At 46.0% G+C, this 144,179-nt stretch overlaps 1 protein-coding gene and 1 pseudogene across 1 annotated transcript; both read right to left on the reverse strand.

Moving 5' to 3' along the window:
* Positions 1-15,403: 15,403 nt before the first annotated feature.
* LOC148519339 (uncharacterized) lies at positions 15,404-85,668 on the reverse strand. Its single transcript, XM_088476619.1, has 6 exons — positions 85,614-85,668; positions 83,973-84,335; positions 80,419-80,697; positions 68,357-68,416; positions 18,531-18,656; positions 15,404-15,942 (listed from the first exon to the last, which is right to left on the reverse strand). The coding sequence occupies exons 1-6, from the start codon at positions 85,666-85,668 to the stop codon at positions 15,404-15,406; spliced, it is 1,422 nt and encodes a 473-aa protein (XP_088332745.1).
* Positions 85,669-116,684: 31,016 nt separating this feature from the next.
* LOC148519340 (uncharacterized) lies at positions 116,685-123,088 on the reverse strand (annotated as a pseudogene).
* Positions 123,089-144,179: the final 21,091 nt, after the last annotated feature.

Consider the following 144,179-nt stretch of genomic DNA (forward strand, 5'->3'; position numbering starts at 1 on the left):
GGGCATCTAAAAGTTTATGTAGAAAAAAAGGATATTTGTCCTGGTTAGGCGCTAATTAGGATGTTAACGACTGATGGACCCAAGAAGTCTCAAATAAATACAATTTAATGATACAAGGAATAAACATGCAACATATTCATATTAGGACACAAATTGTCCAACAGCGGAAAAGTGTATTAGATATTGTTCATAAGATATAAAAATGTGGCAGTGGATTAAGCAATCATACATAGAGGGTTTGAAATTCACAAATCCCAAATGAAACATAAAATGAATGAAAAGTTTCTCAATGTAATTGAAGTTAAAATGCCATTATAAATAAATGGATTTGTTCATAAACCGAGTAAAGTCCTACCCCAGGGAATGTGGAGCCAGCGGATGTTGGCTGCAGGATCCTGGGTTGCCCTGCAATGGCTCCAATCGCATGTACCCAGTCAGGGAGGAAGTCCTTTGAAGTTTGGAATCCAGAGGTTGGCACAGGTGCAGGTCGCCGACGCATTTCGAGATGTATAGTCTCTTCTTCAAGGCTGCTGCTACCTCTGTGCCTGGTGTCCCTTTTAAAGTCCTACCCGACAGGAAATGTGGAGCCAGCGGATGTTGGCTGCAGGATCCTGGGTTGCCCTGCAATGGCTCCAATCGCATGTACCCAGTCAGGGAGGAAGTCCTTTGAAGTTTGGAATCCAGAGGTTGGCACAGGTGCAGGTCGCCGACGCGTTTTGAGACGTATAGTCTCTTCTTCAAGGCTGCTGCTACCTCTGTGCCTGGTGTCCCTTTTATAGCAGTGTGTCTGATGAAGTGGGTGTGTTAGGAGGTCCGTTTTGCCTCACTTCCTGTTTTCTTTGATGTAAATGGATAAATCCAGGCCTGGAATCGTTACATCGATGATATTCTCTTCATTTGGAAAGGCCCTGAAGAAACTTTGAACAATTTTTGTGAACATATCAACATATGAACATATCAACAACAATAACTTAAATATACAACTTACATTCAACATGAGCAAGAACGAAGTAAATTTTCTGGATTTATCCATTTACATCAAAGAAAACAGGATACACACAAAAACCTTCCATAAACCTACAGATACCTACAATTATATTCCGAAAAACAGCGAACATCACGAAAAATGGCTAAACCGTGTCCCCAAAGAACAATTCACAAGAATAAGAAGAAATTGTAGTGAGGACAATGTGTGTAAAACACAAATTAATTAATTGAGGGAGGAATTTATGAAAAAAGGCTATAAAGAACAGAATTTAGAAAACACTGCAAATACCATCTTGCACACAGAGAGATCTAATTTCTTGGAAACCAAACCAATCAAAAGCAAACCATCAAATTTTCAATGGTCTTTTATAACTGGATACGATTCAGATTATAAAAACATAGAATCTATCATTAAAAAACACTGGTATCTACTAAAAGAAGACCCTATCTTGAAAACCATAATTCCGGCAAGACCACAGTTCATATACAAAAGAGCGCCTAACCTCAAAAACCATCTAGTTAGGAGCGCTTAAGATACTAACATCACCCTTTTCCTACATCAAGTTATAGTTTGGAGTGAAAACTCACCAGAAAATGTTTTAACGAAAGAAGGCCATTGTGTTATTCTTAACAAATAATCCTTTTAAGGACACTTCACTAAGAAAGAAGAAAAACTCCCTTGAAATACAGCCATCATAATAATTGAAAAGAGACCACAACAAGATTGCTGCCGGAGTCCACAGAGCCAATACTAAGTGGACTACACCAATATGGCCGCTCTGTGCATCCACAAAAAAGGACTTCTCTAAACAACCATCAAAATGGTACAAAAAGACTTTTCCAATACTGAATGCTCTACACCAAAATGGCCGCCGGAACACTTTTGGTAGAAAAGACGATGACATCACTTCCGCCCATCTGGAACCCGCGGACCGGAAGTGAGGCAAAACGGACCTCTAAACACACCCACTTCATCAGACACACTGCTATAAAAGGGACACCAGGCACAGAGGTAGCAGCAGCCTTGAAGAAGAGACTATAAGTCTCGAAACGCGTCGGCGACCTGCACCTGTGCCAACCTCCAGATTCCAAACTTCAAAGGACTTCCTCCCTGACTGGGTACATGCGATTGGAGCCACTGTAGGGCACCCCGGGATCCTGCAGCCAACACCCACTGGCTCCACATTCCCTGTCGGGTAGGACTTTACTCAGTTTATGAACAAATCCATTTATTTATAATGGCATTTTAACTTCAATTACATTGAGAAACGTTTCATTCATTTTATGTTTCATTTGGGATTTGTGAATTTCAAACCCTCTATGTATGATTGCTTAATCCACTGCCACATTTTTATATCTTATGAACAATATCTAATACACTTTTCCGCTGTTGGACAATTTGTGTGCTAATATGAATATGTTGCATGTTTATTCCTTGTATCATTAAATTGTATTTATTTGAGACTTCTTGGGTCCATCAGTCGTTAACATCCTAATTAGCGCCTAACCAGGACAAATATCCTTTTTTCTACATATTCCTACCAGTTTCCACTAGGGGAATCTTTTTGTCCACACGGCCTGCTTATATTAGGGAGCGCCCAGTTTCACTTTCAAAAAGCCTTTTTCCAATATCTAAAAGTTTATGCAGCTCATAAGATGCAACCTCTGATCCGACCGTTGCATAAGCATTTGAATACACACCTATATAATTATTGAGGCGATCTGCTAATATCGAGTGGCTGGACTAATAATTGTTCTTATTTGAATGTTTTACTGTATTCAATTCTTGAATTATACAATGTGCAATGTATAAAAAATCTTTTTATTGTTCAATAAACAGATTTAAAATAAAGAAATAAAAATTATTGTATAGGTGTGTACCCAGCTTTAGATCTTTGGATAGGACTCGGTTTTGACTCCTGGGTGTATATTTACTAAAGTGTGGGTTTTTAGAAGTGGAGTTGTTGCCCACAGCAACCAAACAGATTCTACTTATTGTTTATCTAGCATCTTCTAGAAGATAATAGCTAGAATCTGGTTGCTATGGGCAACAACTCCACTTCTAAAAACCCACGTTAGTAAATATACCCCCTGTTCATTTTTCGTACCTCCCATTGTGTTTAGTGGATCCTACTGCTATCAGTTACAAGCCATGTGGTGAATTTTACCTAGTGACTGGAGGGCCCTAGTAAAATCCATGACTGCTGCCACCAGGGCTGTATTAATGGAGGGGCGACGGGTGGTTTCCCCGGGCCCCCCCCCCCCCCCACAGGGTGGATCTGACCCACCAATTGCTGAGAGTAGGTGCCCAGTGGCACATGCTCCTGGACGGTCACAAGGGTGCCACTGTGCCGCTGCTTCTGCATGCATAGACCTACAGAGCAGCTCCTGAGTTCCTTAAGCTTGATGACAAGTCCACAATGCTTAAGGTACTCTGAAGCCACTTTGTGTGCACTCAGAAGCAGAGGCAGCCCGATGGGCTCAAATAACAGGAGCAGAGTCCACCACAAAAGGTAAGTACTTGGGGGATCTGTCAATCTGTGCAGCAAACTGTGTGGCACAGGAGGCATTATATTAATTCTGAAGGGCACTGTGAGGAATAATATTTAATACTGGGGGACATAATATACTAGATTGTGGGGCATATTTTATAATAGGGGCACTGTGTCGCATAATAATAATTCTGTAAAGGGCCCTATGGGGCATAATATTTGATACTGGGTGCATAATAATACTATAGGCGGCACTGTGAGTATAATATTTATACTGGGGGCATGTGGGCACTGTGTGGCATAATAGTAATAATGGGGGCATTGTGTTGCATTATGGTGGCACTTTAGGGCATAATATTAATTCTGGGGGCATAGTGGGTGTAATGTGGGGCATACTTTTAATAATGGGGGCATAATAATACTATAGGCGGCACTGTGAGTATAATATTTATACTGGGGGCATTGTGTGGGCACTGTGTGGCATAATAGTAATACTGGGGCATTGTGTTGCATTATGGTGGCACTTTAGGGCATAATATTAATTCTGGGGGCATAGTGGGTGTAATGTGGGGAATACTTTTAATACTGGGGGTATTGTGGCATAATATAATACTGGGGGCATTGTGTGGCATAAAATTAATACTTAGTGCATTGTGTGGCATACAGTGGGCACTGTTTGATGTACTGGGTGCATTGTGTGGCATAATGTTTATACTGGAACATTGTGGCATAGTGTAATTTTATTGGTAGGGGTCCCCACAAATTAGTTGCCCTGATCACCAGTAAGCTCCCAATCCGAATCCATCTTTGCACTGCCCAGTTGCAGTTGCTGCCCATTTCTGATAGTAGCATGCTGGAATGTTAGTCCCAGGAGAGGAGCTTTCTCCCCCTGGGACTGCCAGTCCAGACTGCCTTAGCGGTTCCAATGAAAGTGCTTTCTGCAATACATTGTGCTAGTGGCTGCAGCTGATGCAGTCACTAGCAGTCAGATTTTTTTGCGCATGCGCCTTTGATCTTCTTCTCCATGTTAGATATTTTTTTGCACATGTGCAAAGTGACAAAGTCTGTATTATCCATCTAGACTGAGGATGAGGAGTCTTCATCCACACCCAAAATGGTATGTAAGAGCCAACACTGGACAAAAATTAAACTGAAACTAAAGGGGAAACAGTCGGGAAGCCGGCGGACACAATGCCGACCGCCAGCTTCCCGATTGCTGAATCCCGGCAAGGGTTAAATGACAGGCGTCAAGATATCGACGCCTGTCATTTTACCTACGCCGGGAGACCGGTGCCCGGCATTCCGATTGAAGGGACGCTGGGCGTCGGGCGCGGACAGCCGCTGGAGGAAGGGGGGGTTAGGTTTAGGGCTCCCAGGGGCGACTTAGGGTTAGGCACCCCCCCCTGGGAGGTTAGGGTCAGGCTAGGGGAAGTGGGGGGTTAGGGTTAGGCACCCTCGGGGGGGAGGTTAGGGTTAGGCACCCGCCAGGGGGACTTAGGTTTAGGCGCAGGGAAAGGGGGGGTTAGATTTAGGCACTTAGAGGGAGGATTAGGGTTAGGCACTTGTGGGGGAGGTTAGGGTTAGGCCCACCTAAGGGAGGGTTAGGGGGTAGAATAGGTTAGTTTATACTTACCTTCCGACGTCCGGGATTTCCACCTGTGTCGGGCTGCCTCTGTCGGGATTTGAACCATGCGGCCGGTGGTATATCATTCTGATTCCAACTGAAGATGTAATTTCAACTCTGTTCACTTTTAATGGAGCACTAAACCACAAAATGCTAAATGTTCAAGTCTGGACCATGAATGTAAAATAACATTGTATCTCTGATAAAAAGTATTGCCATCACCACTCTATTATTGACAGCTGAAACTCCTACAATATCTTTAGGACAGTGCATTAATATAATAGAAAAAGCAGAGATCAAATACTTTATCAATATCTGTGTATATATCTGTGTATTTCTGCACCTCCCTACGGACATGACAACCTGCTCCACATAAGAGAGAGCATGGCGAGCATAGTTAGCATAAACATTCCAGCTATTACTAAACAGCTCTTTAACATAGAGATTTTGATATATTGGTGTCAGATACTATATTTAAATGATTGCTTAAAAAACAGACCTCCAGTGGCCTCCTTACACTTGGGACAGTCAGTGTTGAAAAATAAGCAGTTAAGGTGGTTATACAGGAGTTTTGTACAGGGTCTACAGAAGATCCATTGGGCACCAGTACAATGGGGCATGGCCATGTGTGAGCGGGATCAGCCACCCCCGCTGTGTGTAAACATTTTTAATTATAGTTTGGGTTCCAATATCTTCAGTTCTAATAAGATCCAGTTTCCTGAAACTATAACAGTGAATGTTACTAGTAGTTCTTTTATAAATGGTAATATGTTTTTTTGGAATGGTCCTATAAATGTATATGGAAATTAGATAATAAATACTGTAGTCAACATTTTGATGTTAATGAGAACATTCTTAACCTTTTTGTAACTGTTTAGACAAGCACATTTCGACATACTGTATTACTAGTATTAAAGTGAAATCCGCAAAACCCACATGTTAAGAAACAAATGTGACTAAGCCTTTAATTATATATCTGACTAGTATTTCTCTTTTCTATGTGTTGCAAATAACATTGCTTAATATTGTACCACCCCATGTCTCTAGACATGACTCAGAATTCAGTTAGGTAGGCTTCTTGCTGTTTTTGCTCTTTATGTAATCAGCCTCATTTGCCTATTGGATAAATTCCATAGACAAAAAAACCTTATGATTTCACATGTCCCATCCACTAGAAGACATGCAAAAGACTCCACAATTATAGACATTGTAATCATACAGTCGTTTGTTTGTCTGTTTATGTGATGTGCCTACACTGAATGAGCAGTCGTTCAGTGTAGGAACATCAATCATCTGCTAAGATGCTGTCGTCAGGTTGACCAACTTGTTTGCATGATGATAGATGGTCTAAAACGACCAGCTGGCACGCGCATCGCTGGTCGTTTTAGACATTTTAGTGAACGATCTTCAAATGATTAATGAACGATTGAACGATAGCGACAATTGCTCGATTTAATCGCCTAGCGGATGGGCACCATTAGACACTGAATTTTCACAAAACCTACTGAATTTCTGCCATTCAAACTTAAAAAAGCAATGAAATTCTGATCATTAAGGCTGATGCCTTAATGGACGTGTTCCTTGCACAGTACAGATATGGTATGCTATCACACCCTGTGGTTAACTACAGATTCAGCACTCTCACAGAGTGAGATTGCTATCACTAACAAAATGGTGGAGCTATTAATTACACAATTGTGTGCTCATTGGAATACAGACATGCAGTCATACATCTATCTCATTTAGAATACACATTCAGCTCCCTAGTTGCTAAAACTATTATACTCTGTCTATGCATGTACACTTTCTTCCCCTACATGCCTCCATTCTGCTCTATCTTCCCCAATCCCTACTGCTGTGTGGTCTCCCAACTGTGCTAGTCTGTATTCCCTCATCCGCACCAATCTGTCTTTCCCCATCCGTGCCGCCCAGTCTTCCTGCATCTGTGCCAATCTGTTTCCTTACATCTGCAACACTACCTTTCCCCCAGCCATGCCGCTCTATCTTGCCCTCATCTTTGCCACTCTTTCTTCATCCTTCTGCACCACTCTGTCCCCCCCAACCGCACCACTCTGTCATCTCCCACATCCGCACCAATTTGTTTTCCCCAATCCTTACTGTTGTGTGTTATCCCATTTGTGCTAGTCTGTATTCTCTCACCCACACCAATCTGTCTTTACCCATCTGTGCTGCTCTGCCACTCTGTACCACTCCATACACGTCACTCTGTCCCACCAATCCATGCCACTCTGTCTCCCCCATCTGTGCTGCTGTCTTCCCACATCTGCACAACTGTTTTCACCCATCTGCATCACTTTGCCCCCCCATCCGCACCACTGTTTTCCACCCATCTGAATCACTTTGGTTTTCCTCCTTTTGTACTGCTTAATCTTCCCCCTCTCCATGCCTTTCTGCTCAGACCTCAGTTGCATAGACTGCATGTGTGTATTCCAATGAGCACACAATTGTGTGAATTAGCAGTTCCACCATTTTGTGAGTGACAGCAATCTCACTCTGCGAGAGTGCTGAATCTGTAGTTAACCACAGGATGTGATGGCATACCATATCTGTATTGTGCAAGGAACACGTCCATTAAGGCGTCAGCCTTAATGATCGGAATTTCATTGCTATTTTAAGTTTGAGTGGCAGAAATTCAGTAGGTTTTGTGAAAATTCAGATCATGTCTAAGAAGCCTTAATGGGACATATGAAACCATAAGATTTTTTTCTATTGAATTTCATTGCTTTTTCAAAGTTTATTAACTCTCAGGGTTTGGAGGAGCAAACCGTGAAACCTGCAGGGGAGAAGGGTACACTAGCACAGGTGGAAGAGGGGCCCGCACACAGGAGGTGGTTTGAGAGGTGCAGAGTGAGAGACGGCTGCAGGGGCAGGCTGTAGGCGTGCGTGGTAGCGGCAGCAGTGGGGGTGTGGAGCAGTGGCAGCAGCGGGGCAGTGCACAGGGTCATCAGTGGGTGACAGAGGACTTACCAGTACTGGGCATGCACCTGAGAAAATAAAATCAATAAGTCACAGATGCATGGAGACATCAGTGAGATCCATCTATGCATCTATGTTAAAAATTTAATGTGTAAAATAAAAAAAAATGTGCCCCCCCCTAAAACACAACCAGCACCGGGGTTTTCAGAGCCAGTCCTGGGTGTCAAAATACAGGGGACAAAATAGGGGTCCCCTGTATTAGCACAACCAGCACTGGGCTCTGAGCCGGTTCTAGTTTTGGATATACAGGGGAAAAAAATTTAGTAGAGTTCCCCTGTATTTACCAGTACCAGCACTGGACCAGTTCTAGTGGAGGGGGGGGGGGGGGGGTAATGCCACAGCCAGGGGAGCCCTTTCACCAGGTTCCCCGGCCAAAGCATTATCCCTGACCGCTAGTCGGCCCAGGCTGGGTATCCCTGGGGAGCTGGGGATCCCCCCAATCAAGGGGTCCCCCTCTCCAGGGCACCCTGGGCCTAGGCTGATAGTCTGGTGCTATCCACAACACCTCTGGGTGGTGGGTGCTGGGTTGATTGTGTGAAGTGACCCCCCATCCCCCTAAAGCACAACCAGCACCGGGCTAGTCAGAACCAGCCCTGGTTGCCAAAATACGGGGGACAAATGACATAGGGGACAAATGACATACATGACAAATGACATACTTTGAGCAACCAGCACTGGGCTCTGATCCAGTCCTGGTTCTGGAAATACAGGGGGGAAAATGAGTAGGGTCCCCCTGTATTATCCAGAACCAGCACCGGACTTTCCCTAGCTGGGAGCTAATGCCACAGCCAGGGGAGCCCTTTCACTGGGCCCCCCAGCCAAAGCATTAACCCTGACTGCTAGTCAGCCTAGGCCGGGGATCCCTGGGGAGTTTGGGAACCCCCCCCAATAAAGGGGACCCCCTCTCTAGGGCACCTCAGGCCTAGGCTGATAGCCCAGGGCTATCCCCAGCACCCTGGCAGTGGGTGCTGGGTTGATTGAGTATAGTGTAAATATTGTCCTTTGCAGGTGAACCACGGGTCCCAGTAAGCCTCCCCTACATGCTGGTACTTGGAGAACCACAAGTACCAGCATGCAGGAAATTAGAGCCCACTGGCACCTGTAGTCCACCTGTAAAATACTAAAATAAACACACACTTTAATATTGTAATATTTTATTTTACTGCCTCTTCATCTGGGTGTGGCAGCCTCTAAGCCCTTTTCCATGGCCACCACCACCCCAGGGCTCCGGCATCTTTGCCGCCAGGGCTTCAGCGTCTTTGCTTGGAGGACAGTGGCCTTTAAGCTCTTTTTCGTGGCTGCCACCACCCCAGGGCTTTGTCATATTTTTCTGTCGGACGCCAACCTGCCAGGGCTTCGGCGTATTTGCCGTCTTTGTCTGGTGGGCACCAACCCGCTAGGGCTTTGGCGTCTTCGTCTGAGGGATGGTGGCCTTTAAGCTCTTTTTTGTGGCAACCGCCACCCCAGGGCTTCAGCGTTTTCACCTGGCAGGCGCCAACCCGCCAAGCTTCTGGCATCTTCATCTGGGGGGTGGCAGCTAATTAGCCCTTTTGCATGACTGCCACCTCCCCAGGGCTTCTGTTGTCCTCTTCACCTAGTGGGCAGCAGCCTGTGTCAGCTCTTTTGCATGGCCACCGCCCACTAGGAATTTCGGCATCTTCCTTCTTCGGGAGCTCCTCATTGCTCCTTCCCCGCCGTCGAAATGGGCTCCACTGCCGAACTCTGCAAAATTCCAGGCAAAAGGACTGGATCCTCTCACATCCAAGCCCGCCGCTAACGTCCGCACCGCCACCGGTTCCTCCACTGCCACTGGGTCCCACTAATGCCCTCACCGCCGCCGCTGATGCCCACGCTGCCGACGCTGATGGCGGCTCCGTGGCCGGGTCCCTGCCGCTGCTACAGCCTCCTGCCATTGCCAGGTTATGCTGCCGCTAACACCCGCAAAAGGCAGCCATTTGGGTGCTCCCAAATGAAGCCACAGTGAGTACACCTACTGAAGGCACTTACTGAGGCTGCACAAGCTTCCTATCTGTATAATGGTGCATTCTTGAGGTAATAGTTTAAAAACTGTAACTTTCTAATTTACCTGAACCCCAAAAGCACCTACTCTGGAACAATAGCTACCTAATAAAACAAACCCCAAGTCTAAATTCGCCCCCTACCTTTAGTTATGCCTTCCCAAAATCCCCCATAGAAAACAGCTGAAAAGTGGTCCTAATTGAGAGTGTCAGAAAAAAATGACAGTTGGAACTTTAGATTACTCCCAAATCCTCATTTTTTATGTTTTTGGTCTGAAATTTGGCATGTAGCACCGCGCGACAGTTCTACCCACCCATTCCAAATTTCAGCGCAGTAGCGCCAATAGCTTTTGAGGTGTAATCCCTTAAACACCATGTCCCCCCTTCCGAAATTCTCTATGGAGATTTCCATTTTTTTAGATTCAGCCTTAATATAAGGGAACGACTGTGCTCTAATAATACAAGCATGTGGAGAAGTCTGTGTAACAAGGAATTTGGCTACTTAATTTTTTGTAACATTGTGAAATAAGAAAAGACTTGTACAGTATATGTATATGGAACTCTCCCAATTATAATTTTCTCTTTGCTGTTTTTGGGATAATAAAAAGTTAATTTGCTACATATACATGAACTATGGCATACCTGTTTCATGTTGATGGGCATTATACTGTAGATAAACAGCAAAGCATTGGACAGTGACCTCAGATTAGATAGATTAGATGTAACACCCAAACATAATATGAACAGATGTTCTTTTTATTGTTCATTTATGACCTAAAAAGCTGTTACGAAATCCAGACTGACTTTATAAACAACAAAGAAGCGATAGACGCTGAATAAAGTCAGCTGCTACCATGTGCTTGTTTGCTGGTGAGTGATTAATGATTACAAGAAGCTGCCAGATAAGCATCTCAGCAGATCAGTTACCGCTTCTGAATGCATATCTGATGTTCTAGTTCCTAAGAATTTACAATGCAGTATTCAGCTGTGTGTTAAAGAGGTATTAAAATATAATGATATTAGAAGTAATATAAATAGTATTATATTCCAAGGAATCTGAAATTTGCATTTGGAGTTTAAATTAGGAATTGAAAGATGCTGGTTAAATCATTAAACGCTGATAATACATTTTATATCATTTCTTGATATCTTCTTATTTATTTTCACTGAAAGAGACATGCCGCCTCCCCCATTTCCTCCCTCTCTCTACCAACCTTTCCCCTTTACATGTATCATGAGTCTATTGCTATATACATTTTGTATTTCTGATAATATTGGACCTGATTCAATATGGATCGCTTTTGCGATCGCGGCTGCGATTAGGAATGCAGATCTGCTGTGGAAATATGCTAATGAATGCTATCGCAATGCCGTCGCATTGCCAGAATAGAGATGCCCACTACCTCCCACCAGGGCTGTAACTAGGGTAGTGCGACCAGTGCCATGGCACAGGGCACCGCAGGTCAGGGGGTGCTGTTTGGGCCTGGCAATTTTCTATTTATCATTCTCACTTGTAGATTCCTCTTTTTTTATCCCCAGCATGTCCTGGCCTCTCCTATTTCTTCCCTGGCCCTTCCCCATGAGGCTTTAGCCCTTTTTTGAGTGCGCTTCTTATGTCCCTATATTAAAAATAGGGGGGGCACAAGGCACCAAAAAGTCTAGTTACGACTCTGGCTCCCACTACCACTATCTCGCATCCATAATACATTGCAGTCCTGCTTATATGTCGGGAACATCGAGTAAAACGGACCCTCACGCACAATTACAACAGGACTCACCTTACTCAGAAACTGCTAACCTTGTCGAACACAGTGAGTACTCAAGCTGTATATGCCGTCGCAGTGGTTAATTTATGCACGCTCAAGTAACGGAGTTCAAACGGACAGGCACGCCTGTGTTTCTCCAACCACTTCCCTGTCACCACCCCTAAACGCTGACTGACGTCACGCACTCTGCGATGGCTTTGTATCTGCTGAGTGATCGCACAGCAATCGCATGCGCAGTACGCAACAATCGTCCGTCTGCGTACGCTATCGCAATAGTGATCCATGATGAATCAGGCCCATTGTACTTTACTTATTCTTATTATTTTCTGTAACACATATGTAATGCTTAATCTGTGCTTTCAATTAATAAAATCTTTATTCAAACAAAAAAAGAAAAACATCAAAGGAATTTCCTAGTAAAGCTTTAAAATCACACACAGACTAGGGTAAAGTAAGTACTACCAGTTAGTATAGTGTACTTTTCAGAATTTATTACTGCACCTGGTCAGAAAGCAAATATATGCAAATGCGCTATTTGCAGAGCTGCATGTATCTTGTCATTCAGAATTGGGAAGGTATGCAGCCGGAGTACAGTAAGGCCGTAGCTAGGGTAGTGCGGTCGATGCCATCGCACAGGGCACCACAGATCAGAGGGCGCTGTTTGGTCCTGTCAAATTTCCGTTTATTATCATTCTTGCTTGTAGCTTCCTCTTATTTCATCACCAGCATCTCCTGGCCTCTCCTATCTCTTCCCTGGCCCTTTTTTGGGTGCATTATGTCCCTTTGAAAAATGAGGGGGGCGCCATTGCTCTTTCTGGCACAGGGCACCAAAAAAGTCTAGTTACGGCTCTGAATGAAGCTTTGCTGCATACTGGTCTACTCTTCTGGACAAACTTATATTTCAGACAGCTCTTCTAATCTCCAAGATTCTACAATTCTTGGGAGCCAATCTAACATCGGAATTGCTCCATCTTCTTGGGTCTCCCTGCAAACAGATTTTTTATTCATAAGAAACATATTTGCTTTCCTTTGCCTAAGATTTTCATTATATGTAATTCTTTCTAATTGTTTTTATAAATACTTTAAGACAGAGGTTCTCAAATGCGGTCCTCAAGGCTCCCCAACAGCTCAGGTTTTAGAGATATCCATGGTTGCGCACAGATGGTTAAATCAAATTGACTGAGGTACTAATTAAGCCACCTTTGCTTAACCATGGATATTTTTAAAACCTGAACTGTTGGCGAGCCTTGAGGACCGCGTTTGGGAACGTCTGCTTTAAGCATTTTGAGTGTCTTTCTCAAATTAAACTTCATTTAATAGGATTGGTCTCTGTGACTCTTATTGGATCCATTCTGCTTGTGGAATTAAGGCTCCCTATTTGGAGGAAGTAGCTCCTGAATAAAACTTAAGTGGTGGTAGACAACTTAATAGTAAGTGGAAAAGATACTGCGGAGTGTAATCATTTCTGTAGACAGACCAAGTGGTTTTTTTGTTGATTATGTCTGTGTCAGACCCGTGTCACGCAGGCTCAAGTAAGTGCTGATCTTGACAAAGTTACGGACAGCGGTTAAAGATTGGAATATCTTGGAACCAGGTACATGACAGTGTCCACCATAAAAGGTGCTAGTAGCACTGACGCTCATAGGCTAAATTGGTAGTGGTATAATGAGGGGGAAAAAACTCAGTTCAGCTTCTGGACTAAGGGGCTGAGCCAGGGCCGGTGCTAGGTTTTTAGGCACCCTAGGCGAAGTTTCACTCAACTACCCCTGCTTTCTCCAGCACATGTGCTGTAGTCCCACGCCCGCCACAAACATTAAACATATTTTTATGTTTTTTTATTTATTACATGCATACACATATATATTTAGAACTACATACATACACAAATACACATTACATAGGTATATATACATACACACATGCAAATACCAGATACATTGCATATACACTGATACACAGATACTAGATGCACATATACATAGGTATGTACATATATGCATACACACACTTATCATACACACATATACAAATACAAGATGCACACATACATAGGTACATACATACACCAGATATACATAGGTATATGCATACATACATACATACATACATACATATACCAGATGCACATATACATAGTTACATACATAACACACATATACAAACACAAGATGCACATATACATAGGTACATACACGGTTGCACAATGCAAACTTTTAAATTCTCAACCCAGGATTCTTTCCGGCTGAGCCTTCTTTCTGGGTTTCAGTGTAACTAAATGACCCAGCACCAAAGTGCTAGTGTTCAGTCTGCTGCAGTAGAATGCAGCCACAATCTTCTATGCTCTTTATCACAGCTAGTTCAGAAAAGTCCCTGCCACCAATGAGACTCCTGCCTACTCGCTGACCGCTATTCAGCGTCAGTGCCCAGAACACCAGGTGGATGAGGGTTTTAAACCCTTTCTATCATCCAGTGATGACTTCCAGCTGGACCTGTGCACTCCAGAAAACCCAGTTCCAAACCTCCACTGCTCCTGCAGACTGCACAGGTTTTGCTTTAGTCTCCCTTGGAGGGAACTGATCCCACAGGAATGTGGGTAATTCAGGTGAGAGGCAACCCCTCTCACCACACATCCCCCCTTTCACTTTTCCAAGCATGGGGAAGCGCACATCTTCATTTGTGATGGACGACGCCATTTAGCTTTTTCAAACTTCTGGGACAATAAGTCCGCATTTCTATGTTGAGCTCCAGGCTGACGTTGTACGACAAATTTATGTTGTTGAATTGTAAAGAAACAACGGGTAACCCTGGGGTCGACCTCTTTGTTTAGATGCATCCACCTCAAGGATGCGTGATCCGTGACTAGGACAAACTATTTTTCTACGAGATAATACCTTAGGGCTTCTACTGCCCATTTTATTGCCAAACATTCTAGCTTGACTATAGCGTACTTTGTTTCGCATGGCATTAGTTTCCTATTTTAAGTAGAGATTCAGCTTCTCCTAACCCGCAATGGACTTTGACAAAACAGCTCCCAAGCCTGTTGTGGAAGCATCGGTTTGCAGGACAAAGGGTTGAAATCGGGTCCCTGTAGGACCGGATTGGAACACAGGGCCATTCTCATATCTTCCCTTGCTGCCTCAGCTGTTTTGGACCAGAGGATTCTTTCCGGCTGAGCCTTCTTAAGGGTTTCAGTCAACGGTAAAGCTCTGGAGGTGTAATGAGGAATGAAACGGAAGTAATAGCCCACCAGCCCAAGGAAAGTTCTCATTTGTTTGTTGGTGTATGGTCTTGGTCAGGACTTAACCACCTTCACTTTCCATAGGTGGGGTTTCACTTGTCCCTTGGCAATCACATTTTTCCCAGGTAATTGGCCACTGAAAGTTCGATGGTACACTTTACTGGATTAGCTGTAAACTCGTGATGTCTTAAACTGTGCAGCACTTTTTGGAATTTGGGCAAGTGTGTTTCCCAATCTTCGGTATATATAACAATGTCATTTAAATAGGCTATGGCGTACCCCTAGTGTGGCCTTAGTAGGCGATCCATGGCACACTGGAATGTCGCTGGTGCCACATGAAGGCCAAAAGGAAGTACTTTATATTGATACAGGCCATCAAGCCTTGAGAAGGCAGTCTTCTCCTTGGCGGTCTCGCTTAGGGGAATTTGCCAATACCCCTTTGTGAGGTCTAGGGTTGTAAGATACCAGCTACTCGACAAATCTTCCACCAGTTCATCCAACTGAGGTAGCGTGTATGCATCGATCCGGGAAACTTGATTCAGATGTCTAAAGTCATTACAGAAATATTTTGCCCCCATAGGCTTGGGGACTAGGACAATAAGACTTGACCAATCACTCCTGGACTCCTCATTGACCCCAAGCTGAAGCATATCCTTCACCTCTTGCCAGACTGCTTGACACTGCGACTCACGAATGCGATACGGTCGCTGCTTCATAACCACCCCTTCAGGTGTATTTATATCATGCTCCACCAAGGTAGTACGCCCAAGCAGAGGAGAAAACACATCCCAGTTGTTGCGGACCAAGAGCACTGCTTCTTCTTGTTACGCTGACAATGTATCTGCCAGTGGGACATCAAAAGGTCCCGGAGAACTAGGAAGGTGCTCAGGAACCAGATGGAAGGTGATTTTCTGCATGTCCTTGGCCTCCCCAGGTTGGGTATAACATTCTTGAGGGCAGCCTTATTTTGTAGGACCTGGGCAAAGCTTCACAGATCTATGTCATTCGGGAGAGTGCCCCAATCCGGAGTAAAAGTATCATTGACCCACAAGATAATTTAAGCACTATCCCAGTTAAGGAGGGGTGAATGTGTCTGCAACCATGGCGGACCTAAAGTGAACAGCTTTATAGCAGCAGGAATTTAATGGAAAGATATTGTCTCCAACCATGTAGTGTGAAAATAGGAGGTCTTTCCTGGAAATTTGCTCCCACCAATTCTGTCAAGGTGATGCATATCTGAAGGGGTACTGTTGACAATGCTAACTTCTTCTCCACTACTGATGTAATGAAATTATCATCTTTCCCTGAATCAAGGAAGGCTAAGTGTGACTCTGGGCCGCAAGGAAATGTGAGCTAGAGTACTAGATTGGGAAGAATACAGAACCACATTTAACATAGCCTCCCCATGGCTAATTAGAATTTCCCATTTCCTGGCCACTTAGCATGAGTGAGTGACAAGCTAACCGATTTCTCCATAACAAAGACACATTTTAAAAAAAAATTTCTTGACTTGTTTTTCAGAGTAATGCTGTGAACAATGTCGTTCACAGGCATATCAGGTTGGCCCTTCGACACATCCAATACTGATATATCTGAAAGATATATTGGCGCATCTGCATATGTGTACAGATGACCCGCCAACCGGCCATACACTTGCTGCAGGGAACGCCGATACGGATATCTCAACTGGGCGGGCAAATTTAAATGTCCACCCAGTTGTAATGTCAGGCCAGATATATCGAGCAATTAGTAAATGTGTATAGCTTACCAATCGGCTGCTCAGATGGTGGATCAGTCTGCTAATTGATCCGTCATTGTAGTGTGTACCTAGCATTAGTCAAGATCTGCCCTCTTCAAAGGGCATGACCAGAACAGAAAAATGGTGAGACAATTTATTTGAATTTGGGATTGCTCTCTCTCTTGAGAGCATTCGCTAAAATGCAGATCTATTTTAGTACAAAGAGATCATTCTATGATGATAGTAGTTGCCTAGAAGCCAGTTTGTCCTTGCCAAGATGTAGCTACTAATGCTGGATTTTAGAAGCAAGGTCCTGAACTACTCTGCCTATTGCCCTACAGTATGCACACCTTGAATAAGACAAAGGATAGCTGTTTCTGCCAAAGTTCAGGAAAAGATGTTGAGAAATGCAGCAATATTATTTAACAGGTCTTTCCATTGCTATAAAGGTGATGCCCAGGCCAAGACTTGCCCAAGCAATAGTAAATAAAGGCTACCATATCAAATTTTGTTGTATTAGGAAACTGATGAGTTCCTAAAAGGAACTGACAGAGAATGGTAGGTGGACTTCAAGCCGCTGTAGCGGCTGTATGGTATCCAAACACGGTACAGACTGAAGATACTGCATAACCTGGTTGTGATTGGTCTATTGTGTATCAACCCTCATAATAACTTGATGGAACAAATCTTTAAGCAAAGGCAACTTAACCCATTGTAGCCAGACTATACTGTCACAGTTATGCTAATAATAACTGGATTCAGTACATCAACTAAGATTTGTGCTGCCTAAAACAGAGGCATGGAGTTTAACGCACCAATGGTCTTCACCAGGGACTCCTGGTTTGGACTTAGATGCAGGCAATATGCAGGTTGCAGCCCCTGACCAGACTCTTAGTCTAATAGGCTGGTAATGGAGCGGGAGAGTTGTCAGACTAGGGGGCAGATGAACTAAGCTCAGGAAAGTGATCATTTGGAGAGTGATAAACTACCAACCTATCAGCCCCATACTGTCATTTTCAAATACAGTCTATAAAATGAGTTAGGAGCTAATTGGTTGGTAGTTTATCACTGTGCAATTTATCACTCTCCAGAGCTTAGCACATCTCCCCGTAGCCAAGAAGGTACTAAAACAGAAAAGTCAGAACTAGTTAAGTCAAACACTAGGAAATCAGGCTGCAGTGTATCTGGACCTGGAACAGATAAGGGAAAGCTAGAGTTCAAGGTGTGAAACCTCATTATCTAGACAGGTCTTATCTCAGCTGACAGGTTTAAATAGGCCGGACAATTCATATCTGGCACAAGCGATGTCACTTGACCGTTAGTGCAAGTGCAGGTGAGTGCTGTGTATCCTCCCCTATAGATTCATACACCAGCTGAGGGAGGGGAAAGCCAGGTGCCTTGTTTCATCCTGTGCTTCTTGCAGAGTTCAGGTGAGGTGAAGTTTAGGATGCAAGTTAGGATCCAGGATACACTGGGAGAATCTTGTCTCTGCTGACCCTAGGATGGAGCCAAGTGATGCAAAGCTTTCACGTCTCATAGGAGGAAAGGCTATAAGTATAAAGAGCCAAGGAGTATACATTATATAAACCAAAAAAAACGAGTGATGCTCTGGTAATGGTGAACTGCTTTAGAAACAGACAAGACATGTATACAAATACACAGAAACTTACCTGTTTTCTTGAAGCATTTGAAATGTCTTCTTAAGCTAACCATTACTATTATTAGAATAATCAGGAGGAACATAACCATAGATACGAGAATTATTATTGTTGATGATGGATTATTTTTACCATGATCTGAAACAATAAATAGAAATAAATTTATTGTTTTCAAGTTTCATGCATCAACAATTTAACAATATTGCTATAATACCTAGTTGATATTTCAAGAGGGTGGGCTTTTAGATAAAACAAGTAAAATAAAAATTCTGTTAAACTTGCAATAATTAACTAATACCAATCATATATCTCCTCTGCATGTTTTACATTGCTATACATTCAAACAAACCTGTATTTTTTCTACAATAGAAATCAAATATTGTTTGGGAAGTTCATACCAACATTGTTGCAGTTCCAAAAAACATGTTGCATTTTTAGCTTTTTTGCTTTTACCCTTCTTCCCCAAAATTGCTTGCTAGGGTTCAAGTCTAGAGACTGCACAGATCATTCCATGATTTGAAATCTACGGTCTTTTTCTTTTCCTCTAAATTAGTTTTGACATACTGTAGCCTGGAGGTGTGTTGTGGGTCAATATCTTGCTGTTGGATGAACCCTTGGAACAACTAGGCATAAACCAGAGGGTAAAATGATATGGTAGCCATTTTGGTTCAAAGTGCCAGTCACTGGACTGGTGCAAATTGGCATCTAGGGAGACAGCAAATGAGCCCCAGTCCATCTCGCTTCCTCTTCCATAACTGACAGTTGGTGTCACAGGGGTTTATTTACTAGCTTCCTGGTGTATTTAAGACCAAAATTTAAAAGGGCAATGCTTTTAATAGCAAAACCCCACACCTCTACTGCGACTACACATCAGCTACTACATACAAATCAGGTCCAATGAGATTGTCTGTCCTGCGATCCTGCTCCCTACTATACGCTCTCCGGCCAAGGCTGGTCTGCCTGGATCAACGCCATTTATTTATATGTAATATTAATTTATATATAATGTGGCATAGAGGGTACTTTGCCACATTCTGATGTCCAGAACAGGACTCGCTTCCTAGGACAAGGGGCAGACAGGGTTAAGGATCCTACTGTCTCCTTCAGGAAAGGTTTCACACACAGCTGCACTACATGGTTGTGATTGCTCTGAAGCAGGCCTGGCCAACCTGTGGTTCTCCAACTGTTGTGAAACTACAAGTCCTAGCATGATCTACCAGCTGATCAGTTAGAGGTATGCTGGGACTTGTAGTTTCACAACAGCTGGAGAGCCACAGGTTGGCCAGGAGTGCTCTGGAGTATGTGAAGGATAAAAGCATTGTGGAGTCCAGTGTGCAGGGCTTCCACCGATGACTAGCAGCCGAGAGATAGTTAGGTCTAGTCATAGGCAAACGCAGGGGGGGTTTCCGTCTGCCTGGAAACCCCCCTCCCCAGCACACACCATGACCACAATAGAAATAGTAATATAATACAATGTTACTAGCGCTGCATGTTCTTCTCAGTATCACAAATGAAATGATTAGCACCACCTGTGTATCTTTTAATGTGTCAGCCAGTAATAAATTTACCTGTGCACCAACTAGGAGATGTGGAAAACATGCACTGTTAGGGGTACACTGCTATAGACCATCAATACGGTTAATTATTAATGCTGTATAATAATAGACTACCAGGACATAAGGAGACCAATATGTCCATATATGTCAGGGAAGTGCCAGGTTCTTCTGCTGCTACCCCAGACTCTTGGACTTGCTCCAATGCTCTGGAATGGTGCCCACATCTGAAAAAAAAACATTCTGCGCAGACAGGATGGACCTCCTGCCGCATCTAATGGCTTACTGTGATCACTGGTCCTGTATATGCTGGAATTATGCAACACAATATACTTTGTATGATGCAAAATAAAGCTGGATAAGTGCTAATTATGCCCTCTTCATGGACTGGCCACACTCGTTTTAAAATCAAGCATTTGGAAACCCCCGTCTAGAAATCCTGCGTTTGCCACTGGGTCTAGTGGGGCATAGCTTGTGTCAGGAAGCCATTTTATGTGAACAAATGTGATGTTAAAATACACATATCTTATGGTGTGTATACACGGTACGATTAAAATTTCACGATATGAACGATAACGATCATATCGTGCATTTTTCGGTGCCTCCAACCGACCAACGACCTGCGATGTGCGGGGCACGTATGGACGATAAACATATTGTCCATCGACCATGCATGCAGGCCAACCTTGTTGTTATCGACTAGGGTCGCTGGCCCTCGTTGGCGGGAAGGTGCAGGTCGATCAGTCAGCGATATAGTTATCGCTGACTGATCGTATCGTGTGTATGCACCATTACACATACATATTTATGCATCTTCCTGTGGTAATTAAATCCTGCTATCCACCTAGGACCTAGCAGGGACCCCTAATATGAGGCATAGGCCCTCATTCAGAGCCGGACGCTATTTGCGGTCGTTCGTTTAAAAACAAGGGGTGGCTATTCAAATGATCCGTACGCACATTGCAGTCTGTTCACACCTCTAAGTCTGAACGAACGAGCAAAACATACGCTCGTTTATTTGTTAAAAACGCCCCCTGGCCGCACGCATCCTACGTCATGTCCGCTATTTATTAGATTAATCGAGTACATCGACCAGCGTATGAATTGCTCGCTATTCTTGTGGTTGGTGTTTGCTACCACAAATTTGCGTGCAGTTCTGGCTATAAAATAACCCAGTGACGTGGTCAATGACGCTGCTGTTTTAAATATACACACCCATAAAACGCCCGTTTTGACCTTTAAGCACGCCTGCGTTCGGATCTCCACTCCCCATTTTCAAGCACCTTCCCCTGTTACCACCCACATACGCCTCATTCTGTCACTCAAAATAGCAGGCACTCGCTATATTGCGTACAAAGGATTTTCGACCGCACTGACTGGTTCGCGCATGCGTACTAAAAAGCGTACGCATGCGCAGATGTGCAAACATCGCTCGGAACGAGCGTACTGCCGCTAACGAGCGGCTCTGAATGAGGGCCATAGTCCACTAAGCAGTACTCAGCCTAAATGGCATTATATTTGAACTAGGGGTGTGCACCGGCAACTTTTCGTATTTTGGTTTTGGATCTTTCTTCGTGTTTTGGATCTGGATTGGTTTTGCCAAAACCACCCTTCCGTGTTTTGGGTTCTGGGTTTTGTGTTTTGGATCTGTATTTTTTTTTAAAAAAGCATAAAAACAGCTAAAATCACAGAATTTGTGGGTTTTTCTGCTGCTATGCTATTATTAACCTCAATAACCTTAATTTCCACTCATTTCCAGTCTATTCTGAACACCTCACACCTCACAATAGTGTTTTTATGTCCAAAAGGTTGCACCGAGGTAGCTGGATGACTATGCTAAGCGATACGAGTGGGCGGCACAAACACGTGGCCCATCTAGGAGTGGCACTGCAGTGGCAGACAGGATGGCAGTTTGAAAAACTAGGCCCCAAACTGTACATAATGCAAATGCAAAGAAAAAAAAGAAGTGCAAGATGGAATTGTCCTTGGGCCCTCCCACCCACCCTTATGTTGTATAAACAGGACATGCACACTTTAACAAACCAATCATTTCAGCGCCAGGGTCTGCCACACGACTGTGGCTGAAATGATTGGTTCGTTTGGGCCCCCACAAAACAAGCTGGCAATTAATCTGTCCCTACACAAACTGGCTCTACGGAGGCAAGATGTCGTCCTCATCCTCCTCATCCACCGATTCCTCACCCTCTTCAGTGTTGTGAACATCCTCATCCTCACAGAGAATTAACTCGTCCCTGCTGGAATCCACCACCACAGGTCTCTCTGTACGTTCTGGAGGCTGGTCTCCCTGGAAGAGTTGATAATTCATTTTTATGAACATCATCTTCTTCACATTTTGTGGAAGCAACCTCCTACGCCTTTCGCTGACAAGGTTCCCGGCTGCACTAAACACTCTTTCGGAGTACACACTGGAGGGGGGGGGGCAACTCAGGTAAAATAGAGCCAGTTTGTACAGGGGCCTCCAAATTGCCTCTTTTTCCTGCCAGTACAGGTACGGACTGTCTGACATGCCTACTTGGATGCTGTCACCGATGTAATCCTCCACCATTCTGTCAATGGTGACAGTATCATATGCAGTGACAGTAGACATGTCAGAAATTGTTGCCAGGTCCTTCAGTCCGGACCAGATGTCCAAACTTGGTCCTGCCTGCCCTGCATCACTGCCAGCGGGTTGCTTAGGATACCTAAGTTTTTTCCTGGCAGCCCCAGTTGCGGGAGAAAATGAAGAAGGAGCTGTTGACGTGTCACGTTCCTCTTCAGCTGACAGTGTTTTCACCAGCAGGTCTTTGCACCTCTGCAGGCTTGTGTTGGCCGGAAAGAGAGACACCACATAGGCTTTAAACCTAGGATCGAGCACGGTGGCCAAAATGTAGTGGTCTGATTTCAACAGATTGACCACCCTGGAATCCTGGCAAAGCGAATGAAGGGCTTCATCCACAAGTCCCACATGCTGAGCGGAATCGCTCCGTCTTAGCTCCTCCTTCACTTTCTCCAGCTGCTTCTGCAAAAGCCTGATGAGGGGAATGACCTGACGCAAGCTGGCAGTGTCTGAACTGACTTCACGTGTGGCAAGTTCGAAGGGCTGGAGAACCTTGCACAACACGGAAATCATTCTCCACTGCGCTTGAGTCAGGTGCATACCCCCTCCTTTGCCTATGTCATAGGTGGACGTATAGGCTTGAATGGCCTTTTGCTGCTCCTCCATCCTCTGAAGCATATAGAGGGTTGAGTTCCACCACGTCACAACCTCTTGCTTCAGGTGATGGCGGGGCAGGTTCAAGAGTGTTTGCTGGCGCTCCAGTCTTCGGCACGCAGTCGCTGAATGGCGAAAGTGGCCAGAAATTTTTCGAGCCACCCAAAGCGTCTCCTGCACGCCCCTGTCGCTTTTCAGAAAATTCTGCACCACCAAGTTTATTGTGTGAGCAAAACATGGGACGTGCTGGAATTTGCCCAGATGTAATGCCCGCACAATATTGGTGGCGTTGTCAGATATCACAAATCCCCAGGAGAGTCTAAGTGGGGTAAGCCACTGGGCGATGACTTCCCTCAGTTTCTCTAAGAGGTTGTCGGCGGTGTGCCTCTTACTGAAACCGGTGTTACACAGCGTAGCCTGCCTTGGAACGAGCTGGCGTTTCTGAGATGCTGCTGCTGGTGACGCTGCTGCTGTTGCTGCGTAAGGTGATACATCTACCCAGTGGGCTGTCACAGTCATATAGTCCTTAGTCTGCCCTGTTCCACTTGTCCACATGTCCGTGGTTAAGTGGACATTGGGTACAACGGCATTTTTCAGGACACCGAGGACACTTTTTCTGACATTTCTGTACAGTCTCGGTATCGCCTGCCTAGTGAAGTGGAATCTAGACGGGATTTGGAACCGGGGACACACTACCTCCATCAATTGTCTAAATCCCACTGCACTAATGGCGGATACCGGACGCACGTCTAACACCAACATAGCAGTCAAGGCCTCAGTTATACGTTTTGCTTCAGGATGACTGCTGTCGTACTTCATTCTCCTCACTAAGGACTGTTGGAGGGTCAATTGTTTAGTAAAATTAGTGGTGTTCCTACTTCCTCTCTGGGATGATGAATGACTCCCAGCAGCAGCAACAGCAGCAGCGGCAGCAGGAGGAGTAGCAATGCAGGATCATCCGGAGGAATCCTGGATAGGAGAGTCAGTCATGCCAGTGACATGGCCTGCAGGACTACTTCCGATCCTGACTAAGGAGGAAATTGACGAGGAGGGAGTTAACGGTGTGGTTTGCAGGCGCTTGGATACAACAGGACAACGGGATTTAGGTGTCCCTGGACTGCTTATGGTCTTAGCCAAAGTTTCTGAACTTGACAGTAACTTTTTATGAACACGCTGCAGGTGCCGTATAAGGGAGGATGTTCCTAGGTGGTTAACGTCCCTACCCCTACTTATTTCACCTTTACATATGGTACATATGGCAAGACAGTTGTTGTCTGGATTTGGATAGAAATATTGCCAGACCAAAGAGGTGGAATGTTTGGTCTTCTGCCCAGGCATGACCGTGATGGGCTTTTTCATCCCACGGACAACAACTGTCTCCCCCGGAGCCTGATTTAAAAAAACCACATCACCATCAGAATCCTCCTCGCCACCTTCCTCAGCGCCAGCTACACCAGTATCCTCATCCTGTTGTACTTCAACAGTGACATCTTCAATTTGCATATCAGCAAGTGGACTGTGGGTGCTCCTTTCAGCACTTGCAGGGGGCATGCAAATGGTGGAAAGAGCCACCTCTTCCCGTCCAGTGCTGGGAAGGTCAGGCATAGCAACCACCACCACACTTGGACTCTCCTTGGGGATTTGTGACATCTTCTTATAACGCACAGTTCTTCGCTGTGCTTTTTCCAGCTTAACTCGTTTGATTTTTTTAGTGGGAGGAGGGCTTCCATCGTCATGTGAAGCTGAACCACTAGTCATGAACATAGGGAAAGACCTTAGCTATTCCTTGCCACTCCGTGTCGTAAATGGCATATTGGCAAGTTTACGTTTCTCTTCAGATGATTTAAATGTTTTTTTCAAGGTCATTTTCCTGAACTTTGTCATTTGGGATTGTATGTACCCTCTACTATGACTTTGGGCATCGGCCTTGGCAGACGACGTTGATGGCATGTTATCGTCTATGTCATGACTAGTGGCAGCAGCTTCAGCACTAGGAGGAAGTGGTTCTTGATCTTTCCCTATTTTATTTTTATCGGAGAAAGCTTGGTCCTCCATTTATGTTATATTGATATATACGTGCGGCTAAGGCGCACACAAACACAGAAAATAATTTTTTATTTTTGTTGGAGACTAGTGCTTACTTATGGGACACGGGCGCACGCTTGGTGCTGCTCCTTTGTTGATGCACGTGCAGCTACAGCCCACACAATTCACAAACACAGAAAATATTTTTTTATTTTGTTTGGAGTGCCCTTTGGGGGTTACAGCACCCTTTAGCGGTCAATCCAGCCGGCCCTTTATTTATGGGACACAGGCGCACGCTTGGCACTACTTTGTTGATGCACGTGCGGCTACTGCGCACACAATTCACAAACACAAAAAAATAGATTTTTTTATTTTGTTTGGAGTGCCCTTTGGGGGTTACAGCACCCTTTAGCGGTCAATCCAGCCGGCCCTTTATTTATGGGACACAGGCGCACGCTTGGCACTACTTTGTTGATGCACGTGCGGCTACTGCGCACACAATTCACAAACACAAAAAATATTTTTTTTTATTTTGTTTGGAGTGCCCTTTGGGGGTTACAGCACCCTTTAGCGGTCAATCCAGCCGGCCCTTTATTTATGGGACACAGACGCACGCTTGGCACTACTTTGTTGATGCACGTGCGGCTACTGCGCACACAATTCACAAACACAAAAAAATATATATTTTTATTTTGTTTGGAGTGCCCTTTGGGGGTTACATCACCCTTTAACGGACAAGCCAGCCGGCCTTTTACTTATGGGACACAGGCGCACGCTTGGCGCTGCTCCTTTGTTGATGCACGTGCAGCCACAGTGCACACAATTCACAAACACAGAAAAAATATTTTTTTTTTTTGCACTTGGGGGGAGCACCCCTGACGGACAGAGCACCTCCTGGATAACACTACAGCACCCCTTTAGGACTGGGACACTGCACAGGACTTTGGAGTGGACACAGCCCCTATGGACAACTGACTGCACAACACAGTCCAGCCAGCCCCTATGGACTTTAAAGTAGTGGACACAGCCCCTATGGACAACAGCAGCACAGCACAGCACAGCACAACACTACACAGCCCAGCCAGCCCTAACTCCCACCCTCCCTCTTCACTGTCCACAGCCGAGTGAGAAAATGGCGCCGATGCGGGTACCTTATATAGGATCCAAAACCCGCGAGACCCGGAAGGCGGGATGATGACGTTTTGCCTCGACTTCAGATCCGAGTCAGGTGGGAAAAGTCGAGCCTGACTCGGATCGGGGGGGCTCAGGGGGGTTCGGATTTCTGAAATCCGAACCCGCTCACCCCTAATTTGAACATATGTTTGGCTGTAGATAGGTCATTTGGGAGTTTGTGGCGTTATGGGAAGTGATCATATGTTTTTTAACTTCAGGCCACAGATTTTCCTGTGCTACCCTTTGTGGGAAGATCAAGTTCAAAATAACAAACATGCACATCTGTGTTTATTGATATTTTCTTTTTATTATATTATGCTATTTTTATTTTAGCTTCTAGCAAGTGACTAAAATATTGTGGTTTTTTTTGGGGGGTATATTATTAAATATTAGCATCATTCACCTTTTTTATTGCTACATTAGATGTAAGCTTTCCTCATGGTGCTACTTTTACAGTAAATTACAAGCCTTGTTTCTGTAATTGCTATTAGCAATTTCCCTCATAAGAATGTTAGATGTAAACATCTAGCATAGTTCTTCTAACTAGCACAATATAGGTCAGATCAGTTTTTCACTCATAATATCATTTTATTTTTTTTAGATTGAATTTATATTTATTTTAGGTGTGACATGAATGCAAGAAATAATCAGGGATACAACTATCAGCGGTACCGAGGGTATGCAACTGGACCGACATCTGTGGGTACCCAAAACATGTGATACTTCCTAGCACCTTACATTATTAATCACAACTGACATCAGTCCCGATTTCCATAGACAGTTTCGATTTTTGCCACCCAAAATGGGTGTGGCTTCAAGGCTTGTTTAGGACGGATCATAGTGTGGCCTGAGTGGATGGGGTGTGGCCTAATGTATTATTTATTACCAGTTATTTATCAGTGCACACATATTCTGCAGTGCTTTACAGAGAACATTTGCTCATTCCCACTGTGAAATTTAAATTCTGAAAGTTGCTTTATTACTGTATAGACTGTGCAGTAATGTATTATGGTATTAAATGCTAATTTTACATAATAAAACATGGTGGAATATCTTGTATTCATGTCAATGCTGTACCACACCTATACTGTACATGATTTGTTTAAATAAAACACCCTCATCTGTTTGTGTCTACCTCATAGGTGCTGGAACAGGGGAGCAAGTGGGCGGCTTCCCCCCCCCACTCCCCAAACATTTTAGAGGCAGCCGCGGACGGTCAAGGGTGGTGCATTATAGCAATAGGTTGCACGGCCCCTGCACTGCACGGAGAAGGAGATGGTGTATTATGCGGTCTTTAAGTTAAAAGACTTCACATAACACCTCTTCCTCTGTGCGGTGCAGGGGATATGCAGCCTATTGCTATAATGGACAGCCCCTGCCTCCTGTTCCACTATGGTGTTGCCTACTCCTCCCTGGTGGTCCCGCCCACCTCTTCTTCCGTGGTGCTGGCCTCCTCTTCCCCCATGCTATCGACTAGCCTCCATCCAGCAATAGGTAAGTTGGAGAGAGAGGAGAGGGGAAGGAGAGGGCGCCAAAATTAAATTACATCTTGCCCTCCAACATAAATCGTACTGAAGCCCCTGGTCTACCTTAAAAAAATTTTTTTTTTCCTTTTTTGAGATGGGGTTTATATGGTATTCTTTTGGCAGCATATATAGCTAGGTCACCTATTATTTTAAAGTCTCCTGTCTCAGGAGTCCAAAAGGTCACAGTAATTTCAGGAAATTAAATAATTATAGTTGAACTGTGCACTCTACCATAAAAGCATTCTAAGAGAAGCTGAAACTTTGTAATATTTTCACAAGCAAAGTGAGCAATCAATAGTAATTATTCCCTCAATATATTAAAATTCCTATAGTGTTTATTTAATAACGTAATGCTCTGTGGAAAAATGTAGTGTAATCCATAGCAACCTAACCAGTGACAAATGCAGGATTTTTAAAGGGGGGGAGTTCATGCCACACTGACAGAGTTGGCATTACCAGTATGCACATTAGTTTCCTACTCTCACAAAATGTCCTGGAGACTCCTGATTCTCAGGTGGCTTTCCTGGACACCCGGAAGAGTATGCAAGGCCCTCGTTGCCACCCACTTCCTGAGTTAAATGGGGGTGTGGGCAGTTTGATTATGTAATTTGCTCTGAATTATGGCCCTGCCACTTGTCTTAACAATTAAGGAAATCTCGGCTTTGTACAGTGCGTGTTACGATCCTCACTTATTACATGTCAAGGATTGGCTGATTTGTGTTCCTTGACTGGAATCAGGGACTGGAAGAGATGAGCCAGCAATATGCTGGAAACTGGAAGGCTTAATGAAGTTCCTGCGCATGTATTTAGGAGCAAGTTTGGAAGAGCGGAAATTCTAGTGGCAGTTAGAAGGTGCTGAAATTCTAGTGGCACTGCTGAAGCTTGTTCTCCGAATTCCGGGCTGGAACCGGAGAGAATGAATTCCAGGCTGGTACCGGAGCAGATGTATTCTGGGCTGGACCTGGAAAGGCTGAACTCAGGGCTGGTACCGGAGAGGCTGAACTCAGGGCTGGTATCTGAGAGGCTGAACTCAGGGCTGGTATCGGAGAGGCTGAACTCAGGGCTGGTACCGGAGAGGCTGAACTCTGGGATGGTACCGGAGAAATTGAACTCCGGGCTGGTACCGGAGAGAATGAAGTTTGTTCTCCGAATTCCAGGCTGGAACCGGAGAGAATGAATTCCAGGCTGGTACCGGAGCAGATGTATTCTGGGCTGGACCTGGAAAGGCTGAACCCCGGGCTGGTACCGGAGAAGCTGAACTTCGGGCTGGTACCGGAGTAGTCTTTGCTGGATTGGATTTATAAGTCTGGCGACTGACATACGTAGCAGAACCAGAAAGTTCAGTGTGGGTACACTGGGGAGCACAGAGGCAGGTCTCATGCAATAAGCTATGAGAATAGACACATTGGCAATATGCTGGGCATCCAGGAAGTCATTTTATAGGCACTAGTTGCTGCTGGTTGGCTGAAGTAGAAGGAGAACCTGGAAGTACACAGTCATTGGCAGCTCCAACATCAGATGACCTCACAGAAGATGGCTGCACCAACACAAGACAGTTGGCGGGGAGAACACCATGCGGGATGCTGTGATGACCAGAGCGGACAGGGAGCAGGAGCTGGTGCAGCCGGCGGTAACCAGCAGTGGCCCCCACAGACCCAGAAGACAGTGTGTCAGCAGGAGCCATGGAGACCAGACGCCCACGGACTCCCGATGCGCCGCGGATAATACCCAACAGCGCCCGGACAAGTAACGGCATCTGATTCTGGGGTCTCTTGTCGTGGTTATGACAGTATCCCCTGCTTTACAAGTGGCCACAATACACTTTTTAGCCTTTTGGGGATGTTTTGTATGAAATGCTTTGATCAGACGAGGATCATGGATCATTGTTTTAGATAAAACAAGTAAAATAAAAATTCTGTTAAACTTGCAATAATTAACTAATACCAATCATATCTCTCCTCTGCATGTTTTACATTGCTATACATTCAAACAAACCTGTATTTTTTCTACAATAGAAATCAAATATTGTTTGGGAAGTTCATACCAACATTGTTGCAGTTCCAAAAAACATGTTGCATTTTTAGCTTTTTTGCTTTTACCCTTCTTCCCCAAAATTGCTTGCTAGGGTTCAAGTCTAGAGACTGCACAGATCATTCCATGATTTGAAATCTACGGTCTTTTTCTTTTCCTCTAAATTAGTTTTGACATACTGTAGCCTGGAGGTGTGTTGTGGGTCAATATCTTGCTGTTGGATGAACCCTTGGAACAACTAGGCATAAACCAGAGGGTAAAATGATATGGTAGCCATTTTGGTTCAAAGTGCCAGTCACTGGACTGGTGCAAATTGGCATCTAGGGAGACAGCAAATGAGCCCCAGTCCATCTCGCTTCCTCTTCCATAACTGACAGTTGGTGTCGCAGGGGTTTATTTACTAGCTTCCTGGTGTATTTAAGACCAAAATTTAAAAGGGCAATGCTTTTAATAGCAAAACCCCACACCTCTACTGCGACTACACATCAGCTACTACATACAAATCAGGTCCAATGAGATTGTCTGTCCTGCGATCCTGCTCCCTACTATACGCTCTCCGGCCAAGGCTGGTCTGCCTGGATCAACGCCATTTATTTATATGTAATATTTATTTATATATAATGTGGCATAGAGGGTACTTTGCCACATTCTGATGTCCAGAACAGGACTCGCTTCCTAGGACAAGGGGCAGACAGGGTTAAGGATCCTACTGTCTCCTTCAGGAAAGGTTTCACACACAGCTGCACTACATGGTTGTGATTGCTCTGAAGCAGGCCTGGCCAACCTGTGGTTCTCCAACTGTTGTGAAACTACAAGTCCTAGCATGATCTACCAGCTGATCAGTTAGAGGTATGCTGGGACTTGTAGTTTCACAACAGCTGGAGAGCCACAGGTTGGCCAGGAGTGCTCTGGAGTATGTGAAGGATAAAAGCATTGTGGAGTCCAGTGTGCAGGGCTTCCACCGATGACTAGCAGCCGAGAGATAGTTAGGTCTAGTCATAGGCAAACGCAGGGGGGGTTTCCGTCTGCCTGGAAACCCCCCTCCCCAGCACACACCATGACCACAATAGAAATAGTAATATAATACAATGTTACTAGCGCTGCATGTTCTTCTCAGTATCACAAATGAAATGATTAGCACCACCTGTGTATCTTTTAATGTGTCAGCCAGTAATAAATTTACCTGTGCACCAACTAGGAGATGTGGAAAACATGCACTGTTAGGGGTACACTGCTATAGACCATCAATACTGTTAATTATTAATACTGTATAATAATAGACTACCAGGACATAAGGAGACCAATATGTCCATATATGTCAGGGAAGTGCCAGGTTCTTCTGCTGCTACCCCAGACTCTTGGACTTGCTCCAATGCTCTGGAATGGTGCCCACATCTGAAAAAAAAACATTCTGCGCAGACAGGATGGACCTCCTGCCGCATCTAATGGCTTACTGTGATCACTGGTCCTGTATATGCTGGAATTATGCAACACAATATACTTTGTATGATGCAAAATAAAGCTGGATAAGTGCTAATTATGCCCTCTTCATGGACTGGCCACACTCGTTTTAAAATCAAGCATTTGGAAACCCCCCTCTAGAAATCCTGCGTTTGCCACTGGGTCTAGTGGGGCATAGCTTGTGTCAGGAAGCCATTTTATGTGAACAAATGTGATGTTAAAATACACATATCTTATGGTGTGTATACACGGTACGATTAAAATTTCACGATATGAACGATAACGATCATATCGTGCATTTTTCGGTGCCTCCAACCGACCAACGACCTGCGATGTGCGGGGCACGTATGGACGATAAACATATTGTCCATCGACCATGCATGCAGGCCAACCTTGTTGTTATCGACTAGGGTCGCTGGCCCTCGTTGGCGGGAAGGTGCAGGTCGATCAGTCAGCGATATAGTTATCGCTGACTGATCGTATCGTGTGTATGCACCATTACACATACATATTTATGCATCTTCCTGTGGTAATTAAATCCTGCTATCCACCTAGGACCTAGCAGGGACCCCTAATATGAGGCATAGTCCACTAAGCAGTACTCAGCCTAAATGGCATTATATTTGAACTAGGGGTGTGCACCGGCAACTTTTCGTGTTTTGGTTTTGGATCTTTCTTCGTGTTTTGGATCTGGATTGGTTTTGCCAAAACCACCCTTCCGTGTTTTGGGTTCTGGGTTTTGTGTTTTGGATCTGTATTTTTTTTTAAAAAAGCATAAAAACAGCTAAAATCACAGAATTTGTGGGTTTTTCTGCTGCTATGCTATTATTAACCTCAATAACCTTAATTTCCACTAATTTCCAGTCTATTCTGAACACCTCACACCTCACAATAGTGTTTTTATGTCCAAAAGGTTGCACCGAGGTAGCTGGATGACTATGCTAAGCGATACGAGTGGGCGGCACAAACACGTGGCCCATCTAGGAGTGGCACTGCAGTGGCAGACAGGATGGCAGTTTGAAAAACTAGGCCCCAAACTGTACATAATGCAAATGCAAAGAAAAAAAAGAAGTGCAAGATGGAATTGTCCTTGGGCCCTCCCACCCACCCTTATGTTGTATAAACAGGACATGCACACTTTAACAAACCAATCATTTCAGCGCCAGGGTCTGGCAATTAATCTGTCCCTACACAAACTGGCTCTACGGAGGCAAGATGTCGTCCTCATCCTCCTCATCCACCGATTCCTCACCCTCTTCAGTGTTGTGTACATCCTCATCCTCACAGAGAATTAACTCGTCCCTGCTGGAATCCACCACCACAGGTCTCTCTGTACGTTCTGGAGGCTGGTCTCCCTGGAAGAGTTGATAATTCATTTTTATGAACATCATCTTCTTCACATTTTGTGGAAGCAACCTCCTACGTCTTTCGCTGACAAGGTTCCCGGCTGCACTAAACACTCTTTCGGAGTACACACTGGAGGGGGGGGGGCAACTCAGGTAAAATAGAGCCAGTTTGTACAGGGGCCTCCAAATTGCCTCTTTTTCCTGCCAGTACAGGTACGGACTGTCTGACATGCCTACTTGGATGCTGTCACCGATGTAATCCTCCACCATTCTGTCAATGGTGACAGTATCATATGCAGTGACAGTAGACATGTCAGAAATTGTTGCCAGGTCCTTCAGTCCGGACCAGATGTCCAAACTTGGTCCTGCCTGCCCTGCATCACTGCCAGCGGGTTGCTTAGGATACCTAAGTTTTTTCCTGGCAGCCCCAGTTGCGGGAGAAAATGAAGAAGGAGCTGTTGACGTGTCACGTTCCTCTTCAGCTGACAGTGTTTTCACCAGCAGGTCTTTGCACCTCTGCAGGCTTGTGTTGGCCGGAAAGAGAGACACCACATAGGCTTTAAACCTAGGATCGAGCACGGTGGCCAAAATGTAGTGGTCTGATTTCAACAGATTGACCACCCTGGAATCCTGGCAAAGCGAATGAAGGGCTTCATCCACAAGTCCCACATGCTGAGCGGAATCGCTCCGTCTTAGCTCCTCCTTCACTTTCTCCAGCTGCTTCTGCAAAAGCCTGATGAGGGGAATGACCTGACGCAAGCTGGCAGTGTCTGAACTGACTTCACGTGTGGCAAGTTCGAAGGGCTGGAGAACCTTGCACAACACGGAAATCATTCTCCACTGCGCTTGAGTCAGGTGCATACCCCCTCCTTTGCCTATGTCATAGGTGGACGTATAGGCTTGAATGGCCTTTTGCTGCTCCTCCATCCTCTGAAGCATATAGAGGGTTGAGTTCCACCACGTCACAACCTCTTGCTTCAGGTGATGGCGGGGCAGGTTCAAGAGTGTTTGCTGGCGCTCCAGTCTTCGGCACGCAGTCGCTGAATGGCGAAAGTGACCAGAAATTTTTCGAGCCACCCAAAGCGTCTCCTGCACGCCCCTGTCGCTTTTCAGAAAATTCTGCACCACCAAGTTTATTGTGTGAGCAAAACATGGGACGTGCTGGAATTTGCCCAGATGTAATGCCCGCACAATATTGGTGGCGTTGTCAGATATCACAAATCCCCAGGAGAGTCTAAGTGGGGTAAGCCACTGGGCGATGACTTCCCTCAGTTTCTCTAAGAGGTTGTCGGCGGTGTGCCTCTTACTGAAACCGGTGATACACAGCGTAGCCTGCCTTGGAACGAGCTGGCGTTTCTGAGATGCTGCTGCTGGTGACGCTGCTGCTGTTGCTGCGTGAGGTGATACATCTACCCAGTGGGCTGTCACAGTCATATAGTCCTTAGTCTGCCCTGTTCCACTTGTCCACATGTCCGTGGTTAAGTGGACATTGGGTACAACGGCATTTTTCAGGACACCGAGGACACTTTTTCTGACATTTCTGTACAGTCTCGGTATCGCCTGCCTAGTGAAGTGGAATCTAGACGGGTTTTGGAACCGGGGACACACTACCTCCATCAATTGTCTAAATCCCACTGCACTAATGGCGGATACCGGACGCACGTCTAACACCAACATAGCAGTCAAGGCCTCAGTTATACGTTTTGCTTCAGGATGACTGCTGTCGTACTTCATTCTCCTCACTAAGGACTGTTGGAGGGTCAATTGTTTAGTAAAAGTAGTGGTGTTCCTACTTCCTCTCTGGGATGATGAATGACTCCCAGCAGCAGCAACAGCAGCAGCGGCAGCAGGAGGAGTAGCAATGCAGGATCATCCGGAGGAATCCCGGATAGGAGAGTCAGTCATGCCAGTGACATGGCCTGCAGGACTACTTCCGATCCTGACTAAGGAGGAAATTGACGAGGAGGGAGTTAACGGTGTGGTTTGCAGGCGCTTGGATACAACAGGACAACGGGATTTAGGTGTCCCTGGACTGCTTATGGTCTTAGCCAAAGTTTCTGAACTTGACAGTAACTTTTTATGAACACGCTGCAGGTGCCGTATAAGGGAGGATGTTCCTAGGTGGTTAACGTCCCTACCCCTACTTATTTCACCTTTACATATGGTACATATGGCAAGACAGTTGTTGTCTGGATTTGGATAGAAATATTGCCAGACCAAAGAGGTGGAATGTTTGGTCTTCTGCCCAGGCATGACCGTGATGGGCTTTTTCATCCCACGGACAACAACTGTCTCCCCCGGAGCCTGATTTAAAAAAACCACATCACCATCAGAATCCTCCTCGCCACCTTCCTCAGCGCCAGCTACACCAGTATCCTCATCCTGTTGTACTTCAACAGTGACATCTTCAATTTGCATATCAGCAAGTGGACTGTGGGTGCTCCTTTCAGCACTTGCAGGGGGCATGCAAATGGTGGAAAGAGCCACCTCTTCCCGTCCAGTGCTGGGAAGGTCAGGCATAGCAACCACCACCACACTTGGACTCTCCTTGGGGATTTGTGACATCTTCTTATAACGCACAGTTCTTCGCTGTGCTTTTGCCAGCTTAACTCGTTTGATTTTTTTAGTGGGAGGAGGGCTTCCATCGTCATGTGAAGCTGAACCACTAGTCATGAACATAGGGAAAGACCTTAGCTATTCCTTGCCACTCCGTGTCGTAAATGGCATATTGGCAAGTTTACGTTTCTCTTCAGATGATTTAAATGTTTTTTTCAAGGTCATTTTCCTGAACTTTGTCATTTGGGATTGTATGTACCCTCTACTATGACTTTGGGCATCGGCCTTGGCAGACGACGTTGATGGCATGTTACCGTCTATGTCATGACTAGTGGCAGCAGCTTCAGCACTAGGAGGAAGTGGTTCTTGATCTTTCCCTATTTTATTTTTATCGGAGAAAGCTTGGTCCTCCATTTATGTTATATTGATATATACGTGCGGCTAAGGCGCACACAAACACAGAAAATAATTTTTTATTTTTGTTGGAGACTAGTGCTTACTTATGGGACACGGGCGCACGCTTGGCGCTGCTCCTTTGTTGATGCACGTGCAGCTACAGCCCACACAATTCACAAACACAGAAAATATTTTTTTATTTTGTTTGGAGTGCCCTTTGGGGGTTACAGCACCCTTCAGCGGTCAATCCAGCCGGCCCTTTATTTATGGGACACAGGCGCACGCTTGGCACTACTTTGTTGATGTACGTGCGGCTACTGCACACACAATTCACAAACACAAAAAAATAGATTTTTTTATTTTGTTTGGAGTGCCCTTTGGGGGTTACAGCACCCTTTAGCGGTCAATCCAGCCGGCCCTTTATTTATGGGACACAGGCGCACGCTTGGCACTACTTTGTTGATGCACGTGCGGCTACTGCGCACACAATTCACAAACACAAAAAATATTTTTTTTTATTTTGTTTGGAGTGCCCTTTGGGGGTTACAGCACCCTTTAGCGGTCAATCCAGCCGGCCCTTTATTTATGGGACACAGACGCACGCTTGGCACTACTTTGTTGATGCACGTGCGGCTACTGCGCACACAATTCACAAACACAAAAAAATATATTTTTTTATTTTGTTTGGAGTGCCCTTTGGGGGTTACAGCACCCTTTAGCGGTCAATCCAGCCGGCCCTTTATTTATGGGACACAGGCGCACGTTTGGCACTACTTTGTTGATGCACGTGCGGCTACTGCGCACACAATTCACAAACACAAAAAAATATATATTTTTATTTTGTTTGGAGTGCCCTTTGGGGGTTACATCACCCTTTAACGGACAAGCCAGCCGGCCTTTTACTTATGGGACACAGGCGCACGCTTGGCGCTGCTCCTTTGTTGATGCACGTGCAGCCACAGTGCACACAATTCACAAACACAGAAAAAATATATATATTTTTTGCACTTGGGGGGAGCACCCCTGACGGACAGAGCACCCCCTGGATAACACTACAGCACCCCTTTAGGACTGGGACACTGCACAGGACTTTGGAGTGGACACAGCCCCTATGGACAACTGACTGCACAACACAGTCCAGCCAGCCCCTATGGACTTTAAAGTAGTGGACACAGCCCCTATGGACAACAGCAGCACAGCACAGCACAGCACAACACTACACTACACAGCCCAGCCAGCCCTAACTCCCACCCTCCCTCTTCACTGTCCACAGCCGAGTGAGAAAATGGCGCCGACGCGGGTACCTTATATAGGATCCAAAACCCGCGAGACCCGGAAGGCGGGATGATGACGTTTTGCCTCGACTTCAGATCCGAGTCAGGTGGGAAAAGTCGAGCCTGACTCGGATCGGGGGGGCTCAGGGGGGTTCGGATTTCTGAAATCCGAACCCGCTCACCCCTAATTTGAACATATGTTTGGCTGTAGATAGGTCATTTGGGAGTTTGTGGCGTTATGGGAAGTGATCATATGTTTTTTAACTTCAGGCCACAGATTTTCCTGTGCTACCCTTTGTGGGAAGATCAAGTTCAAAATAACAAACATGCACATCTGTGTTTATTGATATTTTCTTTTTAGTATATTATGCTATTTTTATTTTAGCTTCTAGCAAGTGACTAAAATATTGTGGTTTTTTTTGGGGGGTATATTATTAAATATTAGCATCATTCACCTTTTTTATTGCTACATTAGATGTAAGCTTTCCTCATGGTGCTACTTTTACAGTAAATTACAAGCCTTGTTTCTGTAATTGCTATTAGCAATTTCCCTCATAAGAATGTTAGATGTAAACATCTAGCATAGTTCTTCTAACTAGCACAATATAGGTCAGATCAGTTTTTCACTCATAATATCATTTTATTTTTTTTAGATTGAATTTATATTTATTTTAGGTGTGACATGAATGCAAGAAATAATCAGGGATACAACTATCAGCGGTACCGAGGGTATGCAACTGGACCGACATCTGTGGGTACCCAAAACATGTGATACTTCCTAGCACCTTACATTATTAATCACAACTGACATCAGTCCCGATTTCCATAGACAGTTTCGATTTTTGCCACCCAAAATGGGTGTGGCTTCAAGGCTTGTTTAGGACGGATCATAGTGTGGCCTGAGTGGATGGGGTGTGGCCTAATGTATTATTTATTACCAGTTATTTATCAGTGCACACATATTCTGCAGTGCTTTACAGAGAACATTTGCTCATTCCCACTGTGAAATTTAAATTCTGAAAGTTGCTTTATTACTGTATAGACTGTGCAGTAATGTATTATGGTATTAAATGCTAATTTTACATAATAAAACATGGTGGAATATCTTGTATTCATGTCAATGCTGTACCACACCTATACTGTACATGATTTGTTTAAATAAAACACCCTCATCTGTTTGTGTCTACCTCATAGGTGCTGGAACAGGGGAGCAAGTGGGCGGCTTCCCCCCCCCACTCCCCAAACATTTTAGAGGCAGCCGCGGACGGTCAAGGGTGGTGCATTATAGCAATAGGTTGCACGGCCCCTGCACTGCACGGAGAAGGAGATGGTGTATTATGCGGTCTTTAAGTTAAAAGACTTCACATAACACCTCTTCCTCTGTGCGGTGCAGGGGATATGCAGCCTATTGCTATAATGGACAGCCCCTGCCTCCTGTTCCACTATGGTGTTGCCTACTCCTCCCTGGTGGTCCCGCCCACCTCTTCTTCCGTGGTGCTGGCCTCCTCTTCCCCCATGCTATCGACTAGCCTCCATCCAGCAATAGGTAAGTTGGAGAGAGAGGAGAGGGGAAGGAGAGGGCGCCAAAATTAAATTACATCTTGCCCTCCAACATAAATCGTACTGAAGCCCCTGGTCTACCTTAAAAAAATTTTTTTTTTCCTTTTTTGAGATGGGGTTTATATGGTATTCTTTTGGCAGCATATATAGCTAGGTCACCTATTATTTTAAAGTCTCCTGTCTCAGGAGTCCAAAAGGTCACAGTAATTTCAGGAAATTAAATAATTATAGTTGAACTGTGCACTCTACCATAAAAGCATTCTAAGAGAAGCTGAAACTTTGTAATATTTTCACAAGCAAAGTGAGCAATCAATAGTAATTATTCCCTCAATATATTAAAATTCCTATAGTGTTTATTTAATAACGTAATGCTCTGTGGAAAAATGTAGTGTAATCCATAGCAACCTAACCAGTGACAAATGCAGGATTTTTAAAGGGGGGGAGTTCATGCCACACTGACAGAGTTGGCATTACCAGTATGCACATTAGTTTCCTACTCTCACAAAATGTCCTGGAGACTCCTGATTCTCAGGTGGCTTTCCTGGACACCCGGAAGAGTATGCAAGGCCCTCGTTGCCACCCACTTCCTGAGTTAAATGGGGGTGTGGGCAGTTTGATTATGTAATTTGCTCTGAATTATGGCCCTGCCACTTGTCTTAACAATTAAGGAAATCTCGGCTTTGTACAGTGCGTGTTACGATCCTCACTTATTACATGTCAAGGATTGGCTGATTTGTGTTCCTTGACTGGAATCAGGGACTGGAAGAGATGAGCCAGCAATATGCTGGAAACTGGAAGGCTTAATGAAGTTCCTGCGCATGTATTTAGGAGCAAGTTTGGAAGAGCGGAAATTCTAGTGGCAGTTAGAAGGTGCTGAAATTCTAGTGGCACTGCTGAAGCTTGTTCTCCGAATTCCGGGCTGGAACCGGAGAGAATGAATTCCAGGCTGGTACCGGAGCAGATGTATTCTGGGCTGGACCTGGAAAGGCTGAACTCAGGGCTGGTACCGGAGAGGCTGAACTCAGGGCTGGTATCTGAGAGGCTGAACTCAGGGCTGGTATTGGAGAGGCTGAACTCAGGGCTGGTACCGGAGAGGCTGAACTCTGGGATGGTACCGGAGAAATTGAACTCCGGGCTGGTACCGGAGAGAATGAAGTTTGTTCTCCGAATTCCAGGCTGGAACCGGAGAGAATGAATTCCAGGCTGGTACCGGAGCAGATGTATTCTGGGCTGGACCTGGAAAGGCTGAACCCCGGGATGGTACCGGAGAAGCTGAACTTCGGGCTGGTACCGGAGTAGTCTTTGCTGGATTGGATTTATAAGTCTGGCGACTGACATACGTAGCAGAACCAGAAAGTTCAGTGTGGGTACACTGGGGAGCACAGAGGCAGGTCTCATGCAATAAGCTATGAGAATAGACACATTGGCAATATGCTGGGCATCCAGGAAGTCATTTTATAGGCACTAGTTGCTGCTGGTTGGCTGAAGTAGAAGGAGAACCTGGAAGTACACAGTCATTGGCAGCTCCAACATCAGATGACCTAACAGAAGATGGCTGCGCCAACACAAGACAGTTGGCGGGGAGAACACCATGCGGGATGCTGTGATGACCAGAGCGGACAGGGAGCAGGAGCTGGTGCAGCCGGCGGTAACCAGCAGTGGCCCCCACAGACCCAGAAGACAGTGTGTCAGCAGGAGCCATGGAGACCAGACGCCCACGGACTCCCGATGCGCCGCGGATAATACCCAACAGCGCCCGGACAAGTAACGGCATCTGATTCTGGGGTCTCTTGTCGTGGTTATGACAGTATCCCCTGCTTTACAAGTGGCCACAATACACTTTTTAGCCTTTTGGGGATGTTTTGTATGAAATGCTTTGATCAGACGAGGATCATGGACATCGTCTGCATTGATCCACGCTCTTTCCAGTCCAAAAGATACTGGAGACATCCATATCTATGGCGTGAATCCAATATCTTTTCAATTGTGAATTCAACTCCACGTTGTGTCAGAATCTTGGGTGCTTTAGGCAGAACTGAGTAGAAGCGATTTGGAATCAAGGGTTTCAGGAGAGATATATGAAAGAAATTCGGAAATCGAAGGTACGCAGGTATTTTAAGCTTGTAGGCCACTGGATTAATAGCTCGTTCAACAGGAAAAGGACCAATGAAACGTGGTGCGAACTTCATTGTTGTTGGGACATGTAACCTTAAATTTTGAGTTGACAACCAGACTCGATCTCCTGGCTTTAGACTGGGGACTGCTTGACTTTTGCAGTCAGCATAATCTTTATAACGAGCTGAAGATTTAATCAGCGAAGAAAGCACTTTTTCTCAAATTTGTGCTAAATGTTGCAGATAGGATTTACCTGCTGGCATATCGTAAATAGGAACAAGTTGAAATTCGTGAACCCGAGGATGGTATCCATAGACCGTAAGGAATGGTGTACAATCTGAAGAATAATGATAACGATTATTATGGGCAAATTCTGCCCAAGGTAAAAGTTCCAACTAATCATCCTGAGAATAAGAGAATAGATGAAGAAAGGTATCTAGATCCTGATTAACACTTTTTCCGTTTGCCCACTGGTTTGGGGATGATATGCCAAAGAAAACTTCAACTTAACTTGTAGCACAGAACACAAGGATTTACTAAATTTTGCAACAAATTGTACTCCTCTATCTGAGATGATTTTAGTTGGCAATCCATGAAGTGTGAAGACCTCTTGAATGAAAAGTTGAGCTAATCGATGTGTGGCTAGAAGCCCAATGAGAGGAATAAAATGGACCATTTTTTAAAAATGATCCACTATAACCCAGATAGTGTTATGTCCTTTAGATGGAGGAAGATCAGTGATGAAATCCATCGAGAGATGGGTCCAGAGATGGCTGGGAATAATAAGAGGTTGAAGCTGTCCAGCAGGAGAGCGTCTTGATACTTTGAGTTGAGCACACGATAACATAAATGCCCGTACGTCTGTTTTCAAAGATGGCCACCAGTAGTAGCGCTGAATGAATTTGGTAGTCCTTTGAACTCCAGCATGACCTGTGAAGCAGGAAGTATGAGCCCATTGCAAAAACTTCTTCTTCTGTAGTTCAGGAAAAGTTTTACCAGGGGGAGGAGCAGTTACCAGGTGCGTAGAAGCGTAGAAGCAAAAGACTTGGGATTCAAGATGGTATGTGGCTCGGCTTTCACAGAGGATTCACCAGAATTAATAGATCGAGAGAATGTGTCGGCCTTGCAATTTTGAGAAACAGGACGGTAACTGAGTTTGAAGTTAAATCTTGTGAAAAACATCACACATCTGTCTTGTCTGGGATTGGGGCACAGAGCGGTTTTTAAATGCAGGAGATTCTTATGATCTGTGTAGATGGTTACCAGATAAAAGGCTCCTTGGAGTAGAAATTGCCAATCTTCCAGTGCTAATTGAAATTCTAGCAATTCCTGGTCCCCAATAGAATAATTTATTTCAGCTGGAAAAAACCTCTTGGAAAAGTAGCCGCAAGGATGAAGCTTATCATCATCAGAATATTGAGAGAGCACTGCACCAACCCCCCCAGTTGAGGCATCAACCTCCATAATGAATGGTCGAGTAACATCTGGCTGTTTAAGGACTGGAGCAGAAATGAAAGCCTGTTTCAATAGCTGGAATGCTGAATTGGCTTCTACTGACCACTGTGAGAGATCAGCTTCTTTTCGAGTGAGAGCAGTGATCGGCGCTACCAGGGTGGAAAATCCTTTAATAAATTTCCTGTAATAGTTTGCAAATCCCATAAACCATTTGATTGCCTTCAAAGTGGTAGTAACCGACCAATCAAGAACTGCCTGTAGTTTACTTTGATACATTCAGAGGTCAGATCAAGAATTAATATATCCCAGAAAAGGAATAGATGGGACTCCAGAAATGCACTTTTCAAGTTTGCAATACAGTTGATTGTTTCGTAATCTGAGTAGTACTTCTTTTACTTGAGAGTGATGAGTCTCCAGGTCTTGAGAGAAAATTAAGATATCGTCCAAGTAAACGACAACACTCTTATAAAATAAATCTCAGAAAATGTAATTGACAAAGTGTTGGAATACAGCTGGGGCCAAAGGCAATAACTAAATACTTGTAGTGCCCGTTCTTGGTGTTAAAGGCAGTCTTCCACTCGTCTCCGGCACGAGTACAAATCAAATTGTATGCACCTCTCAAATCAAGCTTGGTAAATATAGTAGCATCCTTAACTCGATCAAAATGCTCAGTGATATGGGGTAATGGACAACGTTTTTTTACAGTGATATCGTTGAGGCCTCTATAGTTAATACATGGGCGAAGTCCGCCATCCTTCTTCATAAAAAAGAATCTGGCTCCAGCCGGAGATGATTAAGAACGGATGAAGCCATTCTCCAAATTTTCTTTGATATACTCAGACATTGCATGGGTTTCAGGTAAGGACAGGGGATATCTACAGCCTCTAGGAGATGTCTTCCCTGGTATTTACTCAATGGGGCAATTCCATTCCCGATGAGGCGGCAAGATATCGGCACCCTGTTTATTGAAGGTGGCTTCAAAAGATTTATACATAGCAGGTAGACCTTCAAGTGGGGTGACCCCATTAATTCGAATATGAACTACAGGCTGAAAACAGAATGGACTCCAGGACAAGATTTACAAAGTCAACCAGTCCAACTAGGGGCTATGGGCCTGATTCAGACCCGCTCGCAAGCGCTATGCACTCGCAAGCGGGTCGATGGTTGTGCATTGCGCACGTGCGGCGTGCGCAAGCCCCATAGCGAGTGAGAAATTCACTCACTCCGGGGCACGCTACATACGGGGACGGCTGTTGATGTTGATCGACAGCTTGCCCAGTTTTGTAGGCGGGGTGGCTGGACAAATGGAAGGCATTTGTGGGTGGCCCTACTGACATCACCAGTGATGTCAGTAGTGAGCTTCCGGCTCTATTAGAGCCGGAAGCTCACTGGGGCTTGTGGCAGACGAGACCCTACTACAAGGGTCTCGTCGCAAGCCCGATGGTCGCGACCATCGCGACCATCACCTGGCCGCTCGCAAAAGCTGTGGGTGGTCACCCACAGCTTAGCGAGCGGCCAGGAGGCCGGCTTTTAAAAAAAAAGGCGTCCGCCCTCATTCAGAGCGAGCGCTCGCTTTTTGCGAGCGGCTCTGAATGAGGTCCTATGATTTTGTAGCCAGGGTAGTCCCAAGACTATGGTGTGACAGGCTTTGGGAATCACCAAGAAAGATACATTTTCAGAGTGGGGAGCACCAACCCTAAGTTTAAGGGGTAAGGTGCGATGTGTAACAACTCCATCTGGAATGCGGCTACCATCAAACGCCGTCAACGTGATTGTCCGAGACAACATTTCCATGGGAATTAAATTTTTTAAGACATACTCAGAAGTAATGAAATTTCTTGCCGCTCCTGAATCCAGAATACGGAAATGGTTTTAGGATAGTAGGGATATTCTAGAATGACGGTGATGGTAGATTCTGATTTCAGTGATAACTCAGTAGCAACTCCTAACTTAATCCCGTTATTATAAATCAGGAGCGTGTGTTTCCTGGACGAAGCATACAAGACTTAACAAGGTGTCCAGAGGATCCACAATACATACAAAGATTTTCCCTGCGCCATCTCTGCCGCTATTCTGTTGATATATGGGATTGATTGATCTGCATAGGCTCATCGTCTGCTGGAGGCGGAGAACTTAATTGAGGAGCAGGTCGTGGTCTAACTCGGTCGTATCTGTTCCTATCTAAAGTACATTCTCGATGCCAAAGGTCATCCAGTTTAGTACGCAGATCACGAGACGCTAAGTCGTCCTTGAGTTTTTCAGAGAGTCCACTCCTAAATGTGGCTATAAGGGCATCTTTGTTCCAATTTAACTTGGATGCCAAAGTGCGGAACTGGACGTCATATGGACCGACTGTCTTCCCACCCTGACGTACACGTAGAATATCTGCTGAGGCAGATGTCGTTCTCCCGGGCTTGTCAAAGATTGTCCGAAAGGTAGAAATAAACTCTGAGTAATTTGAGAGAATCGGATCTGTTTTTTTCCAAAGAGGAGAGGCCCAATCTAGCACTTGTCCAGTTAGAAGAGAAATAATATAGGCCACCCAGGTTCTAGCTGTAGGGAAGTTTGCTGCTTGGATTATGCATTAATTCATGAAACGTCGGCACTGTTTAGAATTCCGATGAAACTTACTGGGTGGTGAAAGCTGAAGCCGAGAAACTGGGTGGAGAAGCCGATATAACAGAATTAGGATCTGGCTGAGAACTGGGAGGTCCAATTCCTGAAAATTCGGAAAGCGTCGTTTGAATGTTGTCCAGGCATGTGGACATGTCTTGAATAAATTGCACCAGCTACCCAAGGATTCTTGTCTTTCCAGACAACTTAATACATCTTGAGCTGCATTGGCCCCACCACCCTAACCACTCGCCGAGTCCATTAGGCCAGTGCATACTGGCCCTCATTCAGAGCCACTCGCTAGCGGCAGTACGCTCGTTCCGAGCGATGTTCGCACATCTGCGCATGCGTACGGATCGTTATACGCATGCGCGAACCAGTCAGTGCGGCCGAAATTCATGTGCTCGCAATATAGCGAATGCCTGCTATTTTGAGTGACAGAATGAGGCGTATGTGGGTGGAAGGTGCTTGAAAATGGGGAGTGGAGATCCAAACGCAGGCGTGCTTAAAGGTCAAAACGGGCGTTTTAAGGGAGTGCATAATTAATACTGGAGCGTCATTGACCACGTCACTTGGTTTTTTTTAACTCAGAACTGCTTGCAAAATAGCGGTTGAAAAAACCAACCACAAGAATAGCGAGCAGTTCATATCCTGTTCGATGTACTCGATTAATCTAATAAATAGCGGACATGACGTATGGTGCGAGCGGCCAGGGGGCGTTTTTAACAAATAAACGAGCATATGTTTTGCTCGCTCGTTCAGACTTAGAGGTGTGAACAGACTGCAATTTGCGAACGGATCATTTGAATAGCCACCCCTTGTTTTTGAACGAACGACCGCAAATAGCGAACGGCTCTGAATCAGGCCCACTGTCAGGGATTAGCTGATTTGTGTGAAATTAGGTAATTATAGTTGAACTGTGCACTCTACCATAAAAGCATTCTAAGAGAAGCTGAAACTTTGTAAGATTTTCACAAGCAAAGCGAGCAATCAATAGTAATTATTCCCTCAATATATTTAAATTCCTATAGTGTTTATTTAATAACGTAATGCTCTGTGCAAAAATGTAGTGTAATCCATAGCAACCTAACCAGTGACAAATGCAGGATTTCTAAAGGGGGGATTTCATGCCACACTGACAGAGTTGGCATTACCAGTATGCACATTAGTTTCCTACTCCGACAAAATGTCCTGGAGACTCCTGATTCTCAGGTGGCTTTCCTGGACACCCGGAAGAGTATGCAAGGCCCTCGTTGCCACCCACTTCCTGAGTTAAATGGGGGTTCGGGCAGTTTGATTATGTAATTTGCTATGACCCTGCCACTTGTCTTAACAATTAAGGAAATCTCGGCTTTGTACAGTGGAAATTCTAGTGGCAGTTAGAAGGTGCTGAAATTTTAGTGGCACTGCTGAAGTTTGTTCTCTGAATTCCGGGCTGGAACCAGAGAGAGTATGATTTTCGGGCTGGTACCGAAGCAGATGTATTTCAGGCAAGGGCTGAACACCGGGCTGGTACCGGAGAGGCTGATCTGTGGGCTGGTACCAGTGATGCTGATCTGTGGGCTGGCACCAGAGAGGCTGATCTGTGGGCTGGTACCAGAGAGGCTGATCTGTGGACTGGTACCAGAGAGGCTGAACTCCAGGCTGGTATTGGAGAGGCTGAACTCCAGGCTGGTACTGGAGAGGCTGAACTCCAGGCTGGTACTGGAGAGGCTGAATACCGGGCTGGTACCGGAGTAGTCTTTGCTAGATTGGATTTATAAGTCTGGCGACTGATATACATATAAGATCCAGAAAGTTCAGTGCGGGTACACTGGGGCGTACAGAGGCAGGTCTCACGCAATAAGCTATGAGCATAGACCCACTGGCAATCTGCTGGGCGTCTAGGAAGTCCTTTTATTGGTACGAGTTGCTGCTGGTTGGCTGAAGCAGAAGGTGAACATCAGATGACCTCACAGAAGATGCTATGATGACCAGAGCGGGTAGGGAGCAGGAGCTGGCGCGGCCGACGGTAATCAGCAGTGGCCCCCGCAGACCCGGAAAACAGAATGTTAGTGGGAGGATGCGCTGCAGAGAAAACCCCACACCGTCCGGATGGGTTAGTAACGGCTTCTGATTCTGAGGTCTCTTGCCAGGGTTATGACACTACATTAATATTCTAAGTAATTCATCATTTGTCATACCTTGCCACCTGTCAGGCAGGTCAGGTTTTCTTCTTGTCTTGGTTGGAGAACAGATGCACTAATGTCATACTTGCCAACTTCTCCCTGATTGTCAGGGGGACTCCCTGAAACAGTAGCAATCTCCCTGATTACTCCTTAACCCCATTATGTAGCTGGTATATACATGTACTGTACTTGGGGAAAAAAACAGAAATCAGAGATATATACAAATTGTATGATCAGTGACATTTCACTGCATTGTTTATAAGACACAATGGGCCTGATTCAGACCCGGTCGCAAGCGCTGAGCGCTCGCAACCGGGTCGATGGTAGCCCACAGCGCATGTGCACGATGGAGCCGGCTCCGTCATGCGCATGCGCGAGACCTGGCTAGCGACGTGCACCAAAGGGGGCGAGCTGTCGATGTTGAGTGACAGCTCGCCCCCTTTGGTTGGTGGGCCGGGGGGGTGGCTGCCCAAACGGAGGCGTTCCCATGAGAACGCCTGCCGTTTCGGGGCGGCCCCACTGACATCACAAGTGATGTCAGTGGAGAGCTTCCAGCTCTGTTAGAGCCGAAAGCTCTCTGGGGCTTGCGATGAACGAGACCCTACCAAAAGGGTCTTGTCGCAAGCCTGATGGTCTTGACAATGGCGACCATCATCATGGCCGCTCGCTATAGCTGTGGGTGGTCACCCACAGCTATGCGAGCCGCCAAGAGGCCGCTCCAAAAAAAAAAAAGCCCGGCCCTGATTCAGAGCGGGCGCTCAGTCAGAGCGAGCGGCTCTGAATCAGGCCCAATGATCCCTATGGCTAAATTCATATTCATATAAAGTTTATCTTGGATACTTATATAGAACCCCTTGTAAAACACCATACTTGAGCAAGCCCTGAAAAGTATCAGTGTGTTTTCATCAGCAAGTAGATCTAATGCTGGCCATACACGGGACGATTGATCACACAATTTGGGCAGTTTCTACAGGTTGGACCAGGGGCGGATTGGGCCACCGGGACAGCGGGAAAGGTCCCGCTGGGCCGGTCCCACGCTCCCCACTAAAAGGGCTGGCCAGGCTGACTGGCACTGCCAGCCGGTCCGCTCTGATTCATGTGTGCAAGAGCCGGCTGCCGCGCCTCCGGGACGCTGCCGGCTCCTGTGTCTCCTCCCTTATCCTCTGCCACCTGCCCACCCCCTGTCTCTGTGAGATGGGTCAGACTGTACCCTGGGGCTGATGGACGTGTGCGCGGCTGCGCGCTGCATGGTGTGCGTGCTGCAGGCAGCTATAATGTACGCTGTTTGTAGAAGGAGCTGGCTGTCAGTGGCACATTGCTGTGCTACATGGAGGGAGAAATGGCGTCCGGGACCTGAGAGCTGCGGAGCTGAGATTACTTTTTCCAGGTGAGACGTTCCTTTCTCTTTCATACTTCCTGCTTTTTCCCACCACTACTCCCATCCTGCCCCCTGCCTCTTACTATTCCTCCCATCCTGCCCCTTGCCTCTAACTACTACTCCCATCCCGCCTCCTGCCTCTAACTACTCCTCCCATCTCGTCCCCTGCCTCTAACTATTCCTCCCATCCTGCCCCCTGCTTCTAACTACTCCTCCCATCCTGCCCCCTGCTTCTAACTACTACTCTCATCCTGCCCCCTGCCTCTAACTACTCCTCTCATCCTGCCCCCTGCTCTTAACTATTCCTCCCATCCTGCCCCCTGCTTTTAACTATTCCTCCCATCCTGCCCCCTGCTTCTAACTGTTCTTCCCATCCTGCCCCCTGCTTCTAACTACTGTTTCTAACTATTACTCCCATCATGCCCCTTGCTTCAAACTACTACTCTCATCCTGTTTCTATCTATTACTCCCATCTTGCCCCCTGCTTCTAACTATTCCTCCAATTTTGCCCCCTGCTCCTAACTATTACTCCCATCCTGCCCCCTGCTTCTATTACTCCCATCCTGTCCCCTGCTTCTATTACTCCCATCAAGCCCCCTTCTTCAAACTACTACTCTCATCCTGCTTCTATCTATTAGTCCCATCCTGCCCCCTGCTTCTAACTAGTACTCCCATCATGCCCCCTGCTTCAAACTACTACTCTCATCCTGCTCCTAACTATTACTCCCATCATGCCCACTGCTTCTATCTATTTCTCCCATCTTGCCCATGCTTCTAACTATTACTCCCATCATGCCACCTGCTTCTAACTATTACTCCCATCATGCCCCCTGCTTCAAACTACTACTCTCATCCTGCTCCTAACTATTACTCCCATCATGCCCCCTGCTTCTAACTATTTCTCCCATCTTGCCCCTGCTTCTAACTATTACTCCCATCATGCCCCCTGCTTCTAACTATTACTCCCATCATGCCCCCTGTTTCAAACTACTACTCCTATCCTGCCACCTGCTTTTAACTACTACTTCCATCCTGCCCCCTGCTTTTAACTACTACTCCCAACCTGCTCCCTGCTTCCCTCTACTACTACCATCCTGTCCCCTATTTCCCATTACTACTCCCATCTTGCCCCTTGCTTCCCACTATTACTCCCATCCTACCCCCTGCTTCCCACTATTACTCCCATTCTACCCCCTGCTTCCCACTGTTCCTCCTATTCTGTCCCCTGCTTCCTGCTATTACTACTCCCATCCTTCCCCCAGCGGCAGAGTGTATGGAGCTTGTGCTCCAAGAGCTGACTCTGGTGAGGGGCGATAGGCTAACCAGTTCCCACCCCCACCTCCGGAACATGCCTGTAACCCGCACTACCCCCCGACTTCTAGATATATAGTACTTCCCAGCCCAGGGTCATGCACTACCCACTCTACCCGCCACCCCCTCCTGGCTACCCAAGTGACATACATTCACCATCCTACTTCCCAGTCCCTCAGATGGAATGGGTATGAAATCCCGGCAGTTGGGATGCCTGCTGTCAATATACCGACAGCGGCATCCTGATGCTCATGATCCCAATATATAGTAACCCTCCCCCCTTCTCCCCCTAAGCCTCTGTTCCTACATCCTAACACTAACCCCCCACCCCATCCTAACCCTCCCTGTTAGTGCCTAAACCTAACCCACCCCCTTTAGTGCCTAAACCCAACTCTCCCTCATTGGTGCCTAACTCTAACCCATCCCCGGGGGTACTTAACTCTAACCTCCCCATGCCTAACCCTAATCCACCCTGTGATGCCTAAACCTAACACTAACCCCCCATGACTAAGTCCTAACCAGCCCCGCTATACTAACGTATGTCATCCTGGCTATCGGGATTTCGATGGCCGGGATGCGGCATGTAGGTCTATTAACTACATCCCCTTCAGACTTGGGGCCTGATTCAGACCCGGTCGCTAGATGCGTACGCTCGCACTGAGGGAATGCAAATTTTCTAAATTGACGTCATGGGATCAGATCGCTCACCAAGGCATAAGCACACCCACTTTGGCTGTGCGAGCGATCGCTCTGTGTATGCAGACACCCCTTAGCATATGTAGAGATGCCCACTGGCACGTCATCTTCAGGAAGTGTATGAAAACATTGGTACATTGAGGACCATTAGATGCGAACGCAGTGCTTGTGGTAAGCCATACCCTACCACAAGCTCTGCGAGCATTTCAGTGTAAAAAAAAGCCAAGTGACGTGTACTATGACGCTGCCTGTTAATTATGCACACCTCTGAAACGGCGTTGAAACACTCAGGCATGCCTGCGTCTGCATTGCCAAGCCCCCGTTATTAGTGTCCTGCCCCTGTTACCACCCACAAACGGCCTCTCTTGTCACTCATTTCACTGTTTTGTCTTTGCAGGGCGAGCGAGCGGTATGCGATCGTAGTGAGTAGTTTGCGCACGCGCAGAACGAAGGGTGCGCATGCATGTAAGCAGAACATCGGCCCACTTGCGAGCGCACGCATATAGCGAATGGGTCTGAATCAGGCCCTTAGTACCCAGAGACATACCATACCCGCCATAACTCCCCCCCTTCCTTCCCCCCTGTCTTCCCCAGGGACATACACTCACCACTCTATTCCCCAGATCCTTAGACATGGTACCCAGGGACATACACTATGCCTCTGTTATGCAGAATTTTCAGACTTTTTCAGACTGTCACTTTTTATATAATTAACAGTAATTTATATATTTGCAATTGACATTCGTTGTAATTTCGGATTATTTTTGCAATTCATAGCCCCCATTTATCATCGATGGTAAACACTAGAGCAATTTTTTGTTTAGTATCACTGTGATACAAACGAAAAATGTACTGGTATTTACCAATACTTACCACCCCGGGAAGGTCATGCGAAGTCCTTCTCCTCTGCAAGGTCCTTCACTGGGAGCGATGGCACTCCTGTGGTATGCGGATGCGCGACAGTCCATCTGCGCATGTGCATGACACGGGGACCCAGCAGTGCGTGGAAGGCTTCGCTGAAGCCGGAGAGGCGGGTCTTGACAAACAGCGGTATATTGTGGTTTTCTCAAGCGATATTCTGATTGATGATTCATATTGGAAATATTTTGCCGGTAATTTTTAGGATTATTTGGGTATGCACACGAATATGTTAGGATTCTTATCCAATTTTCGCTCGCCTTTTAACAGTTGAGAATAAAAGTTATGTTTTAGTTTTACCCAATTTTCTAAATCTCCACTCCTAAAGTGTGCCCCCCATAAGGAGTCCTTTTTCTTTTCTTTCAATATTGGTACATACACTATCCACCCTGGTTTTTTTCTTGTGGAGGCCAATATGGGTTATTTTTCCCTGTCATGGGGTCAATGTGTTTTTATTTTTCTGTGATTGTTTTTTTTTTCTTCTTTGAGGGCCAACGTGTTTTATTTTTATCCTGTGGGGGGGTCAATGTATTTGTTGTTTTCTTGTCGGGGTCAGTGTGTTTATTTTCCTATTGAGGCCAATGTGTTTGTTTTTTTCTTCTTGGGGTCAGGGTGTTTTTTTCCTACTGAAACCTATGTGTTTTTGTTTTTTTTTAAAAGTAGGGACTAATGTATTTTATTGTTTTCTGTTGGGGCCGATGTGTATGATTTTGTTCCTGTGGGGGTCAGTGTGTTTATTTTCCTATTGAGGCCAATGTGTTTGTTTTTTTCTTCTTGTTGGGGTCAGGGTGTTTTTTTCCTACTGAGACCATTGTGTTTTGTTTTTTAAAGTAGGGACTAATGTATTTTATGGTTTTCTGTTGGGGCCGATGTGTATGATTTTTTTCCTGTCGGGGGTTAATGTGTTTTTTTATTTCCTGTCGGGGGTCAGTGTGTTTGGCCCCCAAATGAAAAAAAAAACAATGTGTTTATTTTTTCTTTTACAATGTTTTTCGTCTGCGCATGCATCTGAGTTACACTGCGCATGCGTCCCAATGGTGTTCATACAGAGTTGCAGTGCAGATGCAAGCATGAAGGAGTGTATTTAAAAATTTGTTGGGCATTCCTAGGCGGTTACAGGGGGTTGACTAATCAGACGCAGATGTAGCGTAGTATGGGCGTGTTATAGCAGTGACATGGGCTTGTTGATGACATTGGTTGTGTACAGAGACGCTGAATTACTCACATTAGAGGCCATATTCAGATGCATGATCTACACCTAGCATATGGCTGGTGAAAGTTTCAATGGTGCGACCGATGGTGGCATCTAAAGACACACAACATGATTGCAGACCCAGTACACACTGACTGTGGGAGTCTCAGTCCTTGCACATTTGGATGTACATCAGGGAAGGGCTGTGTAGTGGCATTAGCATAAAGTCAAAGACGCAATTGCAGCAAAAGATGCAAGGGAGGCTACAACTGCATCCAACTCAGAATCAGGTCCTATGAGAGATCCCGCCTCCTCGACAGACCCCACCCCCTCAACAAACCCCGCCCCCATTAGGGCTGCTTCCATAAATTTTCCGAGCTGGTTTTCCATCCCAATACGCCCCTGGGTTGGACAGACCAATCATTTGAAAATAGTTTTATTTTGAGTCTTCTGCGACCCCGATGCGCGTCCTCGCCGTCGTCTAGTTGGATCGCAGATCAGATGGTTTTGCAGAGAGATCTCAACTGATCATGTAGGAATTGACACACATTATGTGATGTGATTGATCAAATCGTATGGTCTTATATGAAATAGTTGCATTTTAAATACAAATTGTCCTGTATCTGAAGGGAAGAAATTTCAAGGGAAATCGTACAACTGATCTGACCAACTGTGAATCTCACCGTGTATGGCCACCTTTACTAACTGCCTTTGGGCTCATTTACATTTGGATGGAAGTCAGTTTTATGGCAGATGTAACAGTACACGTCCACTTTACTGTCGCGTTCATAAATGGTGCTTTCACAATCTTCCTGAAATGCTTTTTTGAAAGTAGACAAGTATGACTAACGTCGCCGTGTCAGCTGATTGCATTCCCTCCAGTCAGAGTGTTCCTGGGCTCAGCTGACACCAGCAACAAATCAGAGACCTGCATCTCCTTTGTAAGCCTTTTCTGGCCATCAATATGTGCCAGAGTGAGGATGGACATTGGAAGCCCACAATCATGTGATGGCAGGCCTTCCACCATTGGATGTTTCGATGCGATGGTGGTAACTAACCATCACATCAAAAGAATTTGATGGTAAAAACTATTTATATGAATAGTCAAGGGGCGGGATTGGGGGCTCAGGGCTGGGGATCGGAGCTGGAGCTACAACAAACAAACAGCTGAGCCAGGCATGCAGAGCTGAGGACTAGGAGGAGAGAGAAACACTGGCACTGCTGTGCTGCTGCCACAGCTGACACTGGGACCTGCTCACTGTCTGTGTGTGTCTGTGAGTGACTGCTGCTGCAGGGCCAGGGCTGCACACTGATTGGTTCTCTGAGACAGTGAGAGCCAATCATAACTAGCAGTATGCCCTGTTGCCTAGCAGCAGCCTAAAGAGAGAGGGGAGGGAGGAACTGAGGGTCACGTGTCGGAGGCAGGGAGAGACAGCCTCTAACGAACCCAGCAGTATGAACAATGAAGATTTTAAGATGCAGACATACAGGGCCTGATTCAGCATGGATCGCTATTCTGCTTATATGCACGCAATGCAGTTGCTAATATCAGCGGTTATGCAAATAATTGAATTCGCAATGTGATCGCAACCTGACATAAGGACGCTCACTTCCCCTTACTCACGTCCGTATACTTGGACAAAAGAGCAAAACAATCGGTAACATCGAGTAACATTGGAGCCATACGCACAGTTAAGGCAGGTCAGACCTCACTCGGGAATTGCTTACTTCAGTGCATGCTATGAGACCTCAGACTGCATAAGGCATTGCAGTGGCTAATTTATGCGTGCCTCTGAAACTGCGTGCGAATGCACTGGCACACCTGCGTTTCCCCGACCACCCACCAACAGCACTTCCTGTCTATAACTCTGCCATGGGTCTGCGTAGCCTCTGTGATCGCAGTACCGGTCGCAGTGGCTAGTTCACGCACTGCGATGCATACGCATGCGCAGAATGCATCATTCGGCCAATTGCGTGCGTATAAGCAACTGCGTTCCTAACTGAATCAGGCCCACAGTACACAGCAGACAGAGGAGGCATAGCTTTTAGGATTTAAAGAAAAGAATCCACCATTGGAACACTATCAATTACCATTCAATGGCGGCAAATATCGGAATGCTGCCATCGAATGGTAAAAACACTAACATTGCAAGAAAAACATTGATGGTCGACAGTCCATCCCTATGCCAGAGCAACTAGTTTCTTTCCTGAAAGATATCCTGTTATCCAATTTCTTGCTTGTAACAAGCTACTAATTCCAACCAGCCAGAATCGACAAATATCTGACAGATAATTGCACAGTGTATGCCCAGCATTAGCATTCCCTGGCTCCAGAGTGTAGTTCTTCAGTTTCCTGGCTACCACAGAATCCTGCTCAGCTGAGTTCTTCTGCTAAGCCTGCTGATTACGGTGTTCCTCCCAGCTTCAGTTACAGTGATTGTATACAGCAGTGTTTCCCAACCTCGGTCCTCAAGGCACACTAACAGTCCGGGTTTTACTGATATCCTTGCTTGAGCACAGATGGTTTAACCAGAATAACTAAGATACTAATTAAGACACCTTTGCTTAAGTATGGCGTTAAGTAAGGAGGGGTTGGACGGGTAGTAGAGGGAGGAGTAGATGACCTTTGCCGGTCAGTTCTGTGCTTTTCAGCCTGACATTCTCTGAAGCGTAGGTCAATCTTATTACAGAGGGAAATCATATCGTTTAGGTTAACAGGTAGGTCACGGGTGACCAGATCATCCTTTAGTCGATCAGAAAGCCCATGCCAAGAAGCTGAGGTGAGGGCTTCCTCATTCCACTTTAGTTCTGCAGCTAAAATATGAAATTGTACGGTATATTGACGGACAGGACGGGTTCCTTGTTTAAGTGTCATAATACTAGATGAGGCTGATACAGCTCGTCCAGGCTCATCAAAAATCTTCCTAAATGATGTCACAAAGTCATTGTAGTTATCCAGCAGAGAGTGGGGAAGCCCAATCCAAGGCTGAGCCGGACAACAGGGACACGATGTATGCCACTTTAGTTCTTGCAGTGGGAAAATTATCAGGCTGTAAGGTGAAATGTATATCGCACTCATTCAGGAATCTGCGACAGAGTTTAGGGTTGCCATCGAATTTGCTTGGCATAGGGAGGTGTAAGCGAGGGGATGCCCTGCTTTCTGTATTACCCAGGATAAAAGCGGGTGTAGTTGCTGTTACCCCAGAAGTGGATAAGGAGGTTTGCAGACTATCCTGTCGTATAGACATTTCTTGCAAAAACTGAGCCATTTGGTGTTGCATGGTTTCCAGGTTTTCCAGACGGCCAGCAATGCACTGAAATAAATCTACTCCAGACTCCTGTTTTGTGGCCGGATCCATGGGGCCAGTGCAAACTGTAAGGTTCTGGTTTTGTTGTGGGCCCGGGGTGGTGACAGGAGCAGACACAGAAGCAGATTTAAAACAAAATGTGGAACTTTTAATGAGTGGTTTGGCTCACATAACAATGGGAACTGAGGTGAAGCAATGAGTAAAAGTCCAGGTAGTGGCAGACAAGAGCAGTCCAGTGATCCGGGTTTTGTGAAGCTGCAATGAATTGCAGGTTGAAGTGGTTTGCAGGTAGAAGAGGTGAATTGCAGGCTGAGGTGAATGCAGGTTGAGATGAATTGTCCAGAGGAGATGTGAGAGGAGGCAGGGTACAGCTGACACAGGTACTCAGGCAAGGAGAAGGTAATGGAGGATGCAGGGTAGTCTAGCGGGGTTGGAGCAGACAAGCAGGCAGGTAGAGTATCACAGGGAAACAGGTGGTGAGCACAGGGAACTCTCTCAGCTGAGCTGAGAAACCCGGTGCACTGGCAATGAAGTGAGGCTCTGAACCTCCCTAAATACCAAGTGCTGTGCCGTGACTGGCCAGAGAGAGCATGTGACAAACCAGGATTGGGCAATTAGGTCACATGACCGGAGGCAAGATGGCGGCGCCCATGCCGGAGTGGAACGGAAGCACCACCAGGCCTCACCAGCCCAAAGTGACAACATGCCTGCACAAAACACGCACAGCCAATGACCCTTGCCAAACACCAGTGCCACCGCCAGACGCCCTCCGCCATAGTGACCTCACAGGTAATACACGTCGATCACCATGCCGAGAAACTTTGGTCATGACACACTTCAGTACAGGGATTACGCTGATGTTTTCTCCAAAAAACTTGTGGATGTTCTTCCTCCCCATAGGTCTTATGACTGTGCTATCAATTTGATACCCAACGCCAAATTACCCAAAGGCCGGTTGTATTCCCTCTCAATACCGGAGGATAAAGCTTGACAGAGTACATCGAAGATGCCTTGACTAAAGGATTCATTCGTCCCTCAAAATCACCACTGGGAGCTGTTTTTTTTCTTTGTAGGGAAGAAGGATGGGTCTCTTAGTCCCTGTATTGATTACAGGGGACTCAACAACATTACGGTAAAGAATTCATACCCGTTACCCCCATTCCAGCATTGTTCGATCAGCTGCGTCAGGCTAATATCTTCTCCAAGATTGACCTCCGAGGGGCATATAACCTGATTCGAATCAAAAGTGGAGACGAGTGGAAAACGGCCTTCAGTACTCACTCCGGACATTATGAGTATCTAGTCATGCCTATTGACTTAGCTATCGCTCCAGCAGTTTTCCAGGACCTGATTAATGATGTTCTTCGTGACTTTTTGGGGGTATTCATGGTCGTATACCTAGAGGACATTCTCATTTTCTCCCAGTCACTGGACCAACATCATCAGCACGTACGTCAGGTTCTTAAAAGCGGGTCGATGGCTGGGCAGTGCACACGCGCGAGCCCCGTAGCGATCGAGAAGTTACTCGCTCCGGGGCTCGCAGGAAAACGGGGTGGCTGTCGATGTTGATTGACAGCTCGTCCTGTTTTGTAGGCGGGGAGGGGGGGAGACTGGCCAAATGAAGGCATTCCCGAAGGAACGCCTGCCGTTTGATGGCTGCCCTACTGACCAGTGATGTCAGTAGTGAGCCTCCGGCTCTATTAGAGCCGGAAGCTCATTGTGGCTTGTGGCAGACGAGACCTTACCACAAGGGTCTCGTCGCAAGCCCGATGGTCGTGACCATCACCTGGCCGCTCGCAAAAGCTGTGGGTGGTTACCCACAGCTTAGCGAGCGGCCAGAAGGCTGGACCTAAAAAAAAAAAAAATGCCCTTCAGACCTGTGAGCGGGACTGAATCAGGGTCTTAGTCTTTCTTCAGGTTACCATCCGCAGTCTAATGGACAGACTGAGCGCGTTAATCAGTGTCTGGAACAGTATCTATGCTGTTATGTTTCCAAGTGTAATTATGATTGGGTATCACATATGCCGCTTGCTGAGTTCACTTTTAATAATTCAGGTCACTCTGCATCTTCAGTATCCCCATTCTTCTGTGCTACAGGGCAACATCCGATGTCAAATGCCTTCGACTCCGGATCACCAGCTTCTTCTGTCTCTCGGCTCCGACATATTTGGGGCAAGGTTCATCAAAGCCTTCGGAAGGTATCTCTCCACTCCAAAGAATCTGTTGACAAGCATCGGAGGTCGTGTTGTTTTAAGAAAGGTGATTTGGTTTGGCTCTCCACCAAAAACATCAAGCTCCGTCAGTCTACACAGAAGTTGGGTCCCAGATTTATTGGTCCATTCTGAATTATTTCACAGTTGAACCCAGTAGCCTTCAAACTTCAATTGCCCAACTCTCTCTGTATTAATAATACTTTCCATTGTTCTTTGCTTAAACCGGTCTTCTTGTAAGCCAAGTTCAAATCTAGGTTCTTGCCCAGGCCTGCTTCAGTTATGGTCCGTGGTCAACATGAATTCATTCTGGAGAAAATGTTGGACTCCAGGGGTCGTCTGCAATTCTTAGTCCACTGGAAGGGCTATGGGCCAGAGGAACGTTCCTGGGTTCCTGCTACTGCATTACATGCTCCCAGGTTGAGAAGATGTTTCTTACAGGATTTTCCGGATAAACCAGGTTCTGGGGGTTCTTCAACTCCGTGTCAAGGGGGGGTACTGTTACAAGTTGCGGTCACGACTTGACCCTATCTGACAGCTTTCCCAGGCAGGACGGGGTTACTCCTGTTGTTCCTGTTGTTAGACGATCGGCACCCCTCAGGAAGTGATGTCTCATCCACAGGTGCAGCTTGATTAACTGCTTCAACCTATTTATACTCACTGAACTATTGCACCTGTGCCGACTATAGCGTGTCTGTGGATTTCATCAGCTTAGCTGCATGGGCAGCTTTTGTTCCCTCCATGATATTGCTTCCATTCAGCTTCCCAGCCAATACCAAGCAGCTTCCGGGCTGCCATTGTCCTCCAAACGACTTCCTAGCCGGATCTAGCAGCTCTCGTGCTGCCAACATTCACCATACGGCTTCCTAGCCGCACCAAGTAGCTCCCATGCTACCACCATTCTTCATTCGGCTTCTTAGCTGCTCCAAGCAGCTCCCGTGCTGCAACATCGGCACCACTGCCACAGCATCTGCACACTTGCCGCACCATCGGCTCTCAAAGCCATTTGCTAACCCTAGACTATTTAGCTATGGCTATTGCTGCAACATCGGTACCACCGCGGCAACATCGGCACAGTTGCCGCACCATTGGCTCTCAAAGCCATTTTCATACCCCAGACTGTTTATCTATGGCAATTGCCGCAACATTGGCACCATCGCCGCAACATTGGCACCATCGCCGCAACATCGGCACACTTGCCGCACCATCGGCTCTCAAAGCCATTTCCAAACTCTAGACTGTTTATCTATGGCTATTGCCGTAACATCGGCACACTTGCCACACCATCAGTTCAATTGCCATGTCATCGACGTAATTGCTAACTCATCAGAACCATTACCTGTATCAGCTCTAACTGTACACTTCATCTCTTGAATTCTCTTGTACCTCCTTGTGAGCCTCTACTACCCCGAGCGTAAGTCCAGGCGGCCGCCTAAGTACCGGTGAACGTATCATAGTTCTAAGGGAACAACGGGGCGGTTGTTATTGGTGAAGATCTCGCTATCCAGGTTCTAGGGGTCTAACATGGAGCAGGCAGTGGGATTCATAACAGATAGACACAGTAATGCCCCTTACACATTATGCCACAGACAGTAATAACCATACACAGTAATGCCCCTTACACATTATGACCCACCATGTCCTTCCAGCTGCCTTTCACCTCGTCCCCCTGTGTCCCTCCAGCAGCCTCTCGTCTACATCAGCAAATGTGTATTTGGAGCTGCACACCTGCATCGGCAGGGAGCTGACTGCAGTCCTTGAGAGACACAGTGCAGCCGTGAGACAATAGTTGCAAGCCAATCACATATCGCAAACCAGCAGCCGGTCAGCTAGCTCTGATAGGTTTGTGACCACTGCCACATAAGAATGATTGTGGCACTGTGTTTTTCAAGGGCTGCCTGCCATTGTGGTTGTACAGCTCCAAACCCACACCTGTTGCCACGCGAGCCCCCCTCGGCAGCCAGTTCAACCCTGTCTATGACTGGCTCCTCAGAGCTCCCTCAAATCCGGCGCTCAGTGCATATGCCTTCTTTTGTATAGTGTTGTATGCTGCAGGGTCAGATACTTCTGTCTGTCTCTCCTGCTGCCTGTATACATGGGACAGTGCAAATGTCATATGGTGCATATAGCAATAAGGCGGGAAAAAGATATAGGGATAGATAAGGGAGGACCAATGCGCGCAAACACTTGCAGTAAGTTTGCTGTACCTGGCTTAGGGGATAGACACTAGGGGGTATATTTACTAAATTAGAGTTTTTAGAAGTCGAGATGTTGCCCAAAGCAACCAATCAGATTCTACTTAACATTTATCTAGCACCTCCTAGACGATAATAGCTAGAATCTGATTGGTTGCCATGCGCAACATCTCTACTTCTAAAAACTGTTACTTTACTAAATATACCCCTAGGAGTCACCTTATTAGGTGTTGGGGGAGTCAACTGGAACCGCCCTAAGTGAGTGACTGGACCTAAAAAGAGACCAGCCACTGGGAATCATACCACATACCAGGGTGTATGAGCCTTCCTGGCAATTGGACCCCCCCCCCTCTCCATTCTAAGTGCGCACCTACAGGTCTTTTTTTATATATATATTATTTCTCAACTGCCTAGAAAAGGGAAGCTTGGATCAAACTGGGTAATGTGAGTTCCAACACATTACCCAGTTTGCCACCATGCCATTATATACACTTCTAGATACCAAAAAATGCTAAACACACGTAGGTATTGTGATAATTTTCTGATATGAAAGGCACATAGTCATTTCACAAATAATTTTCTATGAAACCTGACTTTAGTCATTTTTAAAAAGTTAGTGATGGGTTGTCCTCCCTACATGATCTGCCCACCTGGAAATAACCCTTGAGTAACTTTGGGTGAACTAGAACAACAGTCACTAATGTTTGCTGTCTCATTATTTGTATATCAAAAGCAACCATTATTAAAAGCTCCTTCCTTATGTTTGTAATAAGGAATTTGATTCTCATCCAATTTTCAGTAATCAGCATGACGATTTATTATTTAACAATGTGATGTTATATTTTGCCAATGTACAATAAGGTCCACATGAACTATAAATAATGTCAGTGTTTTGTATGGGTAGAAGAGGAAGTTGAGCCTCAAAATACAGAATAAATTTCCCTTGCATTTGCAGTGCAATTCTTTTATCTTCAGTACAATAGAGTAGTTCTAGGCTGCATGGAAAATAAACAATATACACACAGTCAATGAGATTTTATAGTCAAGATGAGCATTATATTCTACACAAAGCTTTGTGCCTTTTTATAGTAAGTGTGTGTGCATATATATATATATATATATATATACTATATAATTCTCTTTTGTAGGCAAGCCCACTGTAAGTCTAACGATATAAAATGTAACTTTTATTCTTAATAATTAATAAAAGTTACTATTACTGAATACTAAAAAATTTATAGTATAAACAAAATAATGTAACATTACACAAAAGATACATTCACTCATAGTGTATAATGTTAAACACCAATGAACGATAAACAAAATATTAAACCATTTCCTCTGTGTTCGCTTGCTTATCCACATGGATATATAAAAAGGGGTGAGATAATCCTCCTGTTGCAATGTAGTGCATTTAATAATAATGGTATTAATAAAATATATCAAGTCCAGATGACCACAAATATAAATGTTATTGCCACATATTGCGCCAACAGCTAACATTAATGAGCCACACAATGGAATAACTAAGGTCACCTTATATCCTCCATACAGGGGTTAAACATAGCGGTGCTTAGTTTTGCCAATACTGTATATATACAGAATAAAGTCCATATTCGATTCACTGTGTGCCTACCTGCAGACTGGTTAATCTTACTGACCCTTTTTTCCTTGTATACCGGATCAAAACCAGTTGCAATGCACCTACCCCGCTCCTGTAGATACTGAGGACGCAACCATTATATACCCCTAACAGGATTACAGCAATTTACTTGTTTATTCTCCATGCTGGTGTGCCACCCTATCCATTTCTAATTAACTCTCTGCTACATGTGGAGGGTGGGCAGAGTCAGGATCTTGGAGAAAAGCATATATATTTCAAAAGTTACTATATTATGTATACTTTGCCTGACAGTGGGTAACACCATACCTTCCAACATTTAAACTAATACCCCTTTCACACAGAATCAGTATGATTTACCGCCGGCCAGTATAATTTACAATAACCCTACTTTAGGGGTGCCTATCCCTAACCTCCCTCCCAAGTGCCTAACCCTAACCCCCCTCTAAGTGACAAAACCTACCCCCCCCTTCCCCGCAGCCTAACCGTAAGTCTCCCGGGGGGAGTGCCTAACCCTAACCCCCCCTCCCCTAGCCTAACCCTCCCGGGGGGGTGCCTAACCGCAAGCCCCCCCCAGGAGCCCCTAACCTAACCCCCCCCCGCGCGCCTGCCTGCGCCCGGCACCCAGCTTACCTTCGATCGGTATGCCGGGTGTCGGGCTCCCGGCGTCGATCTAATGACAGGCGTTGGGATTTCGACGCCTGTTATTAGTACCTTTGGGATTAGACAGTCGGGAAGCCAGTGGTCGGGTTTTTATCCATTGGCTTCCCAACTGCTTCCCCATTCACACTGCCAGCAATAACCCAGGTTATTTCACATGAGCGCAACAACCCGGAATATTGCTCAGTGTGAAAGGGCCCAGGTGAAATAACCCAGGTTGAGCTACCTGGCATTTCAACCCGAGTAACGAGCAGGGTTGAACACGGGTTCAATCCGGCTCGCGATGCAGTATGAATGGGTATCCAAGGTCGATGCGACCCGGGACCCGTTCACAGCATAGGATGAGCTGGTGCTTGGAGTTTATCTCATATAAAAGCATCGGATCGGCACATGACAGCTGTGACGTCATCAACCCGGCAATAAGCTGGGCTGGGCAGCTCAGGATGCCAGTCTGAAAGGGATCTCAGCCAGGTCACACCCAGGATGGACCCGTGTACAAAATCCCAGGTGCGACCCGCAATGCGGTGTGAAAGGGGTATAATCGGATTGGGACAGCGATGTGACTACATCATGTTATGTGTGTGTCTGTGTGTCACTGCTGCAAGCACCAATTATGCCTCAAATCAGGACTGTTCTGCTGAAATAGTCACAGTTGGAATGTATATAACATGGAGTGACCTAACAGACTATGGGGGAGAACTTTGAGTGTACAAATAGCAGGCTGTATTATTTGCTATCCAGTTATACGTACTTTAACCCCTTGGATACTGAGGGATATCTCACCCTTGCGCTTTCTTTCTATAGACTTTGAATTTTCTGAAAATACCATTAGTCTGTTTATTCCATCTAACATGTGAAAATAAATACACTCAACATTACAAAAAAAATTTTTTTTTAATTGAAATTGTAACCGTGAGCTAAAATTCAGGGACCTATTAATCATGGCACTGCCAAGTTTATTAACAATCTGTATCGAGGTGGATATTTTTATTTTGAATGAAAATATCCCCGCCATGTCCTGAACTGAACCCGCAGGACAGCAGTAGTGCTAACCTCTGTCCCTGAGAGTTACTCTCCCAGCATATTGGAGGAGTATTTTACATTTATGAAAGACTCCTCCGGGTAAACCAGCCGGAGGCTGCAGGCAGAGCCGGCCCTAGGCAGAGGCAGAATAATCAAATGCCTAGGGCAGCATCTGAGCAGGGGGGCACCACTGAGGCTGGATATAATTATCTAATTCAGGTGGGTGGACCAGTGACATTTATTAAGTGCAGGCAGTGGCCATAGATCCGATCCACGATGTAGGGAGCTCAAGTTCTAAATCTCTCTCCCTCTGCAGCTTCTGATCAGATCAACGGAGAGAATATGACCCTGAGCTAGAGATGGCTAGTGAGTGAGTGTCTCAACACACTGACTCGAATCATTCAGATGAGTGAATGATTCGAGTCACTCAGTGTTTGGTGAGTCGAGACACCCACCTCCCCTAGCCTCTCTGTCAGTGGGAGCTAGTGAATGGCAGCTCCGCCCCCTACACTGCTGATCTGACCTGATCATACTTCTCCACTGTGTCAGATCGGCAGTGTAGGGGGCGGAGCTGTCAGCGACTCACTCTGTGTCGTGCAGCTATTGCCAGGGCTCAGGGCAGTGCACTAAAGCTGGCCACACACTAGACCAACTTACATCCAACCATCCAACTAGTTGATTGGTTGGAATGAAAATCTGGTAAGGAATGAAAGCAAATGACAATCAGCAATTTGCACCCAAACGCCAGAAAATGAACATAAACTGTTGTTTGAACAAATTGTTTAAATCAAACATTTATCAAACTTGTCTGAATGGCCATTTTCATCTGTTTTCTGGCATTTAGGAGCAAATCACTGATAATCATTTACTCCCATACGTTACCAGATTTTCATTCCAACCAATCAACAAGTTGGCTGGTTGGACAGATAATCTTTAGATGTGTGGCTAGCTTTACTCTCCTGAGTCAGTGCAGAGGCTTGAGCCGGGCTGCGGGGGGCGGAGCTGTCAGCGACTCACTCTGAGTCGTGGAGCTACAGCCAGGGCTCAGGGCTCTCACTGACTCAGGAGAGTCAGTGAGAGCCCTGAGGTGTAGTGCTGGGTTGCGGGGGGGGGGGGGGGGCGGAGCTGTCAGCGACTCACTCTGAGTCGCTGGCTCCCCTGCTGGCTCCAGCGCTGCTCTATCTAAAGAGCCGTGTCTCGAGACACTTCACTTCACTGAGTTGAGCCATGAGGCTCAACTCAGTGCAGTGAATCGATCTGCCCATCCCTACCCTGAGCTCCCTGCATCGCTCTGCTTGCTGTACGTCAGGGAGTGAGTCAGAGGCTAGAGCAACGTCAGGGTCATGTGTCATCACATTTGAATGTCTGATCTCCCAGTCAGCCTGCAGCGCTGCAGTTTCAAAGAGCACAGAGGGGGCAGATCAAAGAGTGAAAGAAAACGGAACAGAGGGCCTAATTCAGACCCGGTCGCGAGCGTAGGACGCTCGCAAGCGGGTCGATGGTGCCCCTCATGCGCATGCGCACGACGGAGGGAGCTCCGTCGTGCGCATGCGCGAGACCCAGAGAGCGTCAGCCAAGCTGTCGCTCCGGGTCTCGCACCAAAGGGGGCGTGCTGTCGATGGTGACTGACAGCACGCCCCCTTTGGTGGGCGTGCCGGGGGCGTGGCTGCCAGACGGAGGCGTTCCCATGGGAACGCCTACCATCTGGGTCCGGCCCCACTGACATCACTAGTGATGTAAGTGGGAGTGATTTTGGCTCTGATAGAGCCAAAATCACTCCAGGGCTTGCGGCCACGAGACCCTACCGCAGGGTCTCGTCGCAAGCCCGATGGTCGCGATGGACTTGACCATCGCGACCATCATCATGGACGCTCGCCCCATCAAAATGGAGTGGCCTCGTCCAAGAGGCCGCTCCATTTTCAGGTAGGAGGGCCCTGATTCAGAGCGAGCGCTCTGGTCAGAGCGTCCGGCTCTGAATCAGGCCCAGAGAACTGCTCGAGCAGAAAGAAAGATACGTAAAGGAAAGAGGTAGACCATTAGAACTTGCATGTACATTTTTTTTTAAGTGTCTGTTTTGCATAAATTCCAAAGTGACTGAAGAGATTTTGCAGAGTCCAGGATCAGGGTGTTCCTGCTTATTCTACTCTGCATGGAATATTCATCACACCCTGTCATGCCCCCTCTATCCTGACATTTTCCTCTGCATGTAATATTTATCACACCTGTCTGTCATACCTCCCACACCCCTCTATCCTAACAGTCCCCTCTGCATTTAATATTCATCACACCATGTTTATCATGTCCCCTCTACCCTGTCGTCATACCTCTCCCTCTTTCTTTTTACAAGAACCCACATCACTCCAGTTATCCAGACCCCCTCCAGGACACATAAATAGACTCTTTACTTAAAAACACTCACACATTCAAATCAACACAGCTGCCTATCATTTTATTAAATACGCTCCCCACGGCACTCAGATGCACACACCTGCAAGTATTGGGACAGAGTGGAAGGCAGTGAGTCAGTGCGTCACCGTCAAAGCCCCATGGGAACGGAGGAGCTACGCGCAGCAGCTCCCCCTAGATTCAGCCAGCCTCTCAGTCATGTGGATATGAGGAGGCAGGTAGCTGCAGCTGCGTTACTGATACAGCTGCCTAAGCCCCTCCGTCTAACAGAAAAACATATTGTTCAGCTGTGGCAATAGATCTGCGGGCTGGGGGGGGGGGGGTTCTAGGTAGTCAGAAACCCCCCCTGCTTGCGAGCCAGCTGGACCCATGCATAGTAAAAAGAAGTAATTCACCAATGTGATATTTTTGGTGTCCGCATATAAACACTAAACTTGGTGGTGTGATTATCTGCTAGGGGGCACCAGCCAAAATCTTGCCTAGGGCACCAAAGTGGTTATGGCCGGCCCTGGCTGCAGGAGAGGATTCGGAACATCAATCTCCTGTGAGTAAGGCCTCCACTTAGGTACATAGGGGTCTGAGCATAATCTCTATCAATAAAATGGGGACTGCAATCTGCAGCTCTAATTTGCCTTCTGCATTTGGCTGGTAGTACATAGCAACATTTCATAAAATTATGCAGAAACTGCACTTGATAAATAGGCCCCCAAATTTTGGGTATTTTCTCTTATAAACACTACCAACATATACTTGTTTTGAAATGAATCCTCCTTTTCAAAATAGCAAAAAGGTAGCATTTTACATATAGGTTTACATAATAAAAATCTGTGCTAGTTTTCGATATCTTCACTTAAGCACATACAAAATTTAGGAATAACATGATAGCCCAACAACATACATTTTGAAAACTGGAAAACCCACCTCATCAAATGAGTGGACCCCTGTTTTTATTTAACCCAGGATGGGGAAGAACTAGGCATTAGAACTCGTCCATCTCTAGAAAACTTAATGTTTTCTGTAGTGCAAGGTGCTATTGTCTGGTGATCACGTGATACCCAGGCAAAAGCTACTTACAGGACACATTGTTTGCAAGAGGGGATTCTCATCTTTCAAACGACGGTGACCCTGAGTTTATTCTAGCCAGGATGGAAGTGGTTTCTCACATAGCTGGGCTTAATAATTTTACTGCAGTGTAGGGAGTTAGGACCTTATTCAGAGTCGGTCGCAAGCGCCAATGCGCTTGTAACTGACTCGATGGTTAGTCCTGTGCACGCGCAGCGGCCGCACTGCGCGTGCGCAAGCCCCGGAGCGACAGAAACTCTGTTGCTCCGGAGCTCGTTACCAAAGGGGCGGCTGTTGATGTTGATCGACAGCTAGTCCCGTTTGGTAGGCGGGCCGGGGGGTGGTTTCCAAAATGGAGGCGTTCCTTATGAACGCCTACCGTTTTGTGGCTGGCCACATTGACATCATCAGTGATGTCAATGGGGAGCTTCCTGCTCCATCAGAGCAGAAAGCTCCCTGGGGCTTCCGAGTGCCCAGACCCAACCTTAGGGTCTGGTCGGAAGCCCCGATGGTCGCGATGGCAATCACCATCGCGACCATCAACCCGGTCGGTCGCTAAGCTGTGGCCGCACTTCAAAAATGAAGCGGCTGCCCTCATTCAGAGACAGCGATCGCTTCTTACGACCGCTTCTGAATGAGGGCCTTATTGTCTAGTAATCAGATTGATCATCAGACAATAATTTATAAGGGGTATATCATTTGAAAGAGAGGATACCCTTTTTCAAACGAGGGTGCCCCCAGGTCTGTAGGAGTCAGGATTGGTAAAGAAACTTCCTGTAGTGCAGTAGCTAGAGTGCCATCATACACCAGTACATGAACATTATTATAGTGCCGCTTGCTGTCCTGCTCTGGTAAGTATCTTTAATGCTTGCCAGAAGTGCTGCTATGCTGAGGACAAGTAGGACTAGTCCTCAGCACGTTTGAGGTACTATCATCCTTAGCACTGAAGTGTTTGAAGCAACCACTCCTAACAGCTTAGATATGTTTTATATAATGAGTTATTAACATGAAATTGACTCTGATACAACCTTTAATGTTACTGTATGACTAATTGACTTTTAGCAATGTTAACTTTTACCAATGCATAACAAAGTTCAAAATTGTATTTCAAGCATAAATAATGCCACCAGTTTGCATGCAACAAGGAAGTTGAGTCTTTAAATACCCGGTTAACTTCCCCATGCATATCTATTTCCTGCAATGGAATTCATGAAGACTAGTCTTTTTGGAATATATGCAATTTACAAATAGTGTAGCATACTCATACAATAGGTATTCTTGTAAAGAATGGAAGGGAATTTGTACAGTAGACCAACCTGCAGTTTAAGCTACTGTATTTAACATAACCAAGTATTATGTTATACTGCGGGTAGACAAACCTTAAATATCACTTACTAGTATTCCATGAGGCTGTATTCATGTTTGACATAGTTTCTTCTTGTATTTTTTCAAGCTCTGAAAGAAAGAAGGTTCTTATTTTGTTTCTTATTTGTTTTTTAAATATACTAATAGCATTAAAGTGAAAAGATATTTAATCAATGTCTTAGATATTGATGCAAAATATTTCATTGGAGTCAAAAAATTTATAGCGTAACATTTTCTATAAAATACTCATATCGCTATGATTCCTTATACTGAACACAAATATTGATTTTAGACTAATAATTGAATATGTATAAATCTGACCAGCACAAACATGACTACACTTGGGAAATCCAGCTATGCTTATAGGAATTTGTTGTCTATAATCATTTTCTTGCTACTGCCTGTCAACACAATAACAATAACAGAGAAAAGCTTACAAGGAGTATGTTTCTATGTGTTTACAAATATATCTTTGTTGCAGTCAGTACAACAACATTTCCACAGCTAATTATGTACTATTAGTCTCTTTTGTACGTTACATCTGTGCTTGCAATTTAGCCTTGCAAAGAAAAGTTATTGCGCAATACAATTTAAAATCTGTTAACACTTCATTCACACGTAATGCAGACTTTGTGAGAGATACAATGTACATAGGGGTCAATCCAATTGTTTGCAATGATTTCGCGGGTGCGAGTCATTGCGGCAACAGACACACTGTACGCAGTGCCCATAGGGCTGTGAATAAAAATGTGCGAATTTGAGCTCAGAGGGAGCCACGAGCAGTGCGAGTTGAGGTGACGTTGCCGGCGGTTTAACGCCATGGCAACAGCAACTCGCACCTTTTGCAGACAATTGGATTGACCCAGGGGTGGATTGGCCATATACCTCACTGGTAGTTTTTTTGGGGCCACTGAAAACAATTTATATTTCTGTTTTGTTTTTTTAATATGTGACAGACCCCTACATATTAATGGCTGAAGCCGGCATGATTTATTCATGGTGGTTGACCCCTCTCCAGTGACTAGCCACCTATGGCTGTGCTTCGCAAGATCAGCCCACCCCTTCCTGATCCACTACCTTGGCTTCCCACTGGTGGCATCAGGTGCTGGAAAGTAGGGATGTGAGGTGAGCGACATAGTTACCATCTCAATGCTGGGGTCACACATACACACTGAATGCCTGTCTGTGAATCTATTCTGTGGATGGTGGGATTCAGGGGCGTCTTAAGATAGGAGGGGGCCCGTGTGCACTCACCGTGCGAGACTCCCTCCTCTCTCCATGGTGGCTGGCAGCCGACTGACGCGGCTGGCCAGCCACCGGAGCCTTAGTAGACTCCGGGCACTAGAGCATGCCCAGAGTCTACTGTGCATGCGCAGAACACCGGTAAATGGCCGCGGTGGCCATTTTCCGGTGTTCTGCGCATGCACAATAGACTCAGGGCACACTCTAGTGCCCGGAGTCTACTGCGCATGCGCAGAACACTGGGAAAATGGCCACAGCGGGCATTTTCCGGTGTTCTGAGCAGCGCTGAGACCCGACGCGGGATCACGAATAGGTAAGTTTTAAGAAAAAAAATGGGTGCACTGTGTGCGGTGTGGACCCCCCTGGACCCGGGGGCCTGTGTGCCCCGCACACACTGCACCCATTATAGATACGCCACTGGTGGGATTGCATCCGGCTTCTGCAGCAGAGCTTACCTGTCACTCCCCTCCCCTACCTGCAGACCTCTGGAGACCATCTTCTCATTCATCACATCTGTGGGGGCTGCAGCATCTTTCATTGCATTACAGGACCCTGGAATTACGCAAGCAGGCAGACTAGAAGTATGATGGGGTATAGGGTATACGTGTTCTCCTCTCTGCCTTTACAGGACTTGGTCAAACTTTGAGACACCTCTAGAGCTGGCTGCACTCTATTCCTGGTAATCCAACTCCTGTAGTGTCTGCAAACACGTGTGCACAAGTTGTGACTCTTGTTAGTGGAGCTAGGGGCAGCCCCATGGGCATTCACTGCTGAGGGGGTACATATTCTCCGTTCAGCCCCCTGGACACTCACTGCTAAAGGAGATACCTACACTGGGGCCAGCCCCTTGGGCACTGACTGCTGGAGGGGGTACCTACACTGTGGTTAGCACACTGGATACTAACTGCTGAGTGGGGCCCTACACTGGGGGCAGTCCCCTGAGCACTCACTGTGGAGGGGGTAACTAGGTTAGGTCCCTGTACACTCACTGCTGCGGGCATAGGTGAATTGGCCATAGCTTCTCCAGTAATTCCCAATGTACTGCTTTGTGTTTTTATTTTGTATACAGTTACACTACCGTTCAAAAGTTTGGGGTCACTTAGAAATGTCCTTATTTTTTAAAGAAAAGCACTAACTTTAAATTAATCAGAAATTCACTCTATACATTGTTAATGTGGTAGATGACTATACTAGCTGCAAACGTCTGGCTTTTAAAGGGATATCTAAATAGGTGTATAGAGGCCCATTTCCAGCAACCATTTTTCAGTGTTCTAATGGTACATTGTGCGTTAGAAGACTACTGGATGATTAGAAAACCCTTGAAAACCCTTGTGCAATTATGTTAGCACAGCTGAAAATGGGTTTGCTCATTAGAGAAGCTATAAAACGCCTTCCTTTGAGCTAGTTGAGTATCTGGAGCATCACATTTGTGGGTTTGATTATACTCTCCAAATGGCCAGAAAAAGAGAACTTTCATGTGAAACTCGACAGTCTATTTGTGTTCATAGAGATGAAGGCTATTCCATGCGAGAAATTGCCATGAAACTGAACATTTCCTACAACGGTGTGTACTACTCCCTTCAGAGAACAGCACAAACAGGTTCTAACCAGAGTAGAAAGAGAAGTGGGAGGCCCCGGAGCACAACTGTGCAAGAAGACAGGTACATTAGAGTCTCTAGTTTGAGAAATAGACGCCTCACAAGTCCTCAACTGGCAGCTTCATTAAATGGTACACGCAAAACGCCAGTTTCAACGTCTACAGTGAAGAGGTGACTCCGGGATGCTGGCCTCCTAGGCAGAGTGGCAAAGAAAAAGCCATATCTGGGACTGGCCAATAAAAGGAAAAGATTAATATGGGCAAAAGAACACAGACATCGGACAGAGGAAGATTTGAAAAAAGTGTTATGGATAGAAGAATCGAAGTTTGAGGTGTTTGGATCACACAGAAGAACATTTGTGAGACGCAGAACAAGTAAAAAAATGCTGGAAGAGTGTCTGACGCCATCTGTCAAGCATGGTGGAGGTAATGTGATGGTCTGAGACTGCTTTGGTGCTGGTAAAGTGGGAGATTTGTACAATGTAAAAGGGGTTTTGAATAAGGAAGGCTATCACAGCATTTTGCAGCCCAATGCCATACCCTGTGGACAGCGCTTGATTGGTGCCAATTTCCTCCTCCAATAGGACAATGACCCAAAGCACACCTCCAAATTATGCAAGAACTATTTAGGGTAGAAGCAGGCAGCTGGTATTCTGTCTGTAATGGAGTGGCCAGCGCAGTCACCAGATCTCAACCCCATTGAGCTGTTCTGGGAGTAGCTTGACCGTATGGCACGTAAGAAGTGCCCATCAAGCCATTCCAACTTGTGGGAGGTGCTTCAGGAAGCGTCGGGTGAAATTTCTTCAGATTACCTCAACAAATTAACAGCTAAAATGCCAAAGGTCTGCAATGCTATAATCGCTGCAAAAGGAGCAAAAATCAATGAATACCGCCAAATCAATCTTCCATTCGTTAAGATCGGAAAGTGTTCAGTGAGTATAACTAAGCAGGGTCATCAGGACCTGATGTATGGCAACAGTTGAAAAAAAAATGACACTTCTTTCCCTGCATACTTCAATGAGCAGGTGAGGATGTTAATCTCGTGTTCACAGTAATGGCATCTGAATTCAGCGTGATGGTGGGTACAAGGATATGCAGGGTAAGGCAGGGCAGGACAGGGCAGGACAGCACCACTCCGAACCACAAAGTCAGGAAGTCTCCACAAACACAACCAAAAGATTGCAGCAGGAAACCACAGGCACCAGCGTTTCCCGGCCAAAGAATCCTCCAATGGTCAAGGAACACTACAGAGGGGTCACAGGATCCAACCAGGCGGCCTGGAGAGGTAAGCAGAAATAGTGCCTAAACCAGCTCCCGAAACAAAAATATTCAGAGACGAGATGTAAAATAAGGATGATTGAGCAGCAAAGCAAACAGAGACACGTCTCACTCCTTGCCTATCCCGGTCATGCCTAATTTTTCAAAAGGTTTTTATGCCATCACTATTCTTACATAGTATATATAATATAAAACACCCCTACCTCAAAAATGCAAACACTTAAAAAAGAAAAAAAAAGACTAGATGGACCTGAAAGTTCTTTGCTTTCATCTATTTATATATTTTTATGTATGTTGGTAGCATTCGTGTTTAAACTAGAGAGACATGGGATTGTATGGTGGATATTTTATCCACTGAGCACCAGCAAATAATTATATTATCAGTTACTTGGTGCCCGTTTCATTCACTGAGGCCGGGCAAATATTATTATTATTATTATTATTATTATTATTATTCACCAGCATGTGTCCATAACGCCATACAGGGAAAGTTACAAAAATGCACGTAATCAATACAATATAAAAAGGTTCAAATACTGTAGACAGTACAAGCTGAAATATCAAAAAGATAACTTTGTGATAGTTGTTAGAAACACCTAATGACACGCAGGCCCATTTATCAAAGTGCATTTGAGGTAAATTCCCCGAAAACACCTGTTTTCGGGGGTTTACCTTAAATACTAAGTATCCCCCGGATGTATGAAGGAGGGACCGCAGCAGGTATCTCCGATACCTGCTGCGATCCCTCCATTGCCGCCGGCAGCCACATCCCCCATAGGTTTCTATGGGGGATGCGATGCTGCAAAATGAATCAATCGCATTCCCGATATTGGCCCCAGCAGCTAACGCCATCTGAAGATAGCGTTAGCCGCTGTGTCTTATGGGCACTTACCCGCATTTCAGCCGGCGGAGGGATCTTCCAGATCCCTCTGCCGGCAATGGGCGCCGCTCATGTGCAATCCGTGGGACTGCGCATGCGCAGCAGCCCAAAATGCGCTCTGGCCACATCGCAGGGACGGGCTCTTTTCGGAGCCCGTCTCCCTGCATGTGCCGGGTCATACATTCGGCCGGTATGATCGCATTTTGCAATGCGATCATGGGCGGTACTGCATGCCCTGATCGCATTGCAAAATGCGATCCTTAATAAATGGGCCCCACAGTTCCTTGGGAAGGGTGGGCAAAAAAGATAAAAGTCGCTGAATTTGTGTGAGCTCACTGTAAACAGATAAAGTTGAGAAGTTGCTCATAGCAAACCAAAGAGCTTCTAGCTATCATTTATCTAGCGCAGTCCAAATAACAGTTAGCTAACTGGTTACTACGGGAAATTTTTCAACTGTATCTCTCTCAAATGTTTGATACATGTCCACCTGTAGACAAGGACAGTGCATGGTGAGAACCAATAGGGTGGAGAGCCCTGCTTGTGAGAGCATACAGTCTAGGGAAGTAGGGGGTATACCTGGCGGGAGAACTAGGAAGAGGTAAGAAGTGAGGACATATGGTACAAGTTAAGACTGTGAGGATAGGTATAAAATTTGAACGAACAGGTGCATTTTCAGGACATGTTTGAAACAATGCAGGCTAATAGACAGATTCATAAGACGGGAGAGTGAGTTCCAGAGGAGAAGAGTAGCTTGGGAGAAATCTTGGATGTACAATGGGCTTTAAGGAGTGTAGACTGAGTTCATGTTGGAGATTTAGGAGGGAGAGGAGGACTTGAGAGCTTTGAAAGTGAAGAAGTTGAAGGAGAGGAGATTGGATGAGATAGAAAGATGAGACAGCCAGCAGCATTGAGGACAGATGTAAAATTGGAAATGTGGGAGAAAGCAAGACCAAAGAGTTGGAGATTGCATTAGAAGATAACAAGGGTGTGAGTTAATGATTTACTTGGCTCCAGGATGAGGAAATTCAAATCCTGGAGGTCTTGCAGAAGTGAAATTGGTATAATTGAGAGGTAGCATGAATGTGGGGGGTGAAGGAGAAGGAGGAATCGAGAATGTCATCTAGGCAGCAGACTTATGGGACAAAAGACAGAAAAGTGTTGGTAACAGAAAAAAAAAGAGATGATTAGTAAAGGTAACTTGAGAGGGGGGAAGACAATAAGTACAGTATCAGACATGTTAACATGGAACATTTGTGTACCATCAGCAAAAAGGTGTTGTCGTAGATCGATGGAGCTGATGAGATGGGAAGAGGTGCATAGAGAGAAGAGTAGGGGGCCCAAGGACAGAGCCTTGGAGAACACCAAAATGAAAAAAAGAGGGGGAGGTAGAGTTGTAGGTAGAGACAGAAGGAACAGTGAGATAGGTAGGAGAACAGCCATGAGAGGGCATAGAGGCCAAGAGAGTGGAGAGTTTGAAGAACACAGTGGCCGCGATTCAATCCAATGCGATGATGAATAGTCCCGGAAGGGAGCTCCCGAAGCCATTCAATTCAACGCGATGTTTGGTCGGGCGATGTTTGGTCGGGCTATAGGAAATTTTCTCGCACCCTCCTGGGGTTGCGAGGAGAAATCCGACAAAAGTGCTGGCCACGCGGCTGTTTGCCGGCTTAGCGTGGCGCTAACAGCTTTGCGGACGGCCCTTTAGACAGAGAATGCCGGTTCTCGCGACTAAATGCCCAGGTTAAGTTGTGAGAACCGGCATCCTCTGACTTATCAGCGTGCTGAATTGAATAGCTCCGGGAGCGCCCTCCTGGGACTATTCAGCAACTCATTGAATTGAATTGCGACCAGTGACTGTAGAAGGGAAAGCAGGGAAAGCCTGCTGGAAAGTAGGTTCTGTAGGGGTTGGAAGCAATGACTGCTGGAAGGTCAAACTGTAATTACATTTCCTTGATTTTAACATTTCTGCTCTGTGGTTGCTATGTAATGCCTCTGATATGTCATATAATATATCCAATTTCCCAGTCACAGGGGTATATCTGCAAATATGCAGGTATTTATAAATGTAGATGTTGCCCATAGCAACCAATCTAATTGTACTTAACATTTATATAGCACCTTCAAAAAGATAATAGCTATATTCTAACTGGTTGCTAAGGGCAACATCTCCACTTCTAAAAAACAGCACTTTAGTAAATATACCCCAAAGTCTTTGATGAACCTGTTGTGTGTATTGTTCATTTGTAAAACAAAGCACACAACTACATAAACATAAATACACCCACATTTGCATACGCATTTACATGTGCAATGCTTGGTAAATGTATGTAACTACATAAAGGACTTTTATGGAATGGACTGCAGTTTTGCAAGCTCCACGTTAGCTAACATTAACCAGAAAACTCCTGTAAAGTATGCTAATAAAAATAAGAAACAAACATAAGAGATTTCTGGGAATGTACAAAGGTGATCAGTATGAAATTCCGTCGGTTCAATTCCCAACAGGAGAAGCCCGACCGGAGGAGATCCCGATGCCGGCAGGTAAGTACCCTAACCCTCCCCTCTCACCCCCTAACCCTCCATTAGGGGTGCCTAACCCTAAAACTCCCGGGGTGGTACCTAACCCTAAGTCCCTCCCGGGAGGGCCTAGACCCAACCCACCCCTTCCCGCATCCTAAACCTAACCCTCCCGGGGAGGTGCCTAACCCTAACCTACCCCTCGGGGTGCCTAACCCTGTCCCCTAGGGGTGCCTAACCTTAACCTGCCCCTCAAAACCTAACCCTAACCCCGCTACACCCCCTAACCCCCCCCTTCTGCTAACGCTAAGGACACCGTGGACTTACCTCGTTCAAACTGTTGTCCTTCGGCTTACCGGCGTCGGGATTAAGATAAGTGTCTGTATTTTGACACCTATCTTAAGTACCCCGTCGCGCTTCCCCTGTCGGGCTATATATCAACGGCATTTAGTCCTATGGTCTATAAACTGTATCCAGTACAAAGAAAACCAGTAATAATCATGTTTACGCATGACAATTAATAAGTAAATACATTTAAAATGCATGCTGTGCTGATGTGACAGGTTTATTTATTAGTCATAGCTGCCTACCATCCCGGAATATCAGATATACTCCTAGAATAATGGGAGACCTACCGGACTCAAAAAAATGTAGGCTAGGCACTCCGACATGAGTGGCTGGAAGGTACAGTGTCTGAGAGACTGGCAACATGTGCTGCCTGACAGCTCAGATTGGTTGTCCAGGAGAGGAGTCCTGCAGGAAAGAGCAAAAGGAGGTAGGGCACAGAGAGTTGCAGGAGGAAGTGGGGTTCATTAGAGACAAGGAACAGTGACTGGGGAAAGGGCAGTGAGTAGGGGATCAGTCACTTATGGAAGAGAGAGTCCTGTAGATGGGGAGAAATGTCTAGTGGCATACTGTAAGATACAGAATTGTGTAGGGGTAGGGAGCAAGGACTAGTGAGAGTGCAGTTATGAGTTTTTTTCTTTGGGGGGATGGGGGATGATTGTGCAAAGGAAATATCTGAGGAGGAATTTTTAGTGGATGTGGTATAATGAGTCCATCAGTTCTTGGTGTTAGTAGGGTAAACACTTCATTTCCTATAGTCCTGAAAAATTGAGAAGTCTCCAGGACTCCTGGGAATGCAGGCTAGTCTCCCATTGTCCTACAGTGCCTCCTGGATCTCCGCTGTGTCTCCCAATACCTTGCATTCATGAACGTACCTGAGACATAAACGGTGTGGTGGTTGCAGCTAATTACATTGCAGGTAATATGTTATTTCATAGTGTGAAAATATTTTTCCCTTTTTAAATATACAATTAATCAAACTAGATAACACTGTGAATAACACTTTGGGATTAGTGTATTCACACAGTCTTTGGATGTTTGGAAAACTGTGCATGTGCAGGACCGGAATTACGCATGTGCAAACGGGTCCTGCGTCCTTGCACGTAATACGGCTGCAGTTGTCAGGTGAGTGTCTGCTGCCAGTTGGGAACGGGGAGGGGGCTGCGTCGGGTAGCATTCCTGGAAATGGGAGTGTGTTACCTTAGTTTCCTGGGAGTGACAAGGCCAGGGTCTGTGTCGTTGGATGCAGATTTCCTGGCCTTGTAAACAGGCCAGGCTTCTGTGCGGCTGTGCAATACCGTCCACGTTTGAATCAGGTCCTTAGCCATATATAAGTGAAACAATTTTAATACAAAAAAGATTTGCAGTATTTTTGTACTTTGTTCCTAAATCAAGCATTCAGAAGTCCTCCTGTAGAAATTTTGCATTTGCCTCTGAGACTTCAATGGAGATGGTGGCCTGTCCCATTTTACAGGTAACCAGTGGTGAAAGACATAGCATTAGCCATACTTGCCGACTTTCTGGCTGCCCCCTGAAGCTGCTGCTGCTGATGATGTGAAGCCGATGATGCTTCAAAATGCTGTTAATCACGGTGGGCAGTGCCACGTTGTCGCAATTCAGCGTGAATCACGTCATTGACCTCCCGGACTGCCCACTTTCACTGGGAAGGTGGTCATTTTGCGGGCAGATGGTGTCTGGCTCGGGAGACTTGCCATCTGATTTGCGGGAGCCTCCCAGCCGTGAGAGTACACAGGTATGGCTTTAAGCCATATCAGGTAATAGGGGGCTTTGCTGCATTTTCTTTGAATTATTCAAGATTTGACCGGCTTTGTATTCAGATACGCCCTTCTAAATATCACTATTGTAATGGAATCGGTATGTAATGCCGGCGGATCAAATACCGACAGCGGCAGTCCGATGGGCTGGAATCCCGACAGCATCAGATAAGTAGTCTAACCCTCCTCTCTCCCCCCCTAACCCTAATCCTCCCTTAGGGGTGCCTAATTCTAACCTCCCCCCGTTAGTGCCTAAACCTAAAGCACCTTAAACCTAACCCTCCCGGGGGAGTGCCTATCCCTAACCCCCCTAGTGGTGTCTAACCCTAACCCCCCCTTTCCCTACCCTAAGCCTAACCCTCCCGGTGGGGTGCTTAACCCTAAGTCATCACCCCGGAGTCCCTAATGCTAAGCCTCCCCCTGGTGGCTACACGCTAAGACACCGGGCTTACCGAACGAAAGGATTACTAGTGGGGCTATCTTTAGTCCCATGTCGGGATGTGGCTGTTGGGATATCGGCGGGCAGGACAGCGCCCGCCGTTATTCTAACTACATCCCATTATAATGCTTGGTTATTTAAGCTACATGTCATGCTTGAACCAGTCTGACCATTATCTTCTGATCTCTCTAATTAACTAGGCATTTTCATAGACAAAACTGATGCTCACTCTATGTTTCATATTTTTTGTGCACCATTCTCTAACCTCTAGAGACTGTTGTATGTGAAAATCCAAAGAGATTAGCAGTTTTTACCAGTTTGGCAACACCAATCATATCACGGTCAAAGTCACTTAGATCATAATATATACCATATGTTCCCCATCTGTATTTCACTAGAATTCAGCACTTCACTTTTTGGGCGGGATGTATCAAGCATTGCATTATGGATGCGGTACATCCCGCCACTCACCGCATGCATACCGGAGTTAATAACGCCGATAGGCACGTACAAATGCAATTAAAATTGCAAATTAGACAGAACATTAATTGAGATGACTACTTTTCAGTTACTGCTTGTACCTAACACTGGCATTAGATATACACTGGGCCCTTAAGAGATAGTAGTGCCCTAAGTGGTGTGTAGAGCCACATTCCATAAGAATGAGCATTGTAACATGTATCGAGAGATTAAGCATTATGGGCTAAATATAATACCAGCATGGGTTCCTGACAATAATGTGCCTCTTGCTACATATATACTGCCTATGTGTTAGAGATAAGAATGGTATCTTATGTTGTACCAACCAAGTCACTGGTACCCATCTTATAACTAATATGGGATTAACATTCGGCAGCAAACACCCAGTTTCTAGTATATATGCAGTTTCCATACAAAAGTCCTCAGCCACGTGTCCTGACTCCTGACCGAAGGTCTGCAGTATCGGTGCCTGCTTGTATATTGATTGATTCCAGGCAACAAGAGATGAAGGGGGCTCCCTGGATGAACTACATCTTATGAAGAAGATGATTAACCGGTGTTGTCTGAATACATAGACAAAAGTTGACTTATACTTTGTTTGTTTGTTTGTTACTTACTTATAATAAAGTGTAAATTGATTTGTACTAACTCCAGTTGTCACTTGTATAACTCTTTATCTTTGATATATAAAAGAAAGCCCCAGAGTACATGAACATAAATGTGAGGATATACTGTATATAAAAGTATTGGGTGAAATATGTGAGAGATTAACCACATTGGTCAAACAATAACTAAATTTATATCAAGAGATGAAAAATAAAGCATGTGTACTGATATGCTCAAAATTGAGCTTTCCCTTATGTGCAAAGCAGTGACTATGGGATGAGAGTGATTGGGCAATGGCACAGTAAGGCAGAAATCAGCTGCATCTGCTATGAAGGTTCTCCCGGCTGTTACTCCCCTGGTGCAATGCAGTGCAGGGTGGGAGCGCCAAAAAACTCCTAATGAGGGTGCAGGGAAAGGGGAAAGGTACCTGACAATGATGGCGGTGGTCGCTGGGGTTTGTGGTGCAGGTGGGGTCTGTTGAGTGCACATAAGTGCCCCCAAGGAGAGGATACTGAAGCACATTTCCCAGGGGCTTTTTCAAGAATCTTCTTTAGGAATAAATCTTAATAAAAATTCAAGGAACTTTAATTCTATGTCAAATATTACATGTGATTGTTGCAAGGCATTTGGTTTACATCTATATAATATAAGCTAAGGGCTGCACATTAGCCCCTCTCAATACAATTAGTGCAGATCTCTTCCACTGCCATAGGGGTATAGATGTGTGATATGAAAATGTATATGATTATCAGATATAAAATTTGATAAGTAACATTAGTAATATTATCCATATGTGTCTCATTGAGAATCACATTGACGTTTTAATTTACAATAAGATAGTGCAATGTTCAGTTTATGCAATGCGGAAGTATCATTTTTACACATTAAAAAGCAATATAATATTACACAATCATATTAAGTGTCAAAAAGTACCTGACTGCTGAAAGGAAGCTTCTGTTTTCTCATTCATTGCTTTATTCCAGAATACACAGTTGTAGCTTTGACTTATATCTATGCCTCTGATTGTGCTTGTTGTGTTATAAATGCCATCCATATTCCAAGCTTGGGAAGTATATGCTAGAGAACTTACATTACTACCATTTTTTTGCCAATATACTTCTGCCTCCGGAAAACCTAATGACTGACATGTCAACGATACACCATTTTTTTCTGGTGATATATTAATGGATCTCTGTATGTTTGTATAAGATGCTGCAACAAAATAAAATATGTGCTTAATGAATATTAATGTCCAATCTGCAGTATATTATTGCTTACTGTACTAATAAATCTTATGGCAAATTTCAAATCACTCAGTGTACGCATTTGTAAATACATGGCCGAAAATAGGTGAGTGAGCACACATCAGTATTTGACATTTATTTAGTGTATGTGGCTGCCTTTAGATAAAATAATGATCGTCACTTGTGGTTGTAATATCTCTCTCCTGGCAAGGAAGAAGACTTACAAAGTACATACAGTAGATAGATAACACTCTAATACTGCAAATACAAGGAGTGATTCTGATGGGAGTCATTCAGGGCTAACAATCCAAAATCTTTCAGAAGGCCGCTTTCCATTCAGGTATCAGAAATTGGGACTGTCCTGCAGAGATTTGGACTACAGGTACTATGAGATACGGAATAATTCAGGACCTGATACAGAGTTGCACGCAAGTCTGTCTTGCAGATGGACCTTGACATTTTTTGCATGTGATCGAGCCTAGAATCCAAACTTTGAGCAACTAGGGGCAATTCAGAGTTGTACACATTTCATCTCCACTTGCGGCTAAATGGGTATAACTGGGCATTCTACATAGGAACCGGTTGATTAGTTGCAACACTAAAGCTAGGCATCCTCTATACAATTATCTGTCAGATATCTGTCCAATCTGGCTGGTTGGAATGAAAACCTGGTAATGTATGGGAGCAATGACAATCGTCCATTTGCTCATAAATACTGGAAAAGAGACAAAAATGGTTGTTCAGACAAACTGGTTATAACATACAAATGTAACCAATTTGAACAATTTTTTTGTCCTTTTTTCAGTGTTTAAAACCATATGATCGACTGTTATTTGCTCCCATTCATTACCAGGTTTTCATTCCAACCAGCCAGATTGGACAGATATATGACATAAAATTGCATAGTGTTTGCCCAACTTTACTGTACTAATTGGATTTGAGGGGACATTACTATTCATTTTTGTAGAGTTATATTACTGTATAAGATATTATTTTAATTTGATAAGTTGTTTACTGGATACGTTTTGATAAGTTGTGAAAGGAGATTAGTATTAATGTGGGTTTTTTACATTAATGTACATCTTTCTTTATGCCTCACTCTTATTTTATTTAAAATTTGTTTTATGTTTATACATATGCATTGTACTTTTACATTTTTCCTAGGTCAAGGTCCGATCATTCTCTTGGCAACCCTGGGCATGGGTTGCAAGGCATGGCCACAGAGTGACTGATGTGTGTGGTTCACTCTGTGGTTGCTCCCTGACCTACTCCATCTGAGACTATAATCTCACGGGATCATCTATTTGTTCTTCACTCCACAATACATATGGGTATCCAAGCAGTAGTTAAATAACCATATAAAAGAATACGAAACAAAGTGCAATATGTGCAAAAAAGGGTACACTTTTGGTAATGAATTGGAGAATTACCAGATGTCCCTTCAATAAGGGCCTGTAGCTGTTAGAAGGTGGAGGTCTCTGGAGACCTCATACAGGGTCCAAATGAAGGGGCGTCCCTGGATATCTCCTATTCAAGAATCTCCTGTCACGCGTTTCGACAGACTCTCTTCCTCAAGGCAGTGTCACTGCCTACCCATATGTATATACTGGAGTGTGTTCCATATTGGGTTTTTACCTAATGTTGTCTGGAAATGAATAAATAGTGTGGGACTGATTACACCATATTCTTTGCATTACTTTTGTTTTTCATATTATGGAAAAACATCCGTTCTAAGAAATTACTCCTGCACACGAGATTGACTGTGCAAAGATTAAAGGAAAGTATATTGTGTTTTCTCTAAATTGTAACACTATCGCACTCTAAATAATCAAAATTTTTGCATTATATCTACAGTATGCCAGGCTGGTTGCTCTGCCTTGGCTCTGGCCACCAGGTCACAACTGCTCCCTTTTATTTTCTTTCATTTGCACTTTGCGTTACTGAAATTTTCTTGTGTGCAAATTATTCTTTATATACGCTTCACTATATCTAAACAGTTTTATTTAAACATATTATAATATATAATAAGCACAAAGTTTTAAGGCAACCTGTTGTTGCTTGTAGAGCAAATCAAGTTTCAAAATGTACCATTATAATTCTTGATTTCATTGAAGATTCAGATGGATACAGAGAGGTGCTCCTGGTACTATGAGCCTGATTCTGTGTTGCACACAATTCCAAATGTGGAATTGCCAATGGCCATATTGTATGCATTTTAGTTGCTTCTTTCTGATGGCTGAGTGGATGCTACTTGGGTGGCAACTGGACGGCAATGGAGCATTTGCACTTAGGAGAATCATCCTGTGGGCATGTAGATAGTTATTTTCACGGGTGGCCGGTGAACAATGTTACATCAATTCTTTAACAATAATTAATAATCCACACCCACCATACAAGGGGTGTGGGGAATAGCCCTAGTGCTATAGGGGGTGACCTGAATTTGTTTTGTAGGCCCATGCTGACCAGCCTTGGCTTAAAGACCTAATGCTGGTCATTTTTTGTTTCAAAAATAAAAATACAATGCTGCTCAGAGCACTAGGATCACCTGTCACAGTTTTGGTCGGTACTGGAATTTTTTTGTGTGTGGTTTTCATACCTTTTCTTTTCTAAAGTGTGGTTCCTCAGTGCTTTTGTGGCAGTTTGGAGCTTAGTAAATCGTCAGGATTGAATCCCTCCATAAAAATGCAGGTATCCCACTGGGACTTCCCACCAGGTAGAAAATCTCCCCCATGGAGTAAGTGTCACGCTCAAAGACATGATGAGATGGTGTCCATGAATGGGGTGGTGCAGTGGGGTAAGGAGTGGGCCATGCCCTTACAATCTGTCCTAGGCCACACAATTTCTGATTGTGTCCCCAATTTTCAGCACTACTTATCAGAGGGACAGCACAATAGAAGTTATGGGTACGGGATGCCGGTGCTCAGAATCCCAATGCCAGCATCCCAACAGGGTTAGGATACAGACACCAGGTAAGTATCCTAACCCTATATCTCCACCCCGCAGCCTAAACCTACCCACCCCCCTGCAGCCTAAACCTAACCCTTCCCCTAGTGCCTAACCCTAACCCCTTACTCTGCCCCTAACGCCAGTATTTACCGTTGGGATGCCAACGGTCAGGATGCCGGGCTTCTTACTGGTGTTGAGATTTCGGCGCTGGCATTCTTAGCACTGGCATCCCGACAGCCGGGATATGAACTACATCCCCAATAGAACAGAACGTGATTAATGCTGTTAACTACTAACCTTGGACTTCAAGTTTAATATTTTGGAAGTCAGACCCTCCAAGTTCTAATGCACAGAGGTATGTCCCTGCATCACTGAGTTTCACATCTTGAATCTGTAAGATGGCCTCTCCTTTTTTCAGGTCTTCTAATAACAAAGTCGTTCTCCCCTTAAATGTGCTCTCCTGGTTCAGCAAATCTTCCTTTCCATTCTTAAACATTATTACTTGTCTTGGCAATGACTGCTTTGGGTTCATATATTGCCATGAGACTTTCAGATCATTTATATCTTCATTTTTTGAGAGTGGAAACTTGCATGTCATCTGTACTGTGTCCCCACGTCTCACTGTGTAAGTCAGTTTGGGAGCAGTCACTATAAATAATGCTAAATATGAAAAAAGAAAATATGACTATTAGATATGTAGCCATCTACCTTAGTTACATTGTTATTAAATATAAATGTAAAAACAACAACATTGCATTGCATTGACAGGAATTTACAGAGTTACAAACTACAATAATGCAGACTTTTTGGTTGCTATGGGCAACACCCCCTTTTTTGTTTCACAAACCTCATAAAAATCCTTATTTGTGTCTCCATAGAAGCACACGTGAGTGTTATGTGTCAGTGACAGGATGCTGTCTTGTATTTGTGGAAAAACTACATTGGCCGGTCGTCCTGGGCAGTAGAAATTAAAAATGGATCTACAGTCCATATATAGGTAATGGCCCCTGTAGTAATACCCCCAATAGAAATAAACCCTGCAATAATGCCCCCTGTAGTAGTGCCCCCAGTGGTAATGCCCCCAATAGTAATGTCCCCTTTAGAAGTAATGCCCCCTGTAGTAATGCCCTCTGCAGTAATGCTCCCTGTAATAGTGCCGCACACCCACAAAAACCCCCCCCAAAAACACAATACTTACCTACGTCCGCTGACATCTGGTTCACTTGGCTGCTTCTCGGAACTATGGGAGAGATGTCATGACATCTCTCCCATAATGCACATGGCGGGAGCCTGAAGCTGGAGCTCAGGAGTGAACTCCAGCCTCCGGCTACCGCTGCGGGGAAGGACCCGGGTGCCCACTGGTAACTAAATCTCAGTGAGTGCCCGGCAAATGGAGCCTCCCTGTGGCTCCGGGCTGAGGTGGGCCGGAGGAGGCAGAACTGGTTGACGGAATTCAGTTCCGCTCCATTCCGGCCCACTTTAACCCCTGGTTGGGGTGTCTTGAAGACTGCATTTGGGAACCTCTGGATTAAGCTACAAGGTGAGAATGAAGAACTAAGTACTGTGCCAGCTGGCCCAAATTCAACAATGAGAACCAAATTGGTAAAATACAGTTGTAATAGCCTGGATAGTTTGCAGATCCAGGTGGTGCCCCCCCTCTACCCATACCACTGGCAGGTGCCATCCTGACCAACTACTACAGTAGCTACAGACCTGTGCCCATCCAACTCCTATTCTAGTATGTACTTACATTTATTGAGGTCCAGCTCTGTACAATTTTGGTATGTGAAACTCTACCTCACTCATCTATTTAATTGTAAATATTGGTGTCTGTAGTTTGCTACTTTAACCACAGGCTTCAGTCATTTTCTTTAAAAAAAAATATATATATTTTCCTTGAAGGATTAATATGCAATGTTTTCGCACAACAGTTCTTACCTAGCATTCTGTGGGAATCAGAAAGCAAAAGTAACAGAAACAGGAAGCCAGACATGGTTTATCTGAAACAACACATCATGTTAGAAAAATGCAGTCATCTCCAATATGCTAATGCTATGGAATTAATAGTTTACACATTTAGTGCATGTAATGGCTGATTCTGAGTTGGGAGAAAAGCAAAAAAAAGAAAAGAAAAAGCAAGTAACTATGGGCCTGATTCAGCAAGGATTGCAACTGCAAAGCTGCACGCAGGCTATAGATATGATGTATGCACTCAGGCAGCTTTGCAACTGCGATCCTTGCAGTTATGATAATGCAGCAGGAGGCATCACGTCTCCTGCTGCATTACGTATCCGAGCTGCGTTGTCCAGCGCAGCATCAGATACTCTGCGGACCATCGGCCGGCTGCGGTGACCCATGGAGTCCCGCAGTCGGCCATCGAAGATTAGAGTAAGAGGTCAGGAAATCTCCATCAGCCGACAGAGATCCTGGCTTCTTCCATCTCCCTCACAACGGCGGCGACATGCCTCCATTTCGGTAAACGGAGGGCATCGCCGCCGCCTCCCCGCCCCCATACGGTAGCAGACTGTCAATCACTGACAGTCTGCTGCCAGTCTCCGTGCGGGCTTGCAGAACCGTTCTGAACATCCGCAGAACGGGACTGGCGCCAGCGCAGATTCCCGAACATCAGGAATCTGCGTTCAGCAGTGCACTAACGCGCACTGCTGAATTAGGCACAATGTGCCTGGATAAATGTTAATACATTTATTATTTTATTGCTTTTGCATGTAGCCCACAAATGCTGGACAGCTTTATTTTTACACAGCAATGTAGGTGAATGTGGACACATCCCTCTCAAATCTAAATGTTATTTGAAATCTGCCCACCTGCAGTGCAGCATGGTTTTACTGAGGTGCAAAGTTACTATTTTGTTTGTTTTGGTCCCAAATCTGAACCAGCCCCTTAATCCTCTATTTATAAGGTTACAATTTGAAATAAGACAATTACTGAAATAAAGTGATATTCAGCATTATCTTTGCTTGATATATTGCTTTAATTTGTTCATAGAACAATAGTGAACTGTGTATATAAAGGTCTTATTATAAAGTATGTCTATGTATTAGTAGGCTTGCCATATCATCCCCTTTTTTCAGAACACATGTGAATTGATCAGGTTCCGTGGCTGATTAAAACCAGGTGAAATGGAGACTTGAGGGTATATATACTAAAGTGCGGGTTTATAGAAGTGGAGATGTTGCCCATAGCATCCAATCAGATTCTAGCTATTATCCTCTAGAAGGCACTAGATAAATAATAAGTAAAATCTGATTGGTTGCTATGGGCAACACCTCCACTTCTATAAACCTGCACTTTAGTAAATATACCCCTTGTTATCAACAGGCACAGAATCTGTGTAATACATGTGTGCCCAGACTTAAAGGGATGATATTGCAAGCCTATGTATTAGCATATATCCCTTGTAAGTAAACACAAAAGAATCAAACCAATATGGCTGCATAGGGTAAGTAAAGCAATGGGAGTGTTGGGACATCCATTGTAAATTATTCCAAGATTTAAGGGGCTATGATGGGTTCCAGGTAGGAAGATATCAGAAATAGCCTAGATATACAGTATATCCAGTACACATAACTAAGTGCTTCCATTACAGACCCTACATGGTCGAACAGTCAAGATGAATGTTGGAAGTTGGTCTATGGATGACATAAAACTTGCTGCAATAACTGCAATTTTATGTAACTGTTACACTGTATTGTTTTTTTTCAACTGAAATCACAGCATATTTAACATGAAATGCCTAAATTCTCTTAATTTATTTTTTAGAATAGCAAAAACTATACTAAAAGTCACCTTCCCTTGTAATGAGAGAATAGCTGTTGTTAGTTATAAAATTATTCAGAAGTCGATGCCTAAATTTTGCATCTATTTGTTAAAGTCCTTCCAATATCCCATGTCATTAACAGTCATTTATGGAACAGAAATTGTACAAGGAGCGTTGCATCTATATATTATGGAACAGTGCATACCGACCTTCAGCATTTTTCTGGTTTATCTTATCATTCTTATGACCATGGACGGGGGATGAAGAATTTTCAGTGAAGCCCCACTTATGTGTTTAAATAAACTTGAGAACAAGTGAACTGTACTTATGTATTGCATGCATTGCTTTTGACCATTTTTACTATTTTGGCTGAAATGTGTCTATAAATTAGAGATTTGTGTGGGCCCCCGTGTTTTGGTTATGGTTCCAATTCATCATCTTGTTTTGGTTTTGATAAAACCACACTCAGGTGTTTTGGTTTTGGATCTGCATTTAAAAAATAAAATAAATTGATAAAAACAGCTAAAATCATGTTATTTGTTCCTACAGTATTATTAACATCAATAACATTAATTTCCAGTCAATTTTGACCATCTCACAGCTCACAATGTTGTTTTCACCAATATTGGGCAAAGGCTGCAGCGAGCTGACTGGCTAAACTAAGCAACAGAGTAGTGGCACAAACACATGACAGTTTAAAAGAATATAGCACATCTAGGAAACAATGGCACTGCAGTGGCAGACAGACATAAAACTATACAATGCTATAGATTTACAAGGAAATAGAGGTAGAGTATTTAATACTATTTATGTAGTGGAAGCCAGTTCAAGCATTGACTGATTCATTGAATGATTGATTATACAAACAGAAAAGCAGTAGTAACTATAACAAAATGAAAAACAGGCATGGGCCTGCAAACATGTAGTGTGGAAGCCAGGTAAAGTGTGCCATTGATTGATTTGATTGATTAATGATTATACGAACAGAGGAACAATTATAACTATAAAGAAAAGAAAAACAGAGACAACAGCCTGGCAAACATGTAGTTGTTATGCACTCCTAGATCACACATGACTCCTGTAGACTAATAATGGTGTCCATCTATAACAGCCACCTTTCCCAGGTGAAGCAAGTTCACCTGGTACTAGGATGCCGCCAGGACTTAACTTATGTACAAAGAGTCAATGTGGAAACTAGGCAGCACGATCCAGAAAAAGGTAGATTACTAAGTGTAACCAGTGGGTTAAATAATTAATTTCTACATAGGCATATAAGTTGTAATATCTATACCCTTGCTAGTCCCCATTGAGGTTTGAAAATAGATTGTAGTTGCAGTCTAAGCATAGCATGGTCACATTCACCTTTTGAGGTCAAACAATACATAAATTGAGGGGACCTAGCTTGTACCTATCGCTATCAGAGATGTATAATGAGCCATTTACATGGTGTTATTGGTAGACAATGAGCCACATTCAGTGGCGTGACCATTGTAAGCTGTGTAGTGACGCTATGCATTATGGGTTACTCTAATACAAAGGGGCTTTGGAAGAGTTTATCTCCACACATTAGGACACATCATTACTGTATTTCTTTGAGTATATTTTAGTGCTTACAGAGCATGTACAAGAGGTAAGAATGGTCCAATGCTATATTGTACCAATCAGTGCTTGGTACCCAGTATGTAACTAATATGGGCATAATACCCGGAAAGCCAACACCCTAATAGGCTATATAAATCAAGACATAGACAAAGGTTCTTTGGCTCGTGCATGGACCTGAGACTGCTGTACATGGTGCCTGCAATGTAAATTGAATGACCTGGGCGTTATTGAAAGAGGGCTCCCCAGAAGATGAAGATGAAGTACATCTTATGTTGAAGAGGATGAATTACCGGTGTCATCTGAATACATAGACAAAAGTTGAGTATACTGTATACTGTATACTTTGTATGTTAATTGTTTGTTACTTGTAAATAAAATGTGTTCATTTGTACTCACTCAAATGGTCACGTGTGTGTACTATTTAATTTAGATCAGAACGAAACCCACCGTTATGCACTAAGCAGATACAGGACTGGCAAAGACAGTCTGCAGGCAGGGATTCCTACAAACAGAGACAAGTAGAAATGCAGGAATAGCTGGCAAAAACTAGCAGAAAACTACTATAATTCTGCAGCAGGGCAGGTGACTTGTAGCATGACAGAAACTATAACCAGTAATGCACCAAAGCCCTGACAGTGCTTTAACTATTCAGGGAGCCAATCAGAACCACAGAACAGAGACAGGCCCTTTACAATTCATTTCACTGCCGCTGAGTAGCTGCACATACAGAGATGGGCTCCTTACAATTCCGTAATTACACTGCAGCCGAGCAGCTGCACAGAGACAAGCCACTTATAATTAGTTACACTGCAGCTGAGTAGCTGCAGGTACAAAGAAAGCATTCTGGCTGTAGTAACAGCTAGGACCAACAGGCAGTGTGGCCACAGAGAGTCCCGGTTGCCTAGCACCATTGAGGCTGGTATGATGCAGTTTCCTGGTCACCGTGGCAGCTCCTATCAGTAGTGTGAAAGCCAGGTAAAGCATGCCATTGATTGATTTGATTAATTGATTAATGATTATACAAACAGAGAAGCAGTTATAACCATACTTACCTACCCTCCCGATTTGGTCAGGAGCCTCCCGAAAATCGGGTGCCGCTCCCGACCTCCCGGGAAGGCAGGTAAGTCTCCCGGCTGCAGCAGACCCCTCCTGGCCCACACCGATTGTTTGTAAAACCCCCGGCAGCGAAGGGGGGCGGTGACGCGATTAACGTCATTTTGGCACCGCCCCCTGCATCACACTGCCTGTAATATCGGCAGTGTGAAGCGGGGGCGGGGCCAAAATGATGCGCTCGCGTGGCTCCGCCCCCACTCCGCCCACAAAATGTGTCATCTGGCCGCCCCCGCCCCCGTTTGCTGGCCACGCCCCCCAGTAATGCCGATCTGGCTGCTCCCTCCCGGAAGGGGCAGCCAGATAGTCGGCAAGTATGGTTACAGTATAAAGAAAAGAAAAACAGAGACATTAGGCCTGATAAACATGTAATGTGGAAGCCAGGTAAGGCATGCCATTGATTGATTTGATTGATTGATTAATGATTATACAAACAGAGAAGCAGTTATAACTATAAAGAAAAGAAAAACAGACATTGGGCCTGGCAAACATGTAATGTGGAAGCTAGGTAAAGCATGCCATTGATTGATTTGATTGGTTGGTTGATGATTATAGGAACAGAGAAGCAGTTATAATTATAAAGAGAAAAACAGATATATGGGCCTGACAAACATGTAGGGCAAAATTTACTAAGCGGCGGTTTGACGGCGGTTTCTATTCTATTCTAAACTCCTGGCGGTTTGGTGGCGGTTTCTATTCTATTCTAAACCCCGAGGGTTTGGTGGCGGTTTTGCAGTGGTTTCTAAATGACAGCCCTGTTCTATTCTATTCTAAAATGGTTTTGCAGCGGTTTTGGACTTAGTAAATCTGCAGATAGCAAAACCGCCGCCGAACCACAGTCAAAACAGATTTTAGAATAGAATAGAACAGGGCTGTAATTTAGAAACCACTGCAAAACCGCCACCAAACCCCCAGGGTTTAGAATAGAATAGAAACAGAGCAGTTATAACTATAAAAAAAGAAAAACAGAGAAATGGGCCTTGTAAACCAGAAGACTGTCAACAATGTACTAGTAAAGTACAGCCCTGTAAAGTACAATGAAAAGAAAAGCAATTGTGCTGCAGCCCACAGTCCACAGTGTTTGTGACCAGATGACCTCACCTCACCAGGAGATCACAGATTATTTTGATCCCACTGGATGTTAGGGTATTAGGAATTCCATTTTATTGTCAGTAACCACCTGTTACTGACTCCCCCCACTGTGCCATGGACATGTAAATTTGCTGACCACAAAGCTCCTTCATCCACACTTCAGAACCGCTTAACTTCCACTCGCCAATCCACTAGAAGATTAAATTGAGCGATTGAACGATAATGATATCATTATCGTTCAATCGTTTGCAAATCATTTGCAAAAATGTCTAAAATGACCAGCGATGCGCTCTCCCGCTGGTCATTTATTCATCTATCATCGGGCAAACTTGCTGGACAACCTGGCGATAACGTCAGGCTCAGCATGTTTGCAGATGATTGATGTGCTTGTTCAGTGTAGGCTCATCACAGACTGACAAACGACTGCACGATTACAATGTCGTAATCGTGCATAACTTTTGAGTATGTGTGGGCACACTTCTGCAACATTGCCTGTATAGTGTCGGCTAGCTTCCACTCGTCCCTTACCATGGACCAGGCTCTGCAGGCTAGCTGGCAGAGGGCTTTAGCTTGGAGATACTGGGCTCAATCCAGAACAGCCGGAGAATGGAACAGCATTTTGCGCTATTCTGGTGGTCACAGGACACAAGGACATGTGTAATTTTAAAGGCAGGATTTTTATTGCTCAATGTCTTAAAAATGACAATTCATCCACAGCATACAGGTATTCATCAGAAGGATATCGATTTCCAGAGCACATGCCCGTCTTTTATCTGGTTCAAACACGCAATACCACAGGGAGTAAAAACCTGCCCTGGGTCCCTTAACTAATCAAACTATTGCACAAAATGTAAATAAATATATCTTACATTTCAAAGGAGATAATCAAGTTTCCTCCATTTTAATAGTTAACCACCCAAAACCAATTGCCCGTCCTAAAATACAAACTGATATAGCAAACAGTATAACTGTCTCTTAAAATGTAAATATAACTCACATTTCACAGGAACTGGTGAATTGCATTCATCCTTTCAAATATTTATGCATCAACCCAGTTTGGCTTTCCCAATCTTAACAGCTTCAGTTCAAAGGAAGTTCCACAATAAGGAAATTCTTAAAAACAAAACCCTGCTGGACATTGTACATTGAGATATACAGGAAACTCCCTAGTATGCATTTAAAAGAAAAGGCTTGTTCAGTAACCACCAAACCACCACTACTAGGCTAGGGCAATTACCATATCACTTCCTATGTCAAGATGGTAATTCCTTACAGTATATAATAAAATGCTCTTGAACCACATTCCTATAAGTGCATAGTCTATACATTTCAAAATGCATTACCAAAGCCACGCACAGCTCATTAAATATAACATGTTAAAACACATTATTACATATACATGGCGCCAACACTGGTAAAACATTTGAAATGGGTGCTCTGCGCCTATAGGTCCATTTAAAGATGATGTGGGAGACAATGGAGACGCCCAGGGGCTGGCTGGCAACTTTTAGCCTGGGGGGAAAATGCATGCACGCCCTGGCAGTGGAGTAGCGTGTAGCCAGGGTGCCCAAAGAACGTGCGTGCTACGGCGCCCCCCCCCCCCCGCAAGTGTTCCAGGGAGGTGGCGGGTCCATATGGAATTAATGTAAAGTAAAAATAAAGATTAGGGACAGCCCCGTCGTGGTGCCCATATGCAATGCCCCCCTGTGCCGCAGGAGAGGACCCCCTTATGCAGGCCTCCAGTAGTGCCCCCAGTAGTGATCCCTCCTATGCAGTGACCCTTATACAGTGCCCCCAGTAGTGGTCCCCCCTGTGCAGTGCCCCTTGTGCCCCCAGTAGTAAGACCCTTATATAGTGCCCACAGTAGTGGTACCCCCTATGCAGTGCTCCTTATATGGTGCCCCCAGTAGCAGTCCACACCCCATGCAGTGCCCCCAATAGTGGTAACCCTTATGCAGTGCCCCTTAAATAGTGGCCCCAGTTGTAGTCTCCCCCTTATGCAGTACCACCAGTATTGCCCTTTTTATAGAGCCGCCAGCAGTGGTCCCTCGATGCAGTGCCCCCAGTGGTAGTTCTCTGCCCCCTATGTAGTGCCCCTAGTAGTAGTCCCCTCCCCCTATGCAGTGCCCCTAGTAGTTGTCCCCTCCCCTTGTAGTGCCCATAGTAGTAGTAGTCCCCCCCTTGTAGTGCCCCAGTAGTAGTCCCCCCTTGTAGTAGTAGTCCCCCCATTGTAGTGCCCCCAGTAGTAGTCCCCCCCAGTTGTAGTCCCCCCCTTGAAGTGCCTCCAGTTATAATCCCCAGTAGTGGTCCCCCCTTGTAGTGCCCCCAGTAGTAGTCCCTCCCTCTCGTAGTGCCCCCAATAGTGGTACCCCCTTTGTAGTCCCTCCCTCTTGTAGAGCCCCCAGTAGTGGTTCCCCCTTGTAGTACCTCCAGTAGTGGTCTCCCTCTTGTAGTGCCCCCAGTAGTAGTCCCTCCCTCTCGTAGTGCCCCCAATAGTGGTACCCCCTTTGTAGTCCCTCCCTCTTGTAGAGCCCCCAGTAGTGGTTCCCCCGTTGTAGTGCCCCCAGTAGTCCCCCCCTTGTATTGCCCCCATTAGTAGTAGTCCCCCCCTTGTATTGTCCCCATTAGTAGTAGTCCCCCCCTTGCAGTGCCTCCAGTAGTGGTTGCCCCCTTGTGGTGCCCCCAGTAGTGGTCTCCCCCTTGTAGTGCCAGCCCCCCCAGTAGACACACATAAAAAAAACAAAAACACTTACCTGAATCCCCGCTCCCGCCGTCGCCATCCATTCCTCCGTCTGTCCTTCCCGGGCTGGGCCGCTCTGCATTATGGGAGAGACGTCATATGATGTTATGACGCCTCTCCCATTGCCCACTGCAGGAGCCGGAAAATGGAGCAGCTCCTGCAGTGGGCGCAGCAGCAGCTAATGAGAGTCTGACAGACTCTCATTGGCTGCTGATCAATACAAACACACAGCTGCCGGAGCCGGCGGCTGTGTGTTTGTCACTTGTGTAGCGCTGACTGAACTCCGTCCGGTCAGTGCTACACACGCGGTGCAGTCTGTGTCACAGTGACACAGACTGCCTGTGGCCTGCGGCCCGCATGACGCTGCGGCCCGAAGGGCACTTGGCACCCTGCCCCCCGGCCCAGCCCGCCACTGGAGACGCCTGCCGCCGGGCTCCAGCTCTGAAGGGGCACCTCCTCCACAATATATTCACCCCACTTACGGCTGTAACTATGTACCCAGAGTGTACCGTCACGGCCGCCCAATACATGGCACCCCTTCCTGGCACCTGAGAAGCCACCATACACTAGTGGAGAGCTCCATGTCAGACCATCAGTTGCTGCCTTTGTCTATCTATAGCCTGTCTGCATGTGAATTGCTATATTACAGTGTGACAGGGGAGGGCACCAAATTATAACTTGCCTCCGGGCGTCTGGGATGAACTTACACCACTCGTGGTGAGTTCAAAACTAAAGTATCACACATTATATTTTTATCATGATGAAGAGGGCCCTTAGGGACGGTCATATGAATATAAGCAATCTTGGGGGACTTATTTTTCTAAATATAAGACATAGCAGAATTAAACTTATTCAAGTGCTTATTTGGCCTCAGGTAGGGAGAAGTCCAAGGGGCCCATTTATGACTGTAAATTTGAGGTATAATCCCCGAAAACATTAAGTATTCCCCTGATGTATTAAGGAGGGACAACAGCAGGTATCTCCGATATCTGCTGTGATCCCTCCATTCAGTGGCGGAACTCCCGGAGACAATGAAGTCAGTTGTCGCCGGGTGCCTGCCCTGAAGGGAGCATCTGGCTGCATTGTCTCCAGGCTCCCAGCCATTCCACTGCACCTACACCTATAGTACCGCCGGCTTCGTTCACTTCTAACTACTGTAAAAAGAAAGCCAGAGGAGCCGCTGAGCTGAACGCCAATCAGCATCAGCGGCGCTCCTACTCCGGCTCCACTACACTCTGTGGTCTCAGTGGGCCGCGGACGTCATGTATCATGTGACCGCCCGCAACCTCACCCTGTGCCTGCCCCTTCTGTCTGAGGAGCCTCCGACAGTGCACCTGCTCTTGGCAGTGGCACTGAGACTGGACTGTGGTGGAGAGTGGAGAGTGGCCAGGACCCGGGAGACAGTGGCACGTGGTGTCAGCAGCCAGTCCTCGGCGGTCAGCGCAGTCTCCCTGCTGCTGCCCTGAACTCAGCACATTAACCAGTCCCCGGCGGTCGGTGCAGTCTCCCAGCTGCTGCCCTGCACTCACTTCTCCCCAGGAAGAGAGCAGTGAACCACTGGCCAGGACCCAGGATCTGCATAGAAGACTTCTTCCCGGTGAGTCCCTTCTCACTACTACTCCTGCCCCCTGCTTCCCACTACTCTTCCTATCCTTCTCCCTGCAGTGCTTCTCACTACTCTTCCTAACCTGCCCCCTGCAGTGCTCCCCACTACTCCTCCTATCCTGCCTCCCTGCTTCCCACTACTCCTGCCATCCTGTCCTCTGCTTCCCACTACTCCTCCTATCCTGCCCCCTGCAGTGCTTCCCAATGCTCCTCCTATCCTGCCCCCTGCAGTGCTTCCCACTACTCCTCCTATCCTGCCCCCAGCGGCCTCGGAGTGTATGGAGCTTGTTACACAGGATTCTTCCATAGGACTCCGCTCTAGCCACACTGCCATTTTGCACTGACCCCCCCCCTCACTATGGGGCACTTCTCTAGGGGCTATCAACCAGGGATCCAGCATTATGCATCACAGACACTCACCCTCTCACACATGGGCTGTCTCTTCACAGGAGATCTCTCATCGTCCACTGTGGCACCAGGCAGCACTTTCCCTGAGATCCTCTGCGACTTCCTCACTCAAAAGGCACTCTGCTTCCAGCTGCTACCTCTGCAGCACTCCCCAATCCTCTTCTCAGAAGAGGTTCAATATCAGTGGGACTACTCTTTATCCTCAGCTCCCTTGCAGGACTGTGGAGACGGATGACTCCCCCCCTTGTCTGTATCCAGGAACCTCTCTAAGACCCCTTGTTGCCTAGTGGCTTCTTGCAGGGGGCCCTTACTGTACTACAAGGGCATTCCCCTGTACATATAAACTGGCTCATGGCAGCCTGCCATTCACCCTCCTGTAGGACACCAGGGTACCGCGGGAACTCCCTCCTCCCGTCTCGCGGCCCCTGCTGCGAGGCCATGCCCCCTTTTAGTCCCACGAGGCCACGCCCCCTTTTGGCAGCCTGGTTCCTCCTGCCCTCCCGATGATTGACAGATGATGTCACCGGGAAGTGGGACGGCAGTGCTAGGAGGCGGGGCTTCATTGTGGGGGCGGAGCTTAAGTCCGTCTCTGCCGGGTATTACACTGACATGCCCTGATCGCATTGCAATAGCGATCATTAATAAATGGGGGCCCAAAAGATATACATAAGTTTAGGTAGCAACATCATTTTGTAAGCCAATAGTCAGCCCAACCAGGAGACCTCGTGTTTAAGCCAAGAGTCTGCAAGACCAGACTTCTGCATAAGGAGTAACATTAGTGTCAAAGGGGCCTCTTCATCAACACTAAAATAACGTTTTAAGGACATTTTCCTTAAATACCGTTATTTTAGTATTCATGAAGTATCTTAACACAGGAGATATTACTGATATCTCCTGGTTAAGTCCCCCCGCGTTAATTTCCACACTCCCCATACATTAGTATGGGGATATGGAAATTATGGTATTCCTCAAATTCTGAAAATTATGTATTTTCGGAATTTAAAGGAGTTACTATCTGCCACTGTGAGGTGGCGAATAGCAGGTGAGATTTAGGTCCCCCGGTGTCTTCCTCTGGCGCTCTGGTCCGTCCTCTGGCTCCGGTGGCTGCTCGGACACTGTGGGCCTGATTCAGAGCCGGACGCTATTTGCGCTCGCTCATTCAGGAAAAGGGGCCGGATATTTAAATAGAGCGCTCGTTCTTTGCGGTCTGTTGATTGGATTTTCCTACCGCAATCATGCGAGCAGTTCAGGCTAAAAGACAACCAAGTGACGTGGTCGATGACGCTGCTTTGTTAATTATGCACACCCTTAAAACGCCCATTTTGACCGTTTGGCATGCCTGCGTTTGGTTCTCCACTCCCCGTTTTCAAGCACCTTCCCCTGTTACCACCCACAAACACCTCATTCTGTCACTCAAATTAGCAGGCATTCGCTATTTTGCGAGCACACAATTTCCGACCGCAATGAATGGTTCCCGCATGCGTATTACAACCCATACGCATGCGCAGTTGTGCGAACATCGCTCGGAGCAAACAAGCGGCCGCTTACGAGCTGCTCTAAATCAGGCCCTGTGTTCTCCCAGTAGAACACAATAAAGTTTAAAAAAAAACAAAAAAAACTTTTTTTTTCTTTTCTAAACTGTGCTGTAGTCTGCTGGGAGAACACGTCAGACACCGGAGTCGGAGGCGCTTCAGCGGGCAGTTAAGTGCGGGACGGGGGTGAGGTTTTCGGGGGGGGGGACACACACAAAATTACCGCAGCTGTAGGTAATGCTGTGCATGCGCTGGTTTTATGAATGTAACAGCGCATGCGCAGCATGGATTCCAGCTGCGGTAAGTTAGAGTAGAGAGGGAAAACTATCTATTTCCCGAAAAGCTGTCGTCGCAAAAATGACAGCTTTTCGGAATAGATAGTTATGAGGAGAAGGAAGAATGATGAATTCCACCGGAAATTAGGTAGAACTCCATGAAAGTTTTAAACCTAATTACCTCCAGAGAATTTTAAGTTATGATGAATAGGCCCCAAAGACTGCAGGAACAGTTGGTGGAATCTACTATAGATGCCTAAATAAGAGATACAGGGGCCTATTCATCAACACTAAAATAACGTTTTTAAGGACATTTTCCTTAATTAACGTTATTTTAGTATTCATGAACACACTTAGCACTGGAGATTTCACTGATATCTCCTTGCTAAGTCCCCTTGCGTTCATTTCCACACTCCCCATACATTAGTATGGGGATACAGAAATTATGGTATTCATCGAATTCCGAAAATTATGTGAGGTGGCGTATAGTAGGTAACACTTACCTGCTTCCAGCTGGGCAGGTCCCCCGGCGTCGTCCTCCATCGCTCTGGTCTCTTCTCTGGCTCCGTCTGCTATGCTGTCATGTGTTCTCCCCAGCAGAACACAATAAAGTTTAGAAAAAAAAAATTATGTTTTTTTACTAAACAGTACTGTGCTCTGCTGGGAGAACACGTGACAGCATAGCAGACGGAGCCGGAGCCTGCTGCGCGGGCAGGTAAGTGCTGAACGGGGGGAGGTGAGCAGGGGGGGGCAGGTGAGCGGAGGGGGGGACGCAACCTTACCGCATCTGTAGGCAGTGCTGCGCATGCACTGGTTTTACAGATGTAGCACTGATTACAGCTGCAGTAAGTTAGAGTAGAGAGGGATAACTATCTATCTCCCGAAAAGCTGTCATCGCAAAAATGACAGCTTTTCGGAATAGATAGTTATAGGGAGGAGGAATGATGAATTCCTCCGGTAATTAGGTAGAACTCCATGCGAGTTCTAAACCTAATTACCTCCAGAGAAACTTTAGGTATGATGAAAAGGCCCCACCATCTGATGTCGAAACATAATGAAATTTAAAATAGAATATAGGTGGAGTTCGCAAGTCCAAACTAAGGGAACACATGATTGGCAAAATCTTAGCAGGAATTGAATGCTTATGGGTCCATTTACAGTATTAGATAAAATAAGATCAGTATGAGAATAGGAATTATGAACTGAAAAGTAAAAAGTATAATCTCACTCCCGAGCCGCCTGGACTCTCCAGACATTGGGCCTGATTCAGAGATATACGCAATGCCGATATTTACGCAGACTGAGCAATTTTTAGCCATTGTGTGTACATAGCCTAAAGATGCCCATCCACTAGATGATTAAATTGAGCGAATGAACGCTAATGATATCGTTATCGTTCGCTAATCATTTGCAAATCGTTTAGAAAAATGTCTAAAACGACCAGCGATGTGCGCTCCCGCTGGTCGTTTAGACATCTATCATCGGTCAAACATGCTGGACAACCTGACAATAATGTCGGATTCAGCATGTTAGCAGATGATTGATGTGCCTACACTGAATGACTGCTCGTTCAGTGTAGGCACATCACAGACTGACAAACAACTGCACGATTACAATGTCATAATCGTGCAGTCGTTTACATGTCTTTTAGTGGATGGACACCTTACTGTGCACGCGCAGCGATTGGTTTGCAATGCATTTACAGTCGCACAGAGGATTCACTTGCAAAGTGAGTGACAGGTAGTCAGCATATGGAGGTAACGGGGGTGGCTAAGGCAACAGGCATGTCTGACCATTTAAGCGCTGTTTCATGGGCGTGCATACGTAAGTTAGTCATTGTCATTCTCTTTTGCATGAGAGCTCTCAGCATGTCAAGAGAGACGCAGTGTTTGAGACAGGTCAGATTTGACTCAAAAGCTGCGTGGCTGTAAGATCTGCGTCAATGTTCCCGAAGTTTACGCTGTATGGATGGATATGAGAAGGCAGCAGTGGGTAACTCTATGCTCGAGCTTTTGGAATAGATAGTTATGAGGAGAAGGAAGAATGATGAATTCCACCGGAAATTAGGTAGAACTCCATGAAAGTTTTAAACCTAATTACCTCCAGAGAATTTTAAGTTATGATGAATAGGCCCCAAAGACTGCAGGAACAGTTGGTGGAATCTACTATAGATGCCTAAATAAGAGATACAGGGGCCTATTCATCAACACTAAAATAACGTTTTTAAGGACATTTTCCTTAATTAACGTTATTTTAGTATTCATGAACACACTTAGCACTGGAGATTTCACTGATATCTCCTTGCTAAGTCCCCTTGCGTTCATTTCCACACTCCCCATACATTAGTATGGGGATACAGAAATTATGGTATTCATCGAATTCCGAAAATTATGTGAGGTGGCGTATAGTAGGTAACACTTACCTGCTTCCAGCTGGGCAGGTCCCCCGGCGTCGTCCTCCATCGCTCTGGTCTCTTCTCTGGCTCCGTCTGCTATGCTGTCATGTGTTCTCCCCAGCAGAACACAATAAAGTTTAGAAAAAAAAAATTATGTTTTTTTACTAAACAGTACTGTGCTCTGCTGGGAGAACACGTGACAGCATAGCAGACGGAGCCGGAGCCTGCTGCGCGGGCAGGTAAGTGCTGAACGGGGGGAGGTGAGCAGGGGGGGGCAGGTGAGCGGAGGGGGGGACGCAACCTTACCGCATCTGTAGGCAGTGCTGCGCATGCACTGGTTTTACAGATGTAGCACTGATTACAGCTGCAGTAAGTTAGAGTAGAGAGGGATAACTATCTATCTCCCGAAAAGCTGTCATCGCAAAAATGACAGCTTTTCGGAATAGATAGTTATAGGGAGGAGGAATGATGAATTCCTCCGGTAATTAGGTAGAACTCCATGCGAGTTCTAAACCTAATTACCTCCAGAGAAACTTTAGGTATGATGAAAAGGCCCCACCATCTGATGTCGAAACATAATGAAATTTAAAATAGAATATAGGTGGAGTTCGCAAGTCCAAACTAAGGGAACACATGATTGGCAAAATCTTAGCAGGAATTGAATGCTTATGGGTCCATTTACAGTATCAGATAAAATAAGATCAGTATGAGAATAGGAATTATGAACTGAAAAGTAAAAAGTATAATCTCACTCCCGAGCCGCCTGGACTCTCCAGACATTGGGCCTGATTCAGAGATATACGCAATGCCGATATTTACGCAGACTGAGCAATTTTTAGCCATTGTGTGTACATAGCCTAAAGATGCCCATCCACTAGATGATTAAATTGAGCGAATGAACGCTAATGATATCGTTCGCTAATCATTTGCAAATCGTTTAGAAAAATGTCTAAAACGACCAGCGATGTGCGCTCCCGCTGGTCGTTTAGACATCTATCATCGGTCAAACATGCTGGACAACCTGACAATAATGTCGGATTCAGCATGTTAGCAGATGATTGATGTGCCTACACTGAATGACTGCTCGTTCAGTGTAGGCACATCACAGACTGACAAACAACTGCACGATTACAATGTCATAATCGTGCAGTCGTTTACATGTCTTTTAGTGGATGGACACCTTACTGTGCACGCGCAGCGATTGGTTTGCAATGCATTTACAGTCGCACAGAGGATTCAATTGCAAAGTGAGTGACAGGTAGTCAGCATATGGAGGTAACGGGGGTGGCTAAGGCAACAGGCATGTCTGACCATTTAAGCGCTGTTTCATGGGCGTGCATACGTAAGTTAGTCATTGTCATTCTCTTTTGCATGAGAGCTCTCAGCATGTCAAGAGAGACGCAGTGTTTGAGACAGGTCAGATTTGACTCAAAAGCTGCGTGGCTGTAAGATCTGCGTCAATGTTCCCGAAGTTTACGCTGTATGGATGGATATGAGAAGGCAGCAGTGGGTAACTCTATGCTCGAGCAAACTTTGGAAGATATTAGCATATTTTTGGAATTGCGATCCGTGAGAGATCACAGTTGCAATTGAATGAGTAGAAATATCTGAATCAGGCCTTCTGTACCTGTCAAACTCTATCGACAGGTAGCGGAAAGCCTGAGTGTCAACCCCCCCCCCTTTCCTGCACTCAAGGAGGAATTACCAGTAGAGCACGTGACTTACTGTATCAAGTTGCGGGTTTAATACAAGCACTGTGACTCCTTGGGCCTTAGGCCCTGATTCAGAGCCGGACGCTATTTGTGCTCGCTCGTTCAGAAAAAAGGGGTGGCTATTCAAATGAACCGTTCGCTCTTTGCGGTCTGTTCACGCCTCTAGGTCTGAACGAGCGAACAAAACTTGCGGTCGTTTTTTGGAAAGCTACGCCCCCTGGCCGCTCGCATCCTACGTCATGTCCGCTATTAATTAGATTAATCGAGTACATCGACCAGCGTATGAACTGCTCGCTATTCTTGTGGTTGGTTTTTCCTACCACAATCTTGCGAGCAGTTCTGACTATAAAATAACCCAGTGACATGGTCAATGACGCTGCTGTATTAATTATGCACACCCATAAAACGCCCGTTTTGACCTTTAAGCACGCCTGCGTTCGGATCTCCACTCCCCGTTTTCAAGCACCTTCCCCTGTTACCACCCACATACGCCTCCTCTTGTCACTCAAAATAGCAGGCATTCGCTATTTAGCGAACAAACGATTTTCGGCCGCACTGACTGGTTCGCGCATGCGTATTACGATCCGTACGCATGCGCAGTTGTGCAAACATCGCTCGTAACGAACGAGCGGCCGCTTACGAGCGGCTCTGAATCAGGCCCTTAGCCCTCTGTTTATACAAGCACTGTGAATCCTTGGGCCTTAGCCCTCTGTTTATACAAGCACTGTGAATCATTGGGCCTTAGCCCTTTGTGTATAAAGGCACTGTGACTCCTTGGGGCTTAGCCCTCTGTGTAACTGTGACTCCTTGGGCCGTAGCCCCCTGTGTATACAAGCACTGTGACTCCTTGGGCTGTAGCCCACTGTGTATACAAGTACTGTGACTCTGCTGGCCATACCCCACTGGGTGGGTAGGAGGGCCCAAGGACAATTCCATCTTGCACTACCTTTAATTTCTGCCATTGCTGTGTGGCAATGTTTCATAGGTGTGCTTTAAAATGCAGTGTCTGTGCCGCTGCACTGTCACTTAGTAACCATAACCAGCCAGCTCACTGCAGCCTATGGCCAATAATGGTGAAAACAATATTGTGAGTTGTGAGGTGGTCTAAATTGACTGTAAATGATTAGAAATTAATGTTATTGAGGTTAATTTTACTCTAGGAACATAAAAAAAGCCCAAATTATGTGATTTTAGCTTTTTTTGTAAATTTTTTAAAAAAACCTAAATTCAAAACCAAAACCAGTCACAGCAGTTTGGCAAATCCAAATCCAAAGCTGGATGATGAATCAGAGCCAAATCCAAATCCAGCACAAATGGTCCGGTGCACATCCCTAGTATTCATCAACAAATAGATCTTATTAACTGCTTTTGGGCTTGTTTACATTTGGATGTAAGGCAATGCTATGGTACGCCTCTCAGATGTAGCAGTACACGCCCACTGTAACACGTTGTCATAGGTGTTGTTTTCACAATCTCCCTGAAATGCTTTTTCAAAAGTAGGCAAGCACAGTATGCCACAGGTGGTATCGCTAACCAAACGACTGAGTCAGCATCAGATGCAGAACTTTTGATAATAAGCCTTCTGAGTAGCCATGTGGTTGTGCAGAATGACCGTGTGTACTGAGCCCCTGGAGCCATGTTATTTGGATTCCACCCATCCCAAAAACACTCTCGACACACTTGCATTTTTGCCGACACTCCCCAATTACCTCCTCCAAACAGTGCACCGTCAATCACCCTGCATGAAAGTTGTCGTTGCAAGCAACTACAGTAATGGACTTTGACGCATGCACCGTGTCACTCAGACGCATGCACCGTGTCACTCAGATGCATGCAACATATAAATCAGACGCATGCACCGTGTCACTCAGACACATGCACAGTATACCTTGGAAACACATGCACTGTATAACTCAGACGCATGCACCATGTCACTCAGACACATGCACCGTATACCTCAGACACATGCACCATGTCACTCAGATGCATGCACCGTATAATTCAGACACATGCACAACATAACTCAGACACATACACCGTATAACTCAGACACATGCACTGTATAACTCATACGCATGCACTGTGTCACTCAGATGCATGCACTGTATAACTCAGACACATGCACCGTGTCACTCAGACGCATGCACCGTGTCACTCAGATGCATGCACTGTATAACTCAGACACATGCACAGTATAACTCAGACACATGCACCGTGTCACTCAGACGCATGCACCGTGTCACTCAGACGCATGCACTGTATAACTCAGATGCATGCACTGTGTCGCTCAGACACATGCACCATATAACTCAGACGCATGCAACGTGTACTCAGACGTATGCACTGTATAACTCAGACGCATGCACTGTATAACTCAGACACATGCACTGTATAACTCAGACATATGCACAGTATAACTCAGACACATGCACCGTGTCACTCAGATGCATGCACTGCATAACTCAGACGCATGCACTGTATAACTCAGACGCATGCACTGTATAACTCAGACACATGGACTGTATAACTCAGACGCAGGCACTGTATAACTCAGACGCAGGCACTGTATAACTCAGATGCATGCACTGTGTTGCTCAGACACATGCACCATATAACTCAGATGCATGCACCGTGTACTCAGACGCATGCACCGTATAACTCAGACGTATGCACGGTATAACTCAGACACATGCACCATATAACTCAGATGCATGCACCGTGTACTCAGACGCATGCACCGTATAATGATAAATACAATGATAGAGTGTGATAACCTGCGCCCCTTAACTGCAGCTACGCACCAACTCAAAAAGGACACCAAACCTTACAGACAACAAAATACAAAGTAGAGTGGTTCACAAGCGCTGTTAGATTCAGATTAATGCCTAGGACTCCTGATTTCCTCTGTGGCGAATTTCCTATATAATTTGATAAATCAAAGGAAAATAATAGTTCATCAGTGTGTTCAATTCTTAAACCTTCTATCGGATGAGGTGTTGTCATGTGTGCAAACCACTTATCATACTAACATAAAATAAAGACACTGAGACGTGGATTTGGCAGATAACTTGATGGCGATTTATTGGCAGATAACTTGATGGCGATTTATTGGAGCAATAATAATTATTATTTATTTAAGGATGTATGGTGGCAAAGAAAGGACGGCCAGAAATCAGCCAGATCTGCTATGCCCACACACAAACAACAAAAGGCATAGCAGGCGTAGATCGCCCAGAGTGCATACACATAACCATGTAACTCATATCATCAACAAAAGGTAACGCTCACCCCCATCTTGACTTCCCACCCGTTTAGGTGGTGATACTGCCCCCCGTTAGGTTGGTACAGCCAACTACCAGTCAACGAAGGGAGCGCCCTTAAATCATAATTGCACCCGGACTGGCGACCTGCCGTTCTTTCCCGCCACCCAAAACCAAACCCACAACATACCAAAATTTATAGAGGAGGGAGGGTGGGGAATCTGGAACAAAGAGGCTTTGGCCCACACTTTTATCCCACTATATAATGTTCCTGTTACAAACCCGCCCCTGCTTGCCATAGGCTAACTCCCACAAGTAATTTGCATACATGCCTGCCCCCATCCTAGAGGTTTAAAACACCTCTTTTCTTATGCAATCTTTCGGTTTCTCTAAACCTTCTATCGGATGAGGTGTTGTCATGTGTGCAAACCACTTATCATACTAACATAAAATAAAGACACTGAGACGTGGATTTGGCAGATAACTTGATGGCGATTTATTGGAGCAATAATAATTATTATTTATTTAAGGATGTATGGTGGCAAAGAAAGGATGGCCAGAAATCAGCCAGATCTGCTATGCCCACACACAAACAACAAAAGGCATAGCAGGCGTAGATCGCCCAGAGTGCATACACATAACCATGTAACTCATATCATCAACAAAAGGTAACGCTCACCCCCATCTTGACTTCCCACCCGTTTAGGTGGTGATACTGCCCCCCGTTAGGTTGGTACAGCCAACTACCAGTCAACGAAGGGAGCGCCCTTAAATCATAATTGCACCCGGACTGGCGACCTGCCGTTCTTTCCCGCCACAGCAAGGTTCTGCTTATAGAACCGCCGCACCGCCACCATACCAAGTACTACCCCAATAACGCCAACTCCTCAAAAAGATCCCCAATAAACAATGACAAACCCTCCTCTGTTAAATGAACTCCATCAGGTCTATACATATAACTAAATCGAAATTGAATGTTCTTATGGTAAATGAAACGGCCATAATTGGCCATCACAAATTTGGCAACTGCGAAATTAAGTTTCTTCCTAGCTTCGTCATTAGCAGGAAAACTCCTAACCCCACGCCAGACCTGTCGAGGTACAATGCAAGACCAAATTAATTTACACAAGGGCCAGGCCGATAGCACCCTCGCCAAATCGTTGACAATATCAACTCGTAATTCTACAGTGGACCTCTGCCCTAAGTCGTTGCCTCCTAAATAAGCCACCAAAATACGTGGCCTACCAAAAAGCCTTGCATACTCTAACAGTTTAGGACAAAAGGAATGACAATCTCATACCTCTGGAACCTATCCAACGGACCCTAGCTGAATATTCAAAAATTGGAGCTTGATCTGAACTCAAACCTAGCAGCCCAGAAAATATATGAGTGGCCTATAACCCAAATGTCCTGCGTGTCAAAGAGCAATCCTAAAGGTGGAGGAAAGCAGTAAATAAAAAATTAGTAATTGTCATAAAACAATAAAATTTTATGGTGTATTAGTGGGATCTGATAGAACATAAATGAGTATCTGCCAAAAAGAAAAATTTTCTATTGGTCGCCGACTTTACTATTTGAAGTGGCTGAGACAAACAGAAGACACAAAGGGGAAGAATGGGTGGGGAATTGGGAAAAAACAGGTGAACTCGGCAAGAGGTAAAATAAAAACCTGCTGAGGGATGGACTATGGCCTAATTAAATGATTGAGAATAGCCGAATTGAATCCGTCAGTTCAGGTAAAAATTGTAAAATCCCTCAAGACTCCCATTGCCAGCAATGGCGAGTAGCTAATCCCGAGTAGGACGGACAGGGGTAACAGACAAGACAGGACAGTACATGAGACAAGACAAAAACCAGGCAAGCATAAAATATAAACGTAACCGGAACAGACTGTGAAATGACTTTAAAACAAAGGGCCTTCACGCCTAGGTCGAATGTAACCTTTATAACTATCCGATTTCCAACGTCCTAGGTCCTTAATTTCTGATGCCGAGAAACCCGCAGCTGCCGCCGAAGTTGCGGCTCCGATCAGAAACGAGTGTGTACCAAAATCTTGAGGCGGGAGGCCTAAAACTGATACACACCTCTTCAAAAACCAACCAAACCGGTATTTGGTAAGCGGAGTCCTGTCCATATGCATGAGTCATGAACCAGGAACATCCGGCCGCAATAACTCATACCGCATAGCTAGTGCCACGGGGCAGATCTGTTCGTACCTAGATGGACCCAACGAGATCCACCTACCCCTACCAGTCTGGTCGGTCTTTGACCGCCGAATCCTACAGAGAACAGACCTCTCACTGACCAGGATATCCGAGAGGAGCATGGCGGCATCAACCCATTTGGATGATGCCACCAGCTCCGATACCCTCAAGGTGCCGTGAAAAGCCTCTGAAAACACCACTTGAATCAGGACCGCCTCATACGCAGTAAGAGCCACTCCGAGAACCGCCCCTAATACTGCCGGAAGCAGATGAGCGTCCACAGGTCTCCTACGGTCAGCTACTGGCCGGGAGACCCGTGCCCAACCCTTTAAAGCCTTCACAATCAGAAAACTTTTAGTAAAGTCAGGTTGGCCCTTCAATTTACAATAAAATGCAATGCCCCCCAAAGAGCGTGCAACAGAAGCCCTGGATCTGCCAGCCAAATGGAGACTCCAAATAAAAGAAAGCATCGAACGATGCTGACTCTTACCTGCCTGTTTGCTGCTACGGGAATAATCTTCCCATTCATTCCATGCCTGCCGATATGCTCGCAACGTGGAGGGGGCTAAAGACTGTTCTGCTAAGCCCTCCATGCCGGCTCGATCACCTGCCAAACATAAGAGGGGCAAAGCACAACGTCAGCACCAGGGGCCACAGATCGGGACCTAGCCCACTGGAAACGTGATAACGCATCGTCTATCTCATTCTCCACCCCAGGAACGTGTCTTGCCTTAAACATGATGTTACAGCGCAAACATGTGAGCACAGCTGCGCTAGCAAGCGCAAAACCAGCAGGGAAGCCGCATGTTGCTGATTGTATCGCATGGACCACGCCCAGGTTGTCACACCTGATAATGATGCTGCGATTGCGTAACCATTCCCCCCAGATTTCCAAGGAAGCCATTATGGGAAAGAGTTTGAGAAGGAGTAAGTCCTTAGTCAAACCCTTTCCCACCCATTCTTCCAGCCAACGGCCAACGCACCAGGAGCCATCAAGGTAACATCTGAACCCTGTGGTGCCTGCTGCGTCGGTGAACAGCTGCAGCTGCAAATTGTCAGCGGCTGGAGACATCCACAACCGAACGCCATTAAAATCCCGAAGAAACGAGACCCAGACAGAGAGGTCCTGCTTAATCTCTGAGGATAAACGTAGCAAATGTCTCGGTTAGTGACACCAGCCGTGGCCCTTTCCAATTTACGTGAAAAAGCTCTGCCCATTGGAATTACTCTACAGGCCCAGGAGGGATTGCGCCTGCCGCAGGGTAATTCTACTGGAAGCCGTGCATTCCGCTATGGCATTACGCAACTTGACAGGCTTATTGAGAGGAAAGCGACAAGAACCCGCCGAGGTACAGATCTCGATACCCAGGAATGACAAGGGGAAGGGCCCTCCGTTTTGTCCGCAGCAACGGGAACTCCAAATGAGAAAACAGCGCTCGTAAAGAAAACAAAAGATAACTGCATCTGCCTGAACCGGAAGGGCCGACACACAGAAAGTCATCGAGATAGTGGGCTATTTCATGACTACCGCAAAAATTAAATAAATAAATTCCGCGCACCAGTGTAGGAAGGTGCTAAAATGCTCGAAAAACGCACAGGACACAGAACACCCCATAGGCAAGCATTTGTCTATGCAATATCCGTTGTCCAAGCTAAAAACCCATAAACTGGAATGACTCTGGGTGCAAAGGAAGTAGACGAAAAGCTGACTCAACATCTATCTTAGCCATCAGTGCGCCCGGACCATAACACCTAATGACGTCCAAAGCATCGTCAAAAGACTGGTACACCACCGAGGAAACCTCAACTGGTATGGCATAATTTACTGACGAGCCTGGCGGATAAGACAGATGTTGCATGAGCCTGTATTTTCCTGGAATTTTCTTGGGAACCACTCCCACCGGGGAATTCACAAGATCCCTAATGGGGGTTCTGCAAAAGGCCCTGCAATGCGCCTGACGCTAACCTCGCCAGCCACTTTTTTCCTAAGAATGTGAGGCAATTCAAAGGCAGACTTCAAATTTCTAGGCGAATATGTGTCGACATCCCTGCAAATAGGTAAACGAAAACCAAAACTGAAGCCTTTTAACGAAAATTCTGCGTCCTGCAGAACCGAGTACCAACTCAACCATTTTGCTATCGCTGTGACACGGACAGGGGATGGAACTTTACTTAGCACTTGTGCCTTTTGCTGGCTGTGCAGGCTGCTGCTGGGCACCCCCCTTGAAACACTTGGCAACTGGGTGATTGCCACCACATCGCAAGCAGAGGTGACGAAAACGACATTTTCGTCCCTGCGTACAGGTGGAATTATTAAAGGCGAAGCATTTTCCCCAGACGCCTGCTGTTAGCCCTGACGAACTGAACTAGCTGCTTTGCTCGCGTTGTACCCCTCATAGGCAGGACGCGAAGGCTGCGTGACCTCCAGCAATGTATATTTGTGGAAGTAGGAGCATAGCTGAGAATGGAGCTTCCCGGTGATAGCTGCTTGGGGCAGTGATTGCAATAATAAGCTGTGCACCCTGTAGAAATTCACTGTAGCACATGTATTCTGTCTATTTTGTAAGTTAAATGCTCAGAATACAGTATATAATACAATCTCCTCTATTGACTGATAATATGATTCAAAGGAGATAAAAGCTAGATCTAAGGTGCCATACATAAATAAAGCAGTGTCAAAGCCATTACCCCTTACTGTCAGATAACGCATCACTAAAGCATTCTATTCCAATGATACCTCAATGCCCAGCATAATACTGACACTGTTTGCTGCAACTGTTTTCTACCATTAAGAGGGCATAATCAGCACTTAGACCATCTATAAAATACATCATACGAATGTACTGAATGATATAATTCTGGCATATACAGGACCAGCAAACACAGTAAGCAATTATATGTAGAAGTAGGGCCATCCTGTCTGAGCTGAATCTTTTTATTTCATGTGCAGGCTCCATTACAGATCATATGAGCAAGTTGGGGAATCTGGGGGAGGGCAGAAAAAGAAACCATGCACTGTCCTGGACATAGATGCACAGATTGGTCCCCTTATGTACTGGATGGTGTATTATCCAGTATTAATAATTGATCCAATAGGTGATCAATATCAGTGCACCCCGTACAGTGCATGTTTTCCAGATCTAGTTGGTGCACAACAATATTCATTACTGGCTTTTTAACTTTTTCTACTGGCTGACACATTTAAAAGATCAACAGGGACTGTAGTGCTAGTTATTTCATTTGTGACACTGAGGGGATCCTAAAAAACATGCAACTTTAGTATTATATGCATCATGGTGTGGGCTGAGGGGGGGTTCAGGCAAGGCAGTCATAAACCCCTCCTGCATTTGCCTATGGTGCTGGCCACTGCAGCCACAAAGATGATATTGACCAGGGGCATTAAGGACTGAAGGGAAGCACCCCTCCCCCGCACTGGCACACCTTCCACAAAGCTGCTGCAGCAGCCTGAGGGGGGATAGAACTATCAATAGGGGAACCACACCTGCAGCTCCTAATAACATGGGGGCACTGTGGAGCCAGGGACCAGGGTCTGGGGAGGCTCATTACTAGGCAGGACATAGCTACACCCACCCCCAGCAGAACAAGAAATCAGAAAAGACAGTGATTGAGGACAGAAAGGAAAAGTAAAAGCAATGATATGAAGTAAATGAAAAGAGACTAAATACAAAAAGGAAAAGGAGGAGAGAAGAGGAGAAGAAGGAGAGAAGAAGAGAAGAAGGAGAAGCACTAAGAGAGTTTTATTAAGGAAAATGACAACTGACAAAATGCACTTCCCTGTCCTGGAGGAATCTGGAACAAAGAGGCTTTGGCCCACACTTTTATCCCACTATATAATGTTCCTGTTACAAACCCGCCCCTGCTTGCCATAGGCTAACTCCCACAAGTAATTTGCATACATGCCTGCCCCCATCCTAGAGGTTTAAAACACCTCTTTTCTTATGCAATCTTTCGGTTTCTCTTCTTTGAGTCCTCAATTATTTTCCTGTGTTTCCAGACTCACCGCAAATATGTTAAATGCATTCATCAAAAGGTATCTTTATTCTTCTCTATATGCACATGCACCGTATAACTCAGACACATGCACTGTATAACTCAGACACATGCACCGTATAACTCAGACACATTCACTGTATAACTCAGACACATGCACTGTATAACTCAGACGCATGCACCGTGTCACTCAGACGCTTGCACTGTATAACTCAGACCAGTGCTCGAAGTGGGGCGGTATACGGCGGTATGATATACCGCCACTCCCTGCCACCACTTCGTTTTTTGCCACATTAAACAAGGTACCAGCATTGGGATCGTATATGGGATCCCAATGCTGGAACAGCAGCAGCATTGCATGGAGATGTGTCCCGCTGGGGACACATCTCGATGACGGCGCTGGGATGGAGGCAGCCAGGAGCTACACTGACATCAGTTAGCTCCAGCCGCCAGCCAATCCTGGTTCGCGGATTAAAAGAAGGGGCGGCCACAAGCCAATCATGGCTCGCGGCCCGCCAGCCAATGAGAAGCTGCCAAGCGGCAGTTTCTCATTGGCTGCCAGCCAGCGCCGGCTTTAAAATGCCGCTCTGTCTGCGGAAACATCTCCCTCCACTCGGTTGGGAGTCACCGAGTGCTGTTCCTTAGACGGCGTCAGCGCGCAGCTCACATAGGTAAGCCTGATTTTCAATCCCCCAGCGTGACATAAGGCTTCAGGGACAGTGCAAGGTGGGGTGAGTACGTGCACTGCTTACCGCTCACTGCTGACACATGGAGGGGGGGGTTGAAGATTGAAAGTTCCATACCCCCACCTCCAAATTTCCACTTTGAGAACTGACTCAGACACATGCACTGTATAACTCAGACACATGCACTGTATAACTCAGACACATGCACTGTATAACTCAGACACATGCACCGTATAACTCAGATACATGCATTGTATAACTCAGACATATGCACAGTATAACTCAGACACATGCACTGTATAACTCAGACACATGCACCGTATAACTCAGATACATGAATTGTATAACTCAGACATATGCACAGTATAACTCAGACGCTTGCACTGTATAACTCAGACACATGCATTGTAAAACTCAGACATATACACAGTATAACTCAGACACATGCACAGTATACCTTGGAAACACATGCACTGTATAACTCAGACGCATGCACCATGTCACTCAGACACATGCACCGTATACCTCAGACACATGCACCATGTCACTCAGATGCATGCACCGTATAATTCAGACACATGCACAACATAACACAGACACATACACCGTATAACTCAGACACATGCACTGTATAACTCATACGCATGCACTGTGTCACTCAGATGCATGCACTGTATAACTCAGACACATGCACCGTGTCACTCAGACGCATGCACCGTGTCACTCAGATGCATGCACTGTATAACTCAAGACACATGCACAGTATAACTCAGACACATGCACCGTGTCACTCAGACGCATGCACCGTGTCACTCAGATGCATGCACTGTATAACTCAGATGCATGCACTGTGTCGCTCAGACACATGCACCATATAACTCAGACGCATGCAACGTGTACTCAGACGTATGCACTGTATAACTCAGACGCATGCACTGTATAACTCAGACACATGCACTGTATAACTCAGACATATGCACAGTATAACTCAGACACATGCACCGTGTCACTCAGATGCATGCACTGCATAACTCAGACGCATGCACTGTATAACTCAGACGCATGCACTGTATAACTCAGACACATGGACTGTATAACTCAGACGCAGGCACTGTATAACTCAGATGCATGCACTGTGTTGCTCAGACACATGCACCATATAACTCAGATGCATGCACCGTGTACTCAGACGCATGCACCGTATAACTCAGACGTATGCACGGTATAACTCAGACACATGCACCATATAACTCAGATGCATGCACCGTGTACTCAGACGCATGCACCGTATAATAATAAATACAATGATAGAGTGTGATAACCTGCGCCCCTTAACTGCAGCTACGCACCAACTCAAAAAGGACACCAAACCTTACAGACAACAAAATACAAAGTAGAGTGGTTCACAAGCGCTGTTAGATTCAGATTAATGCCTAGGACTCCTGATTTCCTCTGTGGCGAATTTCCTATATAATTTGATAAATCAAAGGAAAATAATAGTTCATCAGTGTGTTCAATTCTTTCTTTGAGTCCTCAATTATTTTCCTGTGTTTCCAGACTCACCGCAAATATGTTAAATGCATTCATCAAAAGGTATCTTTATTCTTCTCTATATGCACATGCACCGTATAACTCAGACACATGCACTGTATAACTCAGACACATGCACCGTATAACTCAGACACATTCACTGTATAACTCAGACACATGCACTGTATAACTCAGACGCATGCACCGTGTCACTCAGACGCTTGCACTGTATAACTCAGACCAGTGCTCGAAGTGGGGCGGTATACGGCGGTATGATATACCGCCACTCCCTGCCACCACTTCGTTTTTTGCCACATTAAACAAGGTACCAGCATTGGGATCGTATATGGGATCCCAATGCTGGAACAGCAGCGGCATTGCATGGAGATGTGTCCCGCTGGGGACACATCTCGATGACGGCGCTGGGATGGAGGCAGCCAGGAGCTACACTGACATCAGTTAGCTCCAGCCGCCAGCCAATCCTGGTTCGCGGATTAAAAGGGGCGGCCACAAGCCAATCATGGCTCGCGGCCCGCCAGCCAATGAGAAGCTGCCAAGCGGCAGCTTCTCATTGGCTGCCAGCCAGCGCCGGCTTTAAAATGCCGCTCTGTCTGCGGAAACATCTCCCTCCACTCGGTTGGGAGTCACCGAGTGCTGTTCCTTAGACGGCGTCAGCGTGCAGCTCACATAGGTAAGCCTGATTTTCAATCCCCCAGCGTGACATAAGGCTTCAGGGACAGTGCAAGGTGGGGTGAGTACGTGCACTGCTTACCGCTCACTGCCGACACATGGAGGGGGAGGGGGGGGTTGAAGATTGAAAGTTCCATACCCCCACCTCCAAATTTCCACTTTGAGAACTGACTCAGACACATGCACTGTATAACTCAGACACATGCACTGTATAACTCAGACACATGCACTGTATAACTCAGACACATGCACCGTATAACTCAGATACATGCATTGTATAACTCAGACATATGCACAGTATAACTCAGACACATGCACTGTATAACTCAGACACATGCACCGTATAACTCAGATACATGAATTGTATAACTCAGACATATGCACAGTATAACTCAGACGCTTGCACTGTATAACTCAGACACATGCATTGTATAACTCAGACATATACACAGTATAACTCAGACACATGCACAGTATAACTCAGACACATGTACTGTATAACTCAGACACATGCACTCCCAGCGTCGGTAAAATGACAGGCGTCTAGATTTAGACTCCTGTCATTTAACCCTCGCCGGGATTAAGCAGTCGGGAAGCCGGCTGTCAGGATTAGGTCCGCCGGCTTCCCGACTGCATACCATTCTCACAACATCACCTGGTGCTCAGCACTGCAATGCGGCTCCAGTACTGTAGGCTCCCACTGTATGTGTGTGCAGTATGTGTGGGATGTGGAGGGTGAATTGTAACAAGATTCACATTGCAAGCAGTAGTAAAGTGTACACTGAAGGAGCACAAGCACTGAAACTGTGTTGGGGGGGACAGATATCACCCCCAATCACACAACTCCCCTCTTCTTCAAATCCACCGGCTCTCCCCCTCCCTTTCCCATCCTGTCTGAATTCTACACATCCATCACACCTCCCAGGCAATCACAGAGCACAAGTGGTAGGAGGAAATATTGGGGGGTGGGAGGGGGGGCTCTACTACCTTACTTTGCCAGGGGCGCATGGATCCCTAGCTACACCCCTGTACTCGAGCACCTATTCCTTCAAGGTGCCCACACACTAAACGACTCACAAACGATGCAATTTCCCTTGAACTCCCCGCCAGCTCCCCGGCAGTCCTTGACAAACGACATTTTGCATAAAACTGTACAATCTGACAAATAACCTAATGATATATTGTGCGTTGTTAACGGTTTCCAAATCGTTAGATCATGAACGATCTATCGTTTGTTTGCTAATACACCTGACAATTATCTTAAACATTTTTTTAAAATAATGGGCAGGACTATAGCGAATATATAAAGCGGCCGCCATTTTAGGTCAGTGCACTTCTGCTCTGTGACTAGTGTGGCTTGGTGTATAGTATACCTTTTGAACGCTCTACATTGCTATTGTGCTATGCTTTGTTTTTGGCTTGCCATAACAAAGTGTATTTATCATATATTCTATCCTGCATTCTGTGGTGATGGATAGTTATCGGTATAGACTTCTGCTCGCCTATGCTGGGGTGAGAGGCCAAGGAAAGGAGGAGGCTGAGGTCCTGCTGGGCGAAGGAGTGGCTGCTGCACAGGGATAGTCGCTCCTATATGCCGCTGCTGATGGAAGTTAGGGAGAACAATCCGGATGATTACCGCAACTTCCTACGCATGGATGATGCCACCGTCCAGTAGTTGCTGCGTCTGGTGACTCCCTACAGTATATCCAGATGCAGAATAACAAGATGCGAAAGGCCATCCCTGCTGAAAAGAGGCTGGTGGCTATGCTGAGGTACCTAGCTACAGGAAGGTCCATGGAAGACCTGAAGTTTGGGACCCTCATCTCCCCTCAACTTTGGGCCTCATCATCCCTGAGACCTGCAAAGCGATTGTGAAAGTGCTGCAGTACAGGTTTTGTAAGATAAGAAACCAGACCACACTTTTCTAGAGACTGACAAAAAAAATTTATTCAACCTTTTTTTTTATAATAAACTCTTTTTGTTATTGGTATATAAAGTGTAAAACACTATAAAAATGGTTTTGGTGCCAATATGGCTACATCTTCTATAAATTATAAAATAAATGTACAACTGTACAAAAAAAAAAAAGACATTCCGTACACAAAAGTGTGTAATACAAACTACAATACAATGTGAAAATCAAATAATCAACAAATTTTATCAGCCACAATAACTATGGGGCACTATGATATATGTTGCTTCCGGCACAGATCGGAATAGAAGAATGTGATGTAAGCTCAAATTGAGGTCCTGGCCCCATCAATTTGTACTTATATCACGTGTTTATTGACCTACTTCAATCTGCGACAGAAGCACCATATACCATACAGCCCCATAGTTATTGGGGCTGATAAAACCTGTTGATATTTGGGGTACATTTTATAAATTAAAAAAGTCAGGAGTCTCCTCAGTTGACTCTATCAAGGCAGTGTATATTGTGGAGGGGTATGTTGATGGGAGAGCAGGTTGTGTTGAGGTGGACGGGTAGGTGATCGGGGGAGCAGGGTGTGATTAGAAGGACAGGTGGGGAAGTAGGGTGTAGTGGTCATGGGCCCAGACTGCATCAGGCAGGTCTCTGCAGTTAGGAGCCGCTTTCTCCCCTGAATATAAGGTCGGAGACTATACGTTCAAACTCCACCTGCATCTCAGTGTCCATCTGCCGGACTGCGCTAGATATGTATGTAGCAAGGTGATCAAAATGATCAGGTGGTTTTCGAAAAGCTTCTCCAGTCTGTTTCAGTATATCATCATTGCGTTGTGCGTCATTTTTTGTTTTTATGCGCTGTTTCTTTGAGGTGGTTGGGATGCTGGTGGAGCAGAAGAATCCCCCTCACTCTCAGAGAGTGTGCTTAGTTCAAGGGTGTCCAGGATGTCCAGGTCTGGGGTGGGAGATTGTTGAGAAAAAACATAAAGATCATGTTGTAATCATCTATTTTATTTTTTCTTAGTTCCCTACAAGTGTGGAGGAGTGGAAAGCCATCGCAGAGGAATTCAATAGGCGTTGGAATTTCCCAAACTGCGTAGGAGCAATCGATGGGAAACATATCCAGATAACCCCACCTGCCAACTCAGGATCTTACTACTACAACTATAAGGGGTACTTCAGTATCGTTCTCATGGCGGTGGTGAATGCCAACTATGAGTTTGTTGGATGTTAGCAAGAATGGCCGTGCTTCAGATGGTGGGTCGTTCAGAAATACGCCATTCTATGAGAGGCTCACCTCCAAGACAATTCATTAGTGTTCTATGGAGGAAACCTAGCACGGCCTAAATTTTGTCTTTGTGGCAGATAATGCTTTCGCACTTCACGAAAACATCATGAAGCTGTATGCACAAAGTGGCCTGACAAAAGAGAGGCAGGCTTTCTAGGGCACGGCTTATTGTTGAGAACGCCTTTGGAATACTAAACAACCGTTTCCGCATATTCCACTCCCCCATCAACCTGCACGTTGACAAAATTGACTGGGTGGTGCCGGCATACTGTGTCCTTCATAACTTTCTCTGCCACAAAACCACACAGCCAAGGACAACAGGCACAGCATGACCAGAAGACCCAGAACAACCAGAGGATGTAGTTCAAATGTCTTCTGTGGCAGCACCTTGTGCAGTGACATGGCAAGGAGGACTCAATTAGATAAAGCAGAGGAGGAGACAATTTGGATTTCACAAATACATTTAAAAAAAATCAGGACTTTTACATTTCACTAAAACATTTTGCATGGTGTTTAAGAACTGTGGGAGCCGGCTCCGTCAGGCGCATGCGCGAGACCCGGCTAGCGACGGGCAATCCGTCGTTCTGGGTCTCGCACCAAAGGGGGCGAGCTGTCGATGTTGAGTGACAGCTCGCCCCCTTTGGTGGGCGGGCCGGGGGGGTGGCTGCCCAAACGGAGGTGTTCCCATGAGAACTCCTGCCGTTTTGGGGCAGTCCCACTGACATCACAAGTAATGTCAGTGGAGAGCTTTCGGCTCTGTTGGAGCCAAAAGCTCTCTGGGGCTTGCGATGAACGAGACCCTACCACAAGGGTCTTGTCGCAAGCCCGATGGTCGCGATGGTCTTGACCATCGCGACCATCATCATGGCCACTCGCTATAGCTGTGGGTGGTCACCCACAGCTATGCGAGCGAGGCCGCTCCAAAAAACCCCCCCCGGCCCTGATTCAGAGCGAGCGCTCTGTCAGTGCGAGCGGCTCTGAATCAGGCCCTGTGTCTGAACTTACCAATAGTGCCTCAGACGAGTCACCCACATCTTCGGCCTCCGCTGTAGTGTCTTTCTCGGCCATTATCACAAGGCCTGTCCTCTGTGGCTCTTGCTCCTTACAAAACCTCAGCTGACCAAAGTACCTCAAGGAGGGTTGGATATTTCATCCGCCCCCTACACCGGACTTTTTGGATTTTTCAATCTTCTTGTTCTCCTTTGTGAAGATGGTGCAGAGGTTTTGTATCTTTCGTCGGATTGTACCACTGTAATATGGCCTACAGTAGTCAACCAAGTCCTGCAGTGCCTGAGTTTTCTTTGCCTTGTTGGCATAGTCTCTGCTCTTCACTCTCCACAGACATTCGTTCTCACTGTAGAGATCAATGAAACCTGTGATGAACTGGTGGTCTCTGTCCAATGCCATTTCTATGCAAAAAGATTAAAAGAACAATAATTTTAAATTTTTGCATAATTATTATGTCCCTTAAAGTTTTAAATTATTTTGAAATTTGTACATAGTTAGATTGTTTATGAAGTGCAGTTAATAATGTGTTTGTGGGTATTCATTGACTTTTAATAAAGTTTTAAAAAGTTAAAATTTGTATTATTTGTAATAAATACACATATGGGGAACAGTAGCATGTAATTCACAGTTGGGTGACAGTAGCATGATACACAGTTGGGGTACAGTAGTGTGTACTACACAGTTGGGGGACAGTAATGTGTAAACACAGGTGGGGACAGTAGTGTGTACTACACAGTTGGGGGACAGTAATGTGTAAACACAGGTGGGGACAGTAGTGTGTAGTACACAGTTGGGAACAGTAATGTGTAAACACAGGTGGGGACAGTAGTGTGTAGTACACAGTTGGGAACAGTAATGTGTAAACACAGGTGGGGACAGTAGCATGATACACAGTTGGGGTACAGTAGTGTGTAGTACACAGTTGGGGGACAGTAATGTGTAAACACAGGTGGGGACAGTAGTGTGTAGTACACAGTTGGGAACAGTAATGTGTAAACACAGGTGGGGACAGTAGCATGATACACAGTTGGGGTACAGTAGTGTGTAGTACACAGTTGGGGGACAGTAATGTGTAAACACAGGTGGGGGACAGCAGTGTGTGGTACACAGTTGGGGGACATTATCTTGTTTTACACACTTCAGCAGCATATTATACATATTTGGGGGACAGTGGTAAATGTACACATATTGCTGGGCAAACATATAGGTGTTCAGTGTATATAAACATTCGAGTTCAAGGAAATATACTTTATTGGTCAGCCAACAGAGGTGTACAGTATTATGTACATTGCTGTTCAGGGGAATATACACATACCAATACAATGACGAATCGGGCCTGCAATTTGTAGATCAGTCTGTAGATCAGTCCCAGAGTTGCTCTGTGTGCTTCCTCTGCAATTGCCCTCACGATGCAGCACAAAATGGAGGATGAGAGTGTCCAGAAATGCAACTCAAATGATGCAGATTGGACGATATATCGTTAGACCGATAGGCGGTGCAAAAACACAAACGATCTGCACCAAAGAGATTGACAGATCTTCCATGCAGTAGGGAAATCTGAAGATACGATTAATGACCCGCGGCAATACGCATCGGGATAGTTATCGTTCATGGTGACTGCACGATTTGCACAAATTTGAACGATTTATCGTTACGATGCATCGACATTGTGCAAATCGTGCAGTTAATCGTCTAGTGTGTGGGCACCTTAAGGCTTCATTCTTGAATTTTTTTTTTAAATAAATAATTTTATTGAAACAGTATAACATTAATACAAACACAAATAAAATGACAGTTAAATTAACAAATAAAAAAAGTGTAGGTTTGAATCTCAGCAGTACAGACAATAGTGAAACGTTCAGTAAAAAGAAAAAAGTGGCTAACACAGCCAAAGTTTGAGCGTATACAATGAAAGATAATGGACATTGCTGTAGACAAACACTAATAGAAACAAATGAAGATGTACTGTAAGTCAAAATAAAGGCAGAGTTGCTTGGCGGGACCGTACACCCAAGGGAAGGAGACAATATTAATTTAAGAATCCAGGAGAATTAGGGGATCATGAGACAATTGGCAGTAGCCATACCACAGGGTATGCTTGAGTGAGTCACGTATTCTCAGTTTAAAGGCTAGGGGTAGTATATTCACGTAGCTTTCCCATATATCAAAGATGACCACTTTTCCTTATCCAAAGAGGTTTTAAGCCAGTCCATATTAAATACGTGGGGCAATTTCTCTTTAAATACAGTTAGGGTAGAAAGGACAGCTCTGATCCAAGTCTGCAATATTGCTTTCTGTACGACAGCTCTAATAATTAGTCCGGTTCAAATCACCTGCTGTCTCTCTGGTTCCAGTCCAGTCTAACCTGCATATTTCCAGCCTGTGTCCATTATTCTGGTTTCAGCCCAGTTCAGCCTACACCCTACACTTCGGTTCCAGTCCGGTGCTAGCCTGTGTTATTCCTGCAGTAGTCTGAAGTATCCATTTGCTAACATTGACTGTAACAGTGCTTCCAAGCATTCAGTTTAACTCACCTGCGCATTGCAGGTTCAAGTGGACTGATCCAGTATTAGATACTTCAGGCTGTATTGTTCCACTTCATGTCCATTACTCATCTCAGCACGTCTGTTCCAAGCTTGCCTCTAGGGCTCCCTGCTCATCGAACCATCTGTGTGACCATCAATGGTGGTTGTTGTCCTGACAGTCCTCTCACTGAGTGTTGAGGTTCATGCTGAGCTTCCAGTGGAGAGGCCGATTCTGGGGACTGGGTAATGGATCTGCGTTCCTCTCTGAGGGTGTAGGCTTCGGGTAGGGCTGTCTTAACAGCAGTGTAGGCCCTGGGCAAAGCAATGTACCTGGGCCCCTACCCACCCATTCAAGGGAATAAAAATGTAAACGGTCAATAAAATTAAACCTTCAGATTTAGTGGTACTTTCAACTAAATTTATGTTTAAACCTAACAAAATGATGTAAAGCCAGGATTAATCAGACTGCTCTGATTGCTCTTTGTAGAAATATGTGGGAGGAAAAACTGATGTAACCATGTGTTACTGGACTTGGAAATAAAAAAATGCATTATTAGGGAGCAGATAATATGGGATGGACAGAAATAATGTAGCACAGGGGTACAAATGAGAGGGAAGCACCAGTTTTGTAACTAGGGTATTTGGAGCCAAGGGCAAATAAAAAAAATGGAGCCCCCCCCCCAAATTATGCACACGTGCCAAAGGCACGCACCAAAAAAGTGGGCGTGGTCGCATGTCACAAGGGGCGTGGCCACTGGAAAATGGGGGCATATCAACATGTTTCTCGTCACTCTGGGAACATTCCTTTCCATTCCATATGCACCTTAATGCCCCCAGTAGTAGTGCTCCTCTTGCAATGCCCACTGTAGTAGTGCCCCTTATGTAATGTCCCCAGTAGCAGTGTCCCCTGTAGTAGTGCCCCTTATACAGTGCCTCCAGTAATGCCCCTTATTCAGTGTCCCCAGTAATGCACCCTTATACAGTGCCCCCAGTAATGCACCTGTATACAGTGCCCCCAGTAGTGCCCCTTATGCAGTGCCCCCAGTACTGCCACTTATACAGTACCCCCAGTAGTACCCCTTATATAGTGCCCCCAGTAATGCCACTTATACAGTGCCCCCAGTAATGCCCCTTATACAGTGCCACTAGTAGTAGTCCCCCTATGCAGTACCCCCAGTAGTGCCCCTTATACAGCACCCCCAGTAGTGGTCCCCCCTATGCAGTGCTCCCAGTAGTGCCCCTTATACAGTGCCCCCAGTAGTGGTCCCCCCTATGCAGTGCCCTCCCATAGCAGTCCCCCCTATGCAGTGCCCCGCAGTAGTGGTCCCCCTTATACAGTGTCCCCAGTAGTGGTCACCCATATTTAGTGCCCCCAGTAGTCTTACCTCCTATGCAGTGCTCCCAGTAGTGCCCCTTATACAGTGCCCCCAGTAATGGTCTCCCCTATGCAGTGCCCCTTATAGAGTGCCCCAGTAGTGGTCCCCCTTATACAGTGCCCCCAGTAGTGTCCCCCCTATGCAGTGCCCCCAGTATTGGTTCCCCCTATGCAGTGCCCCTTATACAGTCCCCCCTATGCAATGTCCCCCACAGTAGTTCCCTCTATGCAGTGTTCCCAGTAGTGCCCCTTATATAGTGCCCCCCAGCAGTAGTCCCCCCTATGCAGTGCCCTCAGTAGAAGTGCCCCTAATGCAGTGCCCCCAGTAGTGGTCCCCCCTATGCAGTGCTCCCAGTAGTGCCCCTTATACAGTGCCCACCAGTAGTGGTCCCGCTATGCAGTGCCCCTTATACAGTACCCCCAGTAGTGGTCCCACTATGCAGTGCCCCCAGTAGTGCCCCTTATATAGAGCCCCCAGTAGTAGTCCCCCCTATGCAGTGCCCTCAATAGTAGTCCCCCATATGCAGTGCCCCTAGTAGTGCCATTATCTGAAAACACACACACAAAAAAACCCCAACACTTACCTGAATCCCCGCTCCTGCCGTGCCCGCCGCTGTCCTCTCCTCCGTCCTCCTGGCCTACTCTGCACACTGTGAGAGACATCATGACGTCTCTTCCATCACCCACTCATGAGTGAGCTCCAGCCCGGCTCCTGCCATGGGAGCAGCAGCCAATGAGAGTCTGTCCGACTCTCATTGGACCAGGGCCGATGGCACCACCACCCCCTTCCCCGCGTGCCACTGGTCCGATGGCACCCAGGGAATGTGCCCTGCTCTACCCCCCTGTTACGCCACTGGGTAGCACATAGAGGAAGGGAAAGAGACTTGAAAAATCACATGGAGAAGAACACACATTGGGTAGCATGCATGAGGAGAGATCGGGAGCACACAGAGGAGAGGGGGATGATGGGGAGCACACAGGGGAGGAAAAGAGATAAGGAGCACACAGAGAAGGAAGAAAGATGGAGCGGACATCTTGTATGCGTCTCTCCCCTTTCCCCATGTGAATGGCTTTTGCTCTTCTCCCCCCTTACTGTGAGAATGGCTGCTGCTCAACCCCCCCCCCCTTTACTGTGAGAATGGCTGCTGCTCAACCCCCCCCCCCCCTTTACTGTGTGTGTGGCTGCTGCTCCCCACACCCCTGACTGTGTTCATGGTTGCTGCTCCCCCCAACTGTGTGCATGGGTGCTGATGCCTCCTCCCTGACTGTGTGCATGGGTGCTGCTCCCCCCTCCCCCGACTGTATGCATGGGTGCTGATCCCTACCCCCTGACTGTGTGCATGGCTGCTGCTAGATCCCCCCTGGTTGTTTCACATACATTAAACAACTGACAAGGTTCAGTTTTTATGAATTTTTGCAGATTGCAGTCAGGGCAGGCAAGCGCCACCTTATCTGTGTGCTGCAGCAATAAGGAGTTGGGATGGAGCGGAGGACGTCACACGGCCTGGCCAGCTCTCAAAGCCCCATGGGATTCAGCAGCCAGAGCCTGAGAGCCGTCTCTCTGGATGTGAGGAGGCTGTGGGGTAAGTTGGTAGGGGAATGGCCCAGGCCCCTGAAATCAAGGGGCCTCTGGGCAACTGCCCATTAAGCCCATATGAAGAGATGGTGCTGGCTCTAGGCACCCAGCCCTGTTAGTCAGTTTGTACCACTTTCAGTGGCTTCCAGCCAGGCTCTAGGTTATCTGAGTTGCCCCTTGCCCAGTACCTGAGTTCTCAAGTATTGGTTCAAGCTCCACAGTCCTGAGGGACAGGGCTAGGGTTGAGTTTCTCTCCAATAGTTCCAGCACTTGGCTCATATTCCATGTCAGTGTCTATCCCTAATCCATGAATAAGAGTCTGAAATGCTTACCACATTTCCAATATTCAGTCCAGTTCCTGGGTCCTGACTTGGATCTCACCCTCAACCCTGTGACACAGAGTGGGAGCAGGTCCTGAATGAGAGGACATGACGCACAACCCAGCAGGGCCCTCCTTGCTCAGTAGAGCTGACTCCGGAGTCTCTGAGGCCAGTTAGTAGCTTGCTCCTTGGGGCAGCTGGGCAGCGTGATTTCAGGTAACCTACCTCCAGTAATCCCTACTGTGCATGGCTGGTTCTGGGTGGCAGATGTCACAGCATGTACATAAGGTGCATAAGGGGCACTAGTATAGGGGGCATTGCATTGTGTGCAGTGACTTTGTATGGGCATGGTTGCCAAGCTGTTAAATTGTGACTGTGTACAGTATGTGTGTGACTGTGTAAGTGTCTCTGTGTCTGGCCAGCTCCTAACCATCTGCTATAACACAGAAAAAACTCATTACTGCAGCAACTTTATTGGGAAGTCAGTAAGGCATGGAGTCATCTAGCACTTCCATAGCTCAGAAAAATTATTGAATTAATGAGCACCATCTGCATCTCATTATGCATGTTTAGTAAATGGCTTTGGAATAAAGTATACATTATTATTTACCAACGTTCTATTGGAAACTGTGTGATTGCAGGACACACCCCTGAGTGGCAATAGATACACCCATAAGTGCAACTAGACACATCCTTTATGAGGAGCATGACACGCCCTCTCCACGGTGTGCGGCACATTCTGCTCCCAACTACAATCTCCCTGAAACTATTTTTCAAAAGTAGGCAAGTATGCTATTACTGCTCCTAATAGAGAAAGTAACAGAATTTAATTAATGTGGAAAAATTATGGACATTGATAAGTAGACCCCAATATATGCTGACTTTCTTGTGCCGGGATCGCCACACAATTTTCAGGAGCCTCCCGGTCATTGCGGGAGAGTCGACAACATCTCATCTAAAGTATGTTTGCAGATAGTTATAAATAATCAGTATCACTGAGTTCTAAATTCTGTAAAAACACAGAGGCCAATGATCTGGACCATTTGTGCATGTACTGCATGTAAATATATGAATCTGCACATTTTCTTTCAGTAAACAATGACATAATTATACCAAGGGAATTTCCAATAACTTCCTCTTAAAAATGTTTTTTTTTTTTTTTTGAACAATAATTTTTATTGAATTTTTGTTCTGTTGAAGCCGGATGATTGGCTGAGACCAAATCTTAAATTAATATCTGGCCGACGCCATTTTGTGTTGCCCCTGATGACGCCATCTTGTGTTGCGATTATTAGCGTCGTGCAGAAAAAAGAGAATGGAAAGAAGAAACATGGGTGGGGATACAGGCAAGTATCAGTCAAAAAAATCAAAACATCACATTAAACCAGAAAACAAATCAAAATCAGTGTATGACATACACAAATAGTAGAGAACACTCCACAACTTCAATAGACAAACCAAAATCCAGAACATATCAAAACCTTAAAATAGCAATGTGTGGTTATTGGAAGGCATGGACCCACCGTGATAAATTCATTCCAGCTTTATCATTGGTAAGTTAGCGGAAGAAGAATAGGGGCAGTTCAAAGTTTCCATCCGGAAACTATAATTTATTTTGGACTTTATCAAAGAAAGGGGGGGAGGGGGGAACTGAGCAATAGCTGCCCTGGTAGTAATAAGTACATGACTTATAAAATATCTGTCCTCTTAAAAATGTTTATCACATACAGTGGCGTAACTGCTGCCCCCGCAGCCCTTGCGGTGGCTTGGAGGCGACGGGTGGCTTGGGGGTGCCGGGGGCCGTAGCTTCGCCACTGCAATTTGAGCGCTGGCCTAAGGAAGCCTCCGATCACTTCAGAGGCCAGCGTTCCTAGTAATGCAGTGCGCGGGTGACCTGGGGAACCTGCGCGCCCACGTCTGCTGGATCAATTTAGATCCAGTCAGCACAGCAGCAGATGTGACAGCCGGGACGACGCGCAGTCAGGTAAGTACTGGGGTGGGTAAGGGAGGGGGCAAGACTACAGGAGGCACTACTTTAAAGGGTACAACTACAGGGGGCACTACTTGAAGGGGGACAACTGCAGGGGGCACTACATGAAGGGGCACAACTACAGGGGCACTACTTTAAGGGACACTGCATATGGGCACAGCTACAGGGGGCACTGCATATGGGCACTACTTTAAGGGGCATTGCATAAAGGGCACAACTACAGGGGGCACTACTTTACTACTACAGAGGGCATTGCATAAGGGGCACAAGGGGGCATTGCATAAGGGGCAGAGCTACAGGGGGCCTTGCATAAGGGGCACTGCTACAGGGGGCCTTGCATAAAGGGCACTGCATAAGGGAACATTGCATAATGGGAAATGCATAAGGGGGCATTGCATAATGGGCACTATTACAGGGGGCATTGCATAAGGGGCACTAGTACAGGAGCATTGCATAAGGGGCACAACTACAGGGGCCCTGCATAATGGGCACTACTACAGGGGGCATTGCATAAGGGGCACTATTACAGGGGGCATTGCATAAGGGGCACTATTACAGGGGGCATTGCATAAGGGGCACTAGTACAGGGGGCCTGCATCATAGGCCCTACTACAAGGGGCCCTGCATAATGGGCACTACGACAGGGGGGCCCTGCATAAGGGTCACTACTACAGGGGGCATTGCATAAGGGGCACCACTATAGGGGGCATTGCATAAGGGGCACTAGTACATGGGGCATTGCATAAGGGGCACAACTACAGGGGACACTGCATTAGGGGCAGTAACTTGATATACGCAGTTTACAGGTTATAAACTATGTTCCCAATGTTTTCGTTACCGGGCCAGTCATCATCAGGGGTCCGATAGGACCCCCTGATATTCAGCAAACTTCGAAAACTAAAAGTTTTTGGAGCTTGCTCACAAGAACAAGCTCCATCTTCAGACGGCGCTTGCGCTCATTGTCCCTCTCCTTCATAGGGGAAGAGGTTCCGGGGATGTGAAGAGGGATGCGAGCGGATCCCTCTGCCGCCTTCTCATGGACTCCCTGGTGGCTGTGCGCATGTGTGACCTCGTGACGGGGAGGAGGTAAGTAATGCAGCTACATCTGTAGCTGCGATTCTAACCGAGGTGACAGCTGCTTTTCGGAGCAGCTGTCCCCTTACCGGAGCAATGATGAATTGATTCGGTGTAATCTATCCCCCTCTTCGAGTTGGATACTTATGTATCCCTCGCAGCGAGTTCAATACGTACTCATTGGGGGCCATATGGCCTCCAATGATGAATAGGCCCCTATGTGGCATATTTATCACAATCTGCATCTTAGATGCGGATTGGCTGTGATAAATTCGCCCAATATCAAAATGCGATATTTGAATACATCACAGGGATGTATCAAATTGCTTTCAGGGACAGAGCTTGTGATAAAGCTCTGTCCCTGCGAATCCACTTCAAACACTTTTGACTGTTTTTTTCGCAAGAAATACAGTGAGGTGTCCACGCATGCACCACCAGCTCACCAACCCCCTCCACTACCGCGATTACCCCCCTCCTCACGACCCCCCCGCAATTGCACTGCGCCCTGCTCCCCTCTTCAGCTTACACTTACGTGCCTGGTGATCGGTGCTCCGGTTAGGTTGTCTTTCTGGGGCTCCAGTCAGCTGGTCTCCGGGCTCCTGCACTATGACCCTGGTCAGCTGCTTTATACAGCAGCTGATCACAAAGCTGATCACATGGGGCCAACTACAGGCTCTGCTCTGCCTGTCAGAGCAGAGAAGGAGCCAGGGGAAAGCCTAAACAACGCCATCTCCAGGTGGCGTCATCACCACAGGGCTTCCCCATGTATTTTTGGTAAATCTAAGTAGATCACATTTCCCATTACAAGTATGGGAAATGCGATCTGCTTACTAAAAATATGTGAATTGAAGGGCTTGGAGTAGTTTTCCAAATTAATGTGATACTAAAATAATGTGAAAAGGGTGTGAAAACACCCTTTTTGAAATTATTTTAGTAAAAATAATATTGATAAATAGGCCCCTATATACTGTACTTTGGAGCCAATTGAATCAATACTATTCTGCACCAATGATATATTAAAACAGTATTCTTGCAAGTGGAAGTTCAGTATCAGCGCAAGCCTGCCATCAGTGGCGTAACAATAGTCCCCACAGACCCCACGGGCGCACGCCTGCGAATAGTGTTTATGCAGATTCCATGTGGTCTAGTGGTCCGCATGGAATCTACTGAAAATGTCCCTCAAAAAATGGCCCCTGCCTATGAGGAGACAGATGCTAGAGGTCCTACTTGACCTCTAGCATCTGTCAGGGAAGTACAGTGCGCATAGCGTTACCCGGAAGTGCCAGAAATGCTGGCGCCACCAGGAAAGCTGCATTTTCTGTCATGAAACCCCTGGCAATGAGCATGGAACCCAGAGCATGAAACCCCAGACAATGAGCATGTAACCAAGATCATGAAACCCCTGGCAACAAGCATGGAACCCAGTGCATAACTGTGGGGCATAAAATGGTGTCAGAGGCATAACTGTGTGTGGCATAATGTGTAATGGGCATTACGGTGTGTGGCATATTTTGTAAAGTGCATGGCATAATGTGTAATGGGCATTAAGGTATGTGGCACAATGTGTAATGGGCATTAAGTTGTGTGGCATATTGTGTTAGGGGCATTACTATAAGAAGGAAAAATGACAATCTAAGAGGTATGAACAGGAATTTTTTCTTTCCTGTGGTGGCCAATATCTGGGTGTGCAGGTTGCACTGGAGCATAAGGTAGTATTTTCCTACAAGGCCACGCCCTTGCAGCGAGGCCACACCCCTTTTTGGAGCACGTCTATGGGGGTGTTCACACTAGAAGCCAAGTTGCACCAATATGCCATGGAGGGGGGTGGGGAATCTTTATTGGCAGGGGGGAGCAAAATGTATAATTACGCCACTGTGTATCAAGGCTTCTAATGAGCAGAGAGGTGGAAAAGTGGAGATGCCCATAGCAACCAACGCTCCAGACGCTCATCCTGTGGACGCTCCAAAAGCGCACTATGCGCAGTATATGCAATGATCAGGCATCCTGAGGACAGCGCTGTCCCAGTCAGCGCTGCATTTACCGAAGCAGCTAGTCATGCCACCTTCTGTGCAAAGTAATGACGTAATGCGCTCAATGGGTGGGGCCTGCACAGGGCGCAACCGTACCCTGTTACGGGTTTGAGCATGGAGCAGTGGTTTAGAATGAGAACTGGAAAGCTTTGATGAAGATGTGGGTCTTAAGAGCCTATTTGAAATTTTGAAGAGATGTGGAGAGTCTGATAGGGAGTATGATAGAGTACCAATGGTAGGGTGCAAAACAGGCAAAATCTCGGAAGTGGGAGGAAGTAATCAGTTGGGAGCAGGGGCATAACTATGGGAGACAATGGAGGCGCCTGCCGCCGGGCTCCAACTCTGAAGGGGGCACCTCCTCCATTGTCCACAACATATTCACCCCACTTAGGGCTGTAAATATGTACCCGGAGTGTACCGTCACGGCCGCCCAATACATGGAACCCCTTCCCAGCACCTGATAAGCCACCATACACTAGTGGAGAGCTCCATGTCAGACCATCAGCTGCTGCCTTCGTCTATCTATAGCCTGTCTGCATGCAAATTGCTACATTACAGTGTCAGTGGCTGTGACGGGGGAGGCACCAAATTATAACTTACGCCACTGATTGGGAGGAGAGATGGCGTTCATTTGTGGAGCGAAGTGGGTGGGCTGGAGTGTGAAAGGAGGTGAGGTCTGAGATGTAAATGGGAGAGGATTGGGTAAACGCTTTGTAAGTGAGTGTGAGGAGTAGTGTATCCTACAATAAATAACAATTAACATCTCAGAAATCTTCAATTATGAAAAAAATTTAATAAAAACAACAATATATCTATGGTATAAGCCACAACTCACATGCCCTGATTCAGAGCCGGACGCTTTTTCAGAGCGCTCGCTCTGAATCAGGACGGCATTTTTTTTTTGTTCCGGCCTCCTGGCCACTTGCTAAGCTGTGGGTGACCACCCACAGCTTTTGCGAGCGGCCAGGTGATGGTCAGGCTTGCGACGAGACCCTTGTGGTAGGGTCTCATCCATCGCAAGCCCCAGTGGACTTCCTGCTCTAATAGAGCAGGAAGTCCACCTACTAACATCACTAGTGATGTCAGCAGGGCCACCCACAAACGGAAGGCGTTCCCTCGGGAACGCCTCCGTTTGTCCAGCCACCCCCCCTGCCCGCCTCCAAAACGGGGCGAGCTGTCAATCACAATCGACAGCCGCCCTGTTTTGGTGCGAGACACGGAGCGCCCGTTGCTGGCCGGGTCTCGCGCATGCGCACGCCGGAGGTGGCACATGCGCAGGGGGTAAACATCGACCCGCTTACGAGCGGGTCTGAATCAGCCCCACAGTTCAAAGTAATAAAAAGATTAAAAAAAAAAAATAATACAAACTTGAAACAAATACTGTATACACAAGGATGTTCACCTTAAGGGAAAAATCCCAGCAGAACAGAACACATTCAGACATCTCCAACATTTGAAGAAATCATTGTCAGTGGTTCACTTTCTTAATCTACCTACAAAATTATGCATCTGTACTTTAAGCATTTAACTAATTGATTTAAGTTATGATAATATCTTAGGGAAATAAATAGTATCTTTGTAAAGCAAATGCAAAATGTAAAGAAAAACATGCCTTACCTCTCCTTGTTCATTTCAGACGCAGCATAGATTTATCACTGAATAAGCTATTGTACTTTCACTTTCTATTCACAGCATACTTGCCTACTTTTAAAAAAGCATTTCAGGGAGATTGTGAAAGCAGCACCTATGAGCGCATTACAGTGGGCGTGTACTGATAAATCTGAGAGGCGTGTCCTAAACCTGACTTACATCCAAATGTAAACCAGCCCAAAAGCAGTTAGTAAGATCTGTTTGTTGATGAAAACACACTAATACTTTGCAGAAATTCATAGGGATCATTGTGCCTTATAATAACTAGGGATGTGCAGGCTCGGATAGCCTGCACATCCCTAATAATAACCAATGCAAGGAAATGACACTAATGATCCCATTTGAATGTATATATCTCTGTTTTTTAATATAACAGCTTCATAATGGGGGTAAGGATGAAATGAGGGAGATTGCTAGACTCTTCAGGGAGACAGGGAGATTACTACTATTTCAGGGAGTCTCCCTGACAATGAGGGAGAGTTGGCAAGTATGATTCACAGGAAACAGCAGTAATAATAATGTGCTGCCCTGATGAACGCTAGAGGTCCAGCAGGACCTCTAGCATCTGTCTCCTCCTAGGCAGCGGCCATTTTTGGAGGGATGTTTTCTGCAGGTTCCATGTGGACGGCTAGTCCACATGGAATCTGCAGCCCCCAAGCCACCGCACCCCCAAGACACTGTGGGGGCAATTGTTACGCCCCTGCTTGGTGGCAGTGGGGAAAATGTATCATTGTTTAAATAATATTGTTTTTTACAGGTTAACTACAGGCCTCAGAAAGACTACCAGGGCATGATGACAGCTTACCTGGGCATTAGAATCCCGCTGGAGCCTTTAGTCCAACTGTAAAAAAAATATTTAAAAGAAAGTACACACACACCATAGAAAAGTCTATTATTAAATAATGACTCCCCCACACACCCTTATTTACCCACTTATTACTCAATCAATCTATAGGGAGGACCTTTTCAGTCCAAGTGCAGTCTGCCAGATATTCTAGCACTCCAGCACATATAGTATACTGTCACAGCAATTTTGCCTTGTTACTAGGGATGAGCGGGTTCGGATTTCTGAAATCCGAACCTCCCCCGAGCCCCCCCGATCCGAGGCGGATCCGAGTCAGGCTAGACTTTTCCCGCCTGACTCGGATCTGAAATCGAGGCAAAACGTCATCATCCCGCCTTCCGGGTCTCGCAGGTTTTGGAACCTATATGAGGTACCCGCGTCGGCGCCATTTTCTCACTCGGCTGTGGACAGTGAAGAGGGAGGGTGGGAGTTAGGGCTGGCTGAGCTGTGTAGTGTAGTGTAGTGCAGTGTAGTGTTGTGCTGTGCTGTGCTGTGCTGTGCTGCGCTGTGCTGCTGTTGTCCATAGGGGCTGTGTCCACTACTTCAAAGTCCATAGGGGCTGGCTGGACTGTGTTGTGCAGTCAGTTGTCCATAGGGGCTGTGTCCACTCCAAAGTCCTGTGCAGTGTCCCAGTCCTAAAGGGGTGCTGTAGTGTTGTCCAGGGGGTGCTCTGTCCGTCAGGGGTGCTCCCCCCAAGTGCAAAAAAAATAAATATTTTTTCTGTGTTTGTGAATTGTGTGCACTGTGGCTGCACGTGCATCAACAAAGGAGCAGCGCCAAGCGTGCGGCTGTGTCCCATAAGTAAAAGGCCGGCTGGCTTGTCCGTTAAAGGGTGCTGTAACCCCCAAAGGGCACTCCAAACAAAATAAAAAAATATATTTTTCTGTGTTTGTGAATTGTGTGCGCAGTAGCCGCACGTGCACCAACAAAGTAGTGCCAAGCGTGCGCCTGTGTCATAAGTAAAGGGCCGGCTGGCTTGACCGTTAAAGGGTGCTGTAACCCCCAAAATACACTCCAAACAAAATAAAAAAATATTTTCTGTGTTTGTGAATTGTGTGCGCAGTAGCCGCACGTGCATCAACAAAGTAGTGCCAAGCGTGCGCCTGTGTCATAAGTAAAGGGCCGGCTGGCTTGACCGTTAAAGGGTGCTGTAACCCCCAAAGTACACTCCAAACAAAATAAAAAAATATTTTCTGTGTTTGTGAATTGTGTGCACTGTGGCCGCACGTGCATCAACAAAGTAGTGCCAAGCGTGCGCCTGTGTCCCATAAATAAAGGGCCGGCTGGATTGACCGCTAAAGGGTGCTGTAACCCCCAAAGGGCACTCCAAACAAAATAAAAGAATATTTTCTGTGTTTGTGAATTGTGTGCGCAGTAGCCGCACGTGCATCAACAAAGTAGTGCCAAGTGTGCGCCTGTGTCATAAGTAAAGGGCCGGCTGGCTTGACCGTTAAAGGGTGCTGTAACCTCCAAAGTACACTCCAAACAAAATAAAAAAATATTTTCTGTGTTTGTGAATTGTGTGCGCAGTAGCCGCACGTGCATCAACAAAGTAGTGCCAAGCGTGCGCCTGTGTCATAAGTAAAGGGCCGGCTGGCTTGACCATTAAAGGGTGCTGTAATCCCCAAAGTACACTCCAAACAAAATAAAAAAATATTTTCTGTGTTTGTAAATTGTGTGCACTGTGGCCGCACGTGCATCAACAAAGTAGTGCCAAGCGTGCGCCTGTGTCCCATAAATAAAGGGCCGGCTGGATTGACCGCTAAAGGGTGCTGTAACCCCCAAAGGGCACTCCAAACAAAATAAAAGAATATTTTCTATGTTTGTGAATTGTGCGCGCAGTAGCCGCACGTGCATCAACAAAGTAGTGCCAAGCGTGCGCCTGTGTCATATGTAAAGGGCCGGCTGGATTGACCGCTAAAGGGTGCTGTAACCCCCAAAGGGCACTCCAAACAAAATAAAAAAATATATTTCTGTGTTTGTGAATTGTGTGCACTGTGGCCGCACGTGCATCAACAAAGTAGTGCCAAGCGTGCGCCTGTGTCATAAGTAAAGGGCCGGCTGGCTTGTCCGTTAAAGGGTGCTGTAACCCCCAAAGGGCACTCCAAACAAAATAAAAAAAAAATTTTTTTTGTGTTTGTGAATTGTGTGCGCAGTAGCCGCACGTGCATCAACAAAGTAGTGCCAAGCGTGCGCCTGTGTCATAAGTATAGGGCCGGCTGGCTTGACCGTTAAAGGGTGCTGTAACCCCCAAAGTACACTCCAAACAAAATAAATAAATATTTTCTGTGTTTGTGAATTGTGTGCACAGTAGCCGCACGTGCATCAACAAAGTAGTGCCAAGCGTGCGCCTGTGTCATAAGTAAAGGGCTGGCTGGCTTGACCGTTAAAGGGTGCTGTAACCCCCAAAGTACACTCCAAACAAAATAAAAAAATATTTTCTGTGTTTGTGAATTGTGTGCACTGTGGCCGCACGTGCATCAACAAAGTAGTGCCAAGCGTGCGCCTGTGTCCCATAAATAAAGGGCCGGCTGGATTGACCGCTAAAGGGTGCTGTAACCCCCAAAGGGCACTCCAAACAAAATAAAAGAATATTTTCTGTGTTTGTGAATTGTGTGCACTGTGGCTGCAAGTACATCAACAAAGGAGCAGCGCCAAGCGTGCGCCTGTGTCCCATAAGTAAAGGGCCAGCTGGCTCATTTCTTAAAGGGTGGTGTAACCCACAAAGTGCACTAGTCTCCACCAAAAATAAAAAATTATTTTCTGTGTTTGTGTGCGCCTTAGCCGCACGTATATATCAATATAACATAAATAGAGGACCAAACTTTCTCCGATAAAAATAAAATAGGGAAAGATCAAGAACCACTTCCTCCTAGTGCTGAAGCTGCCGCCACTAGTCATGACATAGACGATAACATGCCATCAACGTCGTCTGCCAAGGCCGATGCCCAATGTCATAGTAGAGGGCACATACAATCCCAAATGACAAAGTTCAGGAAAATGACCTTGAAAAAAGCATTTAAATCATCTGAAGAGAAACGTAAACTTGCCAATATGCCTTTTACGACACGGAGTGGCAAGGATCGGCTAAGGTCGATCCCTATGTTCATGACTAGTGGTTCAGCTTCACATGACGATGGAAGCCCTCCTCCCACTAAAAAAATCAAAAGAGTTAAGCTTGCAAAAGCACAGCGAAGAACTGTGCTTTCTAAGAAGATATCACAACTCCCCAAGGAGAGTCCAAGTGTGGTGGTGTTTGCGATGCCTGACCTTCCCAGCACTGGACGGGAAGAGGTGGCTCTTTCCATCATTTGCACGCCCCCTGCAAGTGCTGAAAGGAGCACCCACAGTCCACTTGCTGATATGCAAATTGAAGATGTCACTGTTGAAGTACAACAGGATGAGGATACTGGTGTAGCTGGTGCTGAGGAGGAAGTTGGCGAGGAGGATTCTGATGGTGATGTGGTTTGTTTAAATCAGGCTCCGGGGGAGACAGTTGTTGTGCGTGGGATGAAAAAGCCCATCACGGTCATGCCTGGGCAGAAGACCAAACATTCCACCTCTTTGGTCTGGCAATATTTCTATCCAAATCCGGACAACAACTGTCTTGCCATATGTACCATATGTAAAGGTGAAATAAGTAGGGGTAGGGACGTTAACCACCTAGGAACATCCTCCCTTATACGGCACCTGCAGCGCGTTCATAAAAAGTTACTGTCAAGTTCAGAAACTTTGGCTAAGACCGTAAGCAGTCCAGGGACACCTAAATCCCGTTGTCCTGTTGTATCCAAGCGCCCGCAAACCACACCGTCAACTCCATCCTCGTCAATTTCCTCCTTAGGATTGGAAGTAGTCCTGCAGGCCATGTCACTGGCATGACTGACTCTCTTATCCGGGATTCCTCCGGAGGATCCTGCATTGCTACGCCTCCTGCTGCCGCTGCTGCTGTTGCTGCTGCTGGGAGTCGTTCATCATCAGAGAGGAAGTAGGAACACCACTACTTTTACTAAACAATTGACCCTCCAACAGTCCTTAGCGAGGAGGATGAAGTACGACAGCAGTAACCCTGAAGTAAAACGTATAACTGAGGCCTTGACTGCTATGTTGGTGTTAGATGTGCGTCCGGTATCCGCCATTAGTGCAGTGGGATTTAGACAATTGATGGAGGTAGTGTGTCCCCGGTACCAAATCCCGTCTAGATTCCACTTCACTAGGCAGGCGATACCGAGACTGTACAGAAACGTCAGAAAAAGTGTCCTCAGTGTCCTGAAAAATGCCGTTGTACCCAATGTCCACTTAACCACGGACATGTGGACAAGTGGAACAGGGCAGACTAAGGACTATATGACTGTGACAGCCCACTGGGTAGATGTATCACCTTACGCAGCAACAGCAGCAGCGTCACCAGTAGCAGCATCTCAGAAACGCCAGCTCGTTCCAAGGCAGGCTATGCTGTGTATCACCGGTTTCAGTAAGAGGCACACCGCCGACAACCTCTTAGAGAAACTGAGGGAAGTCATCGCCCAGTGGCTTACCCCACTTAGACTCTCCTGGGGATTTGTGATATCTGACAACGCCACCAATATTGTGCGGGCATTACATCTGGGCAAATTTCAGCATGTCCCATGTTTTGCTCACACAATAAACTTGGCGGTGCAGAATTTTCTGAAAAGCGACAGGGGCGTGCAGGAGACGCTTTGGGTGGCCCGAAAAATTTCTGCCCACTTTCGCCATTCAGCGACTGCGTGCCGAAGACTGGAGCGCCAGCAAACACTCTTGAACCTGCCCCGCCATCACCTGAAGCAAGAGGTTGTGACGCGGTGGAACTCAACCCTCTATATGCTTCAGAGGATGGTGGAGCAGCAAAAGGCCATTCAAGCCTATACATCCACCTATGACATAGGCAAAGGAGGGGGTATGCACCTGACTCAAGCGCAGTGGAGAATGATTTCCGTGTTGTGCAAGGTTCTCCAGCCCTTCGAACTTGCCACACGTGAAGTCAGTTCAGACACTGCCAGCTTGAGTCAGGTCATTCCCCACATCAGGCTTTTGCAGAAGCAGCTGGAGAAAGTGAAGGAGGAGCTAAGATGGAGCGATTCCGCTCGGCATGTGGGACTTGTGGATGAAGCCCTTCATTCGCTTTGCCAGGATTCCAGGGTGGTCAATCTGTTGAAATCAGACCACTACATTTTGGCCACCGTGCTCGATCCTAGGTTTAAAGCCTATGTGGTGTCTCTCTTTCCGGCTGACACAAGCCTGCAGAGGTGCAAAGACCTGCTGGTGAGAACACTGTCAGCTGAAGCAGAACGTGACACATCAACAGCTCCTTCTTAATTTTCTCCCGCAACTGGGGCTGCCAGGAAAAAACTTAGGTATCCTAAGCAACCCGCTGGCGGTGATGCAGGGCAGGCAAGACCAAGTTTGGACATCTGGTCCGGACTGAAGGACCTGGCAACAATTTCTGACATGTCTACTGTCACTACATATGATACTGTCACCATTGACAGAATGGTGGAGGATTACATCGGTGACAGCATCCAAGTAGGCATGTCAGACAGTCCGTACCTGTACTGGCAGGAAAAAGAGGCAATTTGGAGGCCCCTGTACAAACTGGCTCTATTTTACCTGAGTTGCCCCCCCTCCAGTGTGTACTCCGAAAGAGTGTTTAGTGCAGCCGGGAACCTTGTCAGCGAAAGGCGTAGGAGGTTGCTTCCACAAAATGTGGAGAAGATGATGTTCATAAAATGAATTATCAACTCTTCCAGGGAGACCAGCCTCCAGAACGTACAGAGGGACCTTTGGTTGTGGATTCCAGCAGGGACGAATTAATACTCTGTGAGGATGAGGATGTACACAACACTGAAGAGGGTGAGGAATCGGTGGATGAGGAGGATGAGGATGACATCTTGCCTCCGTAGAGCCAGTTTGTGCAGGGACAGATTAATTGCCAGCTTGTGTTGTGGGGGCCCAAACGAACCAATCATTTCAGCTACAGTTGTGTGGCAGACCCTGGCGCTGAAATGATTGGTTTGTTAAAGTGCGCATGTCCTGTTTATACAACATAAGGGTGGGTGGGAGGGCCCAAGGACAATTCCATCTTGCACCTCTTTTTTTTCTTTGCATTATGTACAGTTTGGGGCCTAGTTTTTCAAACTGCCATCCTGTCTGCCACTGCAGTATCATGCCTAGATGGGTCACGTCTTTGTGCCGCCCACTCGTGACGCTTAGCATAGTCATCCAGCTACCTCGGTGCAACCTTTTGGACATAAAAACACTATTGTGAGGTGTGAGGTGTTCAGAATAGACTGGAAATGAGTGGAAATTAAGGTTATTGAGGTTAATAATAGCATAGAAGCAGAAAACCCCACAAATTCTGTGATTTTAGCTGTTTTAATGCTTTTAAAAAAAAAAAATAAAGATCCAAAACACAAAACCCAGAAGCCAAAACACGGAAGGGTGGTTTTGGCAAAACAAATCCAGATCCAAAACACGAAGAAAGATCCAGATCCAAAACCAAAACACAAAACACGAAAAGTGGCCGGTGCACACCCCTACTTGTTACCTATTTACTCAGTAGAACTTCTATTGCAAGAACACTTTTTAGAAAATGGCAATATATAGTGAACAACCACAAGAATATATGGGTGCAGGCTAGCTTGCTGGCTTGCTGGACTGGGGGGTGGGGGTGCAGGGAAGGCTGGCTGAACTGGTGCAGGGAAGACAAGCTGGCTGAACTAGGGGGGGGTGCAGGGAAGGCTGGCTGAACTGGTGCAGGGAAGACAAGCTGGCTGGACTTGGGGGCGCAGGAAAGGCTGGCTGGACTGGGGCAGGGCAGGGAGGGCAGGATGGCTGGACTAGGGAGAGGGGGTGCAGAGTAGGCTGGCTGGACAAAGGGAGGGGCAGGGGAAGGCAGGCTGGCTGTTTGAACTGGGGTGGGGGACTCTGGAAAGGCTGGCTGGACTGGGAGGGACAGTGCAGGGAAGGCTGGCTGACTAGGAGTGGGGATCAGAATACCTGGTTTGAGTTTCTTCATAAACGGAACACAGGCTCTGTCGGCATTTCCTGAGAGAGAGGGGGCCCGGGTGGCAACAGCGAGGAAAGCACGGGCGGCAGGCACTGGCAGGGAAAAAGAGCATCAGCTCGGCAGCTGCACTTGAAATATGGAGCCAACTGCAAGCCAATTACAGTTTGTGGAACAGCAGCCATTCAGAAGCGGCCGGCTCCATATTTGAAATACCACTGCCGCACTCCGCCGGTCATGCATACTCATTCTCCCTGTCAGTGTCTGCCGCCCATACATTCCTCACTGCTGCCACCCAGGCCCCTCTCTCTCCGGGCCCAGGACTGGAGTATCGGCAGTTCCCCCCTGATGGCAGCCCTGTGCACAGGAGATCACTTAAGAGCAAGTGGGGTTCAGATGGATATGACATCCAAGAGCCAGGCCAATAATTGATACACAGTAGTACACAGTAATATCAAACAGAAATATGCAGAGTGAGGCAGATGGAAATATGCAGAGTGAGGTTATTTCAAAGCAGGTACACAGGTCAATCACCTAGCACTGACCGTGCAGATCATTTAACAACATGCTGGGAGCGAGAAATCCACTTCAACCTTCTTGCAAAAGAACCTGTAAGAGTCTTATCACTGGGCTAATCTACTAATGTGAGAGGCATGGGTTTTAAACAAATGTTTATTTAGCGTAATATATATCACATACTGGGGGAGATGTATGAAGCTCAGAAGCGGTATCATTGCACGTTATGTGTGCTGATACCGCTTCTCCCCAATGTATGATCGGGGGCATGGGCGCTGAGAGGGGGGGACTGGGTACAATTTACCCGGGCCCGGGCTTGCTAGAGGGGCCCGACGGGGCCCGGGTCCGGCATCACCCCCCCCTCCCTCACAGCAGCTCAGCACACAGCTAGTGCAGGGATGCTGTGTGAGACTGCTCGCGGCTGCTGCAGCAGCCGGAGCAGTCTCCTGTGGCTGTGGGTGGGAGTGATCACCTCCCTGGCATGCAGCGCCCCTTTTTTTTTCAAGGGGGCATGGCCACACCTCCCACGATTATGCCACGCCCCCTCCATTACCCAGGCCCGGCCAGGCCCTCAATGGCCCTAATCGGGGGTTGAGCGGTAAATGACAAGGGTGCTATGTACCCCTGTCATTATCGGCGCTGCTATCTACAAGGTAGCAGTGGCGATAGCCTGGGCCATGTATGAACGGTCAGATCGCCTGACCGTTCGGCCCACTGTAGCTGTTGTTATCAACAGCTACAGCCTGGTGCTGCCCTATCCCCAGAGCATGGACAGCGTTGTTTCTGCTGCGGCGGCTGGGACTTAACGCTCCCCCTCTCCGGCCGATGAGATGTTCATACATCTCATCGGTAGTGCTTCCTGCTTCACCTCGGTAAAGAGGCGAAGCGGGAAGCGTTATAGCGGCACTTTAAGTGCCACTATAATACATCTGTGGTACCCCCAAGTTTGTTCCCAAATAGGGGTCCCCCAATATTTTTTTTTATGTATGTACACATGGATATACTGCAGCCCCATTCCACATAATAGGCAGGTATAGTGAACTTTGACTGACCTTGCTCTCCCTGAACCCCACTGAGCATGTGCAGACAGGGAGGTAGAAAGTGCCCCTTGGTCAGTGACTCATTTTTGGAGGGAAAATCCTGCCCCATTGATTGGTAGCCTAGGTGTCCAGGAAGAGATCCCTGTAGGCGGCCTGCTGCTGGGGTCCCCTCTGTCCACTCATAGATGGTGGGCCGACAGGGAGGAGAGTGAGGGAGAGCTTATAAAATACCTTCCTCAGGGCTGTCAGTGCTGAGTCTGGGAGGAATTTCTGTAGAAAGAGTCTGGGAGGAATTTCTGAAAAAAGGATTGTCTGTAAGGTGCTTCTGTGGAGTATCCCTTTGATCTGTACAAATAGGGGAGCAGTAACCCCTCTCATTTACCCTGGATTACAAATACTGCACCTGGTGCTGTCTGTAATGAGTTGCTGTGGTGTGCCCTTGGAGCTGTAAAAATAAGGATGCTATAACTTTTATGTTTGCCCTGGATTACAATTACCAGACTTCACAAAGGCTACCTTTTCAATCTGCCAGGAGAGGTACTCTGATGCTGGATGTGAGTCGGTTGTGTATATTTCCCCTTCCCGGTAGGGACCTGGTCTTTATGGCGAAGGGGAATTAGAGAACCTTATATTAGCAGGTTATTTCCCCTTCACCATAAGGACCTTTTTGTCCCCTAGTGGTCAGGTCCTGCATATGAAGGGGAACTAGACATACAGCATCTGCTTTCCCCGTCGGTATCCAGCTTCACTGGCTCCCACTTCTCCCCCTACATACTGTATCTAAGCTCATTTCTGTCCAGCTTCCCTCCCAATCTCACCAATCCTCTGATTGCCACCGCACCACCACCTTGGTCACTTTCTCTCTCACTAAACTTCAGAGATATCACTCTAGGTTCCACTGACTCCTTCACCTAATCAGACTCTCTACCAGTCTCAACATTGCAACAGCACAGCGAGACTGATATATTCAGATTATTAACTTTTTTAAACCAAGAACATCAGCCAGGGCACACTTCTTATATTCATTTATGTCCTACTTTATTATAATTTTTTTGCCGCTTTTAAATAGAGGCTAACAAATAATGCATTTAAAATTAATTTAATAGTTCAGTTTTAATACATTTGCAAGTGCACTCCCAAATATTGAATTACTTTTCTCAGTGAATATTCAATACATTACCATTCTCCTAAGCTTTAAATGTGCACTTAAAATGTACATTACTAGCCCTCCCCATAACTTAAAACTGTTCTAAGCAAAATGCATGGCCCTGTCATATGCCTTCCTGTTCCCCCCTTGTACTATCCGTGACACCATTTAGTGACTGACACTGCTGGCCCATACGCTGGGCATCCCGATTGGGTTAGGATATCACTTGTCAGTTGGTATCCTAACCAGGGCCGTAGCTAGGGTAGTGCGGCCGGTGCCATCGCACAGGGCACCACAGGTCAGGGGCGCTGTTTGGGCCTGTCAAATTTCTGTTTATTAGTTGCTTGTAGCTTCCTCTTATTTCATCCCCAGCATCTTCTGGCCTCCCCTATCTCTTCCCTGGCCCTTCCCCAAGAAGCCATGGCCCTTTTTTGGGTGCATTATGTCCCTTTGAAAAATGAGGGGGGCGCCAATGCTCTTTCTGGCACAGGGCACCAAAAAGTCTAGTTATGGCTCTGATCCTAACCCCCCCCAGTGCCTACACCTAACCCTCCCTGCAGCCTAAACCAAACCTCCCTCTTAGTACCTACACCTAACCCTCTCTTCCCACAGCCTAAATTGTTACTTGTGTTCTGTTTAGAAGTTGGTTACTGTATTGTAATGTAATGTTCTGTGTACCCTTTACTGTATGTACAGCGCTGCGGACCACTTGTGGTGCCCTATAAATAAAATGTAATAATAATAATAATAACTACCCCTCCTTGCAGTCTAACCTTCCCCCTGTGACTAGGCCTCATCACAGGGGATGCAGTCATAATCCCAACAGAATGCCGATATTCTGACAAGTGTTGGCATTCTGTTGGGATTGTGACCGCATCCCCTGTGATGAGGCCTAGTCACAGCAAACAGTCATACAGGGATTATCTATTCAGAGCAATGCATTGTATTTACATGTAGTTTTCTTTTTTTTTATAGGAAAACGGTGTTCTTTACTGTAAATAATTTACTAAATGTATAGCATATGTGTTTACTGGTTTTTCCACATAAAAATATGCCTACAGATATAGGACCTGATTCAAAAATGTACGTTATATTTACAGATTGAGCGATTGTTAGCCATTGTGCATGCATGAAAGCCGCACTGCGCATTGATTGTTTTGCAATTACGCTCTGGGGATTCACTTACAAAGTGAGTGACAGGTATTCGTCGTTTGTGGTAACGGGGTGGTGGTTAAGGAAATGCAGGCCTGTCTGACCGTTTAAATGCCATTTCATGGGCGTGCATACTGCAAATTAGCCATCGTGGTCCCCTTCACAGCATGAGCGCTCTTGGCGTGTCAGGAGAGACGCAGTGTATGAGACAGGTCAGAACTGCCGCAAGAGCTGCATGCATTGATGTTCCCAATGTTTGCGTTGGTGGCCATTGTCAGATAATTTTGAGAAGGCAGCAGTGGGCCATCCCTATGATCGGGTAAGGTTGGGGACCTCGGCATATTTTCACAATTGCGTTCTGTGTGAAATCATAACTGCGATGGCATTAGCGTACATCTCTGTATCATGCCACGAGCAATACTCAGTTGTACAACTGCTCCAAGGCTTATTCCTAGGACAATACCGGTCCATAATTAATGACTAGTAACTCATCCTTGTACCATTGTTGGCTTAAGAGTATAGTAGACAGGATTGGGAATAGATTTGTAGGCTGTCAAATCTGCTTAACACTGTCAGCTTTGACTAATCAATTTAAAAACACAATAAACACTTAACCAGGCTTGTTCAGCCACTGAAGTTTGGGGGCTTTGACAACCTGTGCCTAAATAAATCTAACTTTTGGAGCCTTCACAGCTGGGGTTTGAATAGCTATCTAGAACAATTCCAATTTGGAGAAAAAACAATCAGGTAAGAGGAATATATGCCAGACCCTGCCTTCTAAGCTAGGAGGGTCACATGCCAAAAAGCTACAATCTGCAAAGACCTGGAACACTGCAGGGCACAAACTTTGCCTTTAGAAAGGGAGCTTCCACAGCATCAAGAGGGCATTAACCAGATAGTAATGGCTGTGTAAGATTGCCCAGGCCAGGTATGGTCCTCAATGAACCCTATCAGGATATACCCATCATGGACCTGCAGTACTGCCTTTGTCCTAAAATCTCTCCTGGTCTTATGGAGCTGTGACCATCAAAAGCAGAGTGGCAGAAACGCAGGAGCACTTTCTTGCAGACAGCCATGAAGGGAGAGTGCAATTGTGTCTCTAGATAAGCTTGAAAGGACATCCCATCAAAGTGGCGAAGAGACTGGTGAGGAATTAACGTTAAGTCCTGTATAATTATTGGGTGTATAACTCATTTACAAACCTTCCCAATACTGTGTGGTGTAACCGTGATGTTTAACAAACCATCTGCTCATATGCCCATAGGTGGGTACTGAGTATTCGCTCTAGAATGTAAGCTCTGACAAGCAGGGCCATTCTCATTTTTGGAGTCCTGGTGTGTGGTCATTAAGTCAACAGACAAAAAGATGACACCATTATGTTGAATGTTAAAATG

The sequence above is a fragment of the Taudactylus pleione genome, unplaced genomic scaffold (genome assembly GCF_031769625.1).
Source record: "Taudactylus pleione unplaced genomic scaffold, aTauple2 ptg000190l, whole genome shotgun sequence".
NCBI classification, from domain to species: Eukaryota; Metazoa; Chordata; class Amphibia; order Anura; family Myobatrachidae; genus Taudactylus; species Taudactylus pleione.

Coding starts and splice junctions, on each gene's coding strand:
- LOC148519339 (XM_088476619.1), bottom strand. CDS start 85,668: ATGTCTGGCTTCCTGTTTCTGTTACTTTTGCTTTCTGATTCCCACAGA. Junction 80,698..83,972: donor TATTAAACTTGAAGTCCAAG/GTTAGTAGTTAA, acceptor ATTTTGTTGCAG/CATCTTATACAAACATACAG. Junction 68,417..80,418: donor AGCTTCCTTTCAGCAGTCAG/GTACTTTTTGAC, acceptor TCTTTCTTTCAG/AGCTTGAAAAAATACAAGAA.